Source organism: Artibeus jamaicensis, unplaced genomic scaffold (assembly GCF_021234435.1).
Source record: "Artibeus jamaicensis isolate MK-2021 breed Jamaican fruit bat unplaced genomic scaffold, CSHL_Jam_final contig_471, whole genome shotgun sequence".
Classification (NCBI taxonomy): Eukaryota; Metazoa; Chordata; class Mammalia; order Chiroptera; family Phyllostomidae; genus Artibeus; species Artibeus jamaicensis.
Genome location: NW_026521850.1, coordinates 5,862,355 through 5,981,283, shown reverse-complemented (window position 1 = coordinate 5,981,283; position 118,929 = coordinate 5,862,355). Strand labels below are relative to the sequence as shown.

Sequence of the window (118,929 nt, the reverse complement as noted above, 5' to 3'; positions counted from 1 at the left end):
AATGTTCGTAAATAACAGTCCACACTCCAGTCCCCTGGTAGCTCTGGGTGCCACGGGTCAGGGACAGTGTGACGCAGCTCGGGGGACCTGCCCACAGCTCTGGCATTCAGAGGCAGTAGGGAGGCGCAGAAGTGTGCCTGTGGGTGAAACTGGCAGTACTGGGTTGAACAGTGTGCTCCTCCAAGAATTACGTCCACTGGGAACCTCAGAATGTTGCTCTATTTGGAAGTAGGACTTTGCAGATGTAGTCCAGTTAGGATGAGGTCATACCAGGTTAGGGTAAATCCGATGGCTGGTGTCAGAAGAGGGCACCCTGGAAGGCTGCCCAGCAGCACAGATGTGGATGCCAAGTGAGGACAGCCCGAGGCTGCAGTGCTGGATCTGCCAGAACTGCCGAGGATTCCACGTCGGCAGCCCCCTGAACGGAGAGAAGAGGTGAGAACAGACCCTTCGGGAGGGACCAAACCGCTGACCCCTAGCTTTCAGACTTCCGGCCTCTGGAACCAGGACAGAAGGACTGCCTGTTGGTTTAGGCCCTCTGAGTCTGTGGTGGGTTGTCAGCCATGGGAAGCTTATATGCGATTTGCCTCTGTTGTGGTCAAGGTCACAGGCACAGATCATTTCCCAACCACTGGGTCTTGGCAAACTGGTGCCCCACACACACAACCTATCCCATCCTGTCCAAGCGGGGGAGCCTTGGGGTGGTGGCCTGGGTTCCTCCCAGATGCTCAATCCCATCCACCCAGGAGAGGGGCGTTTCCAGCAGAGTTAGCCCTGGGAGAGGCCGCGACGAGGCTGACACTCAGAGACCCCCCAGCCTGCCTTCCTACCTCCCTCTTCCCCACCCCTTCATCCCTCCCATCTCTCCTCACCTGTCTCCTCCTTACTGAGGCTTTGCCAGGCCCCCACGCAACCCAGCCCTTCGTTTTCTCAGTAGCACACTTCATCAAGTCTACTGCTCGCTCTCGTTCCTTGGTTTGTCGTCTCCTTCCTCCTTGAGGTCTGGGTATTTGTTGGCTCTCTTCACTGCCGTTCCCGGCAGGTGCCGGGCATCCACTCGGTGCCTAATGAATACTTCCAGTTGAATGAAACCCACCTGAATACTCCCAGTTGAATGAAACCCACCCAAATGTTTCACAGTGTAGTAGGCAAAATACGCCCCCTCCCGAGGGTATCTGTGTCCTAGTCCTAGAACCCGTGGATTAGGTGACATGGCCAAGGGAGTTAAGGCTGCAGATGGAATTAGGGTTGCTAATCAGCTGACCTTAAAATAGGGAGCTGAGCCTGGATGACCTGCATGGCCCCAGAAAATCCCCAGATCTTTCTCCGTGTGGGTGAGGGAGGCAGGGAGGGAGCCCAGAGAGGTGGTGCAGGAAATCTGCCCAAGGTCATTGGCTTTGAAGACAGGAAGTGATACAGGGTGCAGCCAAGGGGGGCCCCCCCTCAAAAAAAAAGAATTGGAATGGTGTCCAGAACTCAAAGTGTGTAGGAATATTGGAGAGACATATAAGATGTCCTCACCCCTTCCCCCACAGGTGTGAGTTGGGGGAAGGGACACATGGAGCAGGAACATGCAGGGCTGTTTTGTACAGCCACAGCCTTGCAGCTAATCCATGGCCTGGTCATTTAACATATCTATAGCCTTTGGAGGGTCACTTGGATATGTTAAATGGCTGTGGCCTGGCTTTGAGCCAGGGGTATGAAGTCACTTCCCCCAAGATGTAACTGGGGGCAGGTCCCCCAAGTTACAGCGCCTGCGTGGGAGCTTGGAGAAGATTGGCTCTAGGACATGGGGCCATAACTTATGATGGCAGCCCAGTAAACTTGTAATAATACAGAAATACTGGCAGGTGTAACTAATCGTGGGAGGAGTTGGAAATAGGGGTACAGAGGAAGATTGGTACAGGGATTTAAAACCTAGGGATAGCAACTTCTGCCAAGATGAAGGCATAGGTGGAGACGCTGTGCTTTCTCTCACAACCAAGTTTAGAGACAACTAAATATTAGCAACAGAAAACACAGCCAGAACACAGAAAATTGAACTTTTCGGAAGTCTGATAACAACAAATTCTTCAGCCTGACCGGTAAGAGAGGAGCGAAACCAGCAGCTGTCGGAGCAGGGTAGCACAGGAAAACTCGGTCAGGCGGACTCAGGCACGTGGAATCCAGGCGCAGGGTTGGACCTGGTGGGCAACTCAGCGACCGCGGGGAAACGGCGAGGGAGCAGAGCTGCGGGTTGACTGTGGTTGCGCATTCGTGTGTGGATAGACAAGCGAGGGAGTGGGAGGAGAGACTATGGGACTAAGCAGGCCCCACTGCGAGCGGCAGCAGAGGGCGCCGCCATTTCCCCGCTCTAACCCCGCCTCCACATACAGCGTCATAACCAAGCGACCTGAGTGGCCCTGCCCAGGTGAACCACCTAAGGCGCTGCTCCTCACCCAGCGGCCCAAAACAGCTGAGGGGAATCGCCATTTCCCCACTCTGACCACGCCCCCACATACAGAGTCACAACCCAGCAACCTGGGAGTCCAAGGCTCCGCTCCTCATACTTAACAGGCGCGAACAGACCAAAAATGGCTCAAGAAGATCTCAAAGCCCCAGAGCCTATAAATCTAAGCGATGAAGAAATAGCAAAACTCTCAGATGCACAGTTTAAAACACTGGTGATCCGGATGCTCACAGAACTGGTTGATTATAGCCACAAATTAGACAAACATATGAAGGCGAAACTAATTGAAATGAATGGAATTGCACAGGAAACCAATAGCGATGAAAAGAAAACTGGGACTCAAATCAATGGAGTGGACCAGAAGAAAGCAAATAATGGCCAAGCAGAAAAGAGTGAAGAAGCAAGAATTCAAAAAAATGAGGAGAGACTTAGGAACCTCCAGGACATCTTTAAACACTCCAACATTCGAATTATAGGGGTACTAGAAGGGGGAAAGGAACAGCCACCAGGGCAAAACTTATTTGAACAAATAATAAAGGAGAATTTCCCCAATCCAGCAAAGGCAATAGACTTCCAGGAAATCCAGGAAGCTCAGAGAGTCCCAAAGAAGTTGGACCCAAGAAGGAACACACCAAGGCACATCATCATTACATTAGCCAAGATTCAAATGAAGGAAAGAATTCTAGAAGCAGCAAGAGATAAGGGGACAGTCACCTACAAAGGAACTCCTATCAGACTGTCAGCTGATTTCTCAAAAGAGACCTTACAGGCAAGAAGGGGCTGGAAAGAGGTATTCCAAGTCATGAAATACAAAGACCTACAACCAAGATTGCTCTATCCAGCAAAACTTTCATTTAGAATGGAAGGACAGATAAAGTGCTTCTCAGATAAGGTCAAATTCAAGGAGTTCATCATCACCAAGCCCTTATTATATGAAATGTTAAAGGGACTTATCTAAGAAAAAGAAGTTAAAAAAACATGAACAGTGAAAGGACAGCAAACTCGCAGTTATTAACAACCACACCTAAAACAAAAGCAAACTAAAAGGACAGCTAGATCAGGAGTGGAAACATAGAAATGAAGATCTCATGGAGGGTTAGCAACAGGGGAGTGGGAGGAGGAGAAGGGGAGAGAAGGTACAGAAAATAAGTAGCATAGACAATAGATAGAAAATTGAAGGGGGGCAAGTATAGTATGGGAAATATAGAATCTAAAGAACTTGAGACACATGGTCATAAACTAAAGGGGGGGTAATGGTGGGGATGGGGGGAGTAGGGTGGAAGGGCATGAAGGGGGGAATAGAACAACTGTAATGGCATAATCAATAAAAATAAATAAATTAAAAAATTTTTAAAGATGAAGTAAAAAAAATAATAAAACCTAGAGACAGCAAAAAAAATAAAATAAAATAAATAAATAAAACCCAGAGACAGCAGCCATTGGCAGAGGGGAGCCACGCAGTTTCAGTAAAGTAAGGGTCCCCTCTTGGCCAGGTGAAGAGAGAGCCATGCGGTTTTGGGCAGAGTGAGGACCCCCTCTTTCCCAGGTGAAAGGGAAAACCACGTGGCTTTGGGGTGCCTCCTTTGGCCGTGTGGCCTAAGAAGCAGGAGAGACTTTGACTGGAACTGGGAACAAAGAACTCTTGCCAGTGGACCGTGAGAGGGTGCCACATGACTTTGGATTAACTAGAGAGAGATCCTGTCTGCACGGTGACACAGCTGATGGTGCCAGCGGCCTGAAAAACAGACGTGTGCTCTTTTCCTGATTTACAGTACCCAGAGTTGGGACAGTGGGAGAAGGGAGAGCTGTCTGTGTGTGTGTGTGTGTGTGTGTGTGTGTAGGTATATACCCTAAAAGACTTTGATATTTTAATAGAGGCGTTAGGCCTGAATAACATTAAATAAACATTTCATTTCCTTTTCACAAATCTCTGGCATTGAGAGATGTCTTTTCAATTGGCAGCGGACAGAAGAGCCCAGTAGATATTAGTATTCCATCCTTGGGAGGGGCTCCTGTTGTTCTGTAGCAGTTTTTGTCATCCCTAGGTGGGCCAAATATTGCCTCCCCCTTGGACCTCTGTTGGGTAACAGAAGGGGTCACAAGTTCAGGAATGCAGGCGCCTCTTGGAGCTGGAAAAGGCCAGGAACAGATTCAACCACGGAGCTTCCCGAAGGAACGCAGCCCTGCCGACCCCAGATCTGAACCCAATGAGCCGAGTTTCAGAGTCTGCCTCCAGATTTGCCTGGAAGGGCTGTTGGAAAGAGTCCAGACGGCCCTGGAAACGGCTGGTCCTTAATAAGCAGTTTCATCTCCCGGGTCCCCTCCCCTTCCAGGATTCCAGACACGCACAGTAATTTCCACCGAAATGCTTTCCATTCCAGACTCCCAGTGAGGAGGTTCATGCGGCTCTGGGATCTCTGGCATCTGAGGGGAAATCCATCCTCCGAGAGCAGGGTGGGGGTGGGGAAGCCACTTGTGCTGCGTGTGGGGGTGGGGGGGAGGGGTCTTCAACCTCGTTCCTGCAGCTAGAGAAGAGAGGTCAGCTCTAAGTCCTGGGAGCAATGTTTACCGAGCACCAGCTGGGCCCTGCCCATGCAGGACCTCGCCCCTCAGCGGTTCTAGGAGGTAATTCTGCCACTATGGCCCATTCTGCAGATGGGGAAACTAAGGCTCCAGAAGGGGAGGGACGTGCCCAGGGCCTTGCCATGAGCAAGGCCCTCAAATGCAGGCTGGTGGACCTCCAGTGTGCTGCATGCCTGGGGGTGAAGACAGTGGGCTCCACCAGAGCTGAAAGAGTGCCATGATCTGCTTCTGGGGACCTTCACCGAGGGCCACCTAGTCCCTGGCCTCTCTCCCAGGCCAGGAGGCCACAGAGAACCATGGGACAGACCTGTACTTAATCAGTCCTGGCACCTTGGCAGTGGGATATCAGGCAAATCTCATGCCTCACTGAGCCTCAGTTGCCTCACGAGTAAGATGGGCACAGTTCCTTCTCACAGCTCAACGGGGAGGAACTCATCCGGTTCACACAGGGTGAATGTTAAACTGAGATTCAAATCAGCTTGGCCAACTGTGAGGTCGTGTTCCCGGCCTCAGCTGCTGGCTGGTCCGCCCTGATCTCGCTGGTTTGATGGGGTGGGAATGTAGGGGAAAGGTGAGACCAGAGCAGCGTGAGCTGGGCCCAGCCGCCCGGGTATGGACCTTGGTCTCTGGTCTCCAGGGCGGGCGGGGAAGCTGGAGCAGACCAGCGCGGTCCTGTCCCAGTGGCTGGAGAGGCCGGCCAGAGCAGAATGGGAAGGGCCGGCAGGAGGAGAGGGTGGAGGGTAAGGCATGGAGGAACCAAGAATGAGAGAGCCGAGGCCAGGCAGAACCAGGGGCTTGTCCCAGTCCCCCGCGGGAGCTAGATAAACCCAGGCCTCCTGCTCTTGGCTTCCCGGGCTGGGCCACGAAAGAGTGTTCTCTTTTGGCCACTTGCTGTCCTCACCGGCCCAGCCCCGGTGGCCCAAGAGAAACGTTTATCTCCCCACCGCAGCTCCCACACGGGCAGGAGCAAGATCATTGGCCCCGCCCACACCGGCCGGAGCCTAAGCCCCACCCCCTTATTTTACAGAAGGAGACAAAGCTGTAGCAGACTCTTCCCTGGCAGCACTGGCGGATACCATTTGCATTAGTATCCTACGTCTGCTGTTAAAAAGGGTGTCTTAAAACAGCACAAATATATTCTCTCACAGTTCTAGAGGCCAGAAGTCCAAAATTAATTTCACCAGGCAGAAATTGAACGTCATCGGGGCTGGTTCCACCTGTAAGCCTTGGCTTGTGACCGCTTCCTCATGACTCTAGCCTCTTGCTTCTGGGGTCAAGTCTCCCTCTTCAAAAGATGCTTGTGGTTACAGTTAGAGCCCACCTGGGTTGTTCAGAAAACTCTCCATCTCAAAACCATAAATCTAATCCCATCTACAAAGTCCCTTTACCACATCAGGTAATTTCCACACATTCCAGGGGTTAGGACCTGGATATATTCAGGGGCCTTTATTCAGCACCTTACACCTTCTGTTCCCCATTAGCCACTTCTGCCCGACAAAGTCCTTCCCACCGACTGGTTCAATGCGCTAGGGATCAGCCATCCGAGGGAACCCTGTGTGCCGCGGGGTGCTACGCAGTCGTCAGTAAGGAGAGGGAGGGCAGTGTCTCACCTGGGACTGAGGGGCTCCTGTGTCACCCAACGTTTTATTTAAGATAAAGAAAACCTCATCTAGAGAGGAGCCAGGCGACCCTGTAGTGACAGACTCGAGCCAGGAGGTCCGGCTTGCATGCTGCCTCTGCCACTTACTAGTTGTGTGACACCAGGGAATTCACTGAACCTTTCTGGTGCCTCAGTCTCCTCATCTGGAAAATGTTTGTACCTACTTCATAGAGATGTGTAAGACTTGCCACCGAATAGGCCCCATTTAAGTGTTAGATACATATATATAAATATATATTTATTACATATAAAATACAAACATGTGCATGACATATAAACTATGTAAAAGATAAAGTAGAAGGCTGTACTCCCCAAAAATTTAAGTGGGTGTCTCTGGGTGGTGGGAGGATACTAGCTGGTATCATCTTTTTGCTTATCTGCTGGTTCTATTTATATACAATAAATGTTATTTGAAAGATTAAGGTGAAATTTAACAAACAAAAGTGAACCCAACTTGTTGAACCCTAGGCTGTGGCTCGCCCCGATTCCCAGAGAGGAGGGACCAGCTGTGCTCACCACTATTGTCCTTATCACTTCCTGGGGCTCTGGACTGTGCGCTCTGGGAACCTTGGGCGGGAATGGAGCAGCGAGTGTGTTCTGAGAACAGACAGCAGACCTACTGGCTGCGTAAACATTCCCCTCCCATGTTGCCTGCTGGTGCATTGTCAACTCTGATGGCACCAACCCCATGAAGTTAACTGGCCTCCAAGGGCTTGTCCAAGGTCACTGTGAGCGGTGGCAGTGCTCCTGCCTCAGGCCTTCTGCTACCATCAAGGCCACAGGGAACCTAAGCATGACCAAGATAGGGCAGGGATTCCCAGCTTGAGGCCTTTTCCCCTGGGAGGTGTGGCTTTTCCTACCTGCCTTCTGTCATACCCAGGCATGCTAAACCCATTTTACAGATGGGCACATAGTCTCTGTAATGACTCTCCAGAGAAGACACAATCCTTCAGTTGGCCAAAAGGTGGCAGCACCAGACCATGTTTTCATCTCCTACAGAGCTTCGCATCCTCTAGCGACCTCTGGTGGTCATAGGAACACAGCTCGGCCAATGCCCCCACCCTGCACAGCACCCACAAACCTCACTGCAGCACCACCATGAGGGGGCAGCGATTTTTTTCTTTATTTCAAACAAGGCAGAGTCCGGGGGTGGTTGGGAAGAACAGGAACCACAAGGAGGAGCCAAGGATGGGGTTCTCCCCGAACTCAGGGCATCACTGCTTGCCTTGTCCAGAGTGGGGTTCCACCCCAATTCCCACCCACAGGGTTAGACATGGCAGCCACTGAGAGCCCCAGCAGGGAGGTGGGGGGAGGTAGCCTCTCTGTGTCCCTCAGGGGGCCGTTCCCCAGAAGATGTCCAGTGTTAGAAACAGAGAATGCTGCGGGGACGGGGGTGGACAAGAGGTAGAATGATTCTGTCACCCCTGCACAGCATTGCCGAGTGCTGGTCCCGTGGACCCGGTCCCAGACAGCCAGAGTCTTCTGCAGTCTTCCGGTTCCTTCCGGTGGGCTGCTCCGGTCACTGGGAGGCCTCCGCAATGGCCTTCTCCACCCGCAGGTACCAGGGCTGGATGCGGGTGTGACGCATCAGGTCGTCGAAGGCCTCCAGGCCCTCTGTCACACGCAGCACACCATACACTGCCTGGAGGGTGGGGGGACAGAGGGGCATCCGGACCTGCCCCATCATGTGCCAGCTGTGTGCCCTGGGGCCCGTCCCCTCCCCTGTCCCAGAGGACTAACTTTAGATGCAGGGCTCTGAATGAAGCATGAGGAACACCCAGGTTTTACCTGCCCCACACCCACATGCCCTTTTGGGGCAACCTCCCCCTCCCCACTGCCCAGAGTTTTGTTTGGGAAAAGGCCTTCCCTTGTTCCCATGCCCTGAGACCTCCCCCACCACCCAGAGACCTGGGCCTGCCAACCAGCCTGGCTGCAGGAACGCTTCCCCATGGACAGGGAAGCAGGACTTTTGCTGGGGGGGAGGGTGGGGCACTGGACAAAGGCTGGCCTTGGGCCAAAGAACTGAGATGCAACAGGGCATCCTGAGACCTGTTAAGACCACCTGGGCCCCTCGATCCAGCTAGGCCTGAAGCCAACCCATCCATTGGCTTGCCAGTTATGGGAACCATGACAGTTCCTTGCAGTTGGTTTCCCTTAAGCCCCTGACCAGAGATGGAACCAGCTGCCTCTGAGGCAGGGGAGCTGGGAAATGTAGGTATTGTCTACACCTGGGCTCTCCTTGCCTGGGCTTCCCCAACCCAGAGCCAGGTCCCTCAACCTGGGCATGCCCCTGCTACCACCCCACTCACCAGATCGGCCAGGTTTGGCTTCTGGCCCCCCATGAAAGGCCGGTCTTTGCCCACAGCTGCTACCCACTTGTTGGCGGCCTCGTACAGATCCTTGCGCACGTCATCCTGGAGGTGATGTCTGGGCAGGGATGGGAAAGTCCGTCAGGGGCTCCTACCCAGGCCCAGGTGAGGTCAGCAGGAAGGCCAGCACACATGCGCACACGCACGCACACCATCACCTGCTCTTGAGCCGCTTGCTGATGAGGTACATGGCAGCTGCACCCAAGTACTTGGCCACAGCGCCCTCCACGGCCCCGAACTTGCCCTCCCGGACAATGTAGTCAAAGGAGGCCAGGGCCTCGGCAGGTGTGCGGTACACGTTGGGGGAGATCAGGTGCACCAGCCAGTCGTCCGCCCACTGCCGCCACTTCATCTCCTCCCTGAGGGCAAGCAGGGGACAGGGCGGGCCAGGTGGGCCTTGGAGGTGGGGAGCAGAGCAGACCCACTATCTAGACCCCCCAGGGTATGGATGGGAAGCAGAGGTCTAAGCAGCAGGTCCTTAGGGAGACTCAACCCCAGCCCTCATGGTCTCCCACACTGCTTCCCCGCCCCACGGCATCTCACTCAGCCTGGCCCCCTCTGGGGAAGACCCCCCAACCCTCTCCCAGGCAGTTGCAGCCCCACTCACGTCCTGGCCTCCTTCCCACCATACATTTGCTGGGCCTCCTTCTCGTCTAGCATTAGCCAGTACTTGTTGCAGAATTCGGTCACCTCCTTGCCCTGGTCATTCAAGGACTTCATGGGTGGATAGTAGGTGATGATGACTTCCAGGGGCTGCCTTCGGGACACATCCAGAGTCTCACCCCAGCTCCCTTCTCCTCCAGGAGACCGACTACCCACCCCAACCTGACCCAGCCCCGAGGTGGAGCCAGAACCGACTCTCTTGTGGGTGATACAGTAGGTCCTACAGCAAGAAGGATTTAGGGCAGACACCAGGAACCCTTCCCTGACAGAGGAGATGCGCAGGAGAGCGGAGGGGTAGGCTCAGAGTAGGACAGCCACAGCCCATTCTGAAAATGTAAGCAGCAGCCCTGCCCTGCTCCCATGCAGGGGGCAGGTGAGGCCTCCCTGGAGACAGAAGGGATAAAAGGCGGCCTGCTGGGCCTCCGAGGGTCCCCTTACCCAGACACCAGGTAGGTCTTGAGGGCACTGATGATGACGGAGGAGTCATTCAGTTGTTGCTGGAGGAGAACAGGTCGTTTAGATGGGACAGGAGGCTCTAAACAACACAGGTGCCCAGATGTTCCTGGAAAACTGGCTGGGTGGCACCGGGGCACTGATGGTCCCCGCTGGGGGCTCACCCCTAAAACTCATGCTCACCGAGCTCTCCCATTTTCCCAGGATACAGCCCCTACTCTCAGGGAAGCCGATCCTAAGCCCTCAGGGAGATCCAAGCATGGCTAATGGGGAGGTAGGTGTGGGGAGGACCCAGGGTCTGGGCCCTGCCTGGCCTCTGGGCCACTGAGGGGCAGGGTGGACTCCAGAAGCTGCGCACCAGCAGCCAAGCACTGGGCCGGCATTCCCTACAACCTGGAGGGTATGGTCCTCTGTTGGTGGACGAAGACGCAAGCCCAGAGAGGCTAAGTCACAAAGCCAGTGAGAGGCAGAGCCACTCCTGGAACCTAAACCACCCTGATTTCAGAACCTACACTGTTAAGCTCGGTGGTGCTCTGCCTGCATTCCTGACCCACTGGTGTTTGGTGTTGGAGGGGATGGACGGCAGCCCACACTGACTGAGCAGCCACTGTACACCAGCTACTTTCCCCTCATTCTCAGCTGTGGCCAAGAGCCCAAGTGCCTTCCAGGGCTGCAAAGCAGGGCCTGACTCAGGGTATTCCAGACAGCCCTGGACATGGTAGGGAGCTCCCGGGGCTCACCAAGCTCTCTCCTTCCTGGGCCAGCAGGATGGGCACCTTCCTGTAGGAGGAGAACTTGATCTCGGCCCTACGCACAGGGTTCACCTCCACCACCTGGTAGGGCAGGGCGTGGAAGTCGAGGAAGGCGCGGACCTTGCTGCAGAAGGGACACGTTTTGTACTGGTACAGAGTCAGCTGCAGGCGGTCGGACAGGGAGAGCTGGGTGGGGAGCAGAGGGGGGCGTGGCTTCTGAGGCCTGGTCCCCAGGCCTGCCCCCAAGCAAAGTTGTTTCTTAGAGGAGTCTTCTAAGATGCCCCTGAAAACATCAGGAGGAATGCAGGGGGGGGGGGGCGGAGACAGGGAGAAAGGGGATACGGGGAGGTGGGGGGCAGGCTCATGCAATGGACAGCTCAGCTCAGCCCCAATCCAGGGTGCTTTCCGGGCAGGACGTGTAGTCTGTGCAGAAGGAAGCTTCTGGTCTCTCTCCTACACTGGAAAGATACTTGTCCTCTTCTTCTTGTCCCAAGGAGACAGCAGACACCCACAGGAGTGCCCTCCCAGATGCAGAACGATGTCTCAACTCAGAGCGCACATCCCTACTCCCCCAACCCCAGGGACCTCTAGATGAGGGGGCAGAGCGCGGCCACAGCCCACCAGCCCGTAGCCCAGCGTTAGCCAGAGTGGGTTCTACCCCAAACCTCCAAGTGAGAAGGGCTGTACCAGGGCCTTGGGCCTGGATCCTGGATCCTGCACGTCCAGCAGGAAAGGCCCAGGTGAGCTCCTGTCCCCTGCCCTCGATGTTCAGATAGGAAACTGAGGCTGGACCACGGAGGTGCGCAGGGAGATATAGAGACCTCTGCTCCCCTCCCACCCAGCCGTTACCCTGGGTCCAGGAAAAAGCACCTGAGGGTGGGTGGTGGGGCCCAGCAGGGTAAGGACTGTGCGGGTGCTGTGTAAAATGCATTTCAAGGGCAGCTGGGCCACCATCCGGCTGGGGGGACACTTCATGCCCCTCTCTTTCTCAGGACCTGAAGCCTAAGGGTCATCCGTCTCACAAAAATGCTAATAACAATACCAATACATAAATACACAACCTTAGGATTTGGAATGGGGTAAAGTGAAACTTTCCCTCTTTCGTGACGTCAAAATCTTCCCCTAAAAAAGTCTTTAAGTAAGTCAGAAAAACGACCTGAACACAAAGAGAATTCTAGTTAGTAGGCATCAGTAGCGGCCCATTTCACAGATGAAGACGCTGAGGGCTTGGAGTCAAAACCAAGTCACTCGCCCAAGGTCATGAGAGGACAGCAGGGGCGAGTCATGACCCCGCCGCTTCCCAGAAGTCCGGAAGTTCGACGCTGACCCCAGCGTCCCTACCCGTGAGTGGCTCGGTCCAGCCCCAGCTTACCTGCGCGGCCGGGCGCTCGGCGCGGAGATCCTGAGAGCTCAGGTGACAACGTGCAGTGTAGTACAGCCCCATGGCGCCCCCCAGGGCCAGAGCCGCCGCCCCCAGCAGCCGGCGGCTCCCACTAGGGGCAATGGCGGCAAGGCTCCGGCCTCCCGCTGCCCCCGCAACGCCAGCCCGGCTCTGCACCGGTAGTCCGGGAGCCGGGAGCCGGCACAACCTCCAGACCACAGCGCGCCCGCCGGGCCACAAAACCCGTGCAGCCTGGGCCATGTTCACACGGCCGGCGTCGCGGGCGGGAGCGCGAAACCGAAATCGCCGGGTTTAGGCTTCCCTTAAAGGGCCAGGCCTCGGGCGCTCAGCAGGTTGCCGGGGTGACGGTGACGCCGAGTGGGGAGGGATAGCCCTCCCGGGTTGGGGCGTGTTTGCCAGGCATCTAGCTGTCATACATTCCGCAGAGGCGCAGAAACACACCCGGGATGTCCGGGAGTCGCTAAATTCCCCAGCTCCTGCAGATGTAGATGTAACAGAACTTGGTGGTGACCCGGGCCAAAGGCAGGGAATACCCGGGCGCTAGTCTCGACTCGGCTACGTAGCTCCCGGTGTGGCCTCTGAGCCCCAGTGTCGTCTGTAATATTTAGTAACTTCTATTTTCTTTACCCAACCCAAAGAGACTAAACCCTTCGGAGTGTCAAGGAGTCACGGCTACGGGTCCTTATGGGCTGCGGAAGCAGCCACACCTCATACCTGACCGACAGTGGGCGCCAGAGACTCGAGCTTTTGTGCCCTCCCGCACTGCTGCACCATTTATCCTATGACCTGAACCATAAAATCTTCCCTACGCGTTGGGGACCTAAAGAAACCATGTGTCTAAGATTTCGCCCACGCGCAGACGCCGGCTCTTCCACCCGCGTGTTCCCAGAGGTAGGATGGAGCAGAATGGGGGTTCCAGTCTACCCCGACCTTCTGCCGGGCTGGCTAGCCCTGGCGGAGGGCCGGAGCCTCCACTACCTAGGCTTCTCCGTGGGCAGCCTCAGGGTGGCCCCGGCCGGCGGCAGGGAGGGGGCGGAGATCTGAAGGGGCCGGAGGGGTGGAGTCTGATGGTGGGGCGGGCGCAGAGCTCTGCTCGCTAGCTAGGCGCGAGATCCCGGCTGCGGCTAGTACTGGGCTTAGGACGGGGGTGGGGCTCAGGCTGAGGGGGCGGAGTCTGGATGTGAAGCGGCTCTCGGTCCTGAACGTGCTGGACTTTGGGGCAGGGGTCCGGCCTGCCAGCCGCCTTGCGCCGCGTGGTTCCATTCTTTTGGTTTCGCCTTCCAGCCCCGGCCTGCAACTTTCCCCCAGGGCCCTCTGTCCGCGCGGCGGTGGCCGCGTTGCCTCATCGCGCTCTCCTTGCGGAGCCCGAACCCGCAATTTCAGGCCCGTAAGGGGACCTGGGCATGCGGATAGAGGCGGACGCAAAAGGCTAAGACGACAGCTTCGGGGAAGCAGGTGACTTGGAGACTGCTGAAGGGACCCTTGCTTTCTCCTGGGAAGGGGAATCGAGGACAGGTTAGGGGTTTGGAAGGGACCGCGGAGCCCTCCCATCCGCATTCCCCGCCCCTGGGTGGGTTGCAGCTGCAGGCGCCGATTCAGAGTTCAGGACTAGCACCTGCGAGTTGGGTCCCTGGAAACGGCAGCGCTTGAGAACTGTGGACAGCCGGTCTCGTTTGTAGGTGGGACACTGAGGTCGCTTCATGGACACTCGCGCTTTCGGATTTGCTCCAACCGCTTTGCTCAGCCCCTTTTGGGGACAGAGACTCCTGAGGGGGCGGGTCTGGAGGACCTTCCGCAGAAGGGGCAGCCTGGGTGGGCGCTCCTGCCCTGCTAAGTCAGCATCCTCAGCCACTTTTTGTGGTGTGTTCTGGAGCTCTGGCGAATGTGACTTGCTGACAAAGCAGCCTTGTGGCGTGCACTGCGCCGCGGGGTTGGGGGTAAGCTAAGGGTCGAGGCGTGGAGTATGAGGAGAGAATCATCAGCGTCCTTTTCACCTTCTCCAGCCTGGTTCCCTTTCTGTAAAATGAAAATAATTATTGGTGTCTCCTTCACTGAGGCGGGTCAGGAGTATGTAAGAAAATTAATGGGGAGAAGCTGGAGGTTAGTGAGGTCCTTGCCTTAGAGGCCCCTATTTTTTTTTTTTTTTTTTTTTTTTTGCCTACCTGGCAGCCGCTCCAGCTTTGCCAAATAGGAAGGAAACCCAGTGACTAGCCCCTCCACCACAATGCTTGGCAAAGTTCTCCCTTTGCCCCCTGGCCCAGATTGGGCAGGACGTTGGGGCAGGACCATGACTCTTGGCTTGCCCGCCAGGGCTTACTGCCCTGCACTGTCCCTTCCTTAATAAGCATTCTGGCCTGGCCTCCTGCCTGGGGCCAGCATTGAGCGAAGCCCTGCTTAATGCTCAGGGGACCTCAGGGCAGAGGGACCAGCTGTGGCTGAGCAGATCCAGGGATGGCTGTGCTCTTCCCTCTTGCTATGGGACATCAGGGGACAGGTGGCTCAGGCCCAGGGTTTTCTCACAGAAGGGAGAAGGAGCCTCTGTCCAGGCATAGCCCGGATCCAGCCAGCCCGAGAGCTCTATCCCAGGCTATGACTTCCGTCACCTGCCCTCAGGGTCTGGTGGCCAGTCTCCTCCCAGGGCTGGGTACATATGGCTTTCTATGGCTCAATGACAACACCCCCTCCCCAATCTCTCCTTGTTCTTCTTGTATTTTTTAAAAAACAAAGCTGAGTAAATTTAAAGGTCAAATTGGTTTTGATCAGCGATTCATGAATTAAGTAGCATCCCATCTAGCAAGTACAAAATGGGAGACTTTTCCAGGCAGAAGGGTTCAGGGACGAAAAAGAGTGTTACCTCATTACTGCCGACTGGGAAATGCCAGGCTGACACAGTTCAGGTTACATTCCTGGGGAAGGTTGCAATCGGAATTAGGTTAGGTATTAGATCTCAGCTGGGTGTGCTTAGCCCAGGTGACTCCATTTTGGACCTGTTGCCATTTTAAACTGACTACTCTGAACATACTTCTCTGTTTTCCATCCTCTCTTCTGCGGCCTCTTATGACTCAGGTTCATCAGGATTTAGTCTTGACCCTTCTAGGCCACATGCACACAATATTGTCTATTGTACCTAGACAATAAAGCTTACATACTATTTGGTTCTATTTATATAAAACTAGAACATGCAAACATATGGTGACAGAAAGCAGATCGGTGGTTGCCTGGGGTGTATGGTGGAGAGGAGAGGAGGGAAGGGGCATGAGGAATCTTAGGGGTGATAAATATGTTCTATGTCTTGGCTGTGGTTGTGGTTTTGTGGGCATTTATGTATGTCAACACTTAACCAAATTGCTCCAAAATCCCAACAAAAGGGGTATGTCAAAAGGACCCAGGCCCTGGCTGGTGTGGCTTGGTGGATTGGGCACGGGCCTGCGAACCAGGGGATCATGGTTCGGTTCCCAGTCAAGGCGCGTGCCTGGGTTGGAGGCCAGTTCCCGGTGGGGAATGCATGAGAGGCAACCATGCATTGATGTTTCTCCCTCTCTTTCCTTCCCTTTCCCCTCTATAAAAAAAATGAATGAATTTTATTTTTTTAAAAAAGGACCCAGGATTATAACCCATAAGTATAAATAAATATCCATGAGCCCATTCTGGTGCAAATAAATGATTGAGTTAATAAATAATTGGGAGAGAAGAGAAATCTCCCATGCAGAAGAATTCCTAATAGTTTATGCGGACACCCTGCCCTCTGGGAGGTGGAGCAAAGCTCCCACTCTGCTTTGGGCTGTGCAGAGCGGCTTCCTCCCCAAGAGGACAGTGTGCAAAGGTGGGAGAAGGGTCGCCTTGCAGTGGAGACACCTGACAACACACCTCAGCCGGGGGTCAAGGTCAACATCAGCAGTGATCGGCCCCGTGAATAGCACGGGCCCCTGATAAGATGTGATGCAAACAGCCCTTTACCTCTGCGGTTTTCCTCCTAAAGCACGTGAGCCCGGGCTAATCGTGAGAAAAACGCCCGACAAGTCCCAGTAGGTGGACGTTCTCTACAAAATGTGTGACCGGCGCTCCTCAAAACTGTCGTCAAAACCAAGTTAAGTCTGAGCAACTGTCTCAGCCAAGAAGAGCCTACAGAAAGGTGATGACCAAGTGTGACACGAGGTCCTGGATGGGATCCTGGCACAGGAAAAGGACATTGTACAAACCAAGGAAATCTGAATAAAGTATGGACTTTAGTTAAAATAATGTATCAGTAGTGGTTCATTAACTGTATGTGTATTGTTACTCATAAAAGATGTTAATGATAAGGAAATGAGGCAGGGTATATGGGAACTCTGCAAATTATTTTCACAATTTTTCTACAAATGTGAAACTTAAAAGTCTATTTTAAAAAACTCATCTAATTATGCACTTCCAATATGTGCATGTAGGGAACCGTTTCAAGTAGCTCAGCCTCCACGTGGAAAACCAGTGGGGAGCGAGTGGCATGCAGGACCATGCCCACGGAGAGGTTTCCTGGTGGGAAATCAGGACTGCATTGTACCTAGGCTGCTCTGAGACTTGCTGTTGCCAAAACTCCCTCACCCTGAATTGAGTCAGAAAGTGCTTACTGCAACTTCGTAAAATCTGACCCAACCCTCCCAAGTATGGAGTGTGACTGGTTCAACCACTTTTCCCCTTGGTCTGCAACATCCTTCTCTTTGAAGAAATTAGTAGCATTCTTTCCTTTGTTATTTGTAAAAGGTAGTCCCCTGCATCGAACCTGTGCATAGTAAATGAGGACTACCCTCCATGTAATGTACCCAGAGAAACAATAAAAGCCTGTCCAGGCAGGGGCCTCTGGTCCTCTTGCCCTCTCTCACTTAGAGAGTGGCTATGCTGTCCCTTTTTCTCCTCAGGACTTCTGTTGTTCATCTGTATTTGTTCACTAGCAGCCACAACATACACAGATCCTGCCGGCCAGGATCTGCCTCATGTGCAGTCTGTGGTGTGTGGCTGGTGTTCCCCGTGGGAAGATTTGTTAATGTGTCAGTTTCTGTGGTGGTTCTAGGGCCACTCTGACTTTCTCTGACTTCTTGAATCCATAAATTATAGTATACTGGGAAATTTTCCACTTCATTACCTATAGCATTCTCTTACCCTTTAATGTCTATAGAATCTATCTGGTTATAGCCTTTTTAAAGTGTCTACTTCTGTTTACTCGTGTCCTATGTCTTTCTGTGTTGAGAAGTGTTTCCAAGTTTCTACCTGTGACTTTTCCAAATATCTACCTAGACTTTTCCAAGAGTCAGCTTTTGGCTTTGATATCCTATTGTATCTTTCTCTTTTTTTAAATTAATTTCTACTCTTTATTTACTCCTATTTTCTTTGGATTTATTCTGCAGTTTCTTTTCTGAAGTCTTACTTTGGACACTTTGCTCATGACTTGGCAGCATTTCTCATTATAAAGCACACACCGTGCTGGGGTCCAGCCTTGGCAGGTCTCAGGGTCCCTGAAGGATGGACAGCGCAGGCGACAAATGAAGAGTCAGACTCCTGATTGGGTGCCAGAGAACAGCCAGCCTCTGTGGGTCTGACCAAACTCTCAGAGTCTGATTAAGCTTTATTTTTATAGAGATTGTTACATAACATTAAAGAAACAGGTGCATGGCGTGATTAGTTAAGCAGAAAAAACTAATACAGAGGTAACCAGGAAAAGTACAAGAATTTCCATAGTTTCAGTTATGTTAAACAAAGGTTGTTTTGACCAGGAGAGCCATTAATCAGGCAATTAGAAATAGCTGCATGTACAGAGTTTATATGTCTTATTGTTTATTAAAGTTCTTAGAATTTGGCATGGGGCAAAAGGATATGCTAGACTGAGCAAAGGTTATAGGAAATTTATTATAAGGCCTTTGTGGTGTCTAACTTAGCTATCTTTCTGTCTAAAATGTTTCTTTATGTAATATGGACTCCGACTCCTTGGTAATTGTTTCCACGTGCTTAGTTTGTAATTGCTAACCAGCTTCCCCTGTTTCTTTGCCTGTATATTTCTAACTAATACATATTCCTCTCCAAGGTAGAGGAGGGGCCGTTACTCATCAACTTTTAGACGTTCAGAGTCTACTTCATTAGGGGGGAACTTTGTTCTCTGGCCAGGAAATCATTTTGTACAACTTCATTGGAATTCTGCGGATCATTGGACCTGAAATACAGGTGTCTAAAAATCCCACCACCTATTAATCACAAAAACAAACATGCAGGGAGAGACAGACAGGAAATCCAGCCATGGTTGCCTCTGCTGTGCAGATGCATCTCATCTGCCCTCACTGTGTCAAGGAATAGCTGCTGGTCGACTCCCAACAACACCGGAGGCTGTGCACGTCCCCGTTTATTGTGAGTCCATAATAGTGAGTTGGCAGGGCATAGAGTCTGTGTCCTGCTAGACCAGGTGCTCTGGTGGAGGGGAGCCCTTCAGAATGTCCAGACTGCCAGTCGGCCAGGACTGCTTTTCAGATGGATCCTCGCCAAGGTCCCCTCAGGCCACTGGAAGACAGGTCACCCAACCCTGCCTGTTCTTGCAGAACAGCAACCCCTTCCAAGCAGCCTCCGTCTCTGTTCTCCAGCCAGGGCTGATCTAGCCCATCCCTCGCCCCTCTCTTCACTGGCCCAGGTTGGCCTCTTTTCCTTTGAAGGTGGACATGCTCTCCCTTCGAAGCCTGACCTTGTCCTACTCACTGCCTGTCAAACCTTGCTCGTGATGCCCCCCTCCCCCAGAGGGAGAGGCTCCGCCACGACCCCACCCCATCTGAAAAAATCACTTGGTGCCCAGGAGGAGCCCAGCTGGGACCCCCACCTTCCTCAACCACTGAGAAGAATGGGGAGGGGTGAAAGGGCCGCTGCCCGGTCAGTCTCCAGCGCCCGGGGAGGACCCAGGCAGGAGCCTGAGTACCTCTCAGACATTGTTCTCTTTTAACCCCACCCCCTGGGCTGAGCACTCTCCCAGTGTGTCCTGGGCTCTCAGGGTACAAAGACAGAAACAGCCTGTCTCAAGAGTCAGACTCCCCTCCTCACACAAGCCACCTTGATGATGTACAGTAGACACCCGGCTGTGGGCCCAGGGAGCACAGTGCACGGCGGTGACCTAGGAGGATCCACTCACCACCAGCTGGATGCCTGGAGCCCACTGCAGACCCTGCTCGGCACAGTGGCCTGCAGTCCTGGTCCTGTGGTCCTCATGGGTCCTCTCACCCAGAGGGACAGGCAGGAGCACCCCTCTAAGGGCTACGCTTGGGCCAGGCACCTGAGCGTCCTGGCCAGACCTCCTGTGGCAGGGCCTATGGCCCGCTGCCCAGTGGGCCCCACCGGAGAGAGGGATCCAGTGGGTATATAACAGGCTGTGAGGGAGTGGCCACCTTTCAGAGTTTTGCATAAGCAGGGTTCCCTCCAGAGGGAAGGGGCAGGAGCCAAGAAAGCTCAAGTGAGCCCTGGTGAGCCTGGGCATGAGAGATGGGGCATGGGGGCTGGAAAGCTGCTTCTGGAAACGAGAGAATCAAGCCGAGGCCCTAGGGGCACAGGCCTTCCCCCTCCCAGGTGTTTGGTCCTACGGTGGCCAAGGAGGGCCCATCTGTGGACACCAAAATTTTCTGCTACTGTGACCGGCCTCCTGGGGCATCTGCTTGAAAGCTTTTCGGCTCTGCCCCAGGCTCCAAGAAGCCCAGTGTCCCCTGCCTGGGGACCTCTTGCCCAACCCTTCAGGTGAGTCAGAAGGTATTGCTGTTCTGCTGACCATCAGTCATTCATGGCTGGGCTGAACCCTGCACACAAGCTTCCGGAAACCAGCGGTTGGACTGGACTCTTTGGGTGCAATTAACACAGAGAACACTTCTCTGTCTTCCTGAGGGAATTACCCCCCAACCTGCGTGTGAAAACAGGCCACTGTGGTTCCTGGAGCCTCACCTCTTGGGCATGTGGGGAGGGGAGAGCCACCTGCCAGACACAGGTGGGGGAGGTTAGGTCTGGAACAGCCAGATTTCTCCTGGCTTCTTGCCATAGAGAACCCCACATGTGGACAGTGTTTATGTTCCTGCCATTGCTAAAGGGACCCAGAGCAGTACTTGGAAGGCCCTTGGCCCCAGAGCTTCTGTGTGGCTTGTTGTGGCCTCACTGGGGACATTTGCAGCCCTGAGAGTGAGTGGGGAAAGCTGGTGGGGGTGGTTCTGTAGGACCATCCCAGGGGCCACTGTGGGGGCCTGGCGCATCCTACATGCTGCCACATGTGCTGTGTCCACCATTCTGAGAGCCCTGGGGCCCAGGGACTGCCCCCAGCCCTGGGCAGGCAAAGCTGAGAGTCCCCTGCCGGGCTGGGTAGGTGCCCAGGCCCAGTGGGAGGCGGGGTGGGCGAAGAACAGGGCAGACAGTGTCCTGTCAGGCCTGGATCCAGCACCAAGATGCGTGGGCCCCGCATGGGTTTGGCCAGAAACTCAGAGATCACCTCGAGTGGAGACAGCCGTGCGTGCACCGGCTGTGTGTGCACAACTTGAGGTGTGCACGGCCTCAATGGAGCAGGTCAACAGCAGGGCATAGGGGTGGGCAGCGGTCAGCAGGCACCTGGAGGAGCCAGGGTCCCAGCAGGTGCCCCTGAGCTGGGCCCCCACCCCTCCTGCACCTGACCTGGCTTTCTCATGCTGCACACCCTGTGCTCCCCACCTCCCCAGCTCATACCAGGGAGCACTGGCCACTCTGCCCCCTGACTTTAAGAGTCTAGAATATTCCACTCAGCGACTCCTTGTTGATCCAAGGCACTGCCCCTCCCCTAGTCAAAGTTCTCTGGGGCTCCATTGTTGTCAGTCTCTCCCACATCCGACAGCCACCCAAGGCTCGAAGATACCTTTTAAGGTCAAAGAGAGTAGCAAGGGTGGAGCCCCTGGGCCTGCTTGCGAAGATGAGATGGGTAGGGGATGGCCACAGGGTCCTGGAGGGCAGTGAACTTGGGTGGCAGCAACATCCCCAAAGCGTTGCTCATCTCCACTTCCTGCCCTTTCATCACTGGACAGGCAGGCAGGGCAGGGCCTGGGGGGGGCCTCTCTGCCTTGGGATGGCCAAGGCTGCATCCTACCTCCAGCTCAGAACCCGTCCAAAGCCCCTTGCCCCTTCCCCGGCACTGCTGCTCCAGAACCCAGGATGGGGTGCTGGCTTCTGAGCAGCAGGTGGGTAGAGCCAATGAGGTCCCTGTCCGTTTCCTGAGGCCAGCAAGCCCTCAGTTCAGCCTCAGGTCAGGCGTCCAGACAGCGTTCACCCTCATGGTGACATCTGGGAGACACTGTCCAGTGCCTGGGACCCATCACTACCTCCCAGGGACAGCCAACCCCCAGGGAGGAAACTGCTGTCCAGGGCATAGCTGGGGTCAGCCATGGCAGGAACGCGTATGGGGACGCAGGCCTGCCTGGGCCACTGGACTCCACGGACCCAGGCTGCAGCCAGAGATGGTGGATGGTCTCAGAGACCTCTCAAGAGCAAGGCCACGTCTTTGTGCTCCCTGGATGCACACGCCAAAGCACCTGGCGTCCAGAGCAGTGGGGTGGAGAGCCGGCCTTCAGGTGGTAGCCCCCTCACCCAGCACAGGTTCGCACCCCTCATTGTCCCCCCATGCGGATAAAGGTGGGACTGCAGCCTCCACACTGTTCTGTTGAGCTGGGGGTCTCTGCCCACTGGGCCCACAGGAGGGGCCAAGTCCGCAGGGGTCAGCTTCGGTCCAGGTGCACTGCTGCCGACGGGGCGTGGAGGGTGAGAGGGGCCACTCTAGGCGAGATCCTCGCAGATCAGACTCTGAGGAGGGTTCTCCCCTGTGTCAGGGTTGGCACCTGGAGGGCCAGGAGTTGGGCTTTGAGACCTCAGGAAATACACTATGTTCCTTCTACTTTTAGCTGCCCCACCCATCTCTGTCCCTTCTGAGAACCAGGAACAAGGACATGATCTGTTGCAGTGAAGCATTGACGGTATTCATCGGGTGCCAGGGAAGGGAGTCTCACCGCAGTACCTCACCTTGGCCTTGGGCCAAGCAGGGGCTCCTGGAGGTCAGAGATGACGGACCAGATCCGGACTAATGAACACAAACAGAGCCTCCCAGAGAGGAGGGAAGGGACTCGGACAGTGCTCGGGGGGGCCCTTGTCCCGGCAGAGGTGCAGAGTCCTGGGGAAAGTCCCCTCTTGTCTCCTCTGGCCTTCCCGCCTGTCCATGTTGCACAATCCTGCCATGGAGAAAAGGGGCAGAAATCTTACCAAAAGTTTCAGCAGGAGCTGCTGGAAGTTACCTCACCCTTCCTGAATTTGCCAAAGGGCAAATTACTCCACCCCGGGGTGAGTCGGTGAGCAGGGGGACCATAAATAGGGGCCAGGGCCAGCCTCCTCACTCACCTCCCCTTACTCCACCGCCTGCCAGGCTCAGCAGCTGCCCAGCTGCCTCAGCCCCGAAACCATGCTTCCAGGTCTCCTGTGGCTGGGCCTCACTCTGCTGGGTGTCCTGCAGACCCAGGCTCATGGCCCCACCAAAAACCTGATCCCAGCCCCACCTCTGTCCAGGGTCCCGCTGCAGCCAAATTTCCAAGATGACCAGGTAAGGGGCCTGGTGGGACAGTTGAGGGGAGGCCCCCAGGAACAGTGGAGCAGAGGGAGGAGGGGCAGAGTCTTCGGGAGCGTGGTAGGACAGGATGGGCCCGCGGTTCCGCTCAGTCCATCCTTGGGTCCCCTGATAGAAGCCACGCCCCATGCCCCCATCCCCGCCCCAGCCTTGCTGATCTGCCCAGCTTCACACTCCCTCCCAGAATCTCCAAAGTCCACACAAAGTGGGAACATGTTCAGTCCCTCTGCATGATGAGGAAACTGAGGTGCAGAGGGACCAGCTGGCCGCGGCCCAGGGTCACTCCATCCTCACTAGACCCCGGGCTCCCTCCCAGCCTGCCGGCCTCCAGCGGCTGCCGGCTTCATCGGTACAGGCCCAGCCCAGGCCTGAGCGCCCAGTCAAGGGGCCCTCGGCCCTGGTAGAGGGGCTCCTGGTTCTGGGCCAGGCTGCCCAGAGGTGCACTCGGGGACAGAGCAGCCGGGGACCTCCGGGGCCCACACCACCTATCACCAGCCCCCTGCAGTTCCAGGGGAAGTGGTATGTCGTGGGCCTGGCGGGGAACGCAGTTTCAAAAGAAGAACAAGGCCGGTTTAAGATGTACACCACCACCTATGAGCTGAAAGATGACCACAGCTACAATGTCACCTCCACCTTGCTCAAGTGAGACGCACCACCTCCTGAGGGAGCATGGGGGGCACGGGGGCTGACCGGGACTAGGTTCTGATGTCATGGCCAGGGGAGGACCGAAGCTGACAGTCATTCATCCTACTATGCAGTCCTAGATTCGTAGATTTGCTCCTTCCTTTCTCCATTCGTTACGTCAGGATGCATTGGTCACTTCTGTGTAGACAGTAGCAGGGGTGGACAGAGAGCCCTCAGGAAACAAGACAGAAGGAGCGGGGGTGTCCTGCGGTGGGAGGAGGGTCACTGGGCCCAGCCTGGAACCCCACCCAGGACTTCACTGGGGGTTTCCAGGGAGATGCCTCTGGGTCAGGCCTTGAAGAAGCCAACCTGCCTTGGAAGGAGGTGCGGGGGGCTTAGGCAGCCACAAGCCATGGAAGCGGGGTTGGGGGGTAGGGGGGCAGTCACACTGCCAGGGCTTCAGACCCTGGCACCCAAAAAATCTGATGAGGAGCACAGGACCCCTCTGGCCGCAGTGGGGAGAGGAACGGTGGGGGGCCAGGGCTCACCCGGCTCCTGTGGGTTTCTGGTTCTGGCACCTGAGAGGGAGGGGCTGGAGCATTTGTGCAGTAGGGGCAGAACAGGGATGGGTTTGGGAGCCAAGGACACAGTGAGAAGTCAGGGCTGGCCCAAGGGCCAGGGCGGTCCTTGGGATACGGAGCAGACCAGAACCTTGGCAGGTCAATTCCCCAGAAGAGGGTATAGAAAGGGAAACAGCGAGATAAGAGCAGGGGACCAATGCCCACGGTGGGGAGGACAGTGTACAGGAAAGGCCACCAAGGGAAGACAGCCCGGAAGAGGGAAGGACGGTGGGTGCTGGAGAGTCAGGAGGCCCCGGGCAGCCCACGCAGGAACAGCCAGGATGGGCTCAGACGGGGACGGGGGCGGGGTGGGTAGGGAGAGCCCCAGCCAGCTGCGGGGGTGAAGGTGGGCTGGGCTGGACCCAGGGCACCAGGATTCTGGCCCCTCCAGCAGCAGCCCTGGCCCTCAGTTCATCCAGCCCAGGCGGGCCAAGCCCGCGTGTCTCCCCCACTCATTCACACATCTCTCCCCTGCAGGGGCCAGACCTGTGACTACTTTATCAGACCTTTTGTTCCAAGTTCCCGGCCTGGCCAGTACACCCTGGGCAACATTAGGAGTGAGTCCTAAGTAATGTGGGCCCTGGGGGTGGGGTCCCTGGTACAGGGTCCTCCCAGAGGGGGAACAGACCTCCCTGCACCCCACACCGATGTTGTCCTGTGCGGGGCTGGGGAGAAATGAGCTGCTGTGTCCAACCAGCCAGCGCTGACCCCTCGCTGTCCGCCCCATAGCTTACCCTGGACTGCAGAGCTACACCGTGCGAGTGGCCGCCACCAACTACAACCAGTTCGCCATGGTGTTCTTCAAGAAGGTCTCCTCAAACCGGGAGTACTTCAAGACCACCCTCTACGGTGGGTCTTCACCCACCCCCTCCCCCAGTGGGACCCAGCTCCTGGTCACTTTCGAGGGAGGGGAGCAGCCTATCCCCACTCAGCCCCCAAGGCCTCCCCGAGTGCCACCTCGGCCCCGAGCCCCAAGGAGGCCAGGGAAAGAGCCCTCCGAAGACCCTCCACTCTGGCGCGGTCTGAGCGCATTCTTTCACTCAACAACATTAACGGTGTGTCCACCGGCCGTTCACTGGCCATCTCAACCGCAGGGAGGACCAAGGAACTACCCCGTGAACTGAGGGAGAACTTCATCCGCTTCGCCAACTCCCTGGGCCTCACCAGTGACCACATCATCTTCCCTGTCCCGATCGGTAATGGCCAGTTGGGCAGAGGAGAAAGGGACATGGGGACTGTCCAGGTCTGATGTCATTCCACCAGGGAAAGGGGAGAGGAGGGACTCAGTCCCCAGCTCTGGTCACTGGGGCCCCTTGGGAGCCCCTTTGGGTTCAGGAGGACCACAGCGCACCCAGGGGTCTGTGGAGCCCTCAGGGATCAGGGCCCCAAGCGCTCTTCCCTGATAGACAGTTTGGGCCTAATCCAGATGAGCATTTCAGGCCCAAGGCCAAGTTTCCTCAGTCTCATTACCTGGGGCCCTCTCCCCCTATACCCCAGATCCTGCTATCCCGGGCCATTTCCTCCTCACACTCCCAGGCCCCCTTTGTCCTGGGCTGCCTCTCCCTACACCCCAGGTTCTGCTGTTCTGGGCTTCCTCCTCTCTCACCCTGGAACTCACTCACCATTGACTTGGGAGGTGCCTTTGTCTGCAGGCAATCTGGCAGGCTACTCAAAGAGCCGCCAACCTCTCCAAAGCTGAGGAGTTGCCAGGGCTGATAAGGTTAATGGGTAGGAGACCTAAGTGCCCAATCAGGTGGCTGGGCCTCATCTGCTTCTTCTGGAGAACAGGTGACCAGCCCCCCACCCCACCAGGTCTTCCCAGGCCTTTCTCCAGATTCCCTTCCCCCCTCATCTGCCCTTCTGCTGCCCCAACCCTGAAGGGAACCCCTAAATCTTCTGCTGCTTGGCTGGGCTTGGGCCTGGGGCAGCCCAGGGGCAGTGCAGGGGTCACACACACACCCTGCCCATTTGTGACGGACTGTCTCCCCCACAGACAAGTGCATCGATGACCAGTGAGCAGGTGGTGAGTATGGCCGGGGACGGGGCTGATGGGAGCCAAAGCGCAGCGGCCCGGGGCACCCCTACCCGATACTGCTGCCAACATGACTACGCTGCGTCCCTCTCAGGTGCCTCCTGTCTCTCTCCTTCCCCATTGCCCTCACATCAGCCTCTGCCCAAGATGCCGCCCAGCTGCCCCCACCAGCCTGGACACCAGTGAGAGGGCCAGGAGACCCTTCTCACAGTTCAGCCCACCCAGCTGCCCCCTAAGCCACCCTGCTGATGGAATTGCTCCCTGACTGCCAAATAAACCCATGCTCCCAGTCCCCCAGTCTGTGCTCCTTGACCCCTCGGCCACCTGCAGTGGGTGGGCGCTCAATATCACTCCCAGACCTCCCTTGTGGTCCTCAGTGATGACAGAGGCCACAGAACTCGAGTCTGTCTTTGACTGAATACTTCCTAGCTCCCAATCCTGGGCCTACCACCAGGCCAGTGGGAGCCCCTGCATGTCCTGGCCTTTGAGGGGTACCCAGACCAATGGAAACACCTACAGGCCCACACCTCAGGCCTGCACTCGGACACCTGCAATGGGTCCTAGAGCCAAGGCTCAGCCAGGGCCAGGGAACTGGAGGGGACAGGGGAGGCTCAGCTGCCGTCACCCCCAACTCACCAGGACCCGTATGGATGCTGAAACATGGCCACCAGGCCAGGAGGGGTGCACAGTGGGTGAGGCAAGGGAATACCCAGCATGAGGCTGTGCCAGGCAGAGAGGGTCACCAGGGGCAGGCGCCTGCCCCTTTGCCAGACTCCTGTGGTCCCAGTGCTCACCCTCCTGCCCCTGCTGCTGGATGGCACTGCCCATCCTGACCCCATTCAGAGCACTGTCTCGCACCCACACCTGTGTGATGACCTCTTGGACCATCAGGGACAGGGTGGGGGAGGCAAAGAGGGGCACATGCTGCTGGGGATCCAGATTCCAGAAGGCTCGAGGGCGCCAGGACTGCACCACCCCTTCACTGGGCCTGCATCTGGGGTCTGACAAGCTCCTGTCCACCCACGGTCTGCAGCTGTAGCCCTTCTGTGTCTGTATCACATACAGGAACCCCCTCCGGCCTCTTCTCCCCTTGCAAGGTCAGAGGTCAGAGACCAGGGGACAAACATGCAGACTCGGGATGGGCAACAGACAGACCCTCAGGGAGATACACAGATTTCCAGAAACATGCCAAGGCTCGCACAGATGCAACCACACAGACACAGTGGGTGGATGCAAGCACGCACGCATGCAGGGAACCGGCACAGAGAGGCACGATGCACACATCCGCCCATGTGAGCCCCCAGCTGCCCCAGGCACTCCCCAGAGCCCTCTCAGAGCCAAAGATCCATCCCTCTTCAAGAACACTCAAGTGCTATCTGCCACCTGCTCCATCTGTGGCCACAGGCATCTCTGAGGGGACTGTGAGGGCGTAGTCGGCCCTGGTGGGGAGGAGTGGAGGTTTAGCTGGAGGGCTGCTGATCGGAGGACCGGATGAAGGATGCCCACACTTTATAGTCAGGGGGTCAGCTGACCTGAGTGAGGGACCAGTCACAAAAATTCGCCAGGCACTGGTTCCGCTGAGGCCTCACCTGCACTCAGTCTGGTTCGGAGAGAAGGCAGTGGTGCTGCCCATATGCGAGTCAGTGGTGGCCCGGATTACAGGCTGTGGACGCCCCCTCCTCAGGTGAAATAGTGGGACAACTTCTGGGACAGAGAAGACTCCTCCCGGCTGTCTTAGTCAAGAAGTCTAACTGGGCCTGACTGCTCTCCTGAGGTTGGCCTTAACAACCAGTGTGAGGCCAGGACCAGGCTGCCGCAGCCATGGGGCCTGACGGTGGCAACTGCCACAGGAGTCTCCGTAAGGAGCCCCTTTCCCCTGGGACATGCGCCTCACTCTCATATGGAGCCCTGCAGAAGATCACACCTCTGGACCCAGCTCAAAATGGTCCGGAAGCCTTACAGGGTCTTTAGAAACCATGAGTCTCAGATTTCTCTCGCGAGGAGGCGCAGGCAGGTCTCCAGCGGCAGGATTGGGCAAAAAGGGAGCAGAATCGGGGTAGAGACTCGGGGGTGTCACAGGCCGCCCCTGCTCCTCTGCTCAGCTCGCTGGAGGGAGCTTCCACCATCTAGGATCCTCGGCGGGCAGCCAGGGGACAGCCCGGTATCTCACGAGAGAACCGAGGCTGACTGTAAAGGCGGGACTCCGGGCGCGGGAGCGAGGTCTGATGGCGATCAGGGGCGGTTTTCTGTTTGTGGGCGGGGCGAGGCTGGGGCGGAGCTCCGGCGAAGCGGCTGGTGCCTTGGGGGCGGGGCCTCAGGGCCCCGCTCCGGGTTGCGTTAATCCGCGCGGTTCCACCCTTCCGGCCCTGCGTTCCATCCACCGCCTTCACTTTACGTCCCGCACCGGCTATTGACGTGACGGTAGCCTCGTTTCCGCGTCTTGTGGTCCCTGCGGAGCCCGAGCCTGCAATGTCGGGCCCCAACGGGGACCTGGGCATGCCGGTCGAGGCGGACGCGGAAGGCGAGGATGACGGCTTCGGGGAAGCAGGTGACTCGGGGAAAGGGCAGAAGTGACCTTTGCTTTCTCAGGGGTACCTTCCTGGGAATGGGGGTCAGGGCCGGGACAAGGGTTTGGAAGGAAGGAGCCCTCCAACCCCTCGCCTCTGGTTAGGTTGCATCTGCAGGCGCCGTCTCGGAATTAAGGACGAGCACCTACGAGTGCGTCCCTGGAAACTGCAATATTTGAGAACTGGGCATCTGGCCCCGGTTTACAGACGGGGAAACTGAGGCTGCTTCAGGGACATTCGCCCTTTGGGGATTTGCTCCAGCCCCTTCGTTGGGCCCTTGTAGGGCCATAGGCTCCTGAGGAGGCGGGGCCGGTGGACCTCCTCGGCTCAGCAGAAAGGGCTGCGCGAGTGCCCTTGCTGAGTCAGCATCCTCAGCCACCTTCTCTGGTGGGGCTTGGAGCCCTGGCGAATGCGACGTGTTTATAAAGCAGCCTGTTGCGTGCCCAGCACTGCGGTGGGTGGGAAGTGAGGTGTGGAGAGAGAACTATCAACTCCTTTCTCACCCTCTGGAGCCTGTTTCCCCGTCTGTAAAATGATTAATGCCTTGTTCATTGAGATGTGTCAGGATTAAATGGGAAAATGAATGGAAAATATTTAGTAGGTCCCAAGATGCAAGGGTTCAGTAAGTGGTTATCATTATTCCCTTTAGTGTAATAAAGATTGTTGTATTGACTGCGAGCGCAGGACTTAGTAGATATGAGGTATAGAGCTTTGCGTTTAGTTTTAGTAACAGCTTTATTGAGCTATAATTCACATACCAGACAACTCATCCATTTAAACTGTACAATTCAGTGGATTTCAGAATATCCAGAGTGTGCAATAATCACAATAGTTTCAGAATACTTAACATCAACGAGGGGCTCCCATGGGGGAAAGTGGTAGGCTGGTCACTTTGCCCTGGACACTGCTGATGAACAGCGGCCAGATGGGTGCAAAGCAGCACCAGGAAGGGCCTCCCCAGAGTCACATCGAGTGGTCCCTGGCAGATTCACAGGACTTAGTGCAGCGGGAGGAGGGAGGCAAAGGCTCAGAACTGGGGAGTGGCCTTGACACAGAAAATGCCTGGCCCCAGTGGTATGGAGATGCCGCTGCCCCATCCTCCTCCTGGCTGTGTCTCATGACACAGATTGTGAGGTGTTGACAACATGGACCACATATTTGCTGCAGCTGGGCCCTATCTGACCTCCTCATATCTTTGAACCCTCACAGCCACCCAGTTATTCCCTCTTCCAGAAAGGTGCAGTAACTTCTTGCGATGGAACAGAGCTGGGCCTGAAGCTCTAGTGCCCTGCTTCCCAAGTCTGAATCTTGGCTCTGCCACCAACCAGCTGGTGGGCCCTGGGCAAGTCCCTTCCTTTCTGGGCCTCAGTTTCCCCATCTGTGGGAAACTGCCACAAAGTGTTAAGACTGTAAAACCCAGAAGACACTATCCAGGACCCTGGCTTCTGCAAGCTGTGATGGGTGCTTCCTCCAGACACCAGAATGCAGACACATGTGCACCCATATCCCAGACGTCCTCCAGCCCTAGCCTACTCCAAACACTGCCAGCTACTTCCCCTTTGTCCCAAGCTGGCAGCAGAGTGTATCTGAGTCATGGACTGGCTCAGAACTTGCTCCTGCAGTGGGCACAGGCTCAGCCCTTGGGTACTAAGGGACACTGTGTTGCTGAGAGAGGCAGGTCAGAAGTGGCTGTGAAGGAGGGAGTGATGGTTTCTGGTGGACACCAGGGAAGGCTTCTCAGAAGAGGTGTTTTGAACTGGTCTTCAAACAGCTGTTGTGGTTGAGGCATTTTGGGTGGCAGGGATAGTTGAGCAAAGGCAAAAAGGCTGAAAAGTTAGAGGCTTCATTCATTCACTCATTCATTCATTCACTCAACAAATGCTTGTTGTGTGACAGTGAGGGCCTCTCGGAAACAGCAGTGAACATGAGGCCACTGCACTGCTCACAGAGCTCTGTAGTCTGATAGGGAGGACAGACCAGCCCACAGGTAACTGCATCAGTCCATCTGGAGGTGCAGGCATGGAGGTGTGAGGAGGGGAATCAGGCATAGGGGCCTGATCCAGTCTGGGGTGTTGGGAAGGCTCCCTGCATGCATCCTCGCTGAGACTTGAGGAACAGGACTCATCCAGGAGAGGAGGGAGGAGAGACAGGAGGAGGACACAGCACATTCCAGGCATAGTCAACAGCATGTTCAAGGGCCCTGAGGTGGACAGAGGCAGATGCGAGAAAGGAAAGGGAAAGGCATGGGAGGCGGGGCCAGAGAGGAGAGTGGAGTCTTAGAGTCCTCTGGGTGCTTGATCCTAAGGTCAAAGGCCATGGAAGAGCTAGAAAGATGGGCGGGCCTGGGGACAGAGGCCTGAGCGGCCTGACTCAGAAATGTGAGCTCTGGCCTGTGAGCAGATAAAGGACTTGGAAAAGAGACTGGCAGGACTTCCCATGCAGGACCCTGGCTCACCTCCCCCTGACCACCCTAACCCTGGAGAATAGGATGGGGAGCTGAGGTATTGTTTCTCTACATCCTGTCCTCTTTAGTTATCCACCCATTTTCCAGGTGGTGACACCGAGGCTCAGGAAGGAGTAGAAGGCTGGGGGATGATGGTTGGGGGTGAGGGATGTCTGTGAGCCCTGGGGAGACCCAGAATCTTGTCTGTCCTTCCCCTTCCTTCCAGAATATGCTGCCATCAACTCCATGCTGGACCAGATCAATTCCTGTCTGGACCACCTGGAAGAGAAGAACGACCACCTCCACGCCCGCCTCCAGGAGCTGCTGGAGTCCAACCGGCAGACGCGCCTGGAGTTCCAGCAGCAGCTGGGGGAGACCCCCAGCGATGCCAGCCCTTAGACTCCAGGAGCCCCAAACCAAGCCCCAATCCTGCCTCCCTGGGCTCGGCTCTAGCCTGGGCACTCACCACCTGACTTAGATACCTTCTCAAGGGCTGGCGTACAGGTCCTCTGGTGGCCCTGACTGCCTGAGCCACTCTTCAGGGACTCCCCTTGGCGTGTCTGGGCCGACCCCCAACACCCGGCCTTCCCTCCTGGGCCAGGTGTGGGCCGGCCACCGCCCGCCTGCCTGCCTGCCCAGCTCCTGGGCACTCTCCACTCTGCCTAGGCCTTGAATGTCCGTATTAAACTGGTTTCCAACACCGCTGCGCCTTTGTGTCCTGGGATGGGGACCCCAGTGGCTGAGGTCAACGGAGCAGGCAGGGTGTTCCAGGTGTTGCTCACGCGCCGGCTGCTCACGGGTGTGGAGGTGGGGACAGGGTTCTTGCCTTCTTTATTTCTGGACACAGAGGGTACAGGTAAGGTCGGGACTTCCTCCCCACCTGGTACGCTCCTGGCCAGCAGCGGCTTCCCATGCCTGAGACGGTATCAGGCATGCTGCGTGACCCCGTGTGATGCACTTGGCTTCTCTGGGGACCAGGCCTTTCACTAAAACACCAAGACATGCTGTGCAACCTTGGGCACCACCCTCCTATTCTTGGCCTCAGCCTCCCCAGTTGGTCCGACTGGCAATCTGTAAGGGTCTTCCCAAATGGGGAAACAGCAGAACTACAGATCCAACTCAGCTGAGGCTCTGCCCACTGATGATTCATCCTGGGTCACCTGACGGGAAGGGCAGAGTCCCCACTGGAGCCCCATGAACTCAGAAGCAGAGGAGCAGCCAGGCAAGGGGTGCAACCCCTTCTGCACTTGACCTTCCACAGGATCCAGCTGGAGAGAGGCTAGCACAGGGGTCCAGAGCTCAGGCCAGGATCAAATCCTGGCCATTCACCAGATGTATGACCTTCGGCAAGTCACTTGATCTGGCTAGGCCTCAGTTTCTTCATCTGGAATCTGGGGGTACCAAGACCTCCCTCCTAGAGTCGCTGTGAAGATTAAATGAGATCTCACTTGAAGGCACTTTCCTAGCCCTGATACATTATTAAGAGGGAAACTGAGGCTCAGAGAAGTGAAGTGCCTTGTGATCCCAGAGTCCCTGGTTAGGGAACCCGTCTGGCTGTCCAGTTTGGCCCCACACAGTGCCTGGAGAGGCTGGGCTCAGGTTTAGGCTGGCTGGGGTGCTCCCCTCCTGCTGTCTGCCCAGACAGAAGTGCTGGTGGGCACTAGGCAGCCAAACTACCTTCTTTTTATTGGGTTCTGAGTAAAAATGCCATGTCAAAGTTTCCATGTAGGCTCTAAACAGCATCCATCTGGACCCAGACCAGGTGGGTGTGGGGAGCTCCTCCTATCAGGTTTTGAGCCGGGCTGAGCGCCGAAAAGGTGGGGGCTGGGAAGACTGGGCCGTCACCTTGCTGTGGTGGACCTTGGCGCCCTTGGCTGTGTCCTGGAGGCCGGGCTGGGTGTGCGAGCGGCCGCTGGAGGTGAACAGAGCCGTCAGGGCGTTCCGGGCAGTGATCGCACACCGGCGGCTCACGGGCCTGGTGGCAGGGCTGGGGTTCTTGGCCTTCTTGTATTTCTGGACACAGAGGGCGCAGGTGAGGCAGGGCTCCCTCCCATTCTGATGTACCCTGGCCGGCAGCTGTTCCCCCACCTGGCTAAGACAGCACTGGACGCGCTGTGTGGCCCTGTGTGCTGCACTCTGCCTTCCTGGGCCAGAACTCTGCAGCTAACAGCCTGGCCCCTCAGCACTGCCCACACCCCCACCCTCTCCCCAGAGAAAGAACAGAAAGAGCCCAGCCCCAGACTGGTTTTCTTATTCCCCTTGTGGGCAGGGCCTCTCTGCTGGGGCATGTGCCTGAGGACTGATGTCCAGCACAGGAGGGAGGTGGCCACTGGCTGTCACCCCCATTATTTTGGATGGAGGCAGAGTCCTGGGCAGGGTGGGGTGGGGCAGGAGGCCCAGCTCACCTGCAGGTTCTCGAAGTGGGCCAAGGACTTGCAGTGGGAGATCTTTGCCTCCGAGTTGCTGTGGTAGAACTTGTGGCAGATGCGGCAGACATAGCCCACGACGGGCACCATGAAGTCCACGCCTGTGGGACAGCAGGGTCTGCGCACTTACGTTCCCCCGTGCCAGCCGGGTGCGCCACCCTCTTTAGGGCCCTTTTATTCCCCCACCATCAGGTAGCATCTCAGCCCTGTCAGAATGGCTATCACCAGCAAATTGACAAACAACAAGGGCTGTTGAGGACGTAAGGGAAGAGGAACCTTTTTGCCCCGTTGGTGGGAACGGGGATTGTGCAGCCGGCCACTGTGGGAGGCAGTGTGCAGGCACCTCAAACGATGAATGGGTCTGCCTTTTTTGCGAGTGGATAGGCGGTCTGGCCAGGATGCTGTAGCTGGGATCTGGGGGTCACCTGAGTCTGGGACCAGAGCTGGGGGCCTTACCATACGCAGTGTTGGGGTTGTAGGTCTCTGAGTTCTTCCACTCCTCTGTGGATACGCCTTTGGATCTCACCTGGAGACATGCAGGCAGGGGGGCCTCGGATCTGGCTTCCCCCAGAACCTCCCACCCCTGAATGGGGGTGGGGAGCCCTGGAACACACCCGTGCTCTTGAACACAGACTCGACTTTGGGAAGGTGGTGGGTGGCATTCTTGGAGCCTTTGCACCTGCTGCACCTGCCTCCCAGAGCACCCTTCCCAATCTATGCATCGTAGGCTCAGCTCATTCAGTCCCATCCTCCAGGAAGCCCTCCTGCTCCTCATCCATGCCAAGTATGCCCAACGCATCACACACATCATCTCCTTGAATCTTCACAGCCATCTATGGTTCATGAATTTTCCATATGCAGAAAGTGAGGCCCAGACACATTAACTCACTAGCTCCATGTTATACAGCCAGTTCAGGAAGGAGCAAGGTGGTAAACCCCAGTAGGCCCCAAGTCTTGCCTACTCCCTGAGTAGGACATAAGCCCCTCCCTCCCAGATGAGGCCATCCGGCTCCAGCCACGCCAGCATCACCGCTCCTGGCAGTGCCTTCTACCACATACCAGGCAAATACACATGGCTTCTAGGGGTGACAGCCACTCCTGTTTGCCACCCTGGCTGTGACCCTCCCTCACAGCCTGAGCTGGGACTGTTGCTTCTGAGCAGAGGCCACAGGTTCAGAGACGGCAGAGGCTTGCCTGGGACACTGCAACCGACACTGAGAAGCAAAGCCGGCTGTACCCCTAACCTGCTCGGCGCTGGAAGCCACCCTGGCAACCCCCACCCACAATTCCTCTGCTGCCCCGTCTTAATGGGTGAGGTCTACGAGGGCAGGGGCCAGGCCTTGGGCCCCATGTATCCCTGGTGTCCAGCACCAGGGCCTGGCCCAGGACAGGGGCTCTGGAAACATCTGTTAAACTGAAAAATATCCATGTTTCCCCAGCTCCTGGCTCTCAGGAGGCAAAGCAGCAGGGGCGTTCCAAACACAACCTGGCACCCACATCTGTGAGGTTCTGCCAGGAGAGTGCTTGCTTGGTACGCACCTGGAATAGAGTAGGTGCTCAGAAAACGCTGACTGCTCTAGCTGGCTATCACCCTCGGCAGCCTCTCACACTGCCGTTTCCTGTGTGCCCCGCGTGGTTCCCCACCTGTGCCTTTACCGATGCTGTTCCCTTGGCCTAGGATGCCCTTTCCCTTCTTTGATGCAGGTCAGAGTTTCAGCCAAGCTTCAAGGCCCTGCTTATTTCACTGCCACCCTCCAGTCATGGCGATGTGTAGTTAGTTACATAGTCACGTAGAATACAGTTACTGTTGTTACTAAGGCGGAGCATCAGTGCCTATAAATGCCAGCACAGTGCCTCCTGGCCCCTGGGAGGTGTGGCGAGGTCCCCGCTGGGCTCGGGGTCCAGCCTCCACCCTGCCTCCCAATTCCCTCCTCCCTCCTAGCACCTGCTTGCAGAATTCCTCCTCAGCCTCGATCTCTTCTTCTTCTTCTTCTTCTTCTTCTTCTTCATTATCATCATCTTCCTCATCTTCATCATCCTCAAAGCAGCCCACAGCATCCACTGTGATGAAGTGATCCTCATCTTGGCCGGTTACCTCCTTCTCGAACATCTTCAGCTGCCCAGGGGAGCAGACCAGGACTCACGTCAGCTCTGGGCAGCCGAGGAGCCACCCGTTCTCCGCCCCACAGCCCTGGAGTCCCAGTTCCTGCTCTGCATTAGGGCCGGGATACAGCTCATCCTGCTGTGTGGCCTTGGCCGCGACTCTGTACCGCTGGGCCTAGGTCCTCTGAGGGAGCTGCAGTTACCTCCTTGGCTTTGTCCTTGTGCCCCTGGGACTTGACGTGTTCCACAAACTTGCGTGGGGTCTTGAAGTAGCGGCTGCAAATGGTGCAGAAAGGTCGCAGGGACTGTTTGGCGATCTGGGGAAAGGAGGCAGGCCAAGTGGGAGGTGGGCAGTGTCCCCAGGTGCAGCCAGGCAGTACCCAGTGAGGCCTCGCCTGCCACCTGCAGGCCACCACATCTGTAATCAGCTGGCTGCTCTCTGCTCCTGTACCAGAACACGGGCAAACACGTCCCCTCCCTGTGCCACTGGCTCCGACATGGGATGGCAGGTGGCCACAGAGAGAAGACAGGGAGAGAGGACAAACGCCGAGAGGAGCCCCGAGAGCCCCAGTGGCTCAGTGGCAGGGCAGATGGTGCCTTGCCCACACCGAACAGACTGCAAGACAGAAGCCCAAAGAGGAAGCGTGGCTGACTCACAGAGAAGCCTCACTTGCAGACACCAAGGCTGATGCCGACTTTGTGCTCCCACCCTGGGCTCGCCCTTCCCAGCCACCGGCTCGGAGACAGCCCACGTGGGCGCCCTGGTGGCACGCGGGCCTCGTACCTTGTGGTCCTGCGTCCTGCGATGCTGGATCAGGTCCCCCACGTAGTAGACCTGGCAGGTGTTGCACCAGCGCCTCAGAGGAGGGTCTCTGAGTGACAAGAAACAAAACACACGTAGCACGATGTGACACTGTGTTCTCAGAGAGACAGAGACTCTCCCAGATGCTGCAAAAATGGAGTGCTATTCCAACAGGATCGTTTTAGGAAACTTAATAAAACAGTTCTGAGCTTCATCTGGAAGAATACTAACATAAGAATAACTAAGGAGCCCTGGCTGGTGTGGCTCAGAGGATTGAGCACTGGCCTGAGAACCAAAGGGTCACTGGTTTGATTCCCAGTCAGGGCACATGCCTGGGTTGCAGGCCAGGTCCCCAAGGAGGGGCACACAAAGAGGCAACCACACATTAATGTTTCTTTCCCTCTCTTCCTCCCTTCCCCTCAGTCTAAAAATAAATAAAATAAAATCTTTAAAAAAATAAAACAGAATAACCAAGGAAACTTGGGGGAGAAATGTTAGAAGCATTTAGGACACCATAGGGTTACCAGGACAGTGACACAACCGAGAACACCTGGCCTTGAAAACCTCTTCACCCTCCAGTTTAAATGCCTGTGCTTCCCAGAGCCGTTCTTGCCCCTCGGCCCATTTCTGGACCTGCCTCATCCAAGGAAGCCAGCTCCCATCTGAGGCTCCAAAGTGCCGCAACCAGGGCATTGCTCACGGTGACTTGTCAGGGCCAAATCCCTTCTCCACTCGCCCTGGGCTGTGGGGGGCCCAGGACTCCACCCCTTGAGTCCCTGGGGCCTGGCTTCATCCTGAGTGTCAGATGAGGGAAGGGCAGGCAGCTGATCTGAAGCACCGCCAGGTCTGCCTGGCCTCAGGGCACTGGGTCAGGAGGGGGGACGGGGGTGCTGCCAACAGGAGACGAGGCCAGGAATCCCGCCCACCTGAAGCTTGTTAAGAGCCTGGGCTACATCCGCCCGGTGTCCTTGTGCCATGAGGCCGATTTTGACAGCATCAAGTTCATTCTGCAAATGCAACCTGGGACCCTGTTCTAACGAGCAGTTCTAATGAACTGCGTCCTGTGCATGTCCTGCCTTATCATGCATTTCCACTGCTGGCCTCTGTGTCAGTTGTTCTGCCACATGGACGAGACTTGACCGATCTAACTAATCCACTAGTTTTGGATATTTTAGATCATTGCCAATTAAATTGTTTCCGCATTACATTAACTTTGCAAGAGACAACCTTGTGAGTCGCCTTTGGCCCGTGCTGATGATTCATGCACCCAAGTGTGACTCGTAGGTCAGGCACAGGGGGAGGTTTCAGGAGAGAGAACGTCCTGGAAACCCACGTCGGAAAGCTTTTCCCAAAGTGATTCCCGCGAACAGAGAAACAGCTGCCCTCGGAGAGGGTGCTCCCTGTCGCTCAGGGCCCCTGTGCCCTCCCTGCAGAGGGGACTTCAAGCTGGGACCCTGTGTGAAGGCTCAGGGCTTGCCCGGCCTGTGAAAGGGTATCTTTTGGCCTCCGCAGGGTTTGTTTAGTTTCAGTTCTGAACTAGCTATTTTGAAGTTGGGAGATTTCACCTACAAATCTGGGTTTCTGGATTCTTCTGAAAAACCAGACCTGGAGCTGAAGGGCAGCCATCCCATGACACAGAGCCCAGGTCCCCCAGGCAGCCCGAGCCAACACCGACCTGCTTCCCTCGGGAATGGCATCTCCTGGCCCCTGCAGGCCTCTGCGACTGCCCACAGGATCACAGAAGGTCCCCCAGCTTCTACCCTCCCACCCGAAGAGCTGGTCTCCAACTCCAGGAGGGCTGACATTTCTGCCTCACTGAGCACCCATGACCGAAAAGCGGAGACCCAGGGTAACCTAACCGCAAGCCCCAGGATGACCTGGCCCTCAAAATCATGCCCGTGTGAGGGTCTGCACGAATGCCAAGGGAGCAGCCCCCCGTGTCACCACCCGCTGCCTTCCCGCATGGGTGGGTGCACTGTTCCTGCCTGAATGGAACCTTAAGAAGCTGCCTGGTTCAAGAATTCCTGCCTCACACCCGGTGGCAGGCCATTTTACAGATGGGGAAAACTGAGGTCCAAGGTCACACAGCTACTGGGGTGAAGAGGCCTCTGCGGGGGGGGAACAAAGCCTGACACAAAGGCAGACCTTGCAGAGGGCTGTCACCCGGCCTGCCAGACCGCCCGCCCCTCCCCCTGGCACCGGGCCTCCGAGACCCTGCACTCACTCGTCCTCTCTGTCCAGGACATCCCGGGGCACAGGCAGCAGGGACAGGAGGCAGGCCTGGCTCGTGTGCTGCATCTCCCCGAGCCGCTGCTGGTGCTGGGCCCCCGACACATGGTCCTGGAACTCCTGCGACAACAGGGAATCGGGGATGGGCGTGAGGACTGGGCCCCGGCACACGGTCAGCGCCGGGGCCTGGGAGGCTTCCCGCCTTGTACCAAGAGCACCAGGAATAATGACACAAGTATAACGCTGTCACTAATGCCACTACAGGCTGGGCCTGCGGCTCATGAGCTCAATGTCAAGTTGCCGAATCCTCAAAACCACCTGATGTGCTGGGTTCTAAATGTTTCTTCATCTGACCCACGAGGAAACTGAGGCACAAAGGATGAATTCGCCTCCTGAGGTCTATGCTGGTCAGGGCTGATTCAAACCAGCTCTGCCTGACTGGAAAACTCTGCCTTCGGGGAGGTCAGAGAAAGTGTTCTGAACAGATGCATGGCTGCCAGCAGGGGTGGGGCCCACGGGGCCACGCAGGCTGCTGTGGACATGGGTGTCCCCCCACCCCACACAGAGCCTGTCCACCGCCCAGGGCATGGGGGCAGCACCTGCTGGCCGCGGCAGCTGGCCCTGCAGATGTAGCAGAAGAACTGGGGGGCCAGCTCGGAGGGTGTGCTGGCGGAAGCGGGGGCAGCGGAGGTCGAGTCGCTGGAACGTGGCCCCGGTGCGATGGATACAGTGCTAAAGGCCCTGCTGTCACTGCTCTGCAGGATGGTGACCTTCAGGGAGCCCCCGGCACCCCACACCTGCACCGGGAACAGGAGCAGAGCTACCACCAGCTGGGTGCTTATGGTGAGCCAGCCCCAGTACCACACACCTATGAGTATCACCTCCTCGGGCCTGACGGCCCGCTTTACAGATGGGGAAACTGAGGCTCTGAGCTCTTAGATGATTGCCCAAGCTCATATAGTTAGAAGGCACTACAGTCGGGATTCAAACCCAGGGCCACCTAAATCTAAAGCCCACCCGCCCACACGTGACAGATGGAGAAACAGACACAAAGAAGGGAGTGGGTGTGACCACAGTCCACTCTGGAGCAGAGCCGGGACCCAAACCCCCAGCACAGGCTGCCACTCTTCCCTCCAAAGAGCAACGTCACCCATGTGAGGGCACCAGGGGCTCTATTTGGGATGAGCAGGACGCAAGGGACTGTTGTCACCTAAGCGTCTCCGGATCTTCAGAGCAAAGGCACACGAAGGCAACACAGCAGCATGAGAGTTTGGCGGACCCCCGTCAACCCCGCTCTGTGCTGCCCAGATGGAGGGCTGTGGTCACCTGCCCCAGCGGGGGAAACACGAGGGGGCCCTGACCGGGGCTGGGACAGACAGAGGCCCTCCGACTGCTGGGCACTGTGGTCCTCACGCTGCCACGTTAGCATCTCTACCCACCCTGAGCATCTCTCTCGCTCTTTTTTCACATTCTCCCACATCCAGGCCACGAGTCAGCTCCTCCTGGCTCTCCTCCATGCTGACCTGGGCGCCCACTGGCTCTGGGGAGGCCTCCTCCAGGCCTGGAATGACAGATGTGCTGTTTCCCAGGGCCCGCCTCCCACCTGACCCAGAGGGACCTGGGCCAAAGGGCCACCTGCTGTGCTCAGCAAGGCCTTGAAGCCTCTGGCGTGGTGTTCCCAAGCCCGGTTCTAGGGCCACCCCTTGGTCCCAGGCAGTGCTCAGCCAGGGCTGGACAGTGTCAGGGGAGGAAAGAGGGGGTTGGGCAGAGCTGCCCCATCACGGGGCCAGCTGGGAACCGGCGCTCGCTTACCTGCTCCAGTTTCTACCGTACTGGGTGGTGTTTCCAGCACAGGAGAATGACCCAGAACTGGTGCTTGCTCCGATGCTGCCACCTGTGGCTGGGTCTGAGCTGGAGCCTGCCCCTGGGTCTGGTCCGAGGGCAGCACTGGCAACTGCACTGGAGGTTGCTCCAGTGGCTTCTCCAGTGTCTGCACCTTTGCCTGTGTTCCTGCCTGGGCCTGGGGATACGTCTGCGTCTGTGCCTGCTTCTGCTTCTGTGACTGTGGCTGCAGCTGCGGCTGTGGCTGTGCCTGCCAAGGGGGCTGCAATTGTGCCTGTGGCTGCACCTGCTGCCGTGGCTCAGCCTCCTGCTGCAGCTTTGGCGGCACCTGCTGCGGCACTAAGTGCTCTGGAGAGGTCTGTGTCTGTGCCTGCTTCTGCAGCTTTGGCTGCACCTGGGCATCCACGGGTGGCACCTGAGGCTGCTGAGTCTGTGGCTGCACCTGGGTCTGCATCTGCAGAACCTGGGGCTGGAACCGTGGCAGTACTCGAGCCTCCAGCGGCTCAGGCAGCAGCTCTGGTGTCTGTGTCTGCTTTGGCGCTGTCATCCGGGCCTGTGGCTGGACCTTCGCCTGCAGCTGCCCTGAGGGTCCCTTCTCTGTGGGCTCCTCTGAGCTAGGAAGGACCAAAAGGAGGTCAAACTCATGTCCTCCAGATGGCCCTAAGGGGATCCCGGGAAAGGCCAAGACCCAGATTCCGATCCTCTTCCTACCGCGTTCCAGCTGGATGTTTGGGCAAGGCCCCCTTGGTTCTCAGGGCCCCAGTTTCCCCTAAAAAATCTGGCAGGATCCCTTGCTCTCCCCACCCCCCCACACCTTGCTACCCACTCTCTGCCCACCATGAGGTCCCTCCGCACACCTTTACCCCTCCAACCTGCCCACCTCATCTGCTTCCAGGTGGCTCAGTCACAGCGAAGACACCCAAGTCTGTTTGGCCTGGGGCTTCCCCAGGAGAGGTGCAGAATTAGGTTCAACCTTCCTCCAAGCCGGAGGCCAAGGCCCTTCCCTGGCTCCATCTCCCCTGAATGGTCCTGGCCCCACCTATGCCCACCCCCTGCCTTTGCAGAAATGAGAATAAAGCAGGGGTCCAGCATCAATTACCTCTTTGACCTTTTAGCTGGAGGCTCAGTCGCCTCACAGGACTCCGGCTCAGGTGCTGAAGTGTGTTTCTCCTTAGCAAAGTCATCTGGGCAGGGAGGAGAGGCACGGTCTTGAATGAAGGGCAGATGAGGGACTGCCAGGGACAGGTTAGACACAAACAATCTCGGGGAGATAGGGCCCGGGCTCACCCCCTACCAAGATCCCCACCTGCCAGATCTGCCTCCACTACCAACCCCTCACCCACCTGCCCCACCCCACGTCCCCTCCAAAGGACCAGCAGCCTCCCTCACCTGGCGTGTCTGCTCGGGGCTCAGCGGCGTCCTCAGACCCCTCTGCGGGGTCCGCCTTGTCTTTCACAGGCGTCGTCTGAGAAGAAGAATCCTGCTGCCTTTCAGAAACCGTTCCTGCCCTCCACCACCCACCCTTGTGAATATGCTCCTGCCCAAGAGAGGCTGCCACAGCCCCCAGGACACGAAGGGGCCTGGGAACCTCAGGTGGGCCAGGTCCCAGAGCTGCCAGGAGATGCTCTTAAATGGCCCGGGAATCATGTCCAGGAGTTCCATCCAGTTGCCTGACAGTTAAGTAAACCCAGCTTTGGGGGACACAAGCCCCCTTCTGTCCACCAAGCTGTCTCCTGACACCTCTTCTCCACAAAGCAGCCAGAGGGACCCTTCTCAAATGCAAACCTGGTCATGTCTCTTGTCTGGACCAGGCGGGAACCGCCCTGTGACTTCCCCTAGGCCTGGAGTGCCCCTCTCGCCCAAGCCTGACACCACCTACCCTCCCTCCTACACAAAATGACCTCTGCCCCGCACCCACCCTCCAGCCTCAGCTTCCCCCCGCCCCCCTCTACATCCACACTGGTCTTCTCTCTGGTTCCCCAAAGGCCCAGCCAGGCCTTCACCCAGAGCCTCAAAGGTACTTCTTGCAGGAAGCCTTCCGGATGCCACAGTAGGTCCAGACCCCTAGCACAGGTCCCCAGAGGGCCTTTGGCTTCCCCACTGTGGCACTTAATGAATTGGTGGGAACATTATTTGCATTAATGTCTTACCCTCCTTCCCAGACCAAGATATCCAGGAGGGCCAGACCACGGAGTGCCCTGCAGGGACTTACAGATGTCTGCTAAATAACTGCGCGGCTCCAGCTGTTTCCAGCCCCACCCCCCAGGAAGCCCAGGAGGACCCCCTCTCCCCCCTGCTAGTCAGCCCAAGGAACCAGTAATGAGCTGGACCCTGCACCGCACCAGGACTCCTTGCCCTTCGGAAACCAGCCAGCTCTCACCCTGCACGGCACGGGCCTGGCCTTCCAGTCAGGAGGCTCAGCTCCGGTCCGTCCAGACAGCTGCGCAGCCCAGAGCGACCTCCACCCGCTCTGTGCCTCAGTTTTCCCATATGCAAAATGAGGCGGGTGGCCGGCTGGTGTGGCTCAGTGGAGTGAGCACCAGCCTGCAAACCGAAAGGTCACTGGTTCGATTCCCAGTCAGGGCACATGCCTGGGTTGTGGGCCAGGTCCCCAGTTGAGGGCATGTGAGAGGCAATCACACATTGATATTTCTCTCTCCATCTCTCCTTCCCTTCTCCCAAAATAAATAAAATCTTTAACCAAAAAAAAAGAGAGAGAGAGAGGGCAAGGGAAGGAGAGAAAGGAAGAGAAACATTGATGGGCTGGTCCTTGTACAGGCCCCAACCAGGGATCGAACATGCAACCCAGGCATGTGTCCTGACTGGAAATCAAACTGCAACCTCTTGGTTTATGGGATGACGTTCCAACCAAATGAGCCACACCAGCCAGGGCTGGGCGGTACTGATTTTAAGAATTGTCGGAGTACACCTAAAACTCATACAGTGTTATATGTCAATTACATCTCAAATTTTTCCAAAACAGAAGTTTTAGGTAAATAATAACACTGGTAGTGTTTGGACACAGCAAAGATCGCATCAGGGGTTCGGGAATATTTGAAGTTCGGGAAGCACTACACAGGTCCCATCCACCTCCTGCTCTTTCCACAGATGAAGAAACTGAGGCACAAAGAGGGCTGTGGCCTGCCCGAAGGCCCAGTGTGAGCCGGAGTGGGGATCTGGGTCGGTGCCCAGGCCAGCCCCGCCCACTCCACCCCGGCTGCCACTCACCTTGTGATCGGGGGCGGTGGAGGGGGGTGTCCGGGTCTGTTTTGGGGGGGTCCGCCCCGAAAGCATGATCTTGGAGGGGTGTATGGGGACCCTGACAGGAGGGGGGCCCAGCAGGGACTGCTGAGTGGCCTGAGGAAAGAACTGCTGTAGATTTGGGGTGGCCAGCTGTGGGGGTGTGAGGCTGGGGGCTGTCAGGTTCGGGGTCGCGAGGTTGTAGCTGCGAAGGTTGCCTGTGGGCAAGAAGATGGGAGAAGAGGGATTACAACTAGGGTTGGGTGATAGAGGCTAGGGTCAGGGGTCAGGCCCCCAAAGCACCATGGGAACATCACAGATAATTTCAAAAAGGGACTCTTCCCACCCCACGTCAGCCAACAGGGAGAGATGACAGCTGAGAGCACAGTCCCACTTTGGCTTTCGGTGGGGAGGGGCTTTGGGGCTGGTTTTCTGCTCTAGTGGGTGAGGCCCAGGACACTGCCTTTTCTCTCCAGGTGCCTCCCTGGGCGGTGCCCCAGCAACACTGCTCACCAGAAGGTATGCCCCGGGGTGCGCCTTCTGGTATGTGAAACATCCAGCTCAGGGAGAACCAGCCAGATGACTGGTCCCTGGAACAATAAGACCCTCTTCCACCCCCTCCAGCTACCCTGGGAACCAGGCACTTCGTAAGCACTTCCCAGGTGTGGCTGCCCAGCAGCCCAATTGCTTTCCCTACTTCCCACTGCCCAGCAGCCGGGGGAAACTCCTTAGGGCCGGGCGCCTCATCAGACTCCGGGATCCAGTGCAAGTGAACCATAAGAACCAGTTCAAATTCTTGCGCCAAGGCTGGGAGGAGAAGCATAAGGGATCAGGGTAGGGGTCAGATGGGCTGTGAGAGCTGGCTCAAATCCAGACCCCACGGTACAACTCTGGACCTGAGCAGGTCAGTCCCCCCTTCTTAGGCTCACTTCCCTCATCTGGAACGTGGGGTGATGCAGTGTTTGACTTGAAGCACTTCATGAGGATTCAGTGAGATATACAAGTGTGCCTTGTATATAGTGAGTGCTCGATTAACACGAACTTATGACAAACACGTGCGGAGAGAGAACTCCAGCCAGCTCTCACAATGAGATGAAAGATGGCACACTCCAAAAGAAAAGTGACAAAGGACATGGACAAGTCACAGAAAGAAATACAAATGCTGAACAGATAATTATCACATGTTAAACTGCACTAACACTCCAAGAAAGCGAACTAAAACATGGAGGATACAGCTTTTTTCTGCCAACCGAATTAGTAAGTTATTTGCATATATACATATATATATATAAAAAAAGCACATAATACCCAATGTTGCTGTGGGCATGGTGAGACCGGCACTGTCATACGTAGCTGGTGACATTGCAAACTGGTCCAGTCCTTTGGGAAAGCAATTCGGCAATACTTACCAAGGGCCGCAAAACAGCCACCCTCTGACCCAGCCATCCTACTCCTGGAATTCATTCTAAGACAATCACCTCAAACATGATAGTCACCCCAGTGTTATTTAAAACAGAAAAAAAACAAAACCGACAAGGTTTAGGTAAACAAGGGCGCATTCTGTCCAGCGGCACATTAAACAGCTGCTAAAGAATAATCCTTATGGAGACTGTCAAATTATACAATAAATGGTCATGCCTTCTACTCAATGAAAAAGCAGTAAGATACAGCCTTTCACTCACATCAAGAACCACAATCAAAAACAAACCCCTGCGCTGGTGGCCAGAAAAAAATGGGACGTAATACACCAAAGCCCGGGCAGGTGTGTCTTTCCATCAGGAGGTGAGTGAATCTATATATGATTATTTTGGGTTTTCTCATCCTCTTTCTAAAATATTCTGTTCACCTGTCTTTGAAGAGTGTAACTTTTAAAATGGAAAAAAAAGGGGGCGGGAATACATATGTATAGACTGGGGGTCCCTGTGTGTGATTTTATCTCTCCGCCCATCTCTCTGCCATTTCTTTCATTCTTGTTGATTTTTATTGAATTGATTGGGGTGACAGTGGTTAATAAAATCACATAGGGCCATTCATGGCCATGCGGCCCTGGCAGGGCGGAAGGGTGACAACTGTCACATCCGTGGTAAGATCTGGGCTCTGACTCTCTCTCTAATCAACACCTACTTGCTGTGGGACCTTGGGCATATGGCCCCTCTGTGGGCCTCAGTTTCTTCATCTGTAAAATGGGATCGTGAGTGTACCTTCCCTTTAGGATTATCAGCAGAGTCAAGGACCTGGGTTTGTGAAGGCCTCAGCACAGTGCCCAGCCCAGCAAGTCACCCCTACCCTGTGGGAGGGGCTGGGTCTGCATATGAGCTGGCCCTGGGCCCTGCACCCTGGACCCCTGGATTGCTCCCGCAGGGGCTGGGGTATCTTGAAAGGAAGAGCTGAGAGACTGCTCTCCACATGAGGAAACTGAGGCAAGGGCACAGGCCTAACCCCCTCAGAGATACAGGGGGCCAGGAAGCCCAGGCTTTGGTCTAGCTCAGATACTGCTGGTGCTGTGTGACCCAGGGCAAATGACTTTCCTTCTCTGGACCTCTGCTTTCTCATCAGCCCAGTGGGATAGGGAAGAGGATAGTCAAAACAGATCTTTCCATCTAGCGCCTCATCTAATCTGAATGGCACTGAAGTGTGCCAAGTGCTGTGCTCTGAGCCAGCACCGTGGCCAAGGGGATAGTCTGGGCTCAGATAGACCTGCAGGCCACTGAGCAACTTAAGGACTGCACTTCCTGGAGCCTCAATGTCCTCCTCCGTAAATTAGGACACTGACAGTGGCTCCCTCTCAGGGTTACTGTGTGGATCTGCTGAGATTCAATGTGCCAGAAAGCTGCTGGAAAGGTGCCGCCAAGACGGAATGAGAAGGACTGGTGGCCATACCTTGCAACTGCTGCAGAAGCAAAGCTCTCTGAAGCACACAGCCATTGAGGAGGGAGGTTGAGTTGGTGCCCTGGAGATTCAGAAGCTGCTGCTGTGGCTGCTGCTGGGGGAGCCCCCTGTGTGTTGAGAGCAGTTGTCAGAGGGTTACTGGGAGTGTCAGACCACCCTCTTTCTTGAGACCTCTCACTTCCATTCACTGCCTGCCTTGGGGCATGCACCTGGGAGTAAGGGCTGGGAAGGGGGCCTCCAGGGCATGGACCTGAGTGGCAGGGCTGGAACCGGCCAACCTGGCCTGTGAATGTGGTGCAGGGAACTCACCTGCTGATGGCCAGAGGCAGTGAGGCCTGCGGTGGGGACTGCTGGAGCAGCTGCTGGAGCTGCAGCAGCTGCTGCTGCTGTTGCAGGTGCTGTTGGAGCTGCTGCTGCTGGAGCTGGTTGAACATGGTGGCTGGGAAGGAAGGGGAGTAAGTCTGGGCTCCCCACCCCGGGACCTGCCACTCGCCTCCAGTCCTCGGTTTCCCACCCCAACGCCGGGGCCTCAAATACTGCTAGCTGAGTTTTACGCTCCCCATCCTACCCAGAGCATGCCACATTTCCTCCCCACCCCATCATCACGCTCCCAAATCTGAGAGCAGCAAGAGGGGTCAACCACCCTCTACCAATTCCCCCCAAATCCTGCTGACCCAACCAATCCCACCCTCAGCCTTTCCAACCCCCAGGGCTCCATCCTTCCAAGGGGAGCATCCGACCCCAGTACACCTCTCCCTGCAGCCTTTCTCTGCACGACCGCTCACGAATTCCAGCCCTCCCCACTCACAGCCCCCTTTGATACTCCCACCCTCTCCCCTGTGCCTATTTGGTGTCAATAACAGCAGTACCTCCACCCCAGTCGTCAGCCTTCCACTCTCGCCATGAACAAAGTAGAAGGTAGGTCCCCGCTCGGCCCCGCCCCCACCGCACCCGTCCATTCAGCTAACCCTTCCTAGGCAGATACAGCAGTGTTGCACATCACCTGCAGTAACCCCACTGCCCGCGAAGCCCACAGCCTCCATTCTAGCGTCCCTTAAGCCTTCCGTGCGCGCAGGCGTCCTCGGCCCGCGCACCTCGCCTCTCAGCGTGGCTGCGGCCGCGGGAACTGCACAGCCTCCTTCCCACACACCTTCCGCCGTCGCGTCGCCCCCAGGAACCGAGCGGGCCGCGCGCGAGAGGGGGTGCTCCGGCTTCGCGCCTGGGCTCCGGGGCTCCGGGGCTCCAGGGATCCAGAGCTTCCGAGGCTCTACGTGGGCCTGTGCACTCAGCAGGCCGGTCTACAGGCCGGGCTGGCCAGCGCCCTCTGGAGGACCGGAGGTTCCGGTGCTGCAGACCGCGCGGCGAGATCCTTCACTGCACGCACGTCACGCTGCGGAGGTGGCGCCCGCTCACCTGGTGCCGCGGCACCTGCGGGCGCGTCTCCGGGCTGCGAGGATGCCCTTGGCAGAGTGGACCCTCCGACCCCGGCCCTCTGCATCAGAAAGGGGCGGCTTTGAGCTCAAGATTCGTCTGTCGCCCGGAGGGATCTGTCGTCTGGGAAGGACATCGCAGGCGACTTCGAGGAGGACCGTCCCCAACCGACCTCCCCGCGGCCACCACTGTCCCGCGATACGGAGGGCCCGCGTGGGGCTGAGGTGGGAGGGAGCGTGCAGTCGACCGCTGGACATTCGGGAACCGAGACCCGGCGAGACGGCGACCCGCACAACCTGGCAAAAGAATGTGCCCCAGAAAAAAGTGGGGAGGTCCATGTCAGAGTGTTTTGTTGCCGCCTTGATTCAGCAGCGGGTGAAGAAGCCTGAGTTTAATGATAAAAAACGACATTCATCCGGACTCTGAACCGGTCCTGCTTGGAAAAGCCGTTTAATTATGACTCTGCCCTGCATCCCGACGCCCCTCTCCTCCGTCCCTACACGGAGTCACTGAGACAAACAGTCCACGGTTACCCAATAGCAATCCCTGTTCCCTCTGCTGTTGCTCAAAGGCTTCTGTAACTGTTAACAGCTCTGGGCAATTCGCTCCCTTTACCTTAAGCGCCGACTGTGTGCGGGCGGGGCGCACGGTGGCGCTAGGGACGCGCAGACCCGGAGGCTGACTAGGCGGGTTCAGGCAGCCGAGATTCCTGAGTCGAGCCATCTGCAGTCATGTGACAGGTGCTGCCCTAAGGATCAGGACCCGCTCTACTGCAACCCCGCGGAGTGGGGGGATGTTAGGGGCGGAGGCAGCACAGGTGCCTAACTCCGCCTGGACTTAGAGGCGCGAAAGTGGCTCAGTGTGGCCGGAGCGCCAGACAATCCAGGGTCAGGGGAAGGTCACGCCTTTAGGTGAAAGGGTAACCTGGATAATGGTGGCTTTGAAGGTTGGCCTGAGGAGTTGGGCTTTTACCTCTGAAGGGCAGATAACGCTAGGGAAGGATGCAACAGCATCACCTACTCCCCAGTTACAAAACTCATTCGGGTGAGAACCAAGACAGGCAGTGAGCAGGGAAAGGAGAGCCGAGTCAAGATCGCCCAGGCTTCCACCCAGGTCCAAGCTCGGATGGGTGCTAGCGTCGAAGTCTGGGTTTGAATCGGGGCTCCACTGCCTTCTGCCTAGGCGACCCTGGCCCGCTGGGGGAGTCCTCTCTGAGCCTGTTTCTTCATCTATACAATGAATGTCCCCGCATAGAGGATGTGAGGGTGGTAATACATAATGTTTAGCACTGGCACCTGTCATCGATGAACCTAGCAAATAAAAAAACACTAAAAATAATGTTCATGCTGGCTTCCCGCTTCCTGCTTTCTGGACGGCAATCGGCAGTTCTCCCCCTTGACCTGGTGGTAACCACACTTGTAGGAATCTAGCTCAAGAAAGTAATAGAAAGAGGAGTTTGAAAAGCCAGCAGGTGATTTATAAAAACATTAAAATAGCTGTCTGGAAAATAATCAACTTTGAGGGAACACCTAAATAAATCATGGCAGCTGCTTCTAAGGAATGGCACATGGCCACAGACGCTGTGCTTCCAAAGGACATTGAAACGCTTACAATACAATATGAAGGGAACTCAGCAGCTTACAAAGCTGCATATACATCATGATCCCAGTTTCGGAAAGAGTAAATAGATGTGTGTAGTGGGCTCGTGGCGGGGGAGGTCCCTTTATCTCCTTTTTTTCCTAATATGATCGGTTTGAATGACTTTCTCAGGGGGAGAGAGTGAACATTTTTTTAAAACGTTGACCTTGGTTCCCTCCTTGAAGACCAGACAAGACAGTGGATAGGAACAATCTGAGGACATGGCCGGGGGCTAGACTCATTACTTTTTATCCATCCCTGCCAGGCAAAGTCACCCGCGGAACGTTTTGGGGGAAGAAGAGGGTCCCCATCTCTGCGCATGCCCAGTGAAGTCTGAGGCCGCGGCATCGTCGGAAACCTCTGCCTTGCCTCTCTCTAACTTGAGACGCATTTTTATCAGGAAAGAAACTTGGAAGCTTGTGCGGATCTACGTCCACACCCCCTCTGCTTCAGGAATCTACCTGTATCTTCCCAAGACAATGTCACATAGTGTGACTACTGTAGTTCGGGGATATATTTTAATGCCTGACGACACAAGCTCCTGACATTATGCTTTATAAAAAGTGTCTTGCCAACTTCCATTCTTGTGAAATCTTTCAGGCAAATTATAGAATGATTGTGTCAAATCTTCTCTCCCTCCACCCCCACCAAAATCCCATCAGAATTTCTTCTGGTGTTGCATGAAATGCATTCAAATTGAAGACAAACTGACATCTTTACCCCGAGCTTTTTAGTTTAAGGACGAGGTGAAGGAATGTCTCCATTCACTGAAGCCTTGCGTTACTTTAGGGCTTGGTAGGTTTCCTGATCCAGCACCTAGACAGGATGGTGGCTGTTGCCACTATTTTCCCACTTTCTAACCAGCTGTCTTTATCTTGTAACCAGCCACCTCCTTACCTGGCATCATATTTGCCCTCAGTAATGTCACGTGCCCCTGGATGGCAGAAAGCAGCTGCCGAGTTGTCCCCACGTCCTTGAGACCCAGCTCCCAGCTCTTCCCATCACCACTGCCTGGAGTCTCCTGGGGTCAGGCCCGGGGAGGGTCAATTAAATGAATGAATGGAGGAAGGAGTGAATGCCTCTGAGGTGCAGTGTCCTCCCTCCACCCTCGGGCTGGTATTATCCAGCAGCTCTTCCCTCCCGGACATCTCTGCCCATCATTGCACTGCCCCTTTGAGGCCCCTTTGAGGCCACCAGCCAGCACAGCACACCGACACAGGCAGCCGAGTGAGCCCACAACCAGACACCTCGCTCAGACACCGCGGGAACAGGCTGTACTCGCGGTGACAGCCGCAGGAAAGACAAGAGGCAGAGAAAAATATCAGACCATATGCTTACCATGTGGCCTCGCCAGCGGCTGTCGCCCACTGTGCCTTTACCTGTAACTAAACATGGGAAGGGAGACAGGGAACAGAGGCGGGGAGTGGCAGGGTGGGCGTTGCTGCTGCCCCTACCTTCCAGGGTGACCTGGGGCAAGGCCCCTCCCGACCTAGGACCTTAGTGTGGCCCCCTCTGCTAACCACGACTGACCTGTGGGTTGGTAGCAGGCTCTTCCTCCTCCCTTCCCCTTACCAGGTCCAGGACGGTGGCCGCCTTCTGTCCCCAGAGGAACCAAACTTTCCTTGCAGTGCTGTCCCTCGCCTCTCACTCCTCACCAGGCCACTTCCTGCCCCATCTTCCCAGCGCATTTCAAACACCAGGAGGCCTTCACAGGCTGCTGGACATGTCCTCCAAGCCCTCTGTCCACAGGGGAGCCGGGCGCCCTGGGGCTCCGCGGGGCCTGGAATTCCCGCAAGCTCAGCCAGCCAGGGACTGCGCTGGGCCCCCGTCCAGGCCTCCAGACCCCGCTCTGTGTCTTCCACAAATCCCGGTGCGATCCTTTGCCCTTCCCATCAAGAGGTGACACCCTCTGCTACTTTCACGAAACTGCAGTTTCTTCAGATGGCACAATGGTGGCAGTGGTTATAACCACATCGTAGCTCTAATCACTCACTGTTCCGGGCATGGCTCTCCCGTTTCACCTACATCACTTCTCCATCACTGAGCCCTCCCGCACAGCCTGTACTCGTGAGTTCCGTGATAGTACTAGGCCCTGTTTACACGTGGAGGAACTGTGGGTCAGGAACGTGACTTGCCCAAGGTTACTGGTTTAGAAAATGGCAGAGGTGGGCTTTAAAAAAAATATTTATTTTAATTGTTGTTCAAGTACAATTTTCTTTTACTCCCATCCCATCCCCCCAGTGCTTCCCACCTCCCTCTCGTTTCCACCCCCCCTTAGTTTTTGTACATGTGTCCTTTATACTTGTTCCTGTAAACCCTCCCCCTTTCTTCCTGAAAGAGGTGGGATTTGAACACCAGGCAGGCCAGCTCTGTGCTGCACTCTTGACCCACACGCACTTAACCATCAGCACACAAGGGCACCTGCCTTGCTCTGGGCCCGTGGGAAGCTCCTCACTGTGAGACAGGGCAGTGCAAGCACAGATGCCTGACAACCAGGGACCAGCAGCCCCGGGGAAATGCCGGTGCTCAGCCTGCAGCCGCGCAGAGGCGGGCACTGTGTGTGCCCCAGCCTGGAGCAGCTGCTTCCTCAGCAGTGACCTTGCCCCAGACCGGGTCAGGTGCCATTGCTGTCTGCTTAGCCTGTCTTCCCCCAGTGAACCCACATTCTAGCAGGACACGCCCCACCTCTTATTAACCTCTTCATCCCCCCGTGTCTTGCCTGAGGTCCGGTGTGAAGCAGCTAGCCACCGAGCAATAGCTGCTGAAGAATAAAGGAACGAACGACCCACGGGGGCCAGACCCTCATCAGGCTTATTGACTAAATATAATGGCTTGGCCCTGAGCTGTGCAACAAGGCTGCTGTTTGATTCAGTACAACCAGTGTATTGAAGCACCTACTGTACGCACAACGAAAACCCTATCAGAAGGGGTGGTGTGTGTGTGTGTGTGTGTGTTTTAAAGATCTTATTTATTTATTTTTAGAGAGGGGGGAAGGGCAGGAGAAAGAGGGGGAGAGAAATGTCAATGTGTGGTTGCCTCTCATGCAACCCCCCACTGGGGACGTGGCCCACAACCCAGGCATGTGCCTTGACTGGGAATCAAACCAGCAACCCTTTGCTTTGCAGCCTGTGCTCAATCCACTGAGCCACACCAGCCAGGACGGGCTGGTGTTTTACGTGCATTAACAATATACAGGTTACAGGAGCTGGTGCCAGGTAGGATAGAAACTTGGAAGCGGGAGTCTTACCCTCTCCATTCACATCTTCACTCCATCAATTCCTGGCTTTGTGACTGTAGACTCTGCCTCATTAACCTCTTTGTGCCTCAGTTTCCTCGTCTAACAAAAGAAGCTAATTAAAAACTTCTCCCTCCTGAGGGCAGACCCTCTCAGCACAGTAACCTGGTAGGGGGAAATGCCCAGCGAATTTCCCGCTGTTAATCTGCCCAGCACAGTTGGTGGTTAACGTTGCAGCGGCTCCTGAGAGAAGGCTCCCTCCTGGGTGCTCAGAGTAGATCGTCAACGCCATTTCTAAGACTCTCGGCTAATTCATTGGCCCTCGGGGCCCCCAGCTCCTCAGTGCTTGGAGAGAACCATCTGCCATCCTTCAGTCCTCACCAAAACTTGAGGGAAACTGAGGCCAGGGTAGATTTCAGGTTCACTTCCTTTCTGATCCCAGACCTTTGCTTGTGCTGGAATCAACCCACTCTAAAGCCCACAGTGGCATTCATCCATTCTTCAAGTTCAACCCAACTATTCTGAGCAGACAAGGGAACAAAAAACAGGGCACTGCCAGACCATGGGAAACTACGCAGCCACGAACAAGGAGCACGACCATCCAATCTGTTCTTACACTGAAAGATGCCCAAGACATGCTGGTACTAAAAAGTTGCTCAGAATGAGATATACCAGAGCTTCTCTGACTTTGATGTACACAGGAATCTTCTGGAGCGCACGGTTCTTATTAAATTCAAGTATGACCCTGCAGGCCATGGGAGGGGCCTGCAATCCTGCACTTCTGGCAAACTCCAGGTGACTCCCGGGCCGCTGGTCCGGCACTGGTGATACGGCAGTACAGGAGATACAGTACGATTCCACTTCTGTGAAAACAATATGAAACAAAACAAATATCTGTGGAAAAGCCAGAGCATGAACACTAAGCTGTAACTAGTGGTTATCTCTGGGTGGGGGGACAACCAGAATCTGTCAAGTGTTGTGTAAATTCTGACTTTTACAATAAGTTTCACCATCCTAATTAGGAAAAACAGCCCAGCCATGATGGCAGCCTGGAGGCCGACGTGTGCAAACTGCACCCCTCCCCAAATGAATGGCTCCACTCCAGGCCTCACCTCTGCTCTCCCTGGTTCTCAAAGCGTAATCACGGGCGGGCTTGGAGCAGCTGCTCCGGATGTGCGTTGAGCATTGCCGATGCTCCAGCTGTTGGGAGGGCTGTCATCTTTGGCATCCTCCAAGCAGCGATTCAATGAGAGTCTCCTGAGTGCCAGGCCAGGCTGGCCCTTCACAGGCTTGCAGACCGATCATCATGCCCATTACCCAGGGTAGATAACTGAGGCTTAGCATTGTGGAGGGACCTAGATCGCACAGCTTGTCTAAGGCCCAGGCCAGTCTCCTGGGATAGCACCCGCCTATTCCCCTCTGCCTGCCTGGAAAAGTCCTCCGTCGCATGTTCCCATGTGTCACTCTCACTTCTTTCAGGTCTCTGCTCAAAGGTTTCCCTTACCCAGAGCCCTCCTCTGACCACTGCGATCACATGAGAGCAACGCTCCCCCTGCTCCCAGCCTCGCCCGGCTTTCTTGCTTCCCAAGGCACTCATCGTCACGTGACACTGTCATGCTTATTAGCTTAGTTGTGCTTTGTTTCTCTTTTTCCACTAGCCAGGAAGGCAGGCATGGGTGGGTAAGGACTTCCTGTCTATTTTGTTCGCTGCTTTATCTCCAGGGTCCAGCACAGTGCCTGGCTCAATAAACATGTATTAAATGGGTGAATAAATGACAGTTTCTGATTCACAGGCCACTGCTCTCCAGCCATTGTCTCCCCCACACCCTTTTTATGCACAGAAAATGATCCACTGATCCCCAGCAGCACAGGGGGCGCTGGCCTCCCTTTCCTAGCCTCCTCGTAGGGGGCCCAAATTCGGTTCCTCCGAGGTGGACAGCCAGGCCTGGGGCTCCGTGGGCCGTGAGTGTGGAAGAGATCACAGCAGGGCTCAGTTGTAGGAGTCCTGGACCCAAATGCCGCTGTTTCACCACCACGCCGACGGGCTGGGGCTAAGACTACTGACTACTCTCTAGGCCGGAAGGTCCTGACTCTTCCAAGAACGACCTTCTATGTGTCTGAGCCTCTGCACTTGCCGTTCATCTGGGCTGGCATGCTCTTCCCTCGGATCAGCCTATGACTGGTTTCTTCTCACCGTCCTGGTCTCTTCTCAAAAGTCACCTCCTTGGGACTGCCCCCCACCCTAACTCCTCCCAGGGTAACGTGGACCTTTTTTTGCACCCCCACAAGTACCTCTTTTCACACTTTCTGTTTATTTCCTCCATGGCTCTTAGTATAAACTATTTTCGCTTTTACTATTTCATTTATCCATTTGGTCATTCTCTGCCTGTATCTGCCACCCGGATGTAAGATCAGTGAGGATGGAGAGACCTTGTCTGTCTGTTGTACCTCCAGTGTCTAGGACATGCCCTGCTTCTGGGAGGTGCTCAGAAGACTGTGGCCTTGGAGAAGGCCCACCTACTCTCCAAGCCTCAGTTTCCCTATTTGCAAGATGAAGTGAAGCAGCCATAACCACTGTCAGAGAGTCTCGGTACTAGGGGTGAAGTCCTCACCCATTCCCAGAAATTATATCTTTAATGCAGCATCCGCGCCCCCCAGACACTGCTCAAGCGCCCCGAAACCCGCAGAAGGAAAAAACTACAACCCCCATGGTGCCGCTGATAGCGCCTGCGCACGGAGGTAGTCCTGCAGCGCCGCGGGCGCCCTCTAGCGGTGGACCGCTGCAGCGCTTCGCTCCGATCCCGGAGGGGCGGGGGGCCGGCGGCGCAGGCAGTCGAAGCGCGCGGCTGCAGCGGCGGAGCCTGAGCCGGGAGCCGGAGCCGCGGCCGGATCGCAGCCCGCGGGGCCCGCCGCAGCCATGGGCAACCGCGGAATGGAAGATCTCATCCCGCTGGTCAACCGGCTTCAGGACGCCTTCTCTGCCATCGGCCAGAACGCTGACCTCGACCTGCCTCAGATAGCCGTGGTGGGCGGCCAGAGCGCGGGCAAGAGCTCGGTGCTGGAGAATTTCGTAGGCAGGTAGGAACAGCGCACCCCGGAGCGCGGACTTCCCCACCTGAGCCCCGTGGGCTTCCGCCCCCCGCCCCGACGGCGCAGCGACCTCGCAGCCCCTAGCGCGGCACCCGCGGACCGCGGCCCCCTACCCCGCCTCCAGCCAGGGAAGGCCGCCCTCCGCCTTCATGAGAGCCCCTCGGGGGCGCAGTGTCCCCAGTTTGTCCGAAAACCGCGTCAGGCCACTGGCCAAGGTATCACGCCCCCTCCTCCACCCCATCCTTTAGAGAAGACAGCGCTCTGACAGGAGACCCTTGCACGGGGTTGCCTACCTCCCACCCGCCACATGGGCACCGAGGGGCCTGCATTACTCAGCGCCTGCCTTCGACTCCGGGAATCCCTAGGAGGGGCAGCGCCCCCGGGGCAGTGCCCTACGGAGGACACCCCTAGGCTCTAGGAAGGACAGCTCCCTCCCGCCATGGGAATTCCTGGACGGCGGCAGGGGACACCCCCCACAGCCCCAGGGAGAGGACGGAGCCCGTGGGCCTCGAGGACCAGGCGCAGCCTCCCTCCCTCACACACACACCTCTGCGGCTCCGCCGCCATCCGTGCGCAGAGCGGCGGTTAGGGGGAGGCGCAGGCTGCAGGATGAGGAAGGGAAGGGGGGTGGGGGAAACGCCGCTTCTGAGCCTTTTCTGACGAGTCGGCCCCTTTGCTCCGCCGCCGCCCCTGGGCGGAGGGCGCCTGTCAATGTCGTTCTCCTCTTGGCCTGACAGAGGGATCATCATGGAGGGAGAAGGCTGCGGAGGGCAAAGATGACTAAGACAGGGAGGCGGGATGGCGGGGAGGGGGGAGCCATTTGCAGAACCTAATCCCCCTCCTGCTTCTGATCCCACAAGGCGCTGGGAAGGCCAGGTGGCAGGGAGTGGGGAGCAACCGCCAAGACAAAAATGGTCCCGGGTTTGGGGGGCAGCAGGGTCGTGACCCCCATGCTCCCCCAAGAAAGGGGTGGCAGAGATGGCTTTGGGGGTGCTGAGGAGAGAGAGAGGATGACGTTCTCCCAGGGCTGGAGAGCTGGGTGGGGGCTGGGCAGCCTGAGGGAGGGGCAGGTTGGTGTCCACCGCCCTCCCCACTCTGTCGTCTCCTTCCCTCACCTCCAGAAACCCTAGCTTCCTCCCAGTGACCTTCAGGGCTAAGGAAGAGGCTGGCATGTGGGAGAGGGAGGTAGAGGCCTTCCCTCTGAGGGGCAGCAGTTCTGGGGAGAGACATCCTGGGGCCAAGCCAGGTTCGGCTGTGAAGCCTCAGGCCAGTCACTTGCCCTCTCTGGGCCTCAGTTTCCCATCTCTAAAATGGACAGTTGGACTGGATGGTTGTTTCTGCCTCTTTAACGAGCTGGGAAGCCCAATGCCAACTGTGGGAGGGTGGGTGGGAGAGAAGGGTCCTGACTGGAGCAGTGTGTCCGTGGGATGTTGGAAAGCCACTGTGGGGGTGGCCGTTCCATCTGGTCAGCAGAGGGGAGGCCGTCTGTCTCTTGGGGATCGGCTTCCAGAGAGCCCTCCTCCTGCTCACGTGACCCCCAAAGCTGCAGAGACACAGACACGAGACACACAGATGGGCCCCTTCCCCGTGCCCAGCAATCGGAGGGAGGGGGTAAGGGGGCCCTGGAGACAACAAAGTCCCGAGGCCCTAGTTCCTTAAATTGCACTCAGGGACACCGAGCACTGCCCCGCGCACAGACCGCATCCCTGCCTCTCACCCATAGAATGCCTGCCCAGTGTCGGCTCTGCGCCAGGCTGCGTGCTCTGGGCAGGGGGTTTGGAGGGGAAGGCCACCTCAGCCACCATCTGCTGAGCCTTTCCCATGTGCCCATGACAGCCCCATGGATGGCCCACAACAGCCCCATGAGGCAGGTACCATGATGCCCGCCCTGCAGCCGAAGGAACAGAGACGCTGAGGTTAGGCGCTTTGCCCAAGGTCACACAGCCGGGAAAGCCTGCAGGGCCCGGGTTCCTCCTGTTGACCCGCACAGCCTCTGGGAGCCAAGCCCAGTGCTGGGCACGGGGGTGGATGTGCAGGTGTGCGGCCTCCGGTTCCCCGTCTGCAGGGTGGGACAACGCCGACAGCTGCTGCCCTACCTTCCTGAGACAGGGGCCAGGGGGCTTCAATGAGTCCATGGGTATAAAAGCCCTTTTGTGCACACAGGGAGGGAGGGGCTGGTCATCAGTTAGGTTTGGGGGCCCATGTGTCAGGGAAGACCTGACCGCTGCCCTCGAGGAGTTCACTATCTGGCAGAGGGAGGTGCCAGCATTTGGCAGCACAGCAGGCCAGCCGGCCACAGCTTTCTGCTCGTGGAGTGGTGGGCCCCGTCGCCGCCCTCTGCTCCCCAGTGCCCTCTGATGCTGGCCCTGCAGGAAGAAGCGCCAGGTGCTCATGTGCAGGCCCAGGTTCGGTGGAGCCCTCGCTGGCCCTGCCTCCTCCCTTGGGGGCTCCCTTACCTCTCCATCTAGGGCTGAGTCCCCAGGCCCATCTGCATGGTAACAGCAGCTCTACCTGCTGGGGCTTCCCAGGGGTCAAACCCCCAGGGAGGGGGGAGTGGAAAATGCATCAGAGGAAGCAGAAGCTCCCGGGCACCTGGGAGGACCCTGTCCTTGGCTCTGTAACGGGGCTGGCCCAGCAGCTGCCCAGGACCCTGCAGGACTTGTCTGGGTCGATGCTGTTTCTCCACCCCCTTCGTTCAGAAGGGGACACTGAGGCTGACTTGTCAGTCACTCAGCTGACATTCATGGAGTGTCCAGAATGTGTCTGTGGTGGAAAAGACAAAGATTCTGCATTCCAGAGAGGAAACTGAAATCGTGAACTCGGGAATACATACGTGGGCAACGCCGGAGAATGTGGCCGGTGCTCGGGAGGGGAGAAGGGCTGCTGTCCGCGGGGAGGTCGGCGAAGGGGACAGCGTCTGAGATGAGAACTAAGGGATGAGAAGCCACGTGACTAACCCAGGAGCAACATTCTACGCCGCGGCAATGGCAAATGCCAAGGCCTCGGGCCAGTGACACATTCGATGTGTCTGAAGAACAGAGAGCAGCCACTGTGGCTGGTGTTTGGGAAGCAGGGAGGATGTGGCGTCAGGGAGGTAGGGCTCGGAAATGGGCCTGGTCTCCAAGGCCCTCAGCTGTGGTGAGGAGTTGGGCTTGTTTTCATTATCACCAGAAGCTTTTTGGTAGTGGGGTGCTTGGGGGGGGAGAGAAGGGGCCGGAGACAGAGAAGGAGGCTGCTGCTTTGGGCAATGGGGGATGGGCCCCAGACCAGAGTTTAGCAGTGCAGAGGAGAATGGTGGGCTTCGGGGTCTATTCTGAGGAAGGTCCCACGAGACTTGCCTGTGGATAGCATGTGGAGGGCGAGGAAAACGGGATGGAGGACCACTTCGGCACCGCTGACCCTGGCTGGGTGTGGGCGCCATTCCGGGAGTACGGGGGCAGGTTTTTTGGGGGGATAAGGTCGGGGGTTTGGCTTTGAGCATGTGGAGTCTGAGGCGTGGGGTGGGCAGTGTGAGAATGCATGTTGAGGGCTCAGGGGGATGGCGGGCTGGAAATATAAATTTGGAAGCCGTTCTTGTGGAGTAGATGAGATCATCCTGGGGGGGTGTGCAGACGGAGAAGTGTGCGTGGGCCCCTGACACCCGGCATTTCGCAAACAGATGCCTGGGGCCCCAGGCTCCTCTTTGTCTGACCCCGGCTGCCTATCCGCTCCCCACCGTGCCCAGCCAGAGCCAAGAGTGGGGTGTCCTGGGACCAGCTTCCAGGCTCCAGCACCCCGGCTGCCCTCACTCTGGTCCCCAGGCAGGTGGGGGGCTGAGAGCTCCGGCTCCAGAATCAGGCCGGGATTCGTAGCTCGGCTCTGCCACTTTGGGCCCGCCCAGCTATTTCCTCACCTGTAAAATGGGGATAGTGAGAGCACCTCCCTCAGGGGGTTGTGGAGAGTGTTCAGATAATGCCCACGAAGAGCTCTGGAGGGGGCCTGGCATCGAGGAGATGCCTGTTCTGTCCCTGCCTGGGCAGGGGTGCTGGCTGGGAGGGGTGGCCAGAGTGGGGATATGCTCCACCCAGGGTGTGGCAGCCTGGGGGCAAGGTTTGGGGTTCCCTAGCATCTTCGCTTAGCCCAGCTTAGGCTCCCTGCCTCCGACCAATGCCCCTGCCCCTTCCTCCACATTTTCATCCCAGCACTGACTGGCACTGGTCTCTGGCGTCTGAGAGCCCCTCTGGGTTGGCCCCAGCCCTTTCCATGGCAGGCGGCTCGTACCCACTACTAAGCTCTGTCTCTCCCACTGAACATTTTGAAATATTTCAGTGGTCCCATTTCTCGGGTTTGGACACTGAGGCCAAAGAGAAATGGGGGAAAACTGAAACGTCGTGGGTAGGCAGTCACTTACAGCACGGCAGGCCCGAGGACACGGCTCTGCACAAGTCGGACCCACCTCTGCTGTTGGGGAGTGGGGGGCTCACAGCCAAGCAGGACAGGCAGACACTAAATCACACCAAGGGCTCTGCTGAGTGTTTGAAGAAGGGAGGAAGGAGCCTGGTATTGAAGAGAGGGGGTCATCAGGGGTCCAGAGAAGGCATCTGAGCATAGACGTCTGGCCTTGAGCAAAAACAGGACTTGGGTAGGCAACGGGGCTGCCGCACTCCGGGCACAGGTCTCGCCTGAGCAAAGGCCCAAGGAGCAGAGACTGAAGTGGGACTGGGAAGGTCGGGGAGGTGCTACTGGTCCTGCAGGACGCCCTACGTGCTCAGAGCGTGCCCCTGCCGTATGCTGAGCCAAGCCTCCTGTGCCCAGCCTCTGTCAGGGGGCATCTTCCCCAAACCCCCGCCCCCTCCAGCAGAGCTGGACGTGAAAGGTGACTCTGGCCGACTACGACACAGATCAGCTTCTGCATCTGATCCTGGCGCCAGGAGAACTCCCAGGCCTTGGCTGGGGTCAGAGGGTCAGAGCCCCAGGGGAAGGGATGCAGGTGAGCCTTCACGGAGGGACAGAGCAGGAGCCAGGAGCAGAGGAAGCCAGCCACAGGCAGTGCCCTCAGGCGTGGGATGAGAACAGAAACAGAGGCTCACCTGCCACTTGTCTGAATATTCCAGTTACAAATCAAGCTGAGGAATTGTTAAGCAAAATACATTCTACAGTCTTGACAAATACACCTTCATAACAACCTGGCAGGCTGGCTTGGAATTTTTAAAAAAGATTTTATTTATTTACTTCTAGAGAGGGGGAGGGAGGGAGAAAGAGAGGGACAGAAACATCTATGTGTGATTGTCTCTCGAACGCCTGCAACTGGGCACCTGGCCCGCAACCCAGGCACGTGCCCTGGCTGGGAATCGAACTGACAACCGTTTGGTTCCCAGTCTGGTGCTCCATCCACTGAGCCACACCAGCCAGAGCTGAATGTTATTTTTTTTTAACAAATCAGTTATTTAAGTAGGTTCTTCGTAAGAAATTTCGAGCAGCCGTGAGTGAGGCCAGAGACCACCGGTGAGAGCGAGCACAGAGCCCAGGGAGCCCTGGGGCCGAGGGGCTGCTTTGACTTTTTGCAGAGTTGGCGAGCTCTCGGCTTTCTGACCGCCCCTGTGTGGCTCCACAGTCTCGCGTTTCTGTCCAAGAGCTCACCCTCCCGGTGTCTGCGCATGCGCGGCTCCTTCTGCACCATCAGGGAGATATTTGGGGATTTTCACGCCACTGATATCAGTTTTGGTGGAGGTGGCAATGACAAGCTTCTGGTGTGCTCTATGCAGAGGAACTCGGTTAAGGGACAGAGGTCCCGTCACAAGTGGCAGGCCACTGCTCAGCTGCTTCGGGAAGACCACCCTCTGGCCTCAGTGAGGACGAAGTTTACCCACTCAGGTGGTTACCGCTATTCTTGTTGCCACCGGTTGGCTTCGTGACAGTGGCAAGAACTTCCTCCTTCTTTTTCTTTCCAATCCTGGATGTAACTGCTGAAGACGTCCCCTTGTGCGTGGCCTTTCGGGAATACACAGCAGACCCGGAGTGTCTGCCGGTTCCTCGGACGAAGCCGGGGTTGCGGCTGCAGTGGGGCCTCCCCTTCTCAGGCGTCTCGTCCTTGAAGTGACCCTTCTGAACCTCGCCACCGGCATCAGCCCTCTCAGCTTCGGGTTTCCTCTCCTTAGTACCTGGCTTCTCAGTTTTTTCATCTGCCATCTTGCAGGATGGGAAAAGCTGGCTTGGAAGCCAGAATTTCAGGCTCCTTGGAGTTCCGCGACAGGTTACGGAGGCTGCCCTCCTCTCTTCCCACTCCACCCGGTACCACAGGGAGCCCCCTGGCTCATTTGTGGACACCCCAGCCCTCACATCCCAGCTCCATCCAGGACCCCGGAAAGGACCCCCTCTTGGCCCCAGGCCTGCCTCCCAGCACTGAGGAGAGTCCACAGGAGGCCTGGGAGGGGTGCAGCGGCCCCTGCCGGGCACCTGCCTTGGCCCCTGGGGACCCCTTGCTCCATGGACTGCGTCCCATTCCACTGACGGGGAAACTGAGGTTTGCAGCAGGGAAATAATTTAGTGGTGGAGCTGAGAGTCCTGCGCACCAAGCTGCCGGTGATAAGAAACACCCAGATGTAGCTCCGGGTTGAAAGGCAGGACAAGTCCGGGATGCGCTGTCTGGCAGGTAGAGCTGCCACCCAAGTGTAAAGAGGAGCCCAGCGCCTGTGGGCAGGCGAGGGGTACCTGACCCTGTCTCTCTGAGCCTCAGTTCCTTCCCCTTTAAGATGGGGAGACTGGCGCACCAGCCTCACACAGCCCCACAAACATCAGTGTTAAACAGCTTCATCGAGGTACAATTTACATGCCAGAAAACTCACCCGTGTGAGTGCACAGCTCAAGGGTTTGGAGTGTGCTTACGGAGTTGTGCAACCGTCGTCACAATCTAATTTTAGGGCACTTCCGTCACTCCAAAAGAAACCTTTCAATGAAGCGGATTCGACAGCCCCCGCTGGCCAGCAGTCTGCCCCCCACCAGCATCTGCCGTGACCATTGTTCCCAATGAGCAGGTGTTTGCAGCGGGGACCTCAGGCGTGGGGCGTGATGGTTGCTTTGTGTTTTTAAAACACTATGTATTTTCTGAATACTTTTACTGAATTTATTGGGGTGACACTGATTAATACAATTATACAGATTTCAGGGATGCAAACACCTGTTTGTTGGATAGTGTGTTCACCACCCCCAGTCAAGTTCCTCTCATTACCATTTATTCCCCTTCTGAATATTTTTTAAAGGGAGAACATAGATGTTTAAAAACTTTTTATGAAAGTTTATTCTTAAAGGCACAGCGGTCTCCAAGACAACACCTCATTGGAGTTCATTCTAGCTGTGGGGGCGAGAGGTGACAGGACAGGGAATCCAGGTGTTCAAACAGGAATGGAGCTGAGGGTCACCGTTACTGCCCTGGGCACAAGGGACAGCTCACTTCTTGCCAGATTTCTTCCTTCCCCCCGAGACCAGAAGGCCCTTCCCTGAGGTCTTCACTTTTAGCTCCTTGAGTCTCTTCTGCTCTGCCTTTTGCCTCTGCTAGAACACCTTGTCCTGTCCATCTCCTTGGCCTGCATCTGGGGCTGCTTCAGGGGCTTCTTGTCACTACCTTCCCCAGACCCTGCCACTGGAAGCCCTAAGAGTTTTAAAAGTAAGGGGCAAAAGAGAAATTGATTTCCATTTTGAAAATATAAAGTCATCAACACTCAGAAGGAAGGAAGGAGGGAAGGACGGCAAAAAAGACAGGTCGGAAGGATGGAAAGGTACAGTAGAAACAAAAGTCACTGATTTTCTTTAATAGACCAAATAGCTATTGTGGAGAGAGCCCCAGACTTGGCGTCCAGAGCCCTGGGTACCACTCCTCCCTTTCTGTGCCTCAGTTTCCACAGCTGGACAACTCAGGTGGTGGTGGGGGAATTGGAGGAGCTCGTCTTCAAATCATCCTCTGGGCCATCAGGGGTGCCACCGGGAGTGCGCGGCACCTGCCGGATCCGTGCTGGGCGCTGGGGATGCGGTGGCAAACAGGACCAGCCCGGTCCCTGCGCAGGACAGCAGAACCTCAGGGATGGCCAAAGCCAGGACTGCCCTGAAATGCTCAAACCTCCGCCGGAAACCCATGGGCCGTGTGTCGTGGGTGCGCCCGAGGCCTCCCGGGTGGCGGGAACAGAGAGGGGCTTGTTGCCTGGAGGAGCCTCACCTCCTCCCAACTGTATTTCTTGGCCCACCTACATGCTCGCCTCCGCCCCGGCTCCCCGTGTTAGAGAGCTCCTCAGAGCCCGCCGGGCCCTGTGCCTCCCACTGCCAGGGGCAAGATTTGGCTGGAGATACCCTGGCCCACCACCCACTCTTTCGGCCAGCTCCTGGGAGTCCCACCTCCCAGCTCCTCCCTGCTGTGCCGTTTGGTGACGTGGTTGTGGGAGCCTGCCCTGTATTCTCAGCTTGTTCAACAAGTTCCAGTGATCATAATTTATAATCCTAACAGCTACCAGTTACCAGGCATTAACTTATACAAGCCCCCAGCAGCCCATTTCACTGATGTGGAAACTGAGGTTCAGAGAGGTACGGTCATTTAAGCCACATAGCTCCTAAGTGGCAGCTGTGACATTCAATGCCAGGCCAGGCTGACATCAGAGCCTGGGAAATAGGAGACTTATAAGGATGAGCACCGCTGGGTGCACAGCGGACCAGGCATGAAGCTCTCTGACATAGTTTGCGTTCAACCAGACCTGGGACCAGGGTCCCTGAGCTCTGGGCCCGGATCTCAAGCGCCAGAGTAGGGGTACCTTAGGTATACTTTCCCCAGACCCCTCTGGGGATGACAGTGACAATTCAGACAGGGAGCGTGTGGTGTTAGGAGGTCCTGAGAGGTGTTTATTTCCTCCTCTCTGTGCATCAGGCTTAAAGGTGCCACTGCATATGGCGAGGCACGGCCCCCCTGGGAAACCACCATCTGCCCAGAACGAGTGGGGAGAGCTGGCATGCCACCATCCCTCCCGCCCACACGGCCGCCAGGGCCGGTGGGCCCAACACCCTCTTCTCTGGGCACCTGTTCTGTCCTCCTTCAGACTAACCAGAAGTTGGGTGGGCGGTGCGGGGGTGGCACTGGGGGGAGGCTGGATAAGACCCGAGTCCCCAGGGGGGACGTGACAGGGCACACTTCGAGCGCTGGCAGACAGTGTGGCCGGGTGAAAGGCCAGAGGACTGCTGTCCATCTGGACCTGAGGACCTGCTAGGCCTGAGCTATGCTGCCTCCTTTGGGTGTTGCCTGAGCACCTACTGTGTGCCGAGCCTGGGCCCGGTGTAGGAATCTGGCCAGGAGAGAGGTACTCATGGTCTGGACGCAGGAACCAGCAGGTGCCCCTCTCTGACCGTCCAGGGGTGGGGCTGAGGAACAGGCCTCGGGGCCCATCTTGGCCACCTCGCCCATCACTGCGGCCTCACAGCTCCCTGCCCCTCTCTGGGAGTCTGTCCCGCCCCCTGGACAGTGACAGGGGAATGAGACGTTCTCTGAAGGCTTCTTCTCCTCCATGTCTGTTGCTTCCAGCCACCGTTTCGCGGTCAGCATCCTGAGCTCTGACCCAGTGCCCGGAGAGGTGAGGCAGAGGGCTCCTCAGGGTCCTGGACCCCTTGCGGATGACCCTCCTGGGGAGGAGGCCGGGAACAGGAGGCTGTTTCGGCAGGCCCCTCAAGCCGCTGAGCACCTCCTGGGCACCCGGCGCCACTGTGGTGCTTTCCGTGGAAAGGCTGGGGGAATCTCCCCGCAGCCACGCAAGGTAGTACGTGACACGCGGTTTAGATGATGCTGGTTCGCAGCTGAGGACCTGAGACCCGGAGAGTGAAGCAACTTGCCGGGGGCACCGAGCTGGGGAATGGCCAAGGTGGAATTCGAACCCGGAGCCTCTGCCTGGCACTGGTTCCCAACCACTGAGCCAGTGATCCTTGAACTTGAAAGGGAACATGAAAGTCATATGGGGATTGTGTGTAAAACCCAGATTTCCTCCTCCCCTCCCCTGCACCGACCACACAAAATTTGAACCCTGTGTGTCTGAGGAATGCGCATTTTAAAAAGCTGCCCAGGGAATTCTGATTTCCTTAGCAGAGGTGGGGCCCCTCCCCACCCAGGCAGCCCTGGCCCCACCCTGGCCCTGCTGGTCTTTGAAGGGGCTTGGCTCCCACGCATGGCCCTGCCCTCTAATCTCCTGCTTCCTATAAGCTGCTTGTCCTTTAAGTAGCCCTGGAGAACCAGTGACCTGGGGCAGGCTGGCCCAGACCCCTGAGCATCCCCTTCAGCCTGGTCCTGGGTTCCTTACACCCTTTGCGTGGCTTTTCTCTACCTCTCCCCGCTGCCAGGGCTGAGTGGCCCGTCTGTGCGTGGGGAGGCCTCTCAGGGAAGAGCTCCAGGGAAAGTCCGTGTCTCTGTGTAGGGGGTTCTCTGTGGGGAGTCCCATCCTTCCCAGCCCCTCCTAAAGTTCCCATGGCAACCACTGTTGCCATGGAATTGCTGGGGCAGAGCTAATGGGGAAGAGGGTAGACCCCAGGCCCCCATACTCGCCCTAAGCTCTGTAAAAACAGATGTCCTATCCCCGCAACACTGGGAGACCCCAAATACTGGAGAGTCGCCCTCCCAAAGGAGTCAGTAAGGGATGAGGGAGACTGAGAGAGGAAGCGCCCCCATACCCCGGTTAATCGCCTTCTCTGTGCTGCCTGGCGTGTCTCCTCTCTAGCACACGCCACACTGCACTGCATTATCTGTTTTGTTTGTCTGTCTCTCCCACCACACCGTGAGCTCCTCTGAGTGGGAACTGTCTGACTCATCATCTCCCATCGCCAGGGCCCAGCGCAGGGCCTGGCCCAGAGCGGCTGCTCCCAAATATGTCCTAGACAGAATTGAATTGAATTACATAAAAAGCCACGTCTGGCTTCTCCAGTTTAGTGAGCAGCAGGGTTTGACGGGGAAGTTCCCAGGCCCTGGGGTCCCACAGACACCTGGGTGTGAATCCCAGCCCTGCCATCCCTAAGTGGGGGACCTTGGATAAGTCACTCCACCTCTCCGAGCCTCAGCTGCCTTATAAGCGAAATGATGGTTTCCGTGCAGAGCACTGTTTTGAGGACTCGGGGGCTCAGTCAATGTTTATTAAGAACGTCTTGTGTGCTAAGCCTTGTGCCGGGCACACTGGGGTACAGTGGGGGGCAGCAGCTTGCAAGCCCTGTCCTCTGAGGCTCACAGTCTTGCAAAAGTGAAAAGTACATGCCCAGCATCTAGAATGATGAATAAATGCGGAATTTCTCATCCTGCTCCTTCCCCACTGAAGTAGCTGACTCCTCCCCAGTAGCCTCTGATCTCCCCAGAGGAGGGGCAAGGTGAGGACAGGAGATAGAGGAGGCGTCCCCAAGGCTCCAAGAGGAGACCTTGACCCCAGGAACCCAGGACTCTCTGTCCCCAACCCTGGCCTGCAGGCAGCTGTGCGTGTCCAGGTCAGACTCTGAGCTAGGGGGGCAGGAGACTGGGATTCTTGCTCTGGCTCTGTCCCAGCCCTGTGTGACCTCGAGTGTGGCTTTCCCCTTCCTGGGCCTCTCTGTACCTCTCCGTGAATGAGGTGGCTGGCCAGCTAGCTCTTCACAGACCCTCAGGCTCCAGCCTGCTCCCCGCTTTCCGGGGTCCTGAGGATCCCATGACTATGGCTTCCAACAGCTTGATTCAGAGAGGCCTCCACCCTCAGGCTTGTGCCAGCCTGGGTGGGGCCATGGGATGGAGGGGGTGGGGAAGAGAAGAGCTGACAGGACAAGTAAATTTGCACCCCTGAGAGTTAGCCCAAAGGACTGCCGAGGTCAGCATCAGCGCAGACACGTGTCTGCAGTACAGATATCAGGTCTGGAGGCAGGGGGTGACTTGGGGACCCCTCAGTCCAGTTCTTATAGGAAGCCGGGTTTACATGGGGCTGAAGGCCAGGGCACTGTCACCCCAGAGTCGAACAGAGCTGGGCCCAGGGTCTGTTCTGTCAGACACTGGCTGTGCAGCCTGAACACCTGAGCATCTCTGAGCTTCAGTTTCCTCACCTGTAAGTGAGGATAATATTAGCACCTGTCTCACGGGGCTCTCGTGTGGAATCCATGAGATATTGCCCAGGAAAAGCCTGGCATGCAGTAGGCACTTATGAAGCATGAGTTCTTTTCCTTGTCTCCTTCTTCCCCCACCCCCCTCATCCCCAACCCCGGCCAGATGGCTCTGAAGGGGAAGTGATATACTGCCCCTGCCCACAGCGGAAGGGAGGGGAGAGGTGCAGCTCCATTTCCTCGGGATCCACTCGGTGGCCTCGGGACTCTTGTGCGTGCGGGGCACCCTGTGCCTCAGTTCCTTCTGGGTTGAATGGCAGTGACTGGGTTAGTGCAGGGACTTCCTGTTGGCTCAGAACCAACATAAGGCAGACCCGAGACAGGCCTGGGGACTTGGTCTTGTCTCCTGCCAGCTCAGATGCATACATTCTGTGACCCGGGGAACTCAGAGGAGCTCTTTTCCACCTTTCGCAGCTGCGATCTGCCCTTAGCGCCCAGAAGCCCTTGGGCTGAGGTGTGGTGGGGCACCTTGGGGAGGTTTGGAGCTCCTAGTGGCAGGACAGGTGCCACTGGGCCTGAGGAAGCCTCCTCAATCCTTGACCCTCTCACCTCCAATTCACTGCAGGGACTTCCTGCCCCGAGGATCTGGCATTGTCACCAGACGCCCCCTGGTCCTGCAGCTGGTCAATGCTACCACAGGTGTGTGCCCTCCTCAGCCAGGCCGGCCTCTGCAGCCCCCTACCCCATCCTCAAGGAGAGGTCCAGCATAGCGTGGACCTCTAGGTGCTTAACCAGGTGCTGTGTGACTTGGTGGGGGGGGGGGCTTCCTCTCTTTGGGCCTCATTCCCCATCTGGACAGCGAGGATAAAAATGCATAACGGAGAGGTGGGGTGGGAGGAAAAGGCAGTGTTTGGGCTGGGGTTCTATTCCCGGTGGCAGATGGGACCCAGGTGGGTTCCGGGCTATGATGCGCATTCCCCCTCCTCCTCTCCAACACCTTCACCCCACGCTTTTGGAGCAGAATATGCCGAGTTCCTACACTGCAAGGGGAAGAAATTCACCGACTTCGAGGAGGTGCGTCTGGAGATCGAGGCTGAGACTGACCGGGTCACAGGCACCAACAAAGGCATCTCACCGGTGCCCATCAACCTCCGCGTATACTCGCCGCACGGTGAGAAAACCTGTCGGCCTTCTGGGCCTTTAGGCTCCCTTGTTCAGCCCCGCCCTTTAGTACCATTTTCTTGGCCCCACCTCTTTTCTAGCCCCGCCTTCCCAGCCGAGTCTGCCACCACAGCAACCTCCTCAGAGCATCCTACCCCAAGCCCCACCCTGCCGTGACTCCGCCCACCCCTGGCCACGCCTTCAACCCGCCTCACTTGAGCTCTGAGCCTTTCCTAACCCCGCCCACCTGTGGCCCCGCTCCCTAGGGGATCCACTGTAAACCTTGCTTCTGAATCCGCCCACCACTCACCTTGAGCCTGCCCTCTATCCGCCCTGTCCAGTGCTGAACCTGACCCTGGTAGACTTGCCCGGAATGACCAAGGTCCCGGTGGGAGACCAACCTCCCGACATCGAGTTTCAGATCCGGGACATGCTTATGCAGTTTGTCACCAAAGAGAACTGCCTCATCCTGGCCGTGTCCCCAGCCAATTCTGACCTGGCCAACTCTGATGCCCTCAAGATCGCCAAGGAGGTGGACCCCCAGGGTAAGTTCCCACCCAAAGCCAGCGGCAGCTCAAGGCTCCAGGGATCTTCTATTCACAGTGTAAGGGAGAGCCACTGAAGGGTGGGATCTGATTTATGCCTTTAAAAATCATTTTGGCCCCAACCAGGATGGCTCCGTTGGTTGAGTGTCATCCGGCAAAGCCAAAGGTCGCAGGTTGGATTCCAGCCAGGGCACATGCCCGGGTTGTGGGCCTTGTCCCCTGTTGGGGCATGTGCGAGAAGCAGCCCATCCAATGTTTCTCTCACACGTCGACGATTCTTTCTCTCTCCCCTCCTTTCCTTCTCTCTAAAAATAAATAAATAATATCTTTCGGGGGAAAAATGTTAAAAAATCATTTTGGCCACTCTGTGGAGAACAAACAGGGCAGTCAGGTAGCCGGTGATAGCGGGAGTGGGAGACGGGGGTGGCAGGACGTCAGCGGGAGTGCGGGGCCACCTCCCTCATTGCCGCCCTCCAGGTCAGCGCACCATCGGCGTCATCACCAAGCTGGACCTGATGGACGAGGGCACAGACGCCCGGGATGTGCTGGAGAACAAGCTGCTCCCCCTGCGCAGAGGTAGTCAGGCCACTCCTGCCATGCGCTGCGCTGCCCTTCCCCTTTACCCCTTGCCCCTGCAAGGGGTGGATGGACCCTGACCTTGACCCCATCCACAGGCTACATTGGGGTGGTGAACCGGAGCCAGAAGGACATTGATGGCAAAAAGGACATCACAGCTGCCTTGGCTGCCGAACGCAAGTTCTTCCTGTCCCACCCATCCTACCGACACTTGGCTGACCGAATGGGCACACCCTACCTGCAGAAGGTCCTCAACCAGGTAGGGCTCGGGCCCGAAGGAGGCCTGGGAAAACGAGCACGAGAACAGAATCATTGAAACGGGGTTTGTGGGGGTGATCAGCAGCAGATTGGCATCATGAATCATTCCCTGTCTGGGGCCTGGAGGAGGGGAGCCCTGGAACCCCCCCGGGGTGAAGAGAAGACCAGGGTCTTGCGTGGAGGGCAGTGCTGGCAGGGGCTTGGGTTTGGAGGCAGGACTGGCCTCCTTCAGCTGAAGACCTTGGTTCCTCCTGAAGTGGGGAGAGGCTGATCTGGAGGGGTCAGCGATCCCAGCAGCTCCCCTAGGGTATTTCTCCATCTGGACCAGGGCTTCAGAAATTGAGGGGTGTGTGTGTGTGTGTGTGTGTGTGTGTGTGTGTGTGTGTGTGTGTGATGATGATGGAAGGAAGGCAATCGGGAACGTGGTGTGGTGTGGAACAGGATTTGGGGGTCTCAAGGCCACAGACCTGGGTTCCAATCCCAACTTTGTCACTCACCCACTGAGCCAGTGTCTGGCTCTCTGAGCCTCCATCTCTGCCTCTGTTTAACGGCGATAATGGTGATAAGACCCGGGTTCATTGGTCGTGCAGGTTCAGGGAGACTCTGTGCGGGAGGACCTAGCCGGGGTGAACCTCAGGGCTTGAGAAGGGGGCAGCCTGCCAGTCATCCTTGCCCCTGATGTATTTTGTGGGGCCCTTGTGGTGTCTAGAAATATTAGTAAAAAATTAGGTAATTTTAAATAAAAATCTAGATTTCTAGCCTCTTTGAAAATGGAGTTATTCAGTCATTAATTCAATTAATACACCTGTCTGAGGACCTACTGTGTGCCAGGCCCTGCCCTCAGGGCCTGTTCTGGGAGGCAGGGCAGCAGTGGGCAGGGCTGTGGCCGTCTCTTTAGCTCTCCCCCTCACCAAGTCCACGGCTTCCCTGGCATCCTGGTGCCTGCCTGGCCCTGTGGGCATTCAGGGTTTGGGACTTGTGACCTTGGCCTTAACCCTTGTCTGGCCCCACCCCCAGCAACTGACGAACCACATCCGGGACACGCTGCCGGGGCTGCGGAACAAGCTGCAGAGCCAGCTGCTGTCCATTGAGAAGGAGGTGGAGGAGTACAAGAACTTCCGCCCTGACGACCCCGCACGCAAGACCAAGGCCCTGCTGCAGTGAGGGTCCCCCTAACTCTCGACTCCCCATCCCTGAGCTGCGCCCCCCTCAGCCACTCGGCACAGGGCTCTCCCGGGTCCCCTCCACTGGGCAGCCGCAGCCCCTCAGGCCATACCCCTCTCCCCACCAGGATGGTCCAGCAGTTTGCCGTGGACTTTGAGAAGCGTATTGAGGGCTCGGGGGACCAGATCGACACCTATGAACTGTCGGGGGGAGCCCGAATCAACCGCATCTTCCATGAGCGCTTCCCCTTTGAGCTGGTCAAGGTAGGACAGGCTCTGGGGAGTAGGAGGGTTCCGGACTACCCACCCGCGCCCCCAGGACTCTCCCTTGCCCCTGCGCCCAGCCCCGGGAGTGGGTTGGGCCCCATCATGACCTCCCCGAGAGTGGGGACAGGCCCTGACTGGCTGGCCACCTCTCACTCTCCTACACAGATGGAGTTTGACGAGAAGGAGCTCCGAAGGGAGATCAGCTATGCCATTAAGAATATCCATGGCATCAGGCACGTATTGGGACCGGGGAGGGGGCCCGACCGCAGAGGGCAGGGGGGTCTAGTGCAGGGGCGCAGGTTGTGGAGGAGGAGGAGCGAGCCTCCCTCGGGAAAGACCAGGAGCCCTGCTCCCCAGCCCCCTCAACCCCGACTTTGTGGCTCCCGGTTGGCACAGGCTCCTGCTGGGGTAGGTGGATGGGAGGCCCGAGCCACCCCCCTCCCTGCAGCCTGCTGCCCTGCTTTGCTGTCCTGGGATCAGGGCCCGGAGGCTGGAGGAGCTGGGCGGAGCCCAGGACACAGGTGGCCAGGCAGTGCCCACGGGGCCTGGGCTCCCTGCCCATCTCTAGGGTGAGACAGCTCCCCCAGATCTATCCAGGTGGCTGCATAAAGCTGTCCCAGCCACTGGGTAGGGCCTGGGGCAGAGCATCCAGGTATCGGTCTGTGTCCTTTTATGGTGGGATGGGGCCCCTCAACCCTCCGGACCCCCGGGCCCTCCACAGTCCCAAGGTCCCTAAGTGGGCCCATCCCCCACACTCCTCACCCCCTAGCCAGCCCCAAGGCCTGTAGAGCAGGAAGGGGGACTGAGAACTAGACTGTTCCTTAAAAGCTTAGACCCACTACAGGGACACAGATCTACACCCTGTGTTCTTTCAGCAAGAAAACGTAAAGCACCTGCCCTGTGCCAGGCAGCGAACCAGACCAGAATGCCCCTGCTTTCCTGCAGGTGCAATTCCAAGGTTTGGCATGGAATTTATGGACTGATAACTGCGTTGGCCGAGGCACAGGGAGAAAAAAAAACAAAAAACCTCTCCTAGTCTTAAAATAAAACGCTTTATTCCTGGAAAGGCTCTTAAAGAAATCCCATTTCAGCAGTTTTCAAACCATTTCTGGCCATAGAACCTTTAGTGTGAACAGGGTTTTAAGAGGAAGTGAGACATGAAAGCAGATATAAGCAGACCATGTCTTGTCCTGAAGAGCATTGATTGAAAGTCCTTCCGTATCCTCAGAGTCCCTGCCCATTTCACAGATGGGGACCCTGAAGCCCACAGAGGGGTAGTGGGACGACCCCGGGGGCAGAGCTCAGGGGCGTGGGGCGGGCCCTGGCCCCGCACTCCTGGCGGGCGCTGGCCTGTGACACTGCCCTTCTCCTGCTCCGGGCGTTCAGAACGGGGCTCTTTACCCCAGACATGGCCTTTGAGACCATTGTGAAAAAGCAGGTGAAGAAGATCCGAGAACCGTGTCTCAAGTGTGTGGACATGGTTATCTCGGAGCTAATCAGCACGGTTAGACAGTGCACCAAGAAGGTAACCCGGCGGCCCGCCGGCCCGCACCTCCGCCCGCCTCCTGCACTGCTGACAGGCGCCCCTTCCCCACGCCCCCCACTGTCTCCCCAGTAGCATGTACAGACCTCAGCGGGGTGGGACAGGCAGGCCACCGCAGACCAGGACAGGGGGACTCTCTGAGGGGGCCTCACCCACCCGCCTGGCCCCCAGGCCCAGGACACCAAGGGACTAGACGCTGGTAAGACAGGGATGATGGCGGCCATTGACCTAGAAAGCCCACCAAGAGCTCCCCCAGCTCAGGGAGAGTAGGGCTTGAGGTGACCCTGAGCCCCCTCTCTGCCCTCAGAGGTGGGTCATTTGGGGGGCTTCAGGGAGAAGTCTTAGGGAAGCCTTGGCCCTGGAGACAGGTGAGGGACAGGACATTTCTTGGGTGCTGCTCTAGGGGCCAGGATGGCCAGAGAGGTGCAGAGGACCCAGGTCTAGCAGATACCCTGGCCCCTCACTGTCCTTCATCCTCCCCATTCTCATGCCGCCCTCACCGAGGTCCCCCACTCGGGGCCCTCCCCTTCCCTTTCATCCGCCTCTCCTTCCAGAGACAGAGCCCTCTTCTGTCTGCTATGCCTTCTGAGCCTCGCAGAACCATGCAAGGAGGGCAGGGCAGGGAAGATGGTGCCCATTGCGCAGCAGGAAAACTGAGGCTCAGGAGACCGAGTGACTTGTCCGAGGTCATGTTAGCCAGGAGGTGGCAGAGCTGTTACTGGAAGCCAAGGCTTTGGACTCCAAGTCCAGGGCTCCTTTGACTCCGCCCCCCAGCCTCCCTTCTTTTCCTCTCCCCACTGCTGCCCCGGCCCCTCTCTATCACCACCTCCACTCTTTCTGTCTTTCCTCTTCTCTCTCTTCTGTCCTTCCAAGTCGAACTCCTCCAGACCTCTCTGGAGGGAAGGCAAAGGACTCCCCTTGAGGAGAAAGCAAAGGCAGGAGAAGAGCAGGGCGCTGGAGAGCGGAGGTCAGGCAGCTACCCTGCAGCTGCAGGGGGCACCATCTGCGCCTCGGTCTGTGCGCGTGGAGCCCCCTGCAGCTGCGCAGTGCACGCTGGGCAGCTGGATGCAGCCACCCTGGTGGAAGTAGGGAACTGCGCTGGGCTCTGGGGTCTGGGTGAAGTGAGCGCAAGAGGTGTCGGGAAACCTAGAATTGAGCAGAATGGGTGGGTGGTGCTCTGGCCTGAGGCAGCCCCTTAGGAGGACCCACGGCCATGACAAAGATGGCATTGGAGGAGAGAGAGAGGGCAGGCTCAGTGTAGCTGAGGAGCGAGGGGCCAAGCCCGGGTGAAATTTGAACTCAGTAAAGGGCCTTGTACAAAGCAGGGCGTTTGGTCCTTCAGCAGCACCCTCCCCCATACCCACAGAACCTGGGGGGTGCTCGGCAGCACCCGGGAGGTGCCAGCCCCGGGTGGTGGTAGGGAGGGCCGGGCTCCATGCTCATATTGTCTTCTGTTCTCTCTCTGTTTCTCTGTGTCGATGTCTCTCTCTCTTCCCCCATGCCTGCGCCATCCTCCACCCTGACCCCGGCCCTGCTTGGCTTTCACTCCCCTCCTTGTCCCCACCCACTCGCCCACCTGTGGCTACTCCTCCTCTTGTCCCCTCCTCTTCCCTGGGTGCAGGACGGGCCTCTTCACACCTGACCTCGCTTTTGAAGCCACAGTGAAAAAGCAGGTGCAGAAGCTCAAAGAGCCCAGTATCAAGTGTGTGGATATGGTAGTCAGTGAGCTCACGTCTACCATCAGAAAGTGTAGTGAAAAGGTATGGCAGCCGCCTGGGTGGGGCTGGGCCTGGCCATCCCTCCCACATGGCCATGGCCTCCCGTGGGCAGAGCTGTCTGCCGAGCAGGCCTGGCAGCCTCTTGGCCACCCACGTGGACGCCCACGCTGGCCAGGTGATTCCCGGCCCTGAACTTTCATGCCAATGTACAACCCTGGGTCTACTTACACTCACAGTCCCCTCTGGCCTCCATCTCTGCCAGAGGCTTTGCTCCAACCCAAGCATCCTCAGTGGCCCCTCCCACCACTAACAGTAACAGTGATGACAGTGATGGCTGCTCCTACATGCCAAGCCCTAGGCCGAGTGCCCTTGTAATCTGACTTAACAACCCTAAGAAGTGGTGGCATTATCCCCATTTTACAGATGACAAAACTGAGTCTCAGGGAAGAAAAGCAGAGTGGGTTTTAGATTAGGGAGGCTAAGGGAAGACATCAGGGATCAGGGCCCCCTGGGTCGGGGAGCTGTCCCAGTCCCGCAGAACCAATTTGCCTGAAAGCATGTTGGACTGCTCATTGGACGTTAATCCACACACTGGGCAGGGTCAGCCTCTTTTCGAGGCATCGGACCTTTTAGATGCCTTTTTCCCACTCGTCTGCTTTTGGGCATTTTGAAGATTTTTAGCCAGATTGTCTGAAGCAGTTCTTCCCGGGGAGTGCAGGGGTGTCAGTTGCCTGAGGGATCCTTTCCAGAATTCAAAGCCTCCCCCCCAACCCCCGTCCCAGCAAGAGGAACCAGGGTCTCTGGGGAAGAGCTCGGCCTCACCTGTGTGTGAAAAGACCCCTCCACTGGAGAGGTGCGGGCACACCTGCCTTAATTTCCAAAGTATCAGTGTCCGTGGCTCATACATGGCCAGTCACGTGCACCCCTTTCACAATGCTGTCTCCCTTTTGCCCAGTGTGCGCCCAATGGGGACAGACTGAGCAAATTAGCATCCACTCCGTGCCCACTGCAAGTGGAATAAAAGCCGGGCTGGACTCCCCCACTCACCAGTGCTGTGACCCCTGAGTCGCGATCCCACTGTACCACGGATCCTAGGCAAGACTGCCCTGGGAAAAGTTTTCACCAATTGAGATTTCTTCAAATCTTTTTTTCTATACATAGATTTGTTTGTTTTGTTATGCAATCACACTATGAATGTATTATCACCCTGCTTTTTTAAAAATCCTTTTTAAAAGATTTTTAGTTATTTTTAGAGAGGGGAGGGGAGAAAGAGAGGGAGAGAAACAATGTGTGGTTGCCTCTCACTCGCCCCCTACTGGGGACCTGGCCCACAACCCAGGCATGTGCCCTGGCTGGGAATTGAACCAGCGACCATCTGGTTCGCAGGCCGGCACTCAATCCACTGAGCCACACCAGCCAGGGCTCATCCTGCTTTTTCTCTTAAAAACATGAATTTCGGGGGGGGGGGGTTGTTAATTACAGCTGGCACTCAGTATTATTTTATATTAATCTCAGATGTACACCATAGTGGTTAGACATTTATATAATTTAGTGTAAAATTTTGGGAATAGCCCATGTGTCCATCCAGAAGAGACTGATTATATAAAGCATTACACAGACAATTCAAGGCGATACAGTCGTACCTTGGAGATGTCATGGCTTTGATTCCAGACCTCTGCTATGAAAGGAATCACAATAAAGCAAGTCACACAATTTTTTTTTTTTTGGTTTTCCAGTGCATATAAGTTGTATTTACTCTATACTGCAGTCTCTCAAGTGTACAACAGCATTTTGTCTAAAAAAAAGCAACGTACATACCTTCACTTTAAAATACTTTATTGCTAACACACGCTGACCATCCTCTGAGACTTCAGTGAGTCACAGTCTCTTTGTTGGTGGAGGGTCTTACCTTCCATTTTTAAAACCTGCAACATCAGCAAAGGGCAATAAAACAAAGCATGCCCACAGCTGCTTGAAGGTCAAGGCACATTCATCTCCTTTCCTATCTCCCTCCACAACGTGCTGAAGGGGAGGAGGAGGCAGATTTCAGAAAAGAATGTGTCCTGCTTAGGGGGGAAATGTATATGAACGATAAAGTCCCAAAGACATATTCACCAAAATGCTAACTATTACTTTAAGAGAGAGCAAGAACATAGGAATTTTTCCATTTTATTGCACAAGTTTTAATCACTTTCAAATTTTTTATGGTGAGTCTGTATGATTTTTGTGAACTGAAAAAAATGATCAACAGAAAATTTCAAAAGGAAATCGCTGAAATTATTTTTTAAGAGTTCCACCTTTTGGCTTATTTCACACATACAAATTATTTTTTCTTTATGTGGCAAAATTCAGCTATCTTTGTCCTTTTTTCCTCCCCCTTCCCCAAATGTCCAGCGCCTGCCAGAGAAAAATAGTCAACTGTAATTATTCCTGGGCCTGCTGGGATCAGTTTTCCCCTCTGGACAGAATCCGGAGTGTCGGGCGTGTGGCGTGCTGCTCCGTCCGCACAACCACCCTCCGAGGGAAGGCGCCACTACTGCCACTTTTTCCACAGGGACGGGCGGAGGCTCCGAGAGCTCCAGCCTCTGCTCTGAGGAGCGTGGGCGGGACAGGCGCTGGCTGGCTTTGAACCAGAGCCGTGTGACTCCAGGGCCTGTGCCTGACCACTTACTGGTGGGCTCCAGCTCACTACCCGTCTCAGCCAAGGTCTGAGAGAGCAAAGTTCCATTTCAGAAACTGGCTAAAAGTTCTGGGAATGCTCAGAGGCCGTCAGAATGGAAAAAGATGCTCAGAAGGAATGGAGAGCTTCTCAAGGGGGCTGAGGCTGCCCTGCGTGTGTGACACGTGGAAAACTTGACGAATGTGACAACCAGGCGGCTAGTGGGAGAACTGGTCATGCTCTTTGGCAAACTGCTCCCTCCTCCTCCCTCCCTGCCCACCCTCTCCCTTCCCCTGCAGCCCCACCCTGCAAGGGGACACTCGGGACCACCCCAGAGGACGCCTTCTGGTGGTGGGGACTCAGTCCCAAATCTCCGCTCCAACTTGGAGACTTCCTTCCGGAAGGAATGGGAACCACTCCTTGAGCCTCGTGGGGCAGCAGGTTCCAATGGGCCTCCCCATGGGGTTGTTTTTAAGCCTTTGGTCTCAGGCTGCCCCTCCCCCAGATGCCCCTGGCCTTGGCCACGTCAGGCACTGGGCAGGTGGGGTGGGAGGATGCGACAGCTCACATCTGCGTCCCCGGGCTGGCACCCAGGGCGCTGCTTCCTCCCCCATCGTCCTTCCCCTCCCAGTGTCCCCACACGTCTCCTTGGCCTCCATCTTGCCCTCAGAATCGGTACCTGTGACCTAGTCGTGCTAACCTGCGGCTCTCTTCCCACCTAGGGGGATCCACCTGAGTGGCCTAGCCCAGGGACAAACAGCGGTTCTAGCTTTGCCCCATTTGGGTCCCACATGGCCACTGAGGGGGAATGCAGACCGGACATCCCTGTGGGTGGGCTCCCACCCTCAACAGCTCAGCGAGTCTCCCTCCCTGAGGAGTTGCTAGCTCACGAGTCAGAGGGCACAGGAGCCTCCTTGGCCAGGAGGGCAAAGACCTCCACCCTCCATACATCCCACATCCCTGCGGCACGCCCTCTCTGAACTCTGGTGGTGCACCTGGCCCTGCCCCCACCTTCAGGGCAATTAGAATACAGTTTGCTGAGGGAAGGTGACAGGGAGGCCCCTGATCCAGCTCCTGGGTGGTCAGGGCAGGCTTTTGGATGGAGGTGGCATCCAACAGTGACTTTAAGGAGGAGGTGTCACCCTGGGCTTTGTCTGCAGTCCAGCTGAGCTGAGGGCGGAGTCCACAGACAGAGTGGGAAGGCTTGGAGCAAGTTTTCCTCCAGCCTCAGTTGATAAAAACTGGGAGGCAGTGGGTGTTGCTGAGCTCCTGACCCCAGAGGAGCCAAGTAGAGACAGGTCGGCTGGCCAGCTCGGAGCCAGACAGATGTGGCTGGAGATGACGGTGCCAGTCCCCAGCCTGCACAGAGGGGCAAACTGGGTGGGTTCCACCGAGAGGGCCAGGGGCCCAACCAGGCCCCCGCGGGGTACTGCTCATGCTGCTGGCACCCCGCTCTGCATGCCCCCCACCACGTGCCCTCGCATGCCCACGTCTGTGGCTCCCGCATGTCCTCTGTGTGACTGCTGGCTTCCCCTGCCTCAAAGCTCTGACAAGGAGCATTGCCTGTCCCCAGCCTGATTCAGGAGGCCAATCGGCACCTTGGGCCCTGCCCTCCCCAGATTCTTCCTGGATAGGAATGTCCTGCCTGACTCCCCACCTGACTGTCCCTCCAAGCCTTTGGGCAAGGGGGAGCCCTGAGGGTCAGGGAGAGCTTTGGGAGCTAACAGGCCACCAAGCCAAGGCCTCAGTGGAATGTCTGTTTTCAAGACGGCTGCCACCAAGCCGGCGCCAAGGAGCAAGCGGATTCCCGTGGCATTTCTGCCCACGGACCGCCCTCCCACCCCTGGTTGCCTAGATAGGACAGTCAGTGAAGAAGGCCTGAAACCAGGAGACCCTTGAATTGCCATTCGGGACCCATTCTTGGAGGAAAGGGGTGGCCATGGCTGGGTGCCATCAGCTTCCTGGGACCCCAGATCTCTCTGCCCCCCCACCCCTCGGGCATCCTGTGGGTGCCTCCCCCCCCACGCCTGGACCCCTGGGCTCTGTGGGGTTGGGGTGTTTCCTGCCCGTGCCCCCTGTGTACGTGGCTCTCTCCCCTCCCGCCCTCCCCCAGCTCCAGCAGTACCCCCGGCTGCGAGAGGAGATGGAACGGATTGTGACCACCCACATCCGGGAGCGTGAGGGCCGCACCAAGGAGCAGGTGAGCCCGCGCCCCCATTCCCGGGGGGCGTCCGTCCCGGGCTCTCTCCCTTCTTCCCATTTTGTCTCTCCTGTGTCAGCCGTACTTTCTGTCCTCCTACCAAATCTCTGCTTCTCTCTCTCTTTTATTGTGGGAAAATTCACACACACATGCACCCCCCCAGACTTTACTGTGCAGCCCGGTGGCATTAAATCACACACACAGTGGTGCAGTCACCACCACCATCCCTTCCCGGAAGTTTTCATCTTCCCAGAATGAACTTCTGTCCCCGTTAAATACTGACTCCCCGTTCCCCTGACCCCTGACCCCCGGGGCCACCATCCTACTTCCTCTTTCTGTGCCTGTGACAACCCTAGGGACCTCATATAAGTGATCGCGTGCGAAATTTGTCCTTTTGTGTCTGGCCGACTTCACTCATCATCACGTCCTCCAGTTCCCCCACGTGGTGGATATGCCCGCACTTCCTGCTGAAGGCTGAATGGGGCCCCGTGTGCACCCCATTTTGTTCGTCCGTTTGGGCTGTTTCCACCTTTTGGCTGTTGCAGATAATTCCCCTATGAACACAGGTGTACAAGTATCACCTTCCAGACCCTGCTCTCAATTCTTGTGCGTCTATACCTAGAAATGCAATTGCTGGATCATATGGTCATTCTATGTAATCCTGTGCAGGTTAAGTTTTTTAAATCGACTTTAGAGAAAGAGGGAGGGAGAGAGAAACACTGATGTGAGAGAGACGCATCGATCGCTTGCCTCTTGCACACACCCCAGCCAGTGACTGAACTTGAAACCCAGGCATGTGCCCTGACCCGGAATCAAACCCGTGACCTTACAGTCTACGGGACGATGCTCCAACCAACTGAGCCGTGGGCTGCATGGTCATTGTCTGAGTAACCACCACACTGATTTCCAAGGACAGCTGCACCATTTTCCATCCCCACCATCTGCCCCTGAACTTCCCAGCAGTCTATCCTCTGGTCACCTCTTTTTGGGCCTCTCTCTCTGTTTGCTGTTTCTCTGAGTCCCCTGTACCTGTCATAGCCACGCCTCTTCCTTTTATGTAGTCATTAATCAAAAATTCACTCTGTCACAAACATGTTGCCGGCCGCTGCATCTGCGCTGGGAGGGGCAGAGGCGAGCGGGCCCTCCTCACAGCCCACGTGGGGCTCGCAGACCAGTCCCCTTTCCTCGCCCATCTCCCCTCCTTCTGTTCAAGCCCACCCCTGGCTACCACTTCCCAATTTCTGTCCTTACACATCCCCTTGCCACAACTGCACTGCCCCCAATCACTCCCATTTTTGTTTTTGATGTTGTTTGTGAATTCTCATGGATCGCACCCTGACCGATGGGGCTCAGTTGGTTGGGTGTGGTCCCACAATGTGAAAGGTCACCGTTCGATTCTCTCCCTCTTTCTCCTTCCCTCCCCTGAAAATAAATAAGTAAAGTCTTGAAAAATTCTTATTGATCTCTTTTTAATTACAAAACTGATAAATGCTCCATAAAATATTCAGTTAGTATTGACGTGATTGAAGTACAAGTAAGTGACCCTCTGTCGCTGCCGCCCGCCCCCGGCTGCCCCTTCCAGGAATTTTTCCTTCACACACAGATTCCAGATTCCACCCACATCTTAGCCCCATTCCTGTCACATGTGTGTCATGCCTTCTTCTCTGAAGACAATCATCGGCGCTCACATCCGTCGGCTGATCACCCGTTACCCCTCAGACATGTCACCTGCCCCTGTCGTGTGTCTTCCCCACGGTGGGGTCAGGCAGAAACGAGTCCTCTGGGGACCCTCAGGCTTGGTGAGGCCAGGCCCCAGGTTCGCAGGAAGCGGGGGGCCCTGGGTCCGAGGCCTGCAGGCCGCATCCGAGGCGTCACACTCACCATGACTCTCAACCACTTGCAAAGAGGGTCTGCCGGCGCCGGGACCTCGAGACTGTCCCCATTCCTGGAGCAGCTTTATGGTTTAGGGGCACCACCATCTCATTCCCCTTTCAGTGGCCCTTGGCTCGTTCCCCATTTTTCTCCAGGACCAACCGCACCACACTGAGCTCCCTGGCACATACACCTTTGCTCACTGATGTGTTTGTGTGATACGGTTCTAGAAGTGAGAATGTGCGTTTTAATGTTGTTAAACTTTACCAAATTGCCCTCCAAGAATTTGATATCAACTTGCATATCACAACAGTATATGATATTAGCAGTATATGAGAGAATTCATCCTCTTTCAAGTTATGCCCACTGGTCATTGTGAGTATTTAGTAGTAAGTTGGTGGATTTAAAAGGGTCTCGTGGTTTTAACTTGCATTTCTTTATTAATGAGGATGAGGTCTGTATCCTACTGGCCATGTACATTTCTTCTATGAACCCATTCATGTTCTTTGACTGTTTTGACTTGTGTTTCTTGGGAAGGAACTCTTTATTTATTACATACACTCGTGTGTATGCCTATATTCATTTATTATAGACTGTGGATTAATTTTGTTATGGATCCTCTATGTGCTATAAGTATTTCATACGTTTTGAAACTTGGGTGTTTTCCACCTGCCTCCTGACCTCTGTGTCCTTGAAGGTCATGCTCCTCATCGATATTGAGCTGGCGTACATGAACACCAACCACGAGGACTTCATCGGCTTTGCCAAGTGAGTGCTCCTTGGGCAGAGAAGGTGACACCACGTGTGTGTGTGTGTGTGTGGTGGGGGGGGAGGATCCAGGTCAGGGTTGACCCTCTGGGTTTGGTGCCCACTGAGCAGTGGCAATGGAGCTGGGCCTCTTGAAAGGAGAAGTTCTGAGACCGTCCTCTCTCTCCCATAGTGCTCAGCAGAGGAGCAACCAGATGAACAAGAAGAAGACTTCAGGCAACCAGGTGAGTGAGCCCCGGTGCCCCAGCCCGAGGGATGAAGGGTGCCAGATGGATGCCAAGCTCTGAGAGCCTCGTCCCCCGAGGGGAAGGGTCTCACGGGGGCCAGGGAGCCTGCCAGCTGCCAGCCACCAGCCTCCCACCCTGCCTCAGTAATCCTCTCTCCTCTCTCCCAATGCTTCTCGTGGTTGCTATGGTTACCTCTTTACAGGATGAGATTCTGGTGAGTACCAGGACTGGGGCTCTTGGCTTGTGTAGTGAGGGGGAGGAAGGGACTCACTGCAGTGGGGATGGGCAAGAGGGTGCCTCTGGCTTGAGCTGCTTGCATGCACTGTCAGGCCAGAGGCCAGGCCTGTCCGCAGGCAGAGTCCCATCAACCTGTCCGCCAGTGCGCACAAGCTAAGCACTGCCTCAGCCAGAGGCAGACCATGCGGGCTGGGGTGGGCAAAAATGCCTGGCAGGGGCCTGGCACTGAGTAGGTGCTCCTTAAACATCTGTTAGGTGAATGGGTGTCTGGATGGATGGATGGGTTTTTAAGCTTTCCTGGCACCCAGTAGGTGCTCAGTAGAATAAAGTAATCCATGAGTGGAGTAACCCAGGGCAGTTTGGTTCAGTAAGCACTCACTGGCGCCTGCACTGTGCTGGCCGCTGGAGAGGAGTCATGCCCTGGCCCTGCATCTTGGAGACCTAGGCCTACAGGCATGGCCCAGGAAGAGTGGCAGGGGGGAGTGGGAGGGGCTCTGGAGGGGTTTTGGATGAGCGGGGAGGAGGGCGGGGCTGGGGGTGGCCAAGGGAGGACGACGGGTGCAGATCGATCGGGCCAGCAGCAGGGTGGCGGGCCCGCTGGTCAGGCTCTGAGATGCGGACTGCTGGGCTGTGGTGCTCGGACCCGTTTCCAAAGACGGTGGCAAGAAACTGAAGGAATCCTCATTGGACTGGGACGGGGTGGGAGAGGCGCTACAGGGCACCAGGCTGCTGTGTCTCTGTTAATGGCTCAGCTACTGGTCCACCATGTGACTCGGGTTCCTGGGGAAGCCAGCGAGGGTTAAGGAGGACTTCGAGGGTCTCAGAAGCAGGCCTGGCCCCAGGCTCCTTGGGCCTTCTCTGGGCGCCCAGAAGAGAAGACCAGGGAGGCCAGGGCTAAGGGGGCGGGGAAGACGCAGTTCCCGGCTCCTCTGCATCCAGCCAGGTCTGGGCCGTGGCTCTGCCCTTGGAGCACAGTCCAAGGGCCCTGGTGTGTGGCGATGGCTCAGGACAGTCCTGGGAACAGCTTCTTCCTGCTGGGAAAAGGCACCTTTTCCTGCTACTTTGAGGTTTCCCCCCCGCCCCAATTCCCCGACACCTGTGTCTGGGGCCTGGCGCCAAAGATTCTTCGAACTCCACTATTGCAGCCTTGCGTATTCATGCCACAGGTGTTTACTGGTCGCCTCTGCCTGTTGAGCGCTCTGTGAGGTGCTGGGATGCGACAGGGAAGGGAGTCCACAATTTAGCACGGGAGGCTGACATGAACAGATACACACACACACACATTAATTCAAAATACCAGTCACTGTCAGAGAAGACTCAAGAGAGTGATAAAATATTATAATGGAGGTCCTGACTTCTGGGGGGGGGAGGGGCCACCTGAGAATGTGACTTCTGAGCCAAGGCCCAGAGGGTGAGTGGGAATTTGCCGGGCAGACAGGAGGGGAAGTGTTTCTAGGCAGAGGCAACAGCAGCATGTGCAAAGTCCCTGAGGTCAGAGACAAGACTTAGAATCAATCAGATCTGAAGCTGAAAAGGCGCTCAGAGTGGTCTTGCCCAGTTGGCCACCTAAGCTCTCCTTGCATACTTTTAGTGGTGGGGAGCTCATCCCTTACCAAGGCCACCAGTCCCCTACACAGACGGCTCTGGCTGTCAGAAGGCTGTTTGTCCTGAGCAGATTTCTGCCTTCCTCTGTCTTCCAACCTTTTCACTTGTGATTCAAACCAGGACAGGTCTGGCCCCCACCCTCCCTGACCAGCCAGGCCTCCAAGAGCAGGGAGAGGAGCGGGCTTTTCAGTGCCTCTCTTTGCCTACCCGGTCCTCCATGGGGAAGCCTGGTCTCTGCCCACTGACCGCGTGCCCCTGCCCTCCAGGTCATCCGGAAGGGCTGGCTGACCATCAACAATATTGGCATTATGAAGGGAGGCTCCAAGGAGTATTGGTTTGTGCTGACCGCCGAGAATCTGTCCTGGTACAAGGATGACGAGGTGAGTGGAGGAACACCGGTCATCAAGGAGTTGGGTTGGTGGCCTGTGTTAGCTCAGGCCCTACTGCTGGCTTGGTGTGGCCTGGACCACCCAGCAGGGTTTAAAAAAATAAAAGCTACCGAAGGTCCTTGGGCGGAGGTGGGCTGCGAGGATCAGGGCAGGCAGTCCTGCGGGCTCACGCAGGCTGGGCAGAGGAGCTGGCCTGGCTGGACTGGGGAGCTCGGGGCTGCGCACCATCAAGAGGGTGGGCACGGGTGCCCGGCACCCCCAGCCCGCCGGCCCTGCGGCCTTCCTGTCTTCCTGCTCCAGGGCGTGCCGCCTCTTCTGTGGCCCCCACAGGCCCGTGACACACAGAGTCCAGCTGCCAGACACCCTGTTAACCCCTGCACTCCAGTCCCCGGGTTCCCCCGTCCAAGGGAGATGTTTGGAGAGCCCCCAGGCCGAGGGGCCAAAAGTGATGGGGTCCCGCAGAGGCCCCTCCCTGCCCAGTGGGGCGCGTAGACCCCCGCCCCGCCCCACTCCCTCCCTCCCTGGCTGCTGGTCTCCTTTAAGAATGAGTCTATTTGGCTTCTACATCTGGATTCCAGAGGTGACCAGAGAGAGCGGGGAGGGCTGGGGGGGCTTGTGGTAATGAATTCCAGCTGGCCACAGTATGGGGGAAGGGACCCTCTTCTTCCTGAGGTTGCTCCTGGGGGAGAGGGTGCTCTCACCTCGAGACGGGGAAGTGAGGCTCAAGGTGGGGCCTGGCGACTTTGGTTTCCCAGCCCCCCACCTCGATCTCTGCCCCTCCAAGTCGCCCTGGGCAGGCCCCCACTCCACCTTGGGCGGGGCCCCCTGTCAGCACTGGCGGGGGCGCCCGGCCATCTGGACCTCATTACCTCAACCCTGGCCTCTCCCTGAGCACAGGGGCCCCTGCAAGGGATGGAGTGTGAGGTGGCGTGGCAGGCGGGTGAGGGGCGTCACTTCCTGCTCTGTCACTCAGGCCATGGGCTGGGGGGGTGCCCACTGTGGGCCCCTTAGCGTACAGTGTGACCTGGGGCTGGCTGACTGCACCGTAGGTGGGGACAGGGTACCCGGGAAGGGCCCCTCACCTCATGCCTGGGGGGTCGTTTTTGAGCTTTGCATGTACACTGGAGTTTAGTTGTGCGGAAGCTGGCCCCGAGCGTAGGCGGGGAGTGGGCGTGGGTGTGGGAGCCAGCACTGGGCTGTTGTGTGGGGGTGTTTGCAGGAGAGAGTTCGGGATGTGAGCATCTAGGTATGTTCCGTATAGGAGGCTCTCGTGTGCACTTGGGGGCAGGCTCTGTGTGCCTGAAGCATGACCGACGTGTGTGCTGCGCTCAGTGTGTCCGGGTGTGCGTGGGGGGGGTTGGGCAAGCAGGCTGAGGAAGGAAGATGTGTGTGCAATATTTGAGAATAGGTGTGTATTTCATGTGTATGTATTTAGGGTGTAAGGGGGGTGGGAGTGCGCTCACTCGTGTGTGCGCTTGCGATGTGTGTGTGTGCTTGGGGCTTAGATGTGTGATTTGAAGTGCAGGTTTGGGGACGTGTGTGCCTGAGTTGTGGGGTACATGTGTCGAGGTGAGGCGGTGTGTGTGTGTATTGCATGTGATGGAATTTTGCACTAGAGCATCTGGGGACATGGAGGTGGCCCCGGCCGAGGGGGAGGGTAATCTGTCCCCAGGCTTCCCCCAGCCACCAGCCCTCTGGTCTCTGGGATTGGGGCGACCCTCTGGGCAGACAGCCACCCACATCCCCGGTCCTCATTAACTGCCCCCATCTTCTCCATCTCCTCTCACCCCCCATCGACACCCCCAGCCCGTGTCCCAGTAGGGCGGCACCCCAGCCCTCTGCACCTCCTCCCAGCCCACCCCATGCCCCCGTGCCCCCTGCCCCAGCTCCAGGCTCCAGCTCGGGGGTGGCAGATGTCGGTCCAGCTCTCCAGCGGCGCCGAGGGTCTAACCCAGCCAGCCTAACCAATGTGCAGACTACTGTACAATTTGGGAGTCCTGAACAGATAGTCTAAACACTGGGTAGACGGAGTGGACGTGTCCTCCGGTCCGTCCGGACGGCAGTGTCCGTTGTCTGGTGGGAGTTTCGGCCCCATCTCCTGGAGATCCAAGGCTCCCGTCCCCAGCCCAGCCAGCCCCAGGTCCCCTCTCTGCTCCCGGCTCCCCTTCTGCCTCCTTTGACGTGGCAGGGGTGAGCAGGAGCTGTGTGGGGAGGGAGGGGCCTGGGGAGGGGGCCGGCCAGCAGGAAGGGAGGGGTGGGGGGAGGAGGCCACTCCTGCTTAGTGTCCAACCCCAGCACACAGGGCGGTGGCAGCAGGGCCTCCCTCGAACACTTCCAGATGTTCCCTGGCCTCATGTGCAACTTCCTTCTCTCCTCCCCCAGCCGCCCTCTGCAGCTCCCGGCCACCCGCCACTCGCCTGGCATAAAGAGGGCTTTATGTGGCTGGACAGGCCAGGCGAGTGCAGGGGGCAGAGGGAGGTGGGCAGGATGATGCCAGGACAGGGAGCAGGGTTCTCCTAAACCCAGCCCCCCACCTGAGATATATGTGAGGCTCCTGCTCAAGTCCTGGGTCCCTAAGACCCACACGGAGCACCTCTGCCCCCTCCCCAGCGTGGGCCCTGTGGCACTGGGTGGGCACGGCAGTCACACACAACAGAAACCTCTCTCCTGCTCCCAGAGCCCCATCCTGGGGTCCACCCTCCCGAAACCTGAGCCCCTCCCCTTGACACGGCAGCCTACAGATATGTAGGCTTGCACACGTGTGCACCCAGGGCTGGCACCCACACGCCCACCCCCAGTCCCACCTCCCAGCCTGTTACACAAAACCGCGTGCATGTGAACATGTGAACCCACAGTCCACGTGCCCCAGGTACGTTCATGCAAACACAGAGATGTTTACAGTTGCCACGCACATCTACCAAAGTGTGCACACATCCTCATGGGCACACAAACGTGCTCACATGGACACTCAGCTCTGCTGGGTACCTCCTCAGACACACAAGTTCACACTCACACATCTGTGCAACAAAGACTCATGGGCACGTACACATAGTGGTGACAGGATATGTGTTTGGGCTTGTATGTGTTTGCACACACACAACCACACACATCTGCACACAGACTCACCATCTCCAGGCCTGTGCTATGTGCTGATTGCTAACACATGGGCGTCTGGGGGGAGTGGGCTGAGCCAGCCCTTTGAAGCGAGGGGCTGGCGGCCCCCCTTCCTGTCTCTAGTCAGGAAATGAAGTCAGAGGCTTATCCAAAGCAGGCCCAGCAGCCAGGCCAAGGGCGACGAGAGAGGCTCCAGGAGGGGAATTGAGGGGGTTGGAAGGGTCCCTGGGTTGGGGCTGGGCTGGCTTGCCTCCAGGCCTTTCTTGGGGCAGGATGTGGAAGCCACCCTCAGCCTTGCCACCCTTGGCCCTGGGGCTCCGGCAGGTATGCAGAGGTGCCCAGCAGGCCCTGCGCCCAGGCAGTCCGAGGGAGCTGGTGCCAGAAGCCCAGGGCCACTGTGAGGATCCACAGCCCCAGGCCCCTCAGTGCAGAGGCCCGTAGGGAGTGAGGTGTAGCAGAACACAGCGCCAACCTCACCCATGGCTCTCCCTGCAGGAGAAGGAGAAGAAATACATGCTGTCCGTGGACAACCTGAAGCTGCGAGACGTAGAGAAGGGCTTCATGTCGAGCAAGCACATCTTCGCCCTGTTTAACACGGAGCAGAGGTGCCTGCCCGCCCCCGCGCCAGGGTTGTGGGGCCCCAAACCTCCCCCGCTGAGGAGAAATGGGGCACACAGATTCAGAAAGGAGAGGGCCCTGCCCAAGCCCCATAGCAAGTCATCCATTTGGCAAATATTTACGGGACCCCTACTGTGCGCTCAGCATCAAGTCAAGACCTTCCCAGCCACCCACCCTCCCTCCCCCTTCTCCTTCCTTCCTGCCTCCTCCCCACCCCCACCCCCATCTTTCCAGTCACTTGGTTAGTGCCTGCTCTGCATAAGACACTGCCAGGCACTGGGGACAAAAAAGAGCCCCAGTCAGACCCAGTCCCCTTCTCATGTTGGTAAGTGTCTGGGGGCCAGTGTCAGTACCAGGCATCTCACCCCCAACACAGGGCTGATTCTAGTGGGCTTTCTCCTACTCGGAGATGAGGGTTCAGGATAGCTGCCACTGAGGGAGTCCCCAGAGTGCCAGGGACAGAGCCAGTCCCACGCCAGGGGCTGCCCTGTCCCAGATGCCCTCGTACAAGGGCTCGATCCCTTTCTAACTGAGCATGTTCCTGCTCGTTACACTGAATCCTTGCAAGGACTCTAGGAGGCGGGAATTATTATTGTTAACCTATCTTCCAAATGAGGAAACTGAGGCTTGAAGAGAGGAAGGGACTTGCCCAGGGTCACCCAGCTGGGAAACGAGAAAGCCAGTACTGGACCCCAGGCGTGATGACCCCAGTCCCTGCGTGCCCCACACCACTAAGGTCAATGGGCTTCGCCCCGTCTCCCCTCACCACCTGCCCCATCTTGCAGGAATGTGTACAAGGATTACCGGCAGCTGGAACTGGCCTGCGAGACACAGGAGGAGGTGGATAGCTGGAAGGCCTCTTTCCTGAGGGCTGGAGTGTACCCTGAGCGTGTTGGGGTGAGTAGCAGGCCAGGGAGGGGAGGGGCCAGCTGCTTATAATAGGGGTCTGGGGTCCCATCCTCAGTGACACCAAATAATGCCACATTTCAGAGCCTTCACTGAGCACAAAAGTAACAGACCTCCTCCCTGTCCCTGTGCTGGGGCGGGACCAGTGTTGAGCCTTCCTCCCACCCTCCAATAGCAGTTTCATGTCCACTCCTCTGCCACAGATGGCATTCGCTGCATCCCTGTCATATGATGGTGGTTTTGGGGGACTGCCTCCTCCTTTTACTCCTCTGCCACTGTGGCGGTGTCTGGAGTTGCCTGAGTTGGGGTACAGTGCCCTGGGTTCACTCAATTCCCCCTTTTTCTGCTGTGTATCTGCTTTTGCTCTGCCTGCTGGTGCCGGCCGCTGTGGCAATGCTGGTGTGGTGACCTCTATGACCTTGGTGTGGGCCTCCCAGGACAAGGAGAAGGTGAGTGTGCCCCTCCGGTGCCCTCTCCCATGCATCTTCAGCCTGGCACCACCTCTGGCCAGATCCTTAGAATTGAGAGGGGACCTTAGAGATGTCCTTTCCTAATTTATAGACTGGGAAACAGGCAAATTCTAGGCCCTAGAATCAGAGACAAGATATGATTAAACCAGGGTCTGGAGTCCTGAGAGGTCCTGGGATGGGCAAAGCCCGGAGACCCAGAGCGTATGGAGGAGCTGGTGTGCGTGTATCCAGCTGGTGGCCAGTTGCTTCTCTCTGTGCCTCAGCGTTTCAGGCACCCTTGGAGGGGACGGGCTGGTGCCTGGAACCTGGCTCCCAGGACCCAGCCACCCTGACACTCTCTGTCTCCAATGACAGGCCAGCGAGACCGAGGAGAACGGCTCGGACAGCTTCATGCACTCCATGGACCCACAGCTGGAGCGGCAAGTGGAGACCATCCGGAACCTGGTAGACTCGTACATGGCCATTGTCAACAAGACCGTGCGTGACCTTATGCCTAAGACCATCATGCATCTGATGATCAACAATGTGGGTGCACCCCTGTGGGCGGGGTGGGCGAGTGCTCTTGTGGGACCACAGAGGTGGGCGGCCAGGTTGGCTAAAGGAAGCATGGGTCAGGCCAGTGGGACCAGGTCTAGGGAGGGCGGCCTGGGTCCAGACCACAACCATCTAATAGAAAAACATATAATGTGGTTTCATATATTATTTTGTAGATTCACATACTCAGATTGTTTCAGACATGCTAGAAAGTTTCACAAAAGGGGCTCAGAATCTCTGTTTTACCAGAACACCCAGGTCACGTTTTGACATGCACACTCCACAGAACCACTAACAGTTTGAATCCTGGCTTTGCCTCAGATTCCCTGTGTGACTTTAAGCCAAGCAAACTACCCTCTCTGAGCCTGTTTCCTCATATGTAAAATATGGATAATAATAGAGTTGAGGAATAAATTAATATACAGTGTATAGCAACACACTACCAAGCACATAGAAGGTGCTCAACATATATTTGAATACTGAATACATAAGATAGGCCTATGGCATTAAAAAAAAAAACCTCAGCATCTCTCCATGAATGTCCCAGAGCCTAGGCCAGGTGACCCACCCCTTCCCTACACACCAAGACTCACATTTCCCCCAGTCCAGGCATATAGTCACAACCCGTTACTCGAAGGCTCCGAAAATTTTAAACTGTCTTCCTTATTTTGGTCCGGCGGAGCATGCGGGTCCTTGGAAAGAAGGGGTTTAACTAACACATTTTACAGATGAGGAAACGGGCTGAAAAAAGCTGAGGAAGGGGGTGTCGTAGATGTGCGGTAGTCCCTGAGCTACTCTCAGAGCTGTGACCTTGAACAGGTCAATTTTCCTCTCTGGACCATCAGAGAAAAGGGCAAGGGGCAGGGGAGATCTCTGAGTTTAGACAAACCCCTCCCTGCCCCGAAGCTTCCGGTCCAGCTCAGGGTCCCAGCGGGGCCCTGCGGGTGGAGCAGGCAGACAGGCGTCAGGTCCCAGCCCTCTCCTCTCTTCACCTGCTGGCACGCAGACCAAGGAATTCATCTTCTCGGAGCTGCTGGCCAACCTGTACTCATGCGGGGACCAGAACACACTGATGGAAGAGTCGGCCGAGCAAGCGCAGCGGCGGGACGAGATGCTGCGCATGTACCACGCGCTGAAGGAGGCTCTCAGCATCATTGGCGACATCAACACGACCACTGTCAGCACGCCCATGCCCCCTCCCGTGGACGACTCCTGGCTGCAGGTGCAGAGTGTACCGGCTGGACGCAGGTACCAGGGCCGGCCCCCACGGCCCCAAAGCCCCCCAGTCCGGGGCCCGTGGGTGGAGGGCCGGGACCGGGCAGTGGCGCGCCCGCGTCACCGGGGCAGCTCCCACTTGGAGCGAGGGGCGGATCTTAGAGAGGGCGGGGCTTGTTGCTGGGCGGGGCTTGCCATGGAGCGCTGGCTGCGGAGCTTTGTGGAGCTGGAAAATTGGAGCCACCTGGGGCGTGGCCTAAACTCCTGCGATCACCTGGGGCGGGGCTTTGCGCTCTTGAGTGTGGCCTGCGCTTGGATGGGCGGGGGCTTCGGAGTGGGGCGGAGCCGCTCATCTTTTTCCTCGCCTTGTCCTTCGCTTCCTGTCGCCCTCAGGTCACCCACGTCCAGCCCAACGCCGCAGCGCCGAGCCCCCGCCGTGCCCCCAGCCCGGCCCGGGTCGCGGGGCCCTGCTCCTGGGCCTCCGCCTGCTGGGTCCGCCCTGGGGGCGGCGCCCCCCGTGCCCTCCAGGCCGGGGGCTTCCCCTGACCCCTTCGGCCCTCCCCCACAGGTGCCCTCGCGCCCCAACCGTGCCCCGCCTGGGGTCCCCAGGTGAGTAGATGCTGAAAGCGGCGGAAGAGACCGCTGGGCGGGCGTGGCCGGGAGGGAGATGGGGGCTGACTCTGCAGCATCGGCCTTCGCAGCCAGAACTGGCCCTCTTCATCCAAGGCACTCGTGGGTGCCAGAACCACGGGAGGTGTGGCGGAGGGCTGGCGGAGCCTGCTCCCCAAGGAGCGCTGAGTCCCAGAGGTTGTCGTTTCTGGGAAGGGCATCGTGGGGCTCATTCTACCTGTCCCTCTCTTTCAAGCACTTACTTGCATGGCGCTTCCCTCCTTTTTCACTCTTCCCACACATTGCATTCCTCCTTTCCCCTTCTCCGTATGTCCTCTTCTCTCACCCAGTCCCCAGGGAGCCTCCCTTAGGTCAGAGGATCTGAATCCAGATTCTCATCGGACGTGTAGATGTTGCTCACTTACGCTCGGGGCTACCCTGATGCCCCCACTTCCCAGGCCCAACTCTTTTGAGCTGTCCCAGGAGAGTGTCCCACCTCTGACCCACAGGACAGAGGCCAGGCGGTGACTGTGACCAGCAAGGTGTGTGATGTGTGTGTGGGCGTGCACACAGGTGTGAGTGTAAGAATGGCACCCAGGCTAAGGGTAGGACATAGAGCAGCTGTACAAGGGTCTGGGAGCCATGGGGCAGTCTGGCGGCTTTCTTCCTTTCCCCACCTCTGGCCCTACTTGTCCTGGGCCAGCATGGCGAGGGTGGGGCAGGAGGGATTGAAGGCTGCCCCTTTCACTGAGCTTCCCAGGCAAAAGGATTCTACTTCATCCCTTGGCTTTGCCTTCTTGATCCATGGCCCTCTTTTAAAGAAGCTCACTCTGACACCTAACAGCCTGCCCTGTGCCCACTGGACATATTCTCTGAGGAAAGACACATCAGACCAGTAGCATCTATTCATGTTTTCAGGTGGCTGCAGGGCAGGGCCATGGGTCTAGACTCCATGGCCCAAACTGAAGCCGAGATGGGGCTTGCCATACAGTAGTCTACCGGCCAAAGCAGATGGGGTAAGGCAGGCAGCACGGTGTTGATCGAGAGCACTGGCCGGGGTTCAGAGCGTCGGGTTCACCCTGCCCTGTGGACAAGTCACTTTCCCTCCCGGGGCCTCAGTTTCCCGTCTGCAGAACGGTGACTAACATCCTGCCTACCCACAGGGGTGGGGGGGGGCGGTCAAGGGAGACAGCGGCTAGAGCAGTGCTGCATTCATTGCACATGTGGCCCTGGGGGCCCTTGGCTGACTTCCAGCCTCGGTTCAGATTCTTAAGGGTCTTTGACATGCCCTGGTCTATGCTGAGGTCTGACATGTGGGAACGGCAAGATGTGGCGTCCGCTCTAACTCCAGTTTTGCCAACACACCGGAAACACTTGGCAAATCATGGCCCTGCCTTGGGGAAGAGAGCAGCCTGGGGGCAGCTGGACTTCAGTGAATCTAGGTGCTGACTGAGATGAGGCTCAGGTGGCGAGGCGCTGGGAGGCATTGGAGTAGGGAGCGGCAGTGTGGGCGAAGGTTCGGTGTAGGAGGCATTAAGGAGAGCCGCTGGCTAGAGCAGAGTGCAGGTAGAGTGAGGAAGAATAAGCAGGGGTTGCCCTAGGTACAGTGGCACAGACTGGGGGACCCTCAAAGTCCACAGAAAAGTTGGACTTACTGGGATTCAATGACAGGGGCAATAGGGAGCCATGGAAGGCTCTTGGGCAGAGAAATGACAGCTGGACCCTACGAAAGCCAAACCTGTTTCTTACGGAGATTTGCAGGTGGCCCTCTGAGCACGCCAGGCATGAGTGTGCAGGGAGCTGGTGCAAATGCCTCCTGTATGCGGGCAAGCTTCTGTGTTGTGACTCAGGCCACGCGTGTGCTTCAGTGTGCCTAGTGGCTGCATGCCCCAGGTCCGTGCTGCACGTGCCAGCCAGCGGGGTGCTGGGCAGTGGGAGGTGGGAGAGGTGTATGTGTGTTGTTTGTGGGCATGTGTGTCAGCGTGAGCATGCAGGGCCATGGGCCTTCACAGCATGTGTGTGCACGCCCGGACGTGTGCGTGTGTGTGCGTGTCCCCGTCCCCCACTTCCAGGCCTGCCCTGTCTGTGCGTGTGAACTGCCATGTTGATTTCGTGCTGTCTTTCAGAATCACTATCAGTGACCCCTGAGGAGCGTCATCCACGGTAGGTACTTGCCTCTCTGGCTGCCGCATGAAAGGTGTGTCTGTCCCCTGCTGCACCAGCTCCGCACTGGAGGGGCGCACCTAGGACCTCAGGGCCAGGCTCTCCTCCACTCCCTTCTATAGCTCCAGACTTATTCTGTCCTCTTTCTGTCCTTGCCGCCAGTTGGCTCTGTCACCTCCCTTCTCAGTGAGCCTCGGGACTCAGTGCCACTGCTCAGGATCTCCATGGCTGAGCCTGGGGAGCTCTTGGGACAGGCTCCGCACCCAAGCTGGTAGACATGGGTGCTCTGCAGAGCTGTCGGAGGGCAGAGGGCCCGGGGTTATGGAGTAGGACCAGGGAGCTTGGAGGGGGTTGTATGGCCTGGACTCAAGCAGCCAGAGGACTCGGAACTTGACCCTGGAGGTGCCATACTCATTCCTCAATCTGAGCCGTGCTGCCGGGGCAGGACAGGCGGCTCGCAGCCTTGGAGCTCTAGGAACTGAATCCACCATAGGGCAGAGGAGGTCGGAGTCCCACCTCTACTGAGCAGTGACATGGGGCAAAATCTCTCACTGTGATGATTTCCGAAAGCCTGAGGGTCCCAGCCACACCGTCAGCCCAGAACACACCTCACAGGCGAGGCAGGGTTCCACAGGCCCTTCCCCGATCTCCTTGGCATTGTCACGGCTGCTAGTGCACGACAGTAGGCAGCTCACTCGGCCCCAGATGAGGCACCACAGCCAGCCTCTGGGCTCATAGACCTGGGCCTGTTGCTCCTGGAGGTGGCCCACATGTTCCAGCCAAGGGGATGACAGTGTCTGCTGACCTGGGCAAGTCAGCTTCTCTGAGTTGCATCCCAGCTGGGCTGCAGAACTCGCCCAGCGAACTCACCCTCCACTCTACCCCTGCCACTGACTCTCATTCCTCTGCTTTTCCCCAGCAGGAAGGGCCCTGCCTCACCTACGCGACCTGCGGTCCCCCGACCAGCTGAGGCTCCCCTCTTAGACTTATAAGCCTGTGGCCACTGGCATCCAGCTGCCTGTCCTCCCTGCCTCCCCGGGGGGTCCCTTCAGAGGACTCCTGGGCCTTCTGACCACACAGAGGAGCCTCCAGTGCTCCCTCCAGCCGTCCTTTTAGCTCTGTCCTCCTGGTTCAAACGGTGTTCTTTCTCCTGTCCTTTCCATCAGGTCTGGTGGCACTTGCTTGGGGCTCACAGCCCCGTACTCTCTGAGGCTAGCAGTGGCCTGGGCCAGTGGGTCGAAAGATACAGGGGCCATAGACAGGGGAAGCCAGAGGGGGCTGATCATGTGTCTGGAGCTGTGGGTGCACTGCCTGGTGGTGTGTGAGAGACCGGCGTGTGTGGCAGGGGGAGGGCCGCCTGGGCCTCCAGCCCAGGCTCCACCCCAGACCTCCCTGACGCCTCGGGCCCTGCCCACCTCCAGTTCCTCCCCCCACCTTTGCCTTCTTGTCTCTCTCCTCCACCTTCACCTGCATCTTCTCCCCTGCCCTCCCCTCATGCCCCCGCTGGGCTCGGCTGCCCTTGCCTTACCAGTTCTCTCCCTCCTCTCTCCTGTTCTCTCTCTGCTTCCTCTCCAACTGCCAGCCGATCGGGTCAGGCAAGTCCATCCCGTCCTGAGAGCCCCAGGCCCCCCTTCGACCTCTAGCCAGACCCCTTCTCTTCCTCGGAGACCTCCCTTTCCACGCCTGCCTGGACGGCTGCTCTGTGACGTGACAGTGGCTCCCAAAGCCTCCCCTCCATCTGTGACTTAGTCTATTGTAGTGGTGAGCTGACACACCCAGCGTGACGTTGGTGAAACTTGTGCCCCTCTGTGGTATTTCTCCTGCCCTGTTCTATAAATATCTATAAATACTTATATATATATATACATATATATACACACACACACACACATACACACACACAAATATATATGGCTGCCACAGCCTCACCCCTTGTGCTGGGAACTACCGTGCTTGTCCTTGAGGAGTCTTGTGGCCCAACTGCAAGGAAACGCTGTCACCCTATCATCCTCCTCCAAAGCGTGCCACCTCCAATGAGCTTCCCTGTCATGCCGGCCCGTGGACAGCCACCCCCTCGGCCCCTGCCCACCCTTCCCCCTTGTGTGTGGGGGGCTGTACTGGCAGCTGCGTGGTTCTCTGACCGCTATCAGTCTTGCTGTCTCTCGGCTGAGAATAAAACCCATTTCTGGATGATGGGGAACCGTGTGCTCTGCTGGCTTGTGTTCTCTGTGTCACTCGGGGAGATGAAGGTTCAAATGCTGGGGTGCACAGGAGGGTGAAGGGCCCAGCCTGTGCTAGGTCCTGTAAGGAATGGTGGACGAGGCCCCATCCTTTCCAAGGCCTCCCTGGAGCGCACCTGGAGGTTCACAGTTCATCCTGTGACTGCTGCTCTGACCACTAGGGGGCAGGAGCACGGTCTCAGGCTGGAGGGTGGATGGGGGGTGTGGGCAGACCCTGTGGACAGAACAAACAGGCCACCAGAGGGCAGGCTTGTGGAATGGAAACCACCTGGCCTGGAAGCCAGCTCTCTTGGGTGGTGGCACCCTGCTTTCCCACCCAGAATTAAATCAGGCTTCTGAGTCTGTCAACCACCAGGGCAGGACTGACCCTTAAAGCCCCACGGCCAACCCCTTGGGGTTCCCCAGGCTTTACCAAGCAGCCAACAGGAGACAGACCCAGATCTCTAACAGCCCAAGGACATGCTCAGACACACTGGGGCTGCACACAATGCAGAAGCCTGCCCTCTGCTGGCAGGCCCCACTTCCTGCTCAGTGCCCACAGCACAGGGCCCAGGGCCCAGGACCCAGTGACTGGGGACAGGAGCACATGCGACCACATAGTATGGCTAAATCCATTTATTCTGAAATAAAACAAATAGAGTGGAATCAACCCCATCCCCACCTCCTTACTCTGTCCTATGTAATCAATAAATAAGTTTATTTTTGTATTATAATAATAATAATAATAGGAATGACAGGGATGAGGTGGCAGGGGGACCGCGTGGGGGCAGAGCCCCCACCCCGCCTCCCCATAGTAGTGTCACGTTATCAGATCACCATGATCTTCACCCCAGTGTCGCTGTCAGCACGGTAGAAGAAGGGGATGCAGGGGTTCTTGCTCAAGCCCGGGTGCTCCTGGCAGCTCCGCATCTCGCACAGCAGCTGCATGATTTGCTGCGCAGTGGAGTTCTCAAGAGCAGCCGGGCCCAGCTCCGCGCTGTCGGCCAGGCTCACCTCGAGGAGATCTTTGGGGAGAGAGAGGCAGGGCTCTGAGTGATGTGCGAGCTTTGCCCGCCCGCCGGCCGGCCCAGCTACCTGCCCTCCCCGAGGACTCTACTTACCACCCTGGCTGTGAGCAGCTCCGGGTGCCTGGGGGGCCGGGTGCGCTGTAGTGGGCTCTCCAGTGGGGTTCTGGGCAGCCGCCAGGAACTTGCCATACAATTCATTTCGCTCGCCCACCAGGCGCACCACCAGCTCCTGCAACTCCAGGAGCTTCGCCTGGAGAGAGAGGCGCTCAGCAGCCACACCCCAACCCCGGGCCCAGCCCGCAGATGGTCAGGACCCTACCTTCATATCCTCCTTGTCCTTAGCCAGCCGACTAATGTACTCCTCCTTTTCCCGGTGGCGCTCCTTCAGGACCGCCCTCTGGTTCTGGTAAAGGGTGATGTAGTCTCCTGCAAGGAGCACAGAGAGCAGGTAGCCGGCAGAGCTCAGCTGCCGGGGCTCACCGGCCACCACCTGGCGCCCCCACGCTGCGCACCCCCCTCACCGATAGTGTCTGTCTCTCCAGACAGCTGGATGCAGCGGTGCTCCAGCTCCTCAACACGCTCCTTCAGGTCCACGTTCTCGTGCATGACCTCGGTAAAGCGGCTCTGTGGCCAAAAAGCAGTCAGCAGCCACCCACCCTGCCCATCCCCACCCTTCCTGGCCCATGCCAGGGGACACTCACTCACCTGCAGCTTGTCCATGGCCACCTGGAGGGCCTGGTGGTTCTCCACAGTCATGCTGTCCCCCCTGGTGGCTGGGGCTGGGGTCCCCTCCTCCAGCTTGTGCTGGGATGGGGCTGCCAGGTGAGCCAGGTGCTGGCAGCGTAGCTTTTGCTTCTTCAGCTCCCTGCGCAGCCGTGCCTGTTCCTCCTCAGCACTGGCTAAGGCTGTGTTGAAAAATGCCACCTGCGAGGGAGAAGTGCGGGTGTGCTTTTGTGGGGGAACACTCGGGACACGTGGGAGGCACGGAGGCAGAGAGGAGCTCCCCCCATGGGGCCTCTGGGGACACATCTGTGGCTTAAGGACGGTGTGGTGTTTAACCATCAGCCCCCAGGGCAGACTGGGACAAAGAGAATTAGAGGGTAGAGACTAAGAGGTAAGCAGGGTGCCCGGGAAGGACCTCAGAGGGAGGCTGTAAGGTGGATGGGGAAGGGCAGGGAGTCAGCTCACCACAGCCTCTCGGCTGTCGAGGTCGTCTGGCACACTCAGCTCTGGCCTTAGAGCCTCCTCATCCTTCTCCTCCCCATCCAGTTCATCTCCTGCTGGGGGCAGCACAAGGGTCCTCAGACAACCCCATGAGGGAGGTGGAGCAGCCCAGGAAGACAGCTTGGGGCCCAGTTCTGCCTCGCCTCACTGTGCAACCCAGTCCCCAGAAGCAAAGGATTTGCTGTCCTAAAGGTCTCTTCTAGCTCAATGCTCCGCTGCTAAAAGTCCCCCTCTTCCTTGGGGCTCTGTTCTCTCCCTCTGGGTGTTTCCAATTACCTTCCCCAGGCAGAGCCATGAGGCTCAGCTGGGCCTGTAGCTGCTGGTTCTGTTGGTTGACAGCTTCCAGGAGCCCCTAAGGGGCCAGGAAAGAGCGTGAGAAGGGACACAGGTTGCAGGCCTTCCCAGGCAGGGCTTTGGGGCCCAGCATTCCAACTCACCTGGGTCTCCTGCAACTCCTGGCGGGCCATGTTGGCCTCCTCCTTGGTCTGAGCTTCCTCTTGCTGCTGCTGCTCCAGGAGCTGGGAGTGCAGCAGGACCTGCTTCTGCAGTACATCTTTGTCAAAGACCAGCTGCTGATAGGCGGCCGCATACTGCTGCAGGTAGTTCAGGTACTGATCCCGCTGCTGCTGCAGGTTCTGAGCCTCTTGGCTCTTCAGCTCTACCTGCAGGAAGACCCCGAGAGTGAGGGCAAGTGGCAGCTTGCTTCCAGATTGAGCCCATAGCCTGAGGTTGGGCAAAGATCCGTGCCTAATGCAGGCACTGTGCTCTGGTCAGATGGCTCAGCTGGGCAGAGCATCATCCCAATACACCAAGGTTGCAAGTTTGATCCCTGGTCAGGGCACATATAAGTGGAACAACAAATCGATGTTTCTCTCTCTCTTTCAAATATATTTTTAAAATGCACTTTAAAAAAATTTTAAGCTCATTTAAAAAAAAACAAGGCACGCACTTAAAGGCTCAGCCACCTGCACACAACCCTGGCTTCCTCCATCCAGGGCCTCGGCAACTGCTCTTCCTGGTCCAGAGACACACACCATCTTCTCCCCTCCTTGTACCTTGTAACAACTTGCTTTCTACGTCAACTTCAGGCCACAGACTCATGAAAAAGCAGAGTGCCAACCAACACCTGCTAAGTGCACACTAAATGCCTGACACTTTACATGTGTGATTCTCATTGAATCCTCAACACCTCTATAGGAAAATGCTGCCTTCCCTTTTAAGCTAAGGAAGCTGAGGCTTACAGACACAACGTCAATAGTGACTAGCAGGGCTGAGGCTGGGAGACAGAGCTGACCGCCCTCTACACAACACCCACACCTCTTCCCCTCCAATCGTGTTCAGTGCCTCAACTGGCGATGACGACCTACAGCGCAGGGCTACCCACCTCTAAAGGTCAGAGGGCAGCCCTGGCCAGTGTGGCTCAGCGGGTTGAGTCCCAGCCTGTGAACTGAAAGGTCGCCAGTTGATTTCCAGTCAGGGCACATGCCTGGGTTGCGGGCCAGGTCCCCAGTGGGAGACATGAGAGGCAACCACACAGTGATGTTTCTCTTCCTCTCTTTCTCCCTCCCCCTCTCTCTAAAAGTAAGTAAATAAGACCTTTAAAAAATAAAACAAAATAAAGGTCAGGGGCAGGGGGCAACAAGCAGTCACAGGCTCTGAAGAATTCTGAAGTCGCCTGTCTCTAAACTGGAGCTGCCTCTGTCCTGGCCCTGCAGCCAGGTCAGCCTTGCGAATTCCTCCCTCCCCAGAGGCCTGTGCCTGGCTCTGAACCCTTCCCAGTGGGGGGCAGGGTTACCGTCTCCTTCAGCTCCCCCAGCTTCTCCTGTAGCTGGCCCAGCTTCTTGGCCAGCTCCTTCTTGACATACTGCTCCGTCTGAAGTGTGTTGGTGAGCTCCGCATTCTCGTTGGTCTAGGCAGAGAGAAGTAATCAGTGGCCCCCCAAAGCAGCTGGAGACACCAGATGGCAGCTCAGGGAAGGGTAGAAGCAGGTAGAAAAATGCCCCCCCCCACCCCCACATTCACCAGTGTGGGCTCTCTGGGTCACCAGGTGCCTTCATAGGCTCCATTTCACATAAGCGCCATACCACCCCATTTTAAAGGCGGAAAAACAAGGCCCAGGGATCTGAAGGGTCTTGCCCTGCCCCAGAGGCCTTGGCGAGGGAGCCGGGCAGGCAGGGCTGCGCACCAGCCTGACGAAGCCGTCCTGCAGCTCAGCCAGTTGCTCCTTGAGCTCACGGTTCTGGGAGAGTGCCCGGCTGATGGTGGTGCGGTCGCTCTGCATGTCCTCCAGGATCTGCTTGCGCATCTCCGCCTGCTCCCCCCAGCGCTCAGCCTCCTGCTCTAGCTCCAGCAGTCGCTGCCCCTGCTCCTGATTCAGGTGGCTCAGACTCTCATTGTCCTGAATTTGGGCCCGCAGCTGCCCTGCCAGGGTCTCCAGTTCCTGCTGTAGCTGCTCCGCTTTGGCTTGTAGCCGCTGTTCCACCTCCGAGGGCCCTGAGGGGGGCTCCTGGGGTGGGGGGACAGCTGAGAAAGGACGCACACAATAAGGACCTCTTGCTTCTGCAGTCTCTAAAAATGCCCTTCTTGGTCCATAGCTCCTAACTTGGCCTCCTAGCCCCAAATCTTGGCATCCTGGCTAATAATTCCTCATACTCACATGATAGTCAATCTTGCAAGATGCTTTCAGATAGAGTGCTTTACATTTGTTATGCTCAAGACCTCTCTGGGTCACTGACAGTGTGCAGCCCATCCCTTCACTGCAGAGGGGACACTGAGGCTCAGAGAGACTGCAAGGCTTGCCAACTCCTGGTACAGACCTCTTTCCCTTTGCCACAATGCCCGTCCGTCCACCTGCCTCCTGGGGGGGTATTCTAGCCGCCCTCATCAGCTCCCCGACACGAACTCTGCTCCCAGATCACCCCAGCCTCAGCTCACCTAGCTGGCTCCTCAGTTCCGCCAAACTGGTCTCCAGCTCCTGCACCTGACTCAGGCCGTGTTCCTTCTCCTCCCTCAGCTTGCACATCTGGCCAAAGCATGGACAGAGTGGGGGGAATGGAGGAATGGCCAAGCGACCGTATCCCTCTCTACCCCCACCTACACAACACACACATCCACCTCTGGCTGCACATGGCAAGTGATGTGATTCCCACTTACAGATGGACAGACTGAGTGAACTCTAAGGCGGGGGGGCCGAAGGTCACACCTCACCTGCTCTGACATCTGCTGCATCTTCTGTTGCCAAATGGCATTCTCTTCTTTCAGATTCTCTGCATACTGGTCTCTCTCCACCTGTAGCTGCTTCAGCAAATCCTTCAGCTGTAGAGCGGGTGCAGAAGTGAGCAGGGGCTGGCCCTGGGCCTCACCCGCTCCTGGTCACCCGGGGTCACGCTCCTCTCCCACACCACCCTCCGAGAAGCCTCACCTGCTCCACGCGTGTCTCCAGCTGGGCCCGCTCCTCCAGGGCCTGCTGTAGCTGCTCCCTGCTATCAGGGGTTTCAGACTGACTGGAGAACTGGATGGTGGAAAGTGAGATGAGACCTGGGGAAGCCACACGATGCTCCCCAAATGGGTCTGAACCGGGATCAATATACAGCTCTGGGTCGGTACCACGTCCACGGCATTTATATTTACTAAGTACTGACTGCGAACTATTCCAACAATGCATGTTCAAGGTCCTCCCAACGTTTTGCTAGCCCACCAGTCCTACCCATGTGGTGTGCATCCTTCCAGACCCTTTCTACACACATGCAAACACGTTTAATTCAGACACGTTACAGTCGTGCTGTCTTGGGGTTCAGTCACATAACGTCCTGCAACTTACTTTCACTTTGCTGCACACAAGAGCTATTTAATTTCTGTAACAATTGCAGAGCGGCCTGATACAGCCATGAACACAGCGCATGTCCACCACACCGGCTCATGGCCTCCTAGGTGGCCGTAATAAGATGACACACTGGTGCTGGTCCTCAAATAGAGTGGCTGAGTCAGAAGTACCAGCAGCCATCTGGCCTTCGGAGCACCCTTCAGCTCTAGCTTCTTAGATCGATTATATTGCCTATCTCAGGAACAGGCGCAGAGTGCCCGGGGGGGGGGGGGGGGGGGGGGGGCCAAGCTGCAATCTCAGATTGTTCACTGCCCAGGCCAGAGCAAATGTGGAGCCTCGCATCTCACTCTGGGTCCTGATCACAGAGCAGCCCTGACAAGCGGGTCACGTCCAGGAGAGTGTGATCAGGAGGGTGACTGCAGGGGACACAGTGGCAGGAGCCGGAGCTGTCTGCTCAGAAAGACCTTAGGAAGGACAGGGGCCTCACGCACCCCCTTTCGAAGTAAGTAAAGGTCTGTCCGGGGAGAGGGTGAGGCTGTTCCGTGTTCTTCTAGAGGGGAGAAAGACCCCGCGGAGGGAAGCTAGGTCCGCACAGGCAGAGAGCTGCTCGGTGCGGGGAGAAACTGAAGCGGAGGCGTTCTCTGGCCCAGGCACCCTGACCCCTGGGTGGCTTGGCCCCCCAAGGGAAGAAAATAAAATTCATGCGCTAGCCTGATAAATGTCATCTATAAAACAGTGGTTCTCACCCAAGATGCTGTTAAAAACAAAACCAAAAAAGCCCTCTCCCTGAGATTCTCATTCCAAAGTTGCAGATTTTTATCCAAAACTAGAAGACGCCATGGCACGACCAGAACACAGACCCAAACTGGCCAGCTCTTGGCTGGGGGTTGCCCACAGTGGCCCCGGGGCCCTGCCCCTCACCTGCTGCAGCAGGAGCTCTGACATCTCCAGCTTCCTCTGCAGCTCTTCCAGGCTCAGCTGCACGGCCTCCTTGTCCGTCACCAGGACCCGAAGCTTCTCCTGCAGCTCCGAGTTCTCCTGCTTCAGGTCTTCATTGGTTTTGCTGTAACCAGAGGCAGTGGAGAAAGGCATGAATAAAGAACAATGAGGATCACTTTGGTGGTCAACGCACCACCCTCACCATAAAACCACAGGCTGCTGGCACTAGAAGGGACCCAGTAGTCACAAGTGACAGGCCAAAGAGAGGACATGAGCCGCATGAAGCCAAGCACAAGTCGGCACAGCAGGGACTAGAGCCTGCTCCGCACGTGTCCACACCTGGACGACCTCTTCCCCATGCTGCCTGCATCCCTCCCACCTCCCGGCACATCACCCGGCCCCAGGCCCCCAGCCCTCGCCCACCCCCATCCTACTTGCTCTTGTATAACTCCAGCTTGAGGGTGTCTCGACTTTTGACTAGTTCTTTGTTGTGCTGCAAATACACAAAGGCAAGGTCAGGACCGGGCAGGCAGCCGGTGAGCTGGCAGACAAATAGCAGTAACAGTGAAAGCAACACTTTGTCACCCAGAGTCACATTCTACATTTTCCCAAAGCACTTCCAAACCTGCGTTCTCACTCTTGTTGAGTTCTTTTAATAAGAACTCAACAGGTAGGGGTAGAAGAGGCAGGTTGAGAGATCTAATCCACAGCTGGCTGCCAGAGGCCCAGGACAGCAGATGCTTTGCTATCGCTACTACTATTATCATCATCATTTAAAAAAAAAAACTTTTTTATCCACCCTGGCTGGTGTGGCTCAGTGGACTGAGTGCTGACCTGCGAACCAAAGGGTCACCAGTTCAATTCCTGGTCAGGGCACATGCCTGGGTTACAGGCCAGGTCACCAATGGGGGGCACGTAGGAGACAACCGCACATTGATGTTTCTCTCCCTCTCTGTCCCCCTCCCTTCCCCTCCTTCTAAAAATAAAACAAGTACATAAATCTTTAGCCTCACCTGAGGACACTTTTTCACCGGTTTTTAGAGAGAGAAGAAGGGAGAGAAAAACACCGATGCCAGAGAGAAGCAACAACCGACTGCTTCCCCTTCGCGCCCAGACCGGGGGCTGCATGAACCTCGACTGGGGGTCCAACCGCAACCCAGGGACGTGCCCTGGCCGGGATCCAACTCACAGCCTTTCGGTCAGTGACGGGGGTCCACCCACATGAGCCACACCGGCGGGGGCACCGTCCCTTGTGAACCTTTGCTGTGCGCTCCACCGGGCACCACGCTGGCCCTCTGAGCCCTTACAGTCACCACGGGGAGCGGTGACTGTCGTCACGTCCATCTCACAGGTGAGCAGCGCGGAGCCTGGGAGGGTGGGCTGCTTGCCTAAAACCACTCAGAGCGGTGACCGAGCGCTCAGGGTCTCTCTGACTCTTTAACCACCTTTTCTTCCTGGGGTGGGGGCACACGTGAGGGGAGGAATTAAACTTTTATTGTAATTTTTCATTCACTTTTTTGAATGGATGACACACTGACATGGCCCCAAACTCAGAGGGAACAGAGGTGACATGTCTCCCATACACCCTGTCCCTCAACCCTGAGTTTTTGTGAATCCTTTCCGACACGGCTGTGCTCACACTCTCTCTCTCTCTCACTTCTCCCCCTCTACACACAGGATAACATGCTAAAAATACTGGTCTGTACCTTGGCTCCCCAAGTCCCCAGGACTTGGCCGAGGCCCATGGCCGGTCAAGGGCAGGGCTGGCACGCAGGCTCTGGGCTCTACGTCCAGTGCTGGCCCCGGACAGCACGCCCCAACTCCCACAGCCCCCGACTCGTTCCCAGGCTGCTTCCCACAACCACACAACTTTAAATCAGTGAGAAATGGCCCGTGCTGCCCTCTGAGCAGCAGGCACGCCATCCTGAAGAAGGGACCTTGAGGCTCGCTCGCCCCTGGGGGCAGCCACGCTCACCCTGTCCGCCTGCTTCTGCTGCGTGGAGACAGCACACAGTGTCCGCTCCAGATCGCCGACGCGCTGCTGCGAAGACTGCAAGAGACCAGCGAGATCCTCCGCCTCCCCTGGAATGACAGAAGCGAGGTCCAAAGCAGGGATGCCACCCAAGGCCCGCCGCGTGCCCGCCTGGAGGATGGCAGGGCGTCTAGTTCCCACCTGTCTTTTGCCGGGCTGCCTGCTGAGTGTGGGCCAGGGCTGTCTGTAATTCTGTTTTCTCGGACACTAGAATCCCTATGGTCTGGATATGAACCTATGGGAGAAAGGCCAGACAAGGGCTGAGAACAAGGGAAAGAAACATCTAGGGGTCTCGAGGGAATACCCCTCGGTCCACTCACCTGTAACTGCTCTCTCAAAGCTCCCTGCTCCTTTGCAAGCTTTTGCTTATACTCCTGCTTCTCCTGCAGGGAAAGAGAAGGAAGATCTCTTACTGCGAGGAGGAAAAAAATGAAACAGCAAAAGACATGCCCCACAATGCCTCCAATGGCCCAAGAGAGGCCCATCAATGAGACCAGGTCGGCAGTGGGGGTTGGCCCCAGGGGGGCCCACTGGGGGAAGGGAGGATCAGGGATGGGGGGGGCCTTTATTTTTCCAGGCTGGGAGCAGGCAAGTAAAGAATGGGCCTTCTGGTCTGAGTCCTCCCCGAACCCTCAGCCATGTATGGGCAAAGAAATCACGTTACTTTTTCTAGTTGATCCGCAATTTCCTGGTTCTGTCGTTTCTGTGGAATCAAAGGCAGGTGCTGGGGTTACCCCTGCACTGTGTTCCCCAGACCGAGGAGGAGGGATGGATGGGGACAGGTGTTTTGGGTTTTTGTAATGGCAACATACTAATCATTTATTTACGTATTTAATTTTTTGCCATTACCATTTCACCATTTATTCCCCCTCCACTCCTGCCCCCCAGGAATGGGTTTCAAAGGGACAGGTTCAAAGCTCCCAAGCAGACAGACTTCGGGCGTAGGGTGGTTTTGCTCCCAGCTACAGAAATGCGTGTCCCAGTCCGAATTCCCAGGAGAGGACAATAACATAAGCCTCTAGAAATGGGGTTTGAGAAGGGAAAGACGGCCCTTCTGCCGACTCATGATTTGGAAGCATTCATTCACTCAACGGGTATTTACTGAGCACACACCACAGGGCAGCAGACACACAGGAGTGAAAAGGACCTTTAAAGCTTTGATTTTTTGAGCTCAAAGAGACCTTGGACACCCTCTAATTCTACCTCCTCAGGAAACTGAAATCCAGAGAGAAGTGACTTGCTCAAGGTCAAAGACAGAGCAAATGAGAGGCAGTGTCAGGGCCAGAACACAGCAGTCAAGCTAGAGGTCCCCCCAGGGCCTAGAGGCAACAGCGCCACCGGGCCAGCGTGGAGAGGACTCAACAAGCAGGGAGCCTGGGGGACAGAGGACAGGCGAAGAGGGCAGCCGCGGAAAGAGCCATGCCACATGCTCAGCACTCCAGGGTCCCTCCAGCTGAGATCTAGGACCCCCAGCACTCCCCCCCACCCCGTTCTCCCTTGGCCCCAGGGGCCCCAGATTAGCAGTGTAGAATCAGGAGACCCCACCCCCCGACTCTTACCAATTCCTCTATCTCGCTACTGAGCTGTTTGTTTGTTAGATTGCTGGAATCCAGGGCTAGAGAGAGCTCTTGGTACCGGCTCTGAGGCGCATGCAGAGAGGAGGAGGTTTGGAGGAGGGACGGGGGAGAAGTAGAGAGAGCAAACATTAGGGCTGGGGGGTATCCGGGCTGTCTCAGCTGGCAGCAGGGCACCCAGCCCCCTCTGCTGGGGTCGGGGGGCTGGCCTGCCAGGCCCCTGGGCCACAGTCCAGAGCCACTCACCTCCAGAGCCTTTATGTTAGCAGAAGATGCCAATCCCTCCCCATTGACAAAGGATGCAGACTAGGAGAGATGAGAGAGCCCACATGGAGATGCTCTCCGTCCCTCTCCAGGCCTAAGCCCGCCAAGTTCCTATCTTCCCCCATCAACTAGTGAAATTTTCTTTTCTGCCTAAGCTGGCCCCCTCCTCCTTTCCTGCCAACCTCTCCTGGTTCCTACCTCCCCCTTGCCTGCCACGTGGCCCCCCCACTGCAGCTCTCATCCTGTGCCCTCTGCAGCAGGATGAGATGATGCATCCAATCTCATGGTCTAAGTCCTTCATTTACACAGCTTCAAAGCGGAGACTCGGAGAAGGGATGACTAGCTAAGCGTTAGCCAGCTGGGTCAGCCACTCCCGGCATCTTCCTTTCCTCTTGGGAACCTCTGTCTCAGTTTCTATCATATTTTCCTCCCACCTTCCCACCCGCTCTGGGCTCCAGTCCCTGCGGTACCTCACAGACGAGACCGTTGAGCTGCTGGGAGAGCTGACGCAGGCTCTCGGTGGATGAGAACCTGCAGACGAACACAGCAATTAGGGCTGCAGGAGGCTCGATAGGAAGGAAGGGGTTGTGGGCAGCGCCGGCCCGACGCCCTCAGCCTCGGGACTGCTGCACCCACAGGAGACACTCACGTGCTTTCAGGCAGAACAAAAGGGCCACTTTCAGGATCATAGTTCTGTTTGGAAGAAACAAATGAGGTAAGAACAGCCTGGAGGGGAGGTAAGCCCAGGTCAGTCTGACAACACTGCATCCCCCCGAAACTTAAGGAGCAACCTGGTTCTGGCCTCCCCCACCCTAGTCCTCAGGAAGGGCCAAGTCACCCGATGGAAGTGGAGAGAGTCTGCAGTGGGCCCAGTCCTCTGCGAAGGGAGAGGGGTGGACACTGAGCGGGGCAGCGAGCGAAAGGGGAAGAGACACAAACCTGAGCTGATGAAGCAGCACTGGGGGAAAGGACACCATCAGGTGACATGGTGTCATCAGAAGGCAGTGCTGCAGGGGTGGCATGGTCTTTGGGCGCCTGTCACAGAAAAAAGCGGGGGTTAGGGAGGCCTGTGGGAAAGGCTCCTCCCTACCATGGATGCAGGGGTGCAGAGCAGGTGGGACAGGTGTTGCTGCAGTCAGAGTGACAGCCACACATGCTCGGAGCCACTCTGGGGTGTGGCTACGGCTCGCCCAGGGCTCGGCCACGCTGCAGCCTCCAGCCAGAGCTCAAAGCGGGCCTACAAGACCTCCTTCATGGACACGGGGCGCTGTTCTCCCTGGAGCTCAGCAAAAGACAGCAGCAGGGTCTGACCTGTGGCAGCCACAGCAGGTAGAGGAAGGAGGGGCCAAGTCAGCAGGCTGGGGGTGGGGAGGGGGGCTCTGTTCTTCCACGAAGCCTGCCTGTGTCTCAGAGAGACCTCCACCACGGGCCGCCCTCTGGGCAGAGGGTGCGGTGATGAAGAAGCAGGCGTGGTCAACACGGCTCTCGGCCTCTTTCCTCTCACTCTCCTCTCTTCCGTCCTCCCTCCAAACACTGGCTGCATCTGCCCGCTCAGGTCGTTTCTGGGAAAGAAGCTGCCCAACCAGAAGCCTCTCCCAGTTCCTGGAGGTAAAAAATAACCCCACCCCAAACTCCTAGCTCCAAAACAACTACTACCCAGCCAAGAAGGCACACAAGGAGCCAGAGGGAAGACACCGCCCCCTGACTGTGGGCTTCCTGGAGGACACTCTCAGACTGAGGGCCAGGGGCCAGGGGAAGCCGCTCGCTCTTCCCCAGGGGGGCCCGCTTGCTGGACCAGAGCCCCACCCAGCCTCTCCCCAGGCTCAGGCCTGACACTTAATCCAAGCCTCTGGCTCTAGAGAACTAATGTCCGACAGGCCAGATGGTCAAAGAGATAGGGAAGACAGGTGACAAGCTGAGCTCGACCAGGGAAAGTGCCAGGGAGCCATGGCCTGTCCAGCGAAGCTGGGGCCTGGAGAGAGGGGCTGCCTGCTCTCTGGAACCCTCAGCTCTGGTCTCTGAAAATCCCAACCCGCTGCCCTCCTCAGAGCAAGGGCTGCGGAGCCTGGGAGAGCTGTGGTTGGGTCAGGTTATTTGCATTACTGCCCACGATATGACCTTTGGCCCCAGAACCTGGTGCTGCCTTGCCAACCTGCACAACTGACTCTAATAGGTAAGAGCAGGGGTTCTGAGCCATCTGGTCAAGAAACTTTGAGGGGAAGTGGGCACCCTCCCAGCCATGGTGCCAGCAACCTCTAGGTCTCTCCTGGCATCTTGGATTCCCAATGATCCCTAGCATTAGGTGCAAAAAAAAAAAAAAAACTCAGAAGGGAAAAAAAGTATTTTCCTGAGAACTTCAATATATCTAATAAGACTTTTGTGAGCAGACAAATTATTTCATCATTTTAAGTCTTGTAGCTAAGTATGGAGCTTTTAAAAAACATTGTCCACTCCCCTCGAATGCCCCATTCCATTCAAAATTTTTTTATTTCTCCATTATTCCCCATTTCTGGAGATGCTCTATTTCCACCTAGGACATGGCAATCACAGGCCTGTGTTACTGGAGTAAAAAACTTAAGTGGGAAACAGACACCTATAAAAAGAGGACTTAAAAACAACAAGTAGAAACTATGGGGACCTGAGACTTCATTTGCACAAGGACGGAGGGACACAGGCACAGATCATTCATGTCAGTACTCAGGGGCAGGATTCCTGCAGGTCTGTGCTGCCACTTACACTGGCAAGGTGAGTCACAGCTGGAGGAACCTGACCGACTGGCTGCCAGCGGTCCTGACGGCCAAAATACTGACGCCAGCCAGCAGCACCCTGTCCTAGCCCCTCCCCAGTACCACCACCAACAGGATCTGGGCCCTTCTCAGCCCTATTCCTCTGGCCTGGCAGATGTCCCCCAAGGAAGTCAATTAAGGAGGAAGTGCCAACATCACGTCCGGAGGATGTCACCTCCTGGCCCGCTGTATGCCAGGCTCCCCGCCTTTCCAGAATGTGCTGTTAATCCTGGCTGTTACCCGTACTGTGCCCTTGGCCTGGAACTCCCACTTTCCCCTCTCCCCAAATGGATGGACATCACCCACCTTTGATCTTCAAACTGGCCTCAAATGCTACCCCCTCCAGCCTCAAAGCCGTTTAAAACCAACTGCTTCCTCAGCTGAGCGTGTGGAATGTTACCACATTCTATCTTGCCTCTTCGGCGGAGCCTGCCTTCCTCGGGGACATTTTATCTGGTTCCCCTATTTTCTCTGGGGCCCAGCCAAGTGCCTCTGATATCAGAGACCCACTGAATATGGCTAAAAATCAAAATAAAAATGTAGATTTGATTTTTATTTCCTCTTAACCCTAGGTAGCTGACTCCCAAACCAAAATTAATTAATCAACTTAAAAAATCACAAACTACTCTGCGGTTTATTAGTCTTTTGAAGACTAATGCCCACAGGGCAAGACCCAAAAGGTTTGTTTTAACTAATCTCTCCTAGTCTGACAGCACCACTGGACATTGGAACTTAGGGGGTCAAAAAGCCCAAACCCAACACACCTGCTCTGGAAGCTACCCCTAATTTACCTTTAACCTTTAAGGTGCATCTCACCTTCTCCAAGATGATAAAAGATGTAGGAGGAGAAAAATAAACCCAATCAACCAAGCGGGTGAAAAAGCAGACATGAACAGGACGAGTGTTAATGACAGCAACGTAAAATAAGCCAGAGGCCAAGTACCCCCCAAACCGGAGAAGCCCCAGGACATGCACAGCTGGGAGAGAACAAGCCAGAGAGGGGTCTTGGCACTGCCTCACCTTCCAATTGTCCAATGGGGAGAGCGCTACCCCATTGGAATGGTTAAAGTCGGACACCAGCACCTTCAGAATGTCCTGAATCTACGGGAAGCGAAAGGGAAAAACAAGGGCAGGGGAGAAAGAGAAAAGTGGCTTAGAGTGAGGCAAGAGAGTCAAAGAAGGAAGAAGAGATGGGTTCAGGAAATCCAATGCTAGAGAAGAGAGAAGGAGATGGATACCACAGCCGGGGCCATCTTTCCCAGCAGCCACTTGCTGCCCTGCCACAGGCAGCAATGAGCCAATGAGCGCGGATGAACAGAAGGAGCAGTCCGCTGGGCGGTACAGCTCTGCACACACCCCTCAGACCTTCTCCTCGGGCCCAGGATGCCATGGACGCACCGGGCAAGGCTCCAGACCCCCCCCTCCATTTTAACAACCGGACTTCCGAGTAAAGGTCTGCTTGAATGAAAGGGGTTACAGCTAAAAATAAATCTGAAAGACGCTGACGTGATCCAAGAATATCATCTTACAGGTGAGGACACTGAGGCCCTCTGGGAGAAAGTGACTTTCCTGAGGTTGCCCAGAGATGGACTCAAAACTCCTAATCCCTGCCTGGGGCTCTCCTCACCACACCCGGGGGCTCTGTGGTGCTTCCTCGGAGGACAGCCTGCTGGCAAGCAGCTGCCTGGCTCCCCCAGAGGCTGAAGATGAGAAAAAGTCCCCCGAGCAGTAAGTGCAATAGCAACTGCCCTTTACTGGATGTTTACTCCACACCACGCCCTGTATTTAGGGATTAATATAAAAACAATGTCCCTTAAACTTCCTAAGTGCAAGATAATGTTATCCCAATTTTACTGATGTGAAATCAGAGACCCGCATGGCTTAAACAATTCACCACAATCCATAGCCCTAGCGGAGGGAGAGGTAGCATAACCAGTACTTGACACCTCTTCCACAATCTTAACCACTACCCTCTACTGCACCCTGAGCACCCCCATCCCCGGAAGCCTGGCTGGCCAAGACTCACGTCCTCAGGCGAGTGACGGCCATCAGAAGTGGCTGTCTCATGGCTACTGCCATTTTTAATCTTCTTTTTCTTCTTAGCTGCTGCAGGAACACTAATGCCTCGCTGCTGCTGGAATTCTCTCAACTGCAAAGGGGAAAAGCAGTGAGACTCATGACCACTATAAACCCCTGTATTCACACCCTGCTTACACAGTTCACAAAACACTCACGTTCGCCATCTTATTAAATGCCGCAACAGCCCTACAAGGTGTTGTAATTCTTAAAGACTGCAGAAGTGGACTGATAACTCAGCTTTTTAAAAAGAGCAATAATGCAACTGAAACTGTCTTCTGTCTCTGAGTTCAGGGGGTTATGCCATAAATCAGCAGCTGCCAGAGGTGGTAAACACCGAAGTGATCAGGCATGAAGGTCTGTCCTTATACATCTGTTAGAGATGCATGCACACCACGATTGCACAAACCTTTTACATCGGTGTAGCCTCGCAGCAGTGAGCTGGGATGGTAAGGGGAAAAAGACAACCCAAGTACCATTTCAGAGAGAAGTCTATCATACTCTTACAAATCTATGTAAATGCCATCCTTAAGTACATTAACATAAAAGGCATTTTCTCTTTCAAGAGAATCCAGTGAAACTGATGCTTCAGTCCTATATCTATCCTGTGGCCCTCAGAGCAACCCACGCTGAGGTGATGATTTGGGGACGGTTGCCAGCTGTGAAGTGCAGTTTCTGGGGATCTGCTCCACGGAGCATACTCGGATGTCACTGCAAAGAGCACTGACTGCAGGCCAACAGGGTCCCGGAGTCACAGAGAATTAGAACATGAGTTGGAGGATTCGGATGACAAATTTCAAAGTCTCTCTGGAGAGTTGAAACCTGGGAGAACACCAAACTAAACATATTCTCCCCACCAACACCCATAGACTTGGTCACTGTTTTGAGATCACTAGTGAAATGTGGGGTTTTTACGCTACCGATGTCTATGGTTGAGGTAGAGTCTAGAGTAAGGAAGCCTGAAACCTCTCCGACCTAAGTCCCATAGTCCCGAGTCCCCTTTAAGCTATTTGTGCCGTGACCAGAGAACCGGAAAGCGGATGAAAACATTAGGGGACTGTGTCATAAGCTCGAACTCCAAGTAATGACAGTTTCGAGGGGGATTGTGACATAACTACATTCCACTCCTCCCAACCGACGCCCGAGTCGCCGCTCCGGGGTGGGGGTAGGGAGTGCAGGGCCCGGACCCAGGTCCTTGGAAAGGGAGCCCAGCGTGCCCAGGGAGCCAGGAGGTCCGGTACTGGGAGGCAGAAGGCTAGGGCCAAGCCTGGAGCCGGGAACCGTGGTGCCCAAAGTCACCCGGGAGCAACGAGCGAGGGCGGGGGCTGGGCTGCCGGCGGGGTTGGGGGGGCGGGGCTGGTGAGAAGACTTTGGGGAGGGGGGCGCCGAGGGGCTCGACCCGTGTGCCTCAAAGGCAGCGCAGGCTCTGGCTACCGTCCGGCCTTCGAGGGGCCTTGGTCTAAGTCAGGGAGCCGCGACTCGGCACGTTTTACCTTTTTCCTGGCCTCGGCCAATTTTTTCTGTCGGAGTTCTTCCGACATCTCGGGAAGGGGAGGGGTGCAGGGGGGCCACATCACCGCGATCCCGGAAACCACCTCGGAATTGCTTCCGGCAGCCTCCACGCATCTTTGCGGATTAGCCAGAAAAGGAGGGTCCAGGGCGATTATAGGCAGCAGTGCTGTGGGCGTCGTCTTAATCCTTCAACCCCATTGGTCTTTAAAAAAGATGAAGGGGGAAGGGCGTGGCCATGCTGACGCGAGCCAGGCGGAACAGGCGGAGCCACCCACTCTGAAAGCTGTCTCCACCCCCCTGGGGCGGAGTCCGACCTCGCAGGGTGCGCGCGCAGCTAGCTGAAAGACTGTTCCTGGTCTCCTTCACAGGATCCTGATTGTTTTGGTGGACCTGAGAGGCTGCTCTTCTGCCCTCACCCTGGATTCTCCTGCACTGCAGACCCCCCCAATCCGGGGGCCCCGGACCCCAGGGCTCAGGAGGTGGGCCAGGAGCGAACAGCAAGGGGAAAGCGCATCCCTTCACATTCCCTTTCCTGCCTCCCCATAGCTCTGCCCCATTCTAGAGACCTTGATTCATTCCTCCACATGCTCCATCCTATCAGTACCTCCCCTCCCTCAAGAATCTCTACCCTGGTCCCAAGAGCATATCTGCTCCTTCCTGACTGGATCCAGTCCCTGGCGCGCCTTCTTCCCAAGTCCTCCCACACCCCAGAGTACCCGCTTCTTCGGGAGCGGACTCTAGCTCCAGTCAGCCATTTTTCCCATGGATTCCTCTCCAGGACTCAACCAGGACTTTCCAAAAGTTGCCGCGGGGCCTTCCGATCCCCTGTGAGTATGGCTGTGTGCCCCCAACTCTTGCCCTCCACCCCGTTAGTCACTGCTGCTCCCAGCCCGTCTCCCCATCCCCACCGCAGCTGACCCCGCCCCCCATAACGTCTTCCCCCAGCCAACCCCTCCCTTATTCTGCTGAGACACTCCAGGTCATTTCTCAGCCCTTCCCCTTCTTTTCCTCAGGCCTGAGGAGAGGCAGTGGCCTGTCCTTGTCCGTGGCACCCCACGCGGGCTGTCTCTCCTCCTTCCGGTCAGCTCCACTGTCGCCTCCCCCACCCATCCCACCCACACAGAGACCGTTTTGGGTCCCTCAAACACCTGTGCTGTCTCCAGCCTTAGGGCATGAGACTGTACTGCCCTAATCAGCAATCCCCATCAGGAATACTTTCAGCTTTTGGATGAGCTGATGCCTACACGTCCTTTATTATTTTTTTAAGGTTTTATTTTTATTTACTTTTAGAGAGAGAGGAAAGAAAGGAGAAAGTGAGGGAGAGAAACATCAATGTGTGGTTGCCTCTCACACTCCCCATACTGGGGATCTGGCCCCCAACCCAGGCATGTACCCTGACTGGAAGTCTAGCCGGTGACCCTCTGGTTCCCAGGCCTGTGCTCAATCCACTGAGCCACACCAGCCAGGGCAATGTCCTTTAGAACTGAGCTTCCTCAGAGAAGCTGCACTCACTTCTGGCTCAATCTGCTGGACTCTCCTTTCGAACACTGTACTTCCACTTCAAAGTACTTTTCAGACTTGTAATTTGTTGGTTACTAATTTGTCAATCACTCATTCATTCAACCAGTGTTGTTGAGTTCCTGCTATGTGCCAGGCACAGTAGTAGACGGTGTCATCGGCAGTCAGTAAAATGAAGTCCCTGCCCTCACGGAGTTTACGCTCCAGCGTATAAGGCCAACAGTGACGATAATATTGTCAGTGGAAGGTTTGACGTGTCCGGTGGTGGTAGATATCATAAAACATCAGGACAAAGTGATAGCGAGTGGTTGAGGAGTGGCCATTTAAATGGGATGGTCAGAGAAGGCCTTTCTGAGGAAGGGTGACCTGGAGCAGAGCAGTAAGTGAAGGCCCCTGGAGGAAGGGCACAGTCGTTGGGTGTTTTCTGCTTGGGACGAGGCTGCCTGTTCCATGAAAGCAAAGGGCCAGGCTTGCCACCTTCTCCATTGCTGAACCCCGGGAGCCTTTGCCAGTGCCTGGCAGATGGCAACTGCTCACTTTTTGGTGACTGCCAAGTTAGGTGCCCCGTGCAAAGAACAGGAACCACATCTTCCTTGGTCCCTTCTTGCATCATGTGTGGAGAGTTGATCCAACACGCATTTCATGAAGGCTAGCAGTGACCCAGGCACTGGCCTTTGCAGCTTCTGGAAGCAGAAAGGGCAAGGATGAACTGTAGCCCCAGGAAAAGACTTTGTTGCCAATGAGACTGTAAACCCAGGGACATCACTGACTTCAGAAGGGTCCATGTAGATCAGGGGCAGATTCTCTGGGGTCAGATCGGGGGCCAGGAGAGGCCCTTTAGTTCGGATTGGCTTTGGCTAGGAGTGAAAAAAAAAACCAATAACAGTGGCCTAAACAGTTACCCAGGCCTCAGTCTTGTTCCACCACTTCTTCCATGTGGCTTCTACCTCATCATCCAAGACACTGCTCAGCCCCAGTGTTACTTCCACATTCCAGCTGGCAGGACGGAGGAAGGCCAGAGAAAGGCCTGCCATCTCCTTGGAAGGACAGTTCCTAGACGTAGCAGACACTTTCTGATTAAGTTCCACTTGCTAGCACTTAGTTATAGGGCCACACCGAATCCAAGGGAAGCTGAGAAATGTGCCGTATTTTGTGGTGTATAACGTGCGCCCAAGTTTTTGGCCCAAACTTTCAGGGAAAAAAATCTCTTGTTTTAATTTAATTAATTAATTCTGTTTAGGCACTTGTTTTTGTATTATAAAGGAATTTTAGCATTTACTTCCGAACATATGGTACAAGAAATTTTATGTAACCAATTACAAACACAAGAACAGGTACAAGGCATTTCAGGCACTACCCATGTATAATGCTCATCCTTATTTTCCCCTCAGAAATTTGAGCAAAAAGGTATGCATTATACACAGTAAAATACGGATAGTTTTATTTGGGGTTGGGTGGTATCTCTTTGTGTCACCAAGCAGAAGCAGGGAGTGGCTTTTGGGGGACACCTTGCAGGTTCTGAATTGTGGATTACTGGTCAGTCTGTCTAGCTAATGACTTTTCATTGCCACTCAGCGGCCATCTTCCAAGTCTGGCCAGGCCGATGGGGCCAGCGAGGATTCTCCACACCTCGACATTCAGAAGCTGAAGGAAAAGAGGGACCTGCTGGACAAGGAGATCTCCCAGTTAATATCTGAGTAAGTCCTCTTGGGCTCCTCAGCGTACTTAAGACGAAGACAGACGACCGGCCCAGGCACTGCAACCCGGCCATCATAGCAGGACCGCACTGTTGGCATCAGGGTGTCCCAGCAGCCTCCCCCGGGGAGGGTGTGCTCAGGCTTGGGAGCACCAGGAGGCAGGAACCGGAAAGCTATCAGGATTGGAGGTTACTGCTCCCTGGGGCCCGCGCCCTCTGCCTCTGCCTGCACCCAGATTCCGCTCCCCTCTGAGGGTTTCCAGTGCCTGGGGGAAGTGGTTCTTCTACAACTCCTGCGTTTTCCCGGGCCCCACGCTCCAGCCACGCCGCACAGACAGAGCAACTTTTTTTAAAAAATTGATTTAGTTACTTTTACAGAAAGGGGAAGGGGAGGAGAAAGAGAAGGAGAGGAACATCAATATGCGAGACACATATCAATCAGTTTGCCTCTTGCACACCCCCAACAAGGGACCCAGCCTGCAACCCAGGCATGTGCCCCAACTGGGAATTGAACCAGCGATTCCTCAGTTCACTGAGCCACACCAGTCAGGGCAGATGGAGCAACTTTTATTTTATTTTATTTTAAGATTTATTTATTTATTTTTAGAGAGAGGGGAAAAGAGGGAGAAAGAGAGGAAGAGAAACATCGATGTGTGGTTGCCTCTCACACCCCTGTAGCTGGGGACCTAGTTCGCAAACTGGGCAATGTGCCCTGACTGGAAATCAAACCGAAGACCTTTTGGTCAGCAGGCCAACACTCAATCCGCTGAGCCACACCAGCCAGGGCAAGACTGAGCAACTTTTAAATGTGCATTTCATACTTGAGGGGATCTGATTGGCCACTCATGTGCCCATCTGTGAATCCCTCAGCTGTGGCCAGGGTCACATACACTGGTGTGGTTGGGACCCCTCCCTAAGGGTACGGGAGGCATTTGTCAGGGGCTGAGCCCTGCTACTATAAGCTTTAGTGGACAGGGTCTCTCTTGCCATCTCTGGTCCCCAGTGCTGAGCGCCTAGTAGGCCCTTAGTGCTGCCTTATTGCTCTCCGAACCTTGGCTCCTCATCAGCCTTCTCTCTCTCTCTCTTTCTCTCCATCCCTCCCCCCAGAGGCTACAGCGTGGATGAACTGGAGGACCACATCTCCCAGCTCCACGAGTATAATGACATCAAGGATGTAGGCCAGATGCTGCTGGGCAAACTAGGTGAGCAGCAGGACTCCAAA

At 56.6% G+C, this 118,929-nt stretch overlaps 6 protein-coding genes and 1 pseudogene across 34 annotated transcripts; 3 read left to right on the top strand and 4 right to left on the bottom strand.

The window, feature by feature from the left end:
* Positions 1–7,791: 7,791 nt before the first annotated feature.
* PTGES2 (prostaglandin E synthase 2) lies at positions 7,792–12,789 on the bottom strand. The gene is made up of 7 exons (XM_037154063.2): positions 12,302–12,789; positions 10,918–11,115; positions 10,163–10,221; positions 9,669–9,818; positions 9,220–9,420; positions 9,002–9,119; positions 7,792–8,334 (listed from the first exon to the last, which is right to left on the bottom strand). Exons 1-7 carry the CDS (start codon positions 12,569–12,571, stop codon positions 8,212–8,214), a joined length of 1,119 nt encoding a protein of 372 aa, XP_037009958.1. The 5' UTR covers positions 12,572–12,789; the 3' UTR covers positions 7,792–8,211.
* Positions 12,790–22,700: 9,911 nt separating this feature from the next.
* LCN2 (lipocalin 2) lies at positions 22,701–26,511 on the top strand. 2 transcript variants are annotated; one of them, XM_037153859.2, is made up of 7 exons: positions 22,701–22,919; positions 23,449–23,585; positions 24,665–24,744; positions 24,917–25,036; positions 25,282–25,383; positions 26,181–26,210; positions 26,355–26,511. In XM_037153859.2, exons 1-6 carry the CDS (start codon positions 22,782–22,784, stop codon positions 26,201–26,203), a joined length of 600 nt encoding a protein of 199 aa, XP_037009754.2. In that variant the 5' UTR covers positions 22,701–22,781; the 3' UTR covers positions 26,204–26,210; positions 26,355–26,511. The 2 variants fall into 2 exon arrangements, with proteins under 2 accessions (XP_037009754.2, XP_037009682.2); XM_037153787.2 differs by having other exon boundaries at positions 26,314–26,511.
* Positions 26,512–28,517: 2,006 nt separating this feature from the next.
* BBLN (bublin coiled coil protein) lies at positions 28,518–31,929 on the top strand. The gene is made up of 2 exons (XM_037153969.2): positions 28,518–28,767; positions 31,456–31,929. Exons 1-2 carry the CDS (start codon positions 28,689–28,691, stop codon positions 31,626–31,628), a joined length of 252 nt encoding a protein of 83 aa, XP_037009864.1. The 5' UTR covers positions 28,518–28,688; the 3' UTR covers positions 31,629–31,929.
* Positions 31,930–31,981: 52 nt separating this feature from the next.
* CIZ1 (CDKN1A interacting zinc finger protein 1) lies at positions 31,982–48,062 on the bottom strand. 7 transcript variants are annotated; one of them, XM_053667712.1, is made up of 18 exons: positions 47,764–47,820; positions 47,070–47,199; positions 46,752–46,867; positions 45,180–45,251; positions 43,860–44,089; positions 42,021–42,111; positions 41,731–41,815; positions 40,602–41,245; positions 40,229–40,350; positions 39,389–39,586; positions 38,785–38,909; positions 36,543–36,630; positions 35,962–36,075; positions 35,601–35,771; positions 34,112–34,181; positions 33,635–33,756; positions 33,075–33,242; positions 31,982–32,066 (listed from the first exon to the last, which is right to left on the bottom strand). In XM_053667712.1, the coding sequence occupies exons 1-18, from the start codon at positions 47,801–47,803 to the stop codon at positions 32,061–32,063; spliced, it is 2,592 nt and encodes an 863-aa protein (XP_053523687.1). In that variant the 5' UTR covers positions 47,804–47,820; the 3' UTR covers positions 31,982–32,060. The 7 variants fall into 7 exon arrangements, with proteins under 7 accessions (XP_053523687.1, XP_053523686.1, XP_037009382.2 ...); XM_053667711.1 differs by having other exon boundaries at positions 32,006–32,652; XM_037153487.2 differs by lacking the exons at positions 31,982–32,066; positions 47,764–47,820 and adding an exon at positions 47,855–48,062 and having other exon boundaries at positions 32,907–33,242.
* Positions 48,063–55,890: 7,828 nt separating this feature from the next.
* Positions 55,891–97,207, top strand: DNM1 (dynamin 1). Of its 15 annotated transcripts, none has more exons than XM_037153146.2 (23): positions 55,891–56,142; positions 68,825–68,898; positions 69,221–69,370; positions 69,702–69,905; positions 70,383–70,481; positions 70,580–70,740; positions 71,757–71,899; positions 72,031–72,166; positions 72,335–72,402; positions 75,334–75,472; positions 80,203–80,289; positions 82,859–82,929; positions 83,102–83,153; positions 83,359–83,370; positions 85,265–85,378; positions 88,997–89,106; positions 89,905–90,016; positions 90,463–90,474; positions 90,850–91,020; positions 92,036–92,277; positions 92,638–92,853; positions 94,980–95,016; positions 95,939–97,207. In XM_037153146.2, exons 1-22 carry the CDS (start codon positions 55,982–55,984, stop codon positions 94,999–95,001), a joined length of 2,556 nt encoding a protein of 851 aa, XP_037009041.1. In that variant the 5' UTR covers positions 55,891–55,981; the 3' UTR covers positions 95,002–95,016; positions 95,939–97,207. The 15 variants fall into 15 exon arrangements, 12 of the variants coding, with proteins under 12 accessions (XP_037009041.1, XP_037008825.1, XP_037008978.1 ...); XM_037152930.2 differs by lacking the exon at positions 75,334–75,472 and adding an exon at positions 73,556–73,694; XM_037153083.2 differs by lacking the exon at positions 75,334–75,472 and adding an exon at positions 73,556–73,694 and having other exon boundaries at positions 96,599–96,661.
* LOC119048464 (60S ribosomal protein L6-like) lies at positions 61,581–62,322 on the bottom strand (annotated as a pseudogene).
* Positions 97,208–97,856: 649 nt separating the features above from the next.
* On the bottom strand, positions 97,857–114,590 carry GOLGA2 (golgin A2). Of its 8 annotated transcripts, none has more exons than XM_037152004.2 (27): positions 114,475–114,590; positions 112,932–113,054; positions 111,926–112,006; positions 109,059–109,154; positions 108,769–108,812; positions 108,590–108,650; positions 108,102–108,161; positions 107,841–107,921; positions 106,946–106,984; positions 106,602–106,664; positions 106,423–106,516; positions 106,225–106,331; positions 104,684–104,742; positions 104,232–104,373; positions 102,909–102,998; positions 102,695–102,802; positions 102,422–102,509; positions 101,673–102,010; positions 101,283–101,396; positions 99,925–100,149; positions 99,764–99,839; positions 99,452–99,543; positions 98,969–99,187; positions 98,785–98,887; positions 98,583–98,689; positions 98,357–98,513; positions 97,857–98,260 (listed from the first exon to the last, which is right to left on the bottom strand). In XM_037152004.2, exons 1-27 carry the CDS (start codon positions 114,553–114,555, stop codon positions 98,064–98,066), a joined length of 3,045 nt encoding a protein of 1,014 aa, XP_037007899.2. In that variant the 5' UTR covers positions 114,556–114,590; the 3' UTR covers positions 97,857–98,063. The 8 variants fall into 8 exon arrangements, with proteins under 8 accessions (XP_037007899.2, XP_037007950.2, XP_037008090.2 ...); XM_037152055.2 differs by having other exon boundaries at positions 99,452–99,540; XM_037152195.2 differs by lacking the exon at positions 107,841–107,921.
* Positions 114,591–118,929: the final 4,339 nt, after the last annotated feature.

Bases quoted from the DNA above. Each gene is read 5' to 3' on its own strand.
- GOLGA2 (XM_037152004.2), bottom strand. From the start codon at position 114,555: ATGTGGCCCCCCTGCACCCCTCCCCTTCCCGAGATGTCGGAAGAACTC. The intron at 99,188-99,451 runs GTGAGCTGACTC...TCTCCCTCGCAG, and splicing joins TCGACAGCCGAGAGGCTGTG to GTGGCATTTTTCAACACAGC. The intron at 98,888-98,968 runs GTGAGTGAGTGT...TTTTGGCCACAG, and splicing joins TGGCCATGGACAAGCTGCAG to AGCCGCTTTACCGAGGTCAT.
- BBLN (XM_037153969.2), top strand. From the start codon at position 28,689: ATGTCGGGCCCCAACGGGGACCTGGGCATGCCGGTCGAGGCGGACGCG. The intron at 28,768-31,455 runs GTGACTCGGGGA...CCTTCCTTCCAG, and splicing joins TGACGGCTTCGGGGAAGCAG to AATATGCTGCCATCAACTCC.
- LCN2 (XM_037153859.2), top strand. From the start codon at position 22,782: ATGCTTCCAGGTCTCCTGTGGCTGGGCCTCACTCTGCTGGGTGTCCTG. The intron at 24,745-24,916 runs GTGAGTCCTAAG...TCCGCCCCATAG, and splicing joins CACCCTGGGCAACATTAGGA to CTTACCCTGGACTGCAGAGC. The intron at 25,384-26,180 runs GTAATGGCCAGT...TCTCCCCCACAG, and splicing joins CATCTTCCCTGTCCCGATCG to ACAAGTGCATCGATGACCAG.
- CIZ1 (XM_053667709.1), bottom strand. From the start codon at position 47,803: ATGGAGGCTGTGGGCTTCGCGGGCAGTGGGGTTACTGCAG. The intron at 39,587-40,228 runs GTGGGTAGAGAT...TTCCCGGTGCAG, and splicing joins GAGCGAGAGAGATGCTCAGG to GTGTGGGGTGCCGGGGGCTC. The intron at 33,757-34,111 runs GTAAGGCCCCCA...GCTGTCCCACAG, and splicing joins CAACCCCAACACTGCGTATG to GCGTGGACTTCATGGTGCCC.
- PTGES2 (XM_037154063.2), bottom strand. From the start codon at position 12,571: ATGGCCCAGGCTGCACGGGTTTTGTGGCCCGGCGGGCGCGCTGTGGTC. The intron at 10,222-10,917 runs GTGAGCCCCGGG...GTTCTCCTCCAG, and splicing joins CCCAGGAAGGAGAGAGCTTG to CAACAACTGAATGACTCCTC. The intron at 8,335-9,001 runs GTGAGTGGGGTG...CCCACCCTCCAG, and splicing joins AGCCAAACCTGGCCGATCTG to GCAGTGTATGGTGTGCTGCG.
- DNM1 (XM_037152516.2), top strand. From the start codon at position 55,982: ATGGGCAACCGCGGAATGGAAGATCTCATCCCGCTGGTCAACCGGCTT. The intron at 75,473-80,202 runs GTATGGCAGCCG...GCCCTCCCCCAG, and splicing joins TCAGAAAGTGTAGTGAAAAG to CTCCAGCAGTACCCCCGGCT. The intron at 82,930-83,101 runs GTGAGTGCTCCT...TCTCTCCCATAG, and splicing joins GACTTCATCGGCTTTGCCAA to TGCTCAGCAGAGGAGCAACC.